Genomic DNA, 144,179 nt, shown 5'->3' on the forward strand with positions numbered 1-144,179 from the left:
GGCATAGAAGCCACAGGGCATAAATATGCAAAGAAATAAAAAGCTAACCATTTCAAACAATAAGGCTTCTCTCTCACTTACCAACTTAACATTTCCCTGTATGGCCCCGGAAGATGACTGGTTAGCCAGAGACGGGTAAGATTCCTCAAGGGAGGAACAACCTAAGACAGGCACAGTCGCAGGGGGGTCATCAGGTGAGAAATTAGGGATCAACAGAGCTGAGGCTTAGAACCTCACCCCCCTGTTCTGAGAGAAATATTCTGCATACGTGGATGTTTTATTGCCCTTGTCTAGCTTGGATTAACACATAGTCTACAGGCACACACCTGATCATCTACATTTGCTCTCTTACCACAGTAAACTATGTTTTCTACCTTTATGTTGTATCTACCTACCACTTCAGCATTTTATTAAAAATAATAAAGAGAGAAATGTGGTATCCACATATAAATCAAGTATAAAAATCAAATGTGTATTCATATTTGAACTGACTGTTTATAGTTCATAATGCATGAGCAAAACCAAAAGTTTCTGTGATGACTGCCCCTGTACTGTTCACCATGTAACTTAGTCACTATGTAAGAATTTGTTCTCCATGTAAGAACTTGTTCGTTATGCTTCAGAAGATTGGAGACTGACGAAAATTAGGCTTGGGGTGGATTAATGATTGTTCATTGAGCATTGACTCCCCTATACAGAATTTTATTGTTGTTAACAACCATTTGATCAATAAATATGAGAGATGCCCTAACAACAACAACCAAAAAAAAGTACACACTTCCAATTGTAAAATAAATAAGTAACCGGGATGTAATGTATAGCATAAGGAATATAGTCAAAATATTGTAACAACTTGGTATGGTGATAGCTGGTACCTAGAATTATCATGTATATAAATGTTGAATCACTGTGTTGTACACCTGAAACTAATGTAATGTAATACTGTGTGTCAACTACCCTTCAATAAAAAATAATTATCTAAAAAAAAAAAAAAAAAAAGAAAATTAGGCTTGGGGTGGATTAATGATTGTGCATTGAGCATTGACTCCCCTATACAGAATTTTATTGTTGTTAACAACCATTTGATCAATAAATATGAGAGATGCCCTCACAAAAAAAAAAAAAAAAGTATACACTTCCAATGGTAAAATAATAAGTAACCGGGATGTAATGAATATAGTCAAGATATTGTAACAGCTTTTTATGGTGATAGCTGGTACCTAGAATTGTCATGTATATAAATGTTGAATCACTATGTTGTACACCTGAAACTAATATAATGTAATACCATGTGTCAACTACCCTTCAATAAAAAAATAATTATCTACAAAAAATATATATATATATATATATATATATATATAGTATAGGTTTAGCTATGGATATGGATATGGCTATGAACATAAATTCTAATTACCTTAAAAGGTAGGCTCTGTTTATCCTTATATTACTGTAACTAGTATTCTCTGCTACTCATGAAAAGGATTATTTTGGAGTTATATACTTTAAGTTCTCATTGCATTGAGATACAACATATGCATATATAGATATGTAGGCTTTCAGATAAACTAAAATCATGTGTATGTTTGCATGTTTATAAATGTCATTGTGCATAAGTGCATTCTATGTGTCAAATAAAATTATTGTCTATGAATTCTCCTTATAAATGTGTTCTAAAATGAGTACGAACTTTTTTTGTTTTACTCTTACACTCACTGTAAACATGCTCAGTGACATAAGACCCTGCTGAGTGCCCCTTTCACCTCTGTGTTCCTCAAGCTGTAGGTCATGGGGTTTAGCATTGGGGTGATAACCCCATAGAGCATGGCGTTGAGTCTGTCCCTGTCTGGGGAGTGGTGACTTGAAGAGGGACGAATGTAGGTGAAGATGGCTGTGCCATAGAACAAACAGACCACCAGGAGGCGGGAGGCACATGTGGACAAGGCTTTCTGCTTCCCTTCCACAGACTGAATCTTTAGGATGGTGGATAAGATGTAAATGTAAGAGATGATGGTAATTAGGAAGGCACTGATTGCCAAGATACCTCCTGCCACTAAAACAAGCATTTCTGCCATGTAGGTGGATGAGCAGGAGAGGGCCACCACTGGGGGGTCATCACAGTAGTACTAGTTAACCCGATTGGACTTGAAGAAAGACAGGCAGAAGGTGGACACTCTGTGGAGGAAGGAATGGAGAAACCCTGCTGCCCTGGTCCCAGCTGCCAGCTGGGCACAGCGAGCCTTGGTCATGATGAGGGAGTAACGGAGGGGGAAGCAGATGGCCACGTACCGGTCATAAGCCATGACAGCGAGAAGGAAGACCTCAGTCCCTGCCAGGGCCACCAGGAAATATAGCTGCAAAGCACAGCCCAGGAAGGAAATTCTGTGATTCCCAGTCAGGAGGTTGTCCAGCATTTTGGGGATGGTAGCTGATGGGCAGAATATGTCTAAGAGGGACAGACTGGCCAGAAAGTAATACATGGTGTGTGCAGCTTCTTCTCCATTCAGACGGCCAAGAGAATGGCCCCGTTTCCCACCAAGGTGACCTGGTAGGTGATGGGAAAGACCACAAAGAGAGGATAGTGCACCTCGGGGAGGTCAGAGAGCCCCGTGAGGATAAAGTGAGTCACGGTGGTGAGATGGTAGCCATCCACCCCCTCTCTCCACGGGGGTCTCTCTGGAGGAAAGGAAGGCAAAAAATGGGTTGGAGAAAAAAGCCAACGGGACTATTGATTAGGAATTTGGCAAGTTATTGTGTGTGGTTGGTGATGAATATGTTACTTATATTTTAATGAAAGATTCCATTTATTAGAACTGTTGTTAAAAACATCTCCTGACTTCATGCACTTGCTTGGAATACTCATCCTCAGTTCTGTACCATGAGAAAGCCCTCTTGAGACTTTAAAGAGATGTTTAAATATTCACCTCCTCATTAAAACCATTGTGGACCTTTCACTAGCATTTGAAGTTTCACAACTCAGTGATATAGCTGTTTTGGATTCTTGAAACTGATGGGAATTTACCTTATTTTGCTTTTATTATTTCAATGTTTACAATTTTATGCACCATCTCAATTCTAAGTATCTCAAAGGCAGTAGCTATATATTTTACAATGTATGTAATTTTGGGGGGCTATTGTTCATGTACATTATATTGGTTTCAGATGTAAAACAAACATAGTGACTCAGTACTTACCCACATTCCCAACGAGTCTTGCCATGGTCCATTTACACCCCACTACCAACCACCATATTACTGTGTTATTTTTTATAATCCTTTTTTTTCACTTCGATTCCTATGCCCAATTCATTTTATAATATGAAGTCTGTACCTCTTTATCTGTCACGTTTTCAACCATCTTCACACCCCCATTTTACTTTATGTACAAAAAAAACAATAAAAAACAAATACATGGTAAATAATTTTAATAAATTTTACCAATGAACATACAATAAAAGAATAATTTATTTTTTTGTATAGGTGCAGAAGAATAAATGGTGCATCTCCTGGTTAGACAAATTGTATCTGCTGTTAAGAATAAATACGGAAATGTTTTTTATAATAGAATCACAGTAATTTAAGAATGAATTTTAACAGGTATTCTCAGAATTAGTATAGTTTGATAAATTTATATAGCATACAAATTATAAACTAAACAAGCTAGAAAACAGAAACAGACTCATAAACACAGAGAACAGACTGATGGTTACCATGGACAGGGGCAAATTAAATAGGTGTATTAGATAAAGAATTACAAATTTCAATGTATTAAATAATTTAGTCACAGGGATGGAAGTACAGCATAGGTAATACAACTATAATATTGTAATATATTTTTTGGTGACATATAATCACTACACATCATGATGAGCACTTGGTGATGTATACAATTATTGGATCACTTTGTTCATTTGAAACCAACACAATATTGTATATCATCTATTTCAATAAAAAATTTTAAAGAATAAAGGACTAGTAAAATGTTTGATAGTGCCTAAGTATGATGAAAATTAGAAACAAATATATTCACATGATACTCAGTTCCCATTCTCCTTAAAATAAATATTTCAACATGTGTCTAATTGTTCTGAGAAATATGAGATCACAAAAATTAGGTGTGATGGAAGCTCTTGGACATTGTAACTCCGTTGATTTTTAAATTACATTTGTATGTATTTTAAGTCCTCATAATCATGTTCAAAACTATTTAAAAAAGCAACCTAGCTGAATTTCTAAAAATCAGTACTTCTATGGATGGTCCTGTCACACTGAAAACTACTTTTTTTAATATTAAATGTGTATGACAGAGAGGGAGATGATTAGCTAATAAAATATAACCATCATTTCAGTGCTTCTGCCTCCACATTTATTTTGTCTACTAGAAATTACTGATGATATATTGGCTCAGATAAAATGTACAAATAACACAAATTTATATATAATGATTTATTTTTACAAATGGAATAAAAGTTTCTACCACCTTTCTTTAATGCAATATTTGATTACTTCCTTCTTATCCGTCTTCTGATTTCTTTGTTTCTTTTTGTCCTTCCTTCCACCCTTTTGTCTGTCTTTTGAAAACTGCAGAAGACATTCAGTTGACAAATTTTTCTGTTTTATTATTTCTTTTATGTTTCATTAAACTAATAGGCTCTTGAATATCTTCCTGTGGGCTACTACCCCTTAACTTTAATTGAAATAAAGTTAATTGAAATATAGTAAATGTACATATTATACTGCTCTCAGTGTACACCATAGTGATTTGAGAATTATACACTTTGCTAAATGTTCACCATGATAAATGTAGATATCTGTAGATAATATCATACAAATATTCCACAATATTATTGACTATATTCCCTGTGCTGTGCTAATCCCTGTGGCTACTTTATTTTATAATGGGAAGCCTGCACCTCTTTGACCCCTTCTCTCACTTAGGCCATCCTCCCGCCCCTCTCCTCCATGTGATGTATATTTATGCAAGAATCACTGATGTTACTTGGATGATTTTATCTTTTATATTCTCAAACCACCCCGGGTCTGTATCATGCTTTGGAGGAAAAAACAATTTATTTTTGTGATATTAAAGTTATGATATTTAGGAAAGAAAATTACAGTACTGACCAGAAAGTGTTTGGATATAATTCAATCTGCAGCTGTTTAGTGGCTAAATGAAAATGACTGAACAAAAACACCCACCTTCTCAAATGTCAAGGTGCTGTAAAGCTGCACAATTTCAGTTCTCTACATCTTTATACATTCATTTTTTTTGGTATCATTAATCTACAATTACATGAAGGACATTATGTTTACTAGGCTCCCCCCTTCACCAAGTCCCCCCCACATACCCCTTCACAGTCACTGTCCATCAGTGTAGTAAGATGCTACAGAGTCACTATTTGCCTTCTCTGTGCTGCACTGTTCTCCCTGTGATCCCCCACACCATGTGTACTAAACATAATACCCCTTAATCCCCTTCTCCCTCCCTCCCCACCTATCCTACCACATCCCTCCCCTTTTATAACCACTAGTTCCTTCTTGGAGTCTCTGAGTCTGCTGCTATTTTGTTCCTTCAGTTTTGTTTCATTGTTATACTCCACAAATGAGGGAAATCATTTTGCACTTTCCTTTCTCTGCTTGGCTTATTCCACTGAGCATAATGTCCTCAAGCTCCATCCATGTTGTTGCAAATAGTAGGATTTGTTTCTTTTTTATGGCTGAATAGTATTCCATTGTGTGTATGTACCACATCTTCTTTATTTATTCATCTACTGATGAACACAGGTTGCTTCCATATCTTGGCTACTGTAAAAAGTGCTGCAATAAACATAGGGGTGCATATGTCTTTTTGAATCTGAGAAGTAGTATTCTTTGGGTTAACTCCAAGGAGTGGGATTTCTGGGTCAACTGGTATTTCTATTTTTATTTTTTTTAGGAACTTCCATATTGCTTTCCACAATGGTTGAATTAGTTGACATTACCACCAGCAGTATAAGAGTGTTCCCCATGTTCCCCTTTCTTTGAATCCTTGCCAGCATTTGTTGTTCTTACTCTTTTCGATGCTGGCCATCCTTACTGGTGTGAGGTGATATCTCATTGGGGCTTTAATTTACATTTCCCTGATGATTTGTGATGTGGAGCATCTTTTCATGTGCTTTTGGCCATCTGAATTTCTTCTTTGGAGAACTGTCTCTTCATATCTCTGCCCATTTTTTAATTGGGTTATTTGCTTTCCTTTTTGGGTGTTGAGGTGTGTAAGTTCTTTATATATTTTGGATGTTAACCCCTTGTCAGATATGTCATTTACAAGTATATTCTCCCTTACTGTAGAATGGCTTTTTGTCTGTTGATGGTGTCCTTTGCCATACAGAAACTTTTTAGTTTGATGTATTCCCATAAGTTCATTTTTGCTTTGGTTCCCTTGCTCAAGGAGATGCGTTCAGGAAGAAGTTGCTCATGATTATATTCAGGAGATTTTTGCCTGTTTTCTTCTAAGTGTTTTATGGTTTCATGACTTAGAGTCAGGTCTTTGATCCATTTTGAGTTTACTTTGTGTATGGGATTAAGCAATGATCCAGTTTCATTCTCTTGCATTTAGCTGTCCAGTTTTGCCAGCACCAGCTGTTGAAGAGGCTGTCATTTCCCCATTGTATATCCATGGTTCCTTTATCGTATATTAATTGGGCACGTATGCTTGGGTTAATATCTGGACTCTATTCTGTTCCACTGGTTTATGGGTCTGTTCTTGTGCCAATACCAAATTGTCTTGATTACTGTGGCTTTGTAGTAGAGCTTGAAGTCAGGGGACATAATTCCCCCTACTTTATTCTTCCTTCTCATGATTGCTTTGTCTATTCGAGGTCTTATGTGGTTGCATATGAATTTTAGAACTATTTGCTTTAGTTCGTTGAAGAATGCTGTTGGTATTTGGATAGGGATTGCACTGAATCTCTGTAGATTGCTTTGGGAAGGATGGCCATTTTGACAGTATTAATTCTTCCTATCCATGAGCATGGGATGTGTTTCCATTTATTGGTATCTTCTTTAATTTCTCTCATGAGCGTCTTACAGTTTTCAGGGTATAGGTCTTTCACTTCCTTTGTTAAGTTTTTTCCTCTGTATTTAATTCTTTTTATGCAATCATGAATGGAATTGTTTCCCTGATATCTCTTTCTGCTAGTTCATCATTAGTATATGGGAGTACAAGATATTTCTGTGTGTTAATTTTGTATCCTAGAACATTGCTGTATTCAGATGTTTGATTTAGTAGTTTTGGGGTGGATTCTGTAGGGTTTTTGTGGTATGTGATCTATTCTTGAAAATGTTTCATGTTCAGTTGAGAAGAATGTGTGCCCTGTTGTTTTTGGGTGGAGTGTTCTGTAGATGTCTGTTAGGTCCATCTGTTGTAATTTGTTGTTCAGTGCCTCTGTCTCCTTACTTATTTTCTGTCTGGTTGATCTGTCCTTTGGAGTTAGTGATGTGTTGAAGTCTCCTAAAATGAATGCATCACAATCTATTTCCCTCTTTAATTGTGTTAATACTTGTTTCACATTTTTAAGTGTTCTTTGTTAAGTACACAGATATTTGTAATGGTTATAGTCTCTTGTTGGACTGACCCCTTTATCATTATCTAAGGTGTTCTTTGTCTCATTACTTTGTTTACTGAAGTCTATTTTGTTGAGTACATGTACTGCAATGCCTGCTTTTTTCTCCATTATTTGCATGAAATATTTTTTTTCCATAACTTCAGTTTTAGTCTGTGTATGTCTTTGGGTTTGAACTGAGTCTCTTGCAGGCATTATATAGACAGGTCTTACTTTTTGTCCCTTCAGTGACTCCATGTCTTTTGATTGATGCCTTCAGACAACTTACATTTAGGGTGATTATCAATACGTATGTACTTATTGCCATTGCAGGCTTCAGATTTGTGGTTACCAAAGGTTCAAGGGTAACTTTCTTTCTATTTCAATGTCTAACTTAACTCATGTAATGCTATTACAAACACAATCTAAATGTTATTTTTCCCCTCCTTTTCTTCCTCCTCCAGACTTAGTATATTAGGTGTCATAATCTGTACTCTTTGTCTATCCCTTGTCTGACTTTGGGGTAGTTGATTTAATTTTGCATTTATTTAGTAATTAATTGTTCCACTTTCTTTACTATGGTTTTGTTTGTTCTGGCAACAGCTATTTAGCCTTAGGAACAGTGTGGAGATGGTTTGTGGAAGAAGGTAAATTCTCTCAATTTTTGCTAATCTGGAAATTGTTTAATCCCTTCTTCAAATTTAAATGATAATATTTCTGAGTAGAGTATTGTTGGTTCAAGACTCTTCTGTTTCATTACATTAAATATATCCTGCCACTCCCTTCTGGCCTGTAACATTTTTGTTGAGAAGTCTGATGATGGCCTGATGGGTTTACCTTTGTATGTGATCTTTTTTCTCTCTCTGGCTGCTTTTAATATTCTGTCCTCATCCTTCATCTTTGCCCTTTCAAATATTGTATATCCTGCTGTTATCTTCCTTGAGTCCTTTTTATTGGGAGATCTGTGCTCTTCTATAGCCTGTGTGACTTTCCTTCCCCAGACTGGGGACGTTTTCAATGATTATTTCTTCAGAGACCCTCTTTATCCCTTTTCCTCTCTCTTCTTCTGGTATCTTTATAATGTGAATATTTTTCCTTTTGGATTGGTCACGTGGCTCTCTTAATATTCTTTCATTCCTAGAGGTCATTTTTTCTCTCTCTGCCTCAGTTTCTTTTTGTTCCTGTTCTGTAGTTTGTATTCCATTGAGTCTCCTGTCACTCTTGTAATCTGCTTTTGAATCCTTTCATTGTATGTTTCAGTTCAGCTATTGTATTTTTCAAAGTCTCTATGTCTGTCTTGAATTGTCTGTGAAATCTTGAATATGTTTTTGTAGCTCTGTGAGCATGTTTATGATTTTTACTTTGAATTCTTTATTGAGAAGATTGGTTATCTTGGTTTCACTCTCCTTTCTGGTGTTTTAGGGATATTGGATTGAAGAAGGTTCTTTTGAAATTTCATTCCTTCTTGAATCCTATGGCATGATAACTTTGTGTAATTCACTCCCTCTAGTGACCAGGATCTTACTCTCTTGGGTATTAATGTTGGTTGCAGGCTTGTGGTACTGGTGCCTGCCAGGATGATGGAGCTCTTTCCTGATTCACAGCCACAGTGTCTGCCTGAACTGCGAGGGCCAGTTGGTCAAGCATGCAGGGAGCAGCCTCTGTGTTACACCCCTTTAGCTGCTCTATTGGTCACTGCCCTCCTGCTGACCCAGCGCCATGGCTGGGGTAGCAGGTTTGTGAGCAGGTGCTGGCCAGGAGGAAGGAGTGGCAAGCTGTTTATGGTGGTGGGGGGCCTCGAGGCTGCCTTCTCAGATGGGGATGGAGCTCCGGAAACTCCTGAAAGTTCCCATCCTGATGGGCTGAGTGTGCTGGGACAATTTTGTCTACCGATCCTTCCTCCTTAGCAGCAAACTCTGTGTAATCCTTGCCCCTTTAGCAGCCCTCTTGCTGTTGGGAAGTCTTTCAATGCATCTGCCTTTGTCTTGTCCTGTAGTGGCTGTTTTTGGGTTCTTGTTCTATATAAGTGGCTGGAAATTCAGTCTGCCCAAGTGTTCCACATCTCCCTGCTTCCAACCCCTTTAATTTGCAGAGCACCATACAATGTGGGTTCGTGGTTGTAGAGCAGATCTTCAGGGCTGGGTATTTAGCAGTCCTGGGCTTCTACTCCCTCCCTCCTCCATTTCTGTTCCTCCTTCCTGTGTGCTGGGTTTGGGGAAAGGGCTTGGGTTCTGCCCGATTGTGGCTTTGCTACTTTTCCCTTTTCCTTGAGGTCTTCTATTTTCCCCAGATGTAATGTCTATTGCTGTTTCCTTCTGGTCACTCTTTCAAGATTAGTTTTATTTGCTGTGTTTTCATGTTATATGTGGTTTTGGAGTTTATTTCTGCTTCACTTCTCATGCTATCATCTTTCCTGCTCTCCTCAAGGGTATTCTTTTTATAACCACTGAATACCATTATCATATCCAAGAAATTTAATAATATCATCTATTTCTATATTTAAATTCTCCCAGTTGTCCTAGTAATATTTTTTGCAGCAGATTTTTTTTTCTTGGTCCAAAAGCCAAGAAAATAATCATGCATTGCATTTGCTTGTCATTCCTTAGTCCCCTTTAATCTAAAACAGTTTTTGCTACCACTTCTTAAAAAAATTCACGAGTCCAGTTCTGTAGAGTCTCATTTTCTGGATTTGTGTGATTATTTCCTTATGATTGGATTTGATTTAAAAGCCATTACCAATTTTGGTAATGGCATTGTATAGATGATGTTCCTTCCCATTTGGTCATATCAGGAGTGTACTAGTGCCAGTTTGTCCTGTTGTTGGTGATGCCAACCAAGTCTGATTACTTAGTTAAAATGATAGGTAATCTATATGATGATACTCTATAGTTTGACTCTAATAATTTATCCTTGCCCCCTTTTACTTGGAATCCTTGCCTGAATTAGTGAATATGTTATCTGTTATTATCATTAATTTTAATGCTCAAATTTTCTCAAATTTTGCCAATTAAAATTGCTTTAGTGCCCTGACCACTGCATGTTTGAATACTTCCTTGCTCTTTATTACACACAATTACAGGTCACCTTGTGCTTTTCCCCAGCCCTGTACTCAGCATTTTCTCCAAGGATCACTGTTTCCTATTAGTGAGAAATAATATATTTAGGAAGTAAGTTTATTGATACTGGAGAGTCATAACTTCTAGATTTTTCAGTGGACAGATTTTGGAAACCATCGTCAGTCACTCCATCCATCCATCCATCCATCCATCCATCCACTCACCCTTCCATCCATCCACAGAGTTCATACTGATATTTCAGTGTTATTTTTTAAAAATTGGTATATTTGAAGCTTTATTTACTGTATAGAAGAAAACTAGAATACCACTTCAGGTCTTTAAAATATTCTAATAGTGGAGAAACTTAAAGTAGCTGGAGGTAAATAACAGCTTTTCTTGGTGAATCAAGTATATAAGTTTGTTATTTAGTGAGCTATTATTTCTGTTATTAATGTAGTTTTGGGGCAGTGCCATGACAACATTGAGCCAAAAAAGCTGCCTGTCACTGAAGAGGATCAGATTTACCCTTGGGACACATGTGCAGCTGTTCATGATGTAAGGCTTTCATTATTACAGTGTTATTTTAAGGATGAAAGTACTCTTTTTTTCACATGTATTTTTTTCTGCAAAATTGATGGTTATTTCTCTCCAGAGTGTTATTCTATATTTTCCTTGTATTAAATGTCATTGTAATTTGGAATCTAGACATTTGTAAGAAAAAAACTTAATGTGTGGATTGTAAGGAAATAGAAATTTTTAAAAAGTAGAAGAAATGGATTGTAAACAATAAATAAAATTTTCAGGTTATAGATGTTATACCTTTGTTTTAAAAGTTATTTATTATGAGGCATACAAATTTAGTTCAATGGAATGTAAATATTTATAAAAACTTTTGATATGGGCAGAGCCAAGATGACGGCGTGAGTAGAGCAGCGGAAATCTCCTTCCCAAAACCACATATATCTATGAAAATATAACAAAGACAACTCTTCCTAGAATAAAGACCAGAGGACACAGAACAACATCTAGACCACATCCACACCTGCGAGAACCCAGCGCCTCGCAAAGGGGGTAAGATACAAGCACCAGCCAGGCAGGACCCGAGTGCCCCTCTCCCCAGCTCCCGGCGGGAGAAGAGGAGGCAGAGCGGGAGGGAGAGGGAGCCCAGGACTGCTGAACACCCAGCCCCAGCCATCCGGACCAGAGCACAGACACACTGCATGCACGAGGCCCTGGAACTAGGGAAACAGGGCAGCAAGAATGGTGAGAGGGTACCGGAGGCCTGGTGCCAGAGGACATAAGAAAAGTGAGCGGCCATTTTGTTGTTGTTGTTTTGTTGACGTGAGTGCTTTTTGGAAGTCTTAAGGGAACAAGGACCCCAATACTAGGGAAAAAGGGCAGCAAGACTTCCGAGAGGGTATCAGAGGCCAGTGCAGGAGAACAAAAGAAAAGCGAGTGGCCATTTTTTATTTTTATTTTTATTTTTTGTTGTTGTTTTGTTGAGGTGAGTGCTTTTTGGAAGTCTTAAAGGGATAGGGACCCCAATACAAGGTAAACAGGGCAGCAAGACCAGTGAGCGGGTGCCTGAGGCTGGTGCCAGAGAATAAAGAAAAACGAGCGGCCATTTTAATTTTTTTATTTATTTATTTTTTTTTGGTGTTCGTTGTTTTGTTTTGGCAGGTGATTTTTGGAAGTCTTAAAGGGGCAGGGTGGGACACGTAGTCCAGAGGTAGGGAATCAGGGGATCTCTGGGCACTCTAATCCCCTGGGCTACAGGGAGCACGGAGGCCCCTTAAGGAGATAAATAGCCTCCCGGCAGCTCCCCTTCCAAGGCGACTCCACCACTTTGGAGCAGCAGCCCGAGCCAGGGCACGCCCACAGCAACAGCGGAGATAAACTTCATAGCAGCCGGGCAGGAAGCAGAAGTCCTGTCTGCCTGCAGCTACCCAGCACAGGCCACTAGAGGTCGCTGTTCTCCCAGGAAAGGAGGGCCATAAACCAACAAGAAGGGAAGTACTTCCAGCCATCACTCGTCCCAGCTCTGCAAACTATTCCTATCACCATGAAAGAGAATTACAGGCAAACCAAGATCACAGAGACTCCAGAGAAGGACACAGACCTAACCAGTTTTCCTGACAAAGAATTCAAAATAAAAATCATAAACATGCTGACGGAGATGCAGAGAAATACGCAAAAGAAATGGGATGAAGTCCGGAGGGAGATCACAGATGTCAGAAAGGAGATTACAGAAATGAAACAAACTCTGGAAGGGTTTATAAGCAGAATGGATAAGATGCAAGAGGCCATTGATGGAATTGAAACCAGAGAACAGGAACGCATAGAAGCTGACATAGAGAGAGATAAAAGGATCTCCAGGAATGAAACAATATTAAGAGAACTGTGTGAACAATACAAAAGGAACAATATCTGTATTATAGGGTTACCAGAAGAAGAAAAGAGAGGAAAAGGATGGAAAGTATCTTGGAGGAAATAATTGCTGAAAACTTCCCCAAACTGGGGGAGGAAATAATCGAACAGACCACGGAAATACACAGAACCCCCAACAGAAAGGATCCAAGGAGGACAACACCAAGACACATAATAATTAAAATGGCAAATATCAAGGAAAAGGAAAGAGTTTTAAAGGCACCTAGAGAGAAAAAGGTCACCTATAAAGGAAAACCCATCAGGCTAACATCAGACTTCTCGACAGAAACCCTACAGGCCAGAAGAGAATGGCATGATATATTTAATGCAAAGAAACAGAAGGGCCTTGAATCAAGGATACTGCATGCAGCACAACTATCATTTAAATATGTTGGTGGGATTAAAGAATTCCCAGACAAGCAAAAGCTGAGGGAATTTGGTTCCCACAAACCACCTCTACAGGCCATCTTACAGGGACTGCTCTAGATGAGAGCACTCCTAAAAAGAGCACAGAACAAAACACCCAACATATGAAGAATGGAGGAGGAGGAATAAGAAGGGAGAGAAGCAAAAAATCTCCAGACAGTGTATATAACAGCTCAATAAGCGAGCTAAGTTAGGCAGTAAGATAATAAAGAGGCTAACCTTGAACATTTGGAAATCACCAATTAAAAGACTGCAAAGGCAATAAGTACATATCTTTCAATAGTCACCCTAAATGTAAATGGACTGAATGCACCAATCAAAAGACACAGAGTAATAGAATGGATAAAATAGCAAGACCCATCTATATGCTGCTTACAAGAAACTCACATTAAACCCAAAGATATGTACAGACTAAAAGTCAAGGGATAGAAAAACATATTTCTGGTAAGCAACAACGAGAAGAAAGCAGGGGTTGCAGTACTAGTATCAGACAAAATAGACTGCAAAACAAAGAAAGTAACAAGAGATAAAGAAGCACACTACATAATGATAAAGGGATCAGGCCAACAAGAGAATACAACCTTTCTAAATATATATGCACCCAACACAGGAGCACCAGCATATGTGAAACAAATACTAACAGAACTAAAGGGAGAAATAGACTGCAATGCATTCATTCTAGGAGACTTCAACACACCACTCACCTCAAAGGATAGATCCACTGGGCAGAAAATAAGTAAGGACACAGAAGCATTGAACAACACAGTAGAGCAGATGGACCTAATAGACATCAATAGAACTCTACATCCAAAAGCAACAGGATATACATTCTTCTCAAGTGCACATGGAACATTCTCCAGAATAGAACACATACTAGCCCACAAAAAGAGCCTCAGCAAAATACAAAATATTGAAATTCTACAAACCAAATTTTCAGACCACAAAGGTATAAAACCACAAATAAATTCTACAAAGAAAACAAAAAGGCTCACAAACACATGGAGGCTTAACAAAATGCTCCTAAATAATCAATGGATCAATGAAAAAATTAAAATATACATCAAGGAATATATAGAAACAAATGACAACAATAACACAAAGCCCCAACTTCTGTGGGACGCAGCGAAAGCAGTCTTAAGAGGAACGTATATAAAGATCCAGGCACACTTGAAGAAGCAAGAACAATCCCAAATGAATAGTGTAACATCACAATTATCGAAATTGGAAAATGAAGAACAAATGAGGCCTAAAGTCAGCAGTAGGAGGGACATAATAAAGATCAGAGAAGAAATAAACAAAATTGAGAAGAATAAAACAATAGCAAAAATCAATGAAACCAAGAGCTTGTTCTTTGAGAAAATAAACAAAATAGATAAGCCTCTAGCCAAACTTATTAAGAGAAAAAAAGAATCAACACAAATCAACAGAATCAGAAATGAGAACAGAAAAATTACAACAGACTTCACAGAAATACAAAGAATTACTAAAAGCTACTATGAAAACCTATATGCCAACAAGCTGGAAAACCTAGAAGAAATGGACAACTTCCTAGAAAAATACAACCTTCCAAGACTGACCAAGGAAAAAACACAAAAGTTAAACAAACCAATTACGAGCAAAAAATTGAAACGGTAATCAAAAAACTACCCAAGAACAAAACACCCTGGCAGGACGGATTTACCTCGGAATTTTATCAGACACACAGAGAAGACATAATCCCCATTCTCCTTAAAGTTTTCCAAAAAATAGAAGAGGAGGGAGTACTCCCAAACTCATTTTATGAAGCCAACATCACCCTAATACCAAAATCAGGCAAAGACCCCGCAAAAAAAGAAAATTACAGACCAATATCCCTGATGAATGTAGGTGCAAAAATACTTAATAAAATATTAGCCAACCGAATTCAAAAGTATATCAAAAGGATCATACACCATGACAAAGTGTGATTCATCCCAGGGATGCAAGGATGTCACAACATTCGAAAATCCATCAACATCATCCACCACATCAACAAAAAGAAAGACAAAAACCACAAGATCATCTCCATAGATGCTGAAAAAGCATTTGACAAAATTCAACATCCATTCATGATAAAAACTCTCAGCAAAATGTCAATAGAGCAAGTACCTCAACATAATAAAGGCCATATATCATAAACCCACAGCCAACATTATACTGAACAGCGAGAAGCTGAAAGCTTTTCCTCTGAGATCGGGAACTCGACAGGGATGACCACTCTCCCCACTGCTATTTAACATAGTACTGGAGGTGTTAGCCTTGCAATCAGACAAAACAAAGAAATAGAAGGAATCCAGATTGGTAAAGAAGAAGTTAAACTGTCACTATTTGCAGATGACCTGATATTGCACAAAAAAACCCTAAAGACTCCACCCCAAAACTACTAGAACTGATATCAGAATACAGCAAAGTTGCAGGATAGAAAATTAACACACAGAAATCTGTAGCTTTCCTATACACTAACAATGAACCAATAGAAAGAGAAATCAGGAAAACAATTCCATTCACAATTGCATTAAAAATAATAAAATACCTGGTAATAAATCTAACCAAAGAAGTGAATGACCTATACTCTGAAAACTAAAAGTCACTCTTAAGAGAAATTAATGGGGACACTAACAAATGGAAACTCATCCCATGCTTGCAGCTAGGAAGAATTAATATCATCAAAATGGCCAACCTGCCAAAAGCAATATACAGATTTGATGCAATCCCTATCAAATTACCAACAACTTTCTTCAATGAACTGGAACAAATAATTCAAAAATTCATATGGAAACACTAAAGACCCCGAATAGCCACAACAATCCTGAGAAAGAAGAATAAATTAGGGGGGATCTCACTCCCCAATTTCAAGCTCTACTATAAAGCCATAGTAATCAAGACAATTTGGTACTGGCACAAGAACAGGGCCACAGACCAGTGGAACAGACTAGAGACTGCAGACATTAACCCAAACATATATGGTCAATTAATATTTGATAAAGGAGCCATGGACATACAATGGCAAAATGACAGTCTCTTCAACAGATGGTGCTGGCAAAACTGGACAGCTACATGTAGGAGAATGAAACCAGACCATTGTCTAACCCCATATGCAAAAGTAAATTCAAAATGGATAAAAGACCTGAATGTAAGTCATGAAACCATTAAACTCTTGGAAAAAAACACAGGCAAAAACCTCTTAGACATAAACATGAGTGACCTCTTCTTGAACATATCTCCCCGGGCAAGGAAAACAACAGCAAAAATGAACAAGTGGGACTATATTAAGCAGAAAAGCTTCTGTACAGCAAAAGACACCTCAACAGAACAAAAAGGAATCCTACAGTATGGGAAAATATATTAGAAAATGACACATCCGATAAAGGTTTGACGTCCAAAATATATAAAGAGCTCACACGCCTCAACAATCAAAAAACAAATAATCCAATTAAAAAATGGGCAGAGGAACTGAACAGACAGTTCTCCAGAAAAGAAATACAGATGGCCAACAGACACATGAAAAGATGCTCCACATCGCTAATTATCAGAGAAATGCAAATTAAAACTACAATGAGGTATCACCTCACACCAGTAAGGATGGCTGCCATCCAAAAGACAAACAACAGCAAATGTTGACGCAGCTGTGGAGAAAGGGGGACCCTCCTACACTGCTGTTGGGAATGTAAATGAGTTCAACCATTGTGGAAAGCAGTATGGAGGTTCATCAAAATGCTAAAGACAGACTTACTATTTGACCCAGGAATTGCCCTTCTAGGAATTTACCCTAAGAATGCAGCAATCAAGTTTGAGAAAGACCAATGCACCCCTATGTTTATCGCAGCACTATTTACAATAGCCAAGAATTGGAAACAACCTAAATGTCCATCAGTAGATGAATGGATAAAGAAGATGTGGTACATATACACAATGGAATACTACTCAGCCATAAGAAGAGGGAAAATCCTACCATTTGCAGCAACATGGATGGTGCTGGAGGGTATTATGCTCAGTGAAATAAGCCAAGTGAAGAAAGAGAAATACCAAATGATTTCACTGGTCTGTGGAGTAGAAGTACAAAGGAAAAACTGAAGGAACAAAACAGCAGCGGAAGCACAGAACCCAAGAATTGACTAACAGGTACCAAAGGGAAAGGGACTGGGGAGGATGGGTGTGTAGGGAGGTATAAGGGGGAGGAGGAAGAAGGGGATATTAAGATCAGCATGCATGGGGGGGTTTGAGAAATGGGAGGGCTGTACAACACAGAGAAAGCAAGTTGTGATTCTACAACATTTAGCTATGCTGATGGACAGTGACTGTAAAGGGGTTTATAGTGGGGACCTGGTATAGGGGAGATCCTAGTAAACATAATATTCTTCATGTAAGTGTAGATTAAAGACAACAACAAAAAAGAAAGAAAGAAAGAAAGAAAGAAAGAAAGAAAGAAAGAAAGAAAGAAAGAAAGAAAGAAAGAAAGAAAGAAAGAAAGAAAGAAAGAAAGAAAGAAAGAAAGAAAGAAAGAAAGAAAGAAAGAAAGAAAGAAAGAAAGAAAGAAAAAGAAAGAAAGAAAGAAAAGGTGGATTACTCCATGATAGGATAAAACTAACTGTAAATCAACGATTAATGCATGCTTTAAATATCCTTAATTGTGATCACTTAAAGTTTGTCAGATGATTGGCTATGGAGGTACACTTTTCTGATAATATTCCTTTCTCTTAAAAAATAAAAAAAGCAGTTCCTGTGTGGTGACCTCCAATGAGTTCTACACAATGGTATAAAGGGAAGATCAAAGTATAGGCAAAGGGTCTGTTTGTGTTTATACAGAGGATCAAAGCCTAATTTGGCTACCCAGAAAATGAACTAAGATGCGATATGAAGAACTTCCAATATCAGCACTCTCTGGAAGAGTCATACAAGAAGATGATCATCAAAAAACCTCAACAAAGATCCAGGCGCTGCTGCAGTTGTAGCTGCATTCATCCCACCAGTTCCTGGACTTGCCATTGGAATGAAGAAGGAGATATCTAAGCTGGCCTGTGCACACAGTAAAACAACAAATTTGACTGGATCTACACTGTTGGAACTCAACCAAGAATTAGGAGAAGTGCAAGTTGTAGCGCTCCAAAATCTTACAACTACAGACTATCTACTGTTAAAAGAACATATGGGATGTGAACAGGTCCCGGGAATGGGCTGTTTTAATTTGTCTGATTTCTCAGACTGTTCAAGTTCAGTTGGACAATATCCACCATATCATAGACAAGTTTTCACAAATGCCTAGGGTGCCTAACTGGTTTTCTTGGTTTCACTGGAGATGGCTGGTAATTACAGATCTGCTTTGGTTGTGTAACTGTATTCCTATTATGTTAATGTGTGTGCTCAATTTAATTAGTTGTTTAAAATCTATACATACTTAAGTTACTCTACAAGAAGATATGTCAAAGAAATAATCAATCTTCCCATGTTTTCTTCCGTCTGCTACCTCTATAGCTTTCCTTCTTCCTTCCTAATTACAACCCTTAAATAGAATTTGTGCCTCATATCGAATTTACCGAGTATCATAATTCTTCCAAGTGGTAAAAATACCTCAGGACAAATGCTGGGCATAGAAGCCACAGGGCATAAATCTGCAAAGAAGTAAAAAGCTAACCTTTTTAAACAATATGGCTTCTCTCTCACTCACCAACTTTACATTTCCCTGTATGGCCCCGGAAGATGACTGATTAGCCAGAGACGGGTAAGATTCCTCAAGGGAGGAACAACCTAAGACAGGCACAGTCGCAGGGGACCATCAGGTGAGAAATTAGGGATCAACAGAGGTGAGGCTTAGAACCTCACCCCCTCTGTTCTGAGAGAAATCTTCTGCATACGTGGATGTTTTATGGCCCTTTTCTAGCTTGGATTAACACATAGTCTACAGGCACACACCTGATCATCTACATTTGCTCTCTTACAACACTAAGTTTTCTATCTTTATCTTACATCTACCTACCACTTCAGCATTTTATTAAAAAAATAATAATAATAATAAAGGGAGAAATGTGGAGTCCACATATAAATCAAGTATAAAAATCAAACGAATATTCATATTTGGTCTGATTGTTTATAGTTCATAATGCGTGATCAAAACTGAAAGTTTCTGTGATGACTGCCCTTGTACTGTTCACCATGTAAGAACTTATTCACTATGTAATAATTTGTTCACCATGTAAGAACTTGTTTGTTATGCTTCAGAAGATTGGAGACTGACGAGAATTAGGCTTGGGTGGATTAATGATTGTGCATTGATCATTGACTCCCCTATACAGAATTTTATTGTTGTTAACAACCATTTGATCAATAAATATGAAAGATGCCCTCTCAAAAAAAAACAAAAAACTTCTGATATGATACAAATATTTTTTAAAGATTTTTGCCTTCTTTTACTTTTACTTAAAGATACACAGTATACTCCCATTACGATACTTCTAAAATGTAAAGTAGGGTCATATTTAATTCATGCTTTTCTGGTGTCTTGTTGTGAGCTTTTTTTTTTTCCAGCTCTTTGCACCTAGGGGCTCTAGCCCTCAGGCATCCTAAACCTCGAAGATCAACTTTATTTATTTAGTAGCACTAGCATTGTTAACTTCTTTGTCAAATTTCCATAACACTTCTAGTGTTTCCTGAGGAGATTACCAAATGAAGTGTTCTTTCACCTGTTTCGTTTTGGATCTACTGTGTTTTGAATTAAGTAAACATACAATAATAACTTAAAATGCTTAAAATACAAAGTGCAACATTATTTTTGGTTAGCTAATGAGATTCTTGCTCATAATACACTAGATTAATTATAAGAAACTAGTAGTATAGGTGGAAGAAAGATTACTTAATCAGATGAACAGGAATTGGCCTAGTGATGTTAACAGTCAGAGTGGTACGGTTCTGTTGGGTGGACAAGAGGAGAAAAATTTTGGTGGATTCTTGAGGAGATGATGTCTCTAGTTACAGAGGTGTTGTATAGATTATAAAGAGTCCCAGATCAGAAAAAGTGGGTTGTCACTCTGCTTCTTCCATTTCTTAGCAATATGAGCTAGGCTATATAAACACGGAAGGGCTCAATTTCCTTATCTGTAAAATAGGGCATATTGTGGTCTTTGATGCAGTAACCCACCAGGTTAGAAATTTCTTTAGATCACTTTATACATCATGAATGTCAGTATAAATGTAAAGTGTTGTTTTTAATATTCAAGGTAGCCCATTTAGGAGTGCTCAGGTTAGTCTTTATAATGCAGTTTGGGTTAGGTAATGAGGATTATGCTTCCACATATTTTCAGAAGCTTTTAAATGAAATTTTCATTATTTTGAAAAAGGATGCTTTTCATAAATTTGTTGCAGGTTGAGTTCATTCTCCTGAGTCCTTGTCCCCACTTGCAGGAAGAATTGAAAGGCGGAGACACAGTAGCAAAGCAGAGGACAAGTTTTATTTGAATATACTCCAAGGGAGGAGTGGGCCAGAGTCAAGGTAGATAAAGGCCTCCATTTGTTAGGTGGGGGGCTTGTGTATTGAATTCTGGTTAGGAGGCACCTGTTTGACTGGCAAGGTGGGATTATTTGATTTATAGGTCCTTGTATATAGTCACCCCTCTCAGAGAGCATTTTTAGTCTGTTGTGATCTGGTTGGGGAGGGGAGGAAGTTATCTCCCTGAAAAGCCTTTGCTGTCTCCACATGGGACCCCCTCCCTGGGCAGAGTTTGGGCAGCTTCTTCTTTGATCCTTATCTTCCCATTTTCTGGCTGCTCCTGTCTGTCTTTCTACCTAACATTCCTAACACTTTTTTCTTGATTATTCCTTTGAATTTTTGAAAGCTTATATATATTATTTTATTATTCAGACACTAACAGATATCTTCATTTTAAAGATAATTGTACAGTTGTGCTAAGTTCTGCTTTTGCAGAAATTTACTACAACCTTCATTTAGATTTTAGTTTCCTGCCACAATTCTGGTTTTAATTTTATCATTTTCAATCACTTTAGAGTTAATGAGTAAAAGTGAATCCTAAAGCCAAATAGAAAGAAAAATAACTTGATTCAATCAAAATATGATCCAGACCCAGGAGTAAAATAATTTTGAGGGAAGGTGTGATCTAATAATGGAGAGAAAAAGTAGTATCCTTTTTTGCGTCAAGGATAGTTACTCATTTTTAGAAAAAAATCTTTTTGTAAAAAGGCTCTGAATTTGTCTGATTCTCTGTTATATTTCTGCTAGTGATTGTGAGAGTCTCTTCTTGTATTAATACTTTTATATACATTCATAATGGTTATTGTATTTATATATGGTGTGCTCCCTGGACTTAGGGCCTCTGGACGTTTAGGGCCATTTCTTATATTTGTTTTATATTCCATTCAGAGAGTAGCATATGCTACATGTGTTATAAATGCTTACTGGATTTCTTCTTGAATTACTCTAGCATAGATTACCAGAGTTTTGTAGCCAGAGATACTGCTCAGAGCAGTACCAAAGGGCACTGGTCCTGATTATGGAATTACACTGTGTAGATTCTGCTTTCCTCAGATCAAATTTTATAAAGTTGACATGTAGAATTTTAGTCATGGAAGACTGTGAATTTATGGTCGACACTAGAAGCATTTTATATGAAAGAAGTGACGTAGTAGCAAGGGAACCTGAACTTTAGAGTCAGATAGACTTGGGTTTGAAGTTGGTCTCTATCACTTATAACTGAGTGATATTGGTAAACTTTTATTCCTTTTTTGTAAACAAGGATAATACCACAAGGTTTTAATAAATATTGAGGTTGTGAAGATGTTGTGTTAAGCAGTTAGCACAGTGGTAGTTGGGCATATCATTGAAATCTTCCTAAAATATTTGTCTCATGTTAGTAAGTGTTTTCATGCTTCTTTTTGACCCTAGCAGATTTCAAATAAGAAATCTAAAGCTGCACAGACAAATGACATGCTATTTTCAGTTTTAGAAGCTAACTGCTTTAATTAAAATGATTAATTACATTTTAATAAGACATTACAAAAGAGAACAGCTTGTTTACTAACTGACTACCAACTATTCTAAAATGAACTAATCCCAGTATCTGCTTCTACTTCAAGCAGCTCTGAAGCATAAAGCAGAGATGAACAGGTCTCCTATTGTTTTTCTGATTTTTAACATTAAAAGCTAGCCCACCTGCTGTGAGGATTTGATTTCTCTGGCTGCACATCTTTAAATCAACTGGGAAGGCATTTTGCACTGTGTAATAATTTCAACTTTCAGATGCTTATGAAGAGTCTTGATTTAATGAAGTAACTTTGTTTACTATTGTTTAAAAATGATTTGGTCATCTTACATCACCATATGTTTCTTTTCAACATAAAAATAAAATATAAAGGTTTACTCAGTTTTGATGTCTCTCAAGTCTTTCTTCATATGCGGTCTCATGTCAGACCTTGAGCCTAATGTTGCTCTGGCTTGGCCATGTACATACTACAGACTCAGGGAGGTGAAGTCAAGTTCAGGCCCAAATGCTGTTTGACAGAGGCTAAAGGAAAATTCAAAGGAAATCATTTTAGGAAGAAAAGTTTAAGCCTGTTTATAGGTTTAAAGGGAAGTAATTATCAGGGAAGGAGGAGAAGAAGGCAATTAACTTTCGAAAGGCTATGTATTTTGCTTACATAATCTTGGTCTCTTTTTTGTGCATATTGTATGAAACCCTTTTTAATGTTAAGATAATTTTTAGGGTTATTCTTATGAGCACATTTTTACTTTAGAAAGATGTGTGGAGGACACATCATGGAGAGCAGAAATTGGAGTCAAGGAGACCAGATATGGAACTTTATTTGAAAGAACTGCCTCCCCCACAACAAATGATACAGACTTGAATGCTATAGTGAGAATGAAGAGAGGTCAAAATCTGTGGCTGGAGAACTAGTATATATAGTTGTATTAGTGTAAGGAAAGGATGTGATTATAGAAAATAACTCTTAGTTTTCTGATTTGGTGACTTAATAGATTGTAGAGTTTTTAAACCAAAAGGAAAAGAAAGGTGCATGGAGAAAATGACAAGTTTTTGACACACTGGTTTTATATTATCTGAGGGACATCAGAGTGGAGATTTCTGGTTGGCAGTTGAGTTTTTTTTTTTAGTTCTGGAGAGATCTAGGCTTGGAAGATAGTTAAATTTACTGATTAAATCACTCAGGGAAAATAGTTTGAAGGAGAAGGGAGTAGCACTAAGAATAGAACTTTGAGGAATATAAACATTGAAGGGGCAGGCAAAGAAAGAGTCTTAAAAGGAGGTGAAAACTAAATGGTTAAAGAAATTGGAGGAAAGTCAAGAGAGTAGCACTGTAGAAGCCAGAGGGAAATAGGCAGGCAAAGAAAGCTGTTAGTGTCAGCTGCTGTAGAGTGGGTAAATACCACTTAGACCATGTCAAGTGATCAGCAGCAGTATAGTTCACACTGAATTGTGGTATAACATGGGGAGCTTGTATTTTATGGGGTGGAGAAAGACTAATAGAAAATTTTTCTTTCATTATGTACAGAGATATTTGGAAGCTAAAACTTTATGAAGGTTCAAGTTTAAAGATACTGGCTTAGGGCTGTCAAGTCAAGTGTTCTGTCACAAAAATACAAAGTTCACAGTAGTATAATAAAAAATCATTCAGAGGTTTATGTGGGTATATTTAGGTTTGTTTAAACTTCTTTAAAATTAATTGTATTTTTCTGTTTTCTTTTTATTTTTTTTAAGAGTTCTTGTCTCTTGGCAGTATCAGTTGGCTGGGAAGGAGGTATTTATGTACAGACCCGTGGCCACACATTGCATACAGATTGTCATAAATCTTACATGGAATCTTTACAGGTAAGTAGAGTGAAACATTTCTGGTGCTATGTATCTTTCTAGGTATTAGATATTTTTACAGCAAATACATCCCATTTCCTCTTGAGTGATTTTTCACTGTTTGAACTATCCAGCCTGAGAATTCCTTGCCTCTACAACTTCAGGGATTTCATTTTTTTACTTCTCTTTACCAACTGACTTCTGTAACTATAATTTTAGACTTTGCTACTCTAGCTTTGAAATACTGTTTTAATACCATGCCATATCCTCTTATTATATGATTATTCCTCACATTCTCATTTTCACTGTCAAATGTTTTGTTGCTTCTGACATGAAGCTCTCTAGTCCTTTAAACCCCTTTGCATTTTTCCTAGCATTAACTCTTCCCTAAACTTACTTTCTTGTATTATCCCCATCCTGTTCTTAATACTAGTCATTCAAACTACCTTCTTTGATTTTAGACCCAGGCAGCTAGTCCTGCTAGTAAAATTATAAAACTAGGTGAGCTGGTACCTCTACAAGTTTGTAGTTTCCTATAATAGTAGCTTAGACTAGGATCCCGGCCTGTAGATACTACTTATCAATTCATTTGCCTGTCTTTGATCAGTTCTCTCTCCTATTTCCTCAGCAGCTATTGCAAACCTTGCCCTCCCTCATCCCAGACTCTTTGCCTAAACTCCAGGAGAGATTGTTGTCTCTCACATACTACCTCAGCTTCTTGCCTTATTATTCTGTTCTTGATAAATGTCCCTGCATCCCAACCAAACCTTTCCTTTTTACTCCTTGAGGCAGTAGTCCTTCTTCTGTTCAGGAATAATATTTTTAATAATGTTTTACTACTACTTTTTCCCCATCACCTCAGAGGCCTTGATCTATCAGTAGGTAACCTATTTTTCTTCTGTATCTCCAGTTTCTGCCTATTCTGTCCCTTCTTTTCAGCTCATAAAGACACTCAAGTCCCTGCTATTCAAAATTCCTTTGCTTGACCTTACATTCCCTTGTAGCTGCAGTCTTTCTCCTTCTCTCGGATCATCTTCCTAACAGCATTTTCTACTCTGATCTTAGATCGCTAACTCAGAAACAGTGAATTTCTGCTTTCCCCTCCCTATTTCTTACATCTCACGTTCAGTCACTTACCAAATTCTATTGATTCTATCTCCTATATTTTACTTGAGTATATCATATCTTCGTTATTCCCACTTAGGCTTTTTGTATATGCCTTCATCTCTCATTTTGACTTTTGCAATTGCTTTCTTACCAGTTTCTTTATTCCAAGTATAATTTATTCACTACATTAGATCTTTCTAAGATGTAAATCTGATGACATGTCATTGGCTTAAAAATCCTTTGCTGACTTCTTCCTGACATGATAAAATTTCATTCTTCTCTGAATGACATTCGCAGCACTCCATGATCTGGGCTTACCTATTGCTTTCCTTTATCTTCCATCAGCTCAGCATTAATAAGCTAATTAATAGCTCACTAAGCACATTATGCATTTTTCATACCTTTGTATCCAATTTGTTCATTTAACAAATATTTATTCAGTGCCTGCAGTGTTCCAGATACCATGATAGACACTGGGAATACAGCAGTGAAAAGACAGTTTCTTCCTTAAAGTAGTTTAGTATGTACTACATGAGACAGAAATAAACTGTTGCAGTGTATTTGCTGAGTATTATGAAGTGTGCACAGGGTCTTATTCGAACATCTGCCAAGTGTTGGAACATTTGATGAGTGATGAGAGAGAAGACGGGGGAAGTAAGTAGGGGTCATATTGTAAAGGCCTTGAGTACCCTGTAAAGAATTTGGACTTCAGACAGATTATTTACAGAGAGCTTTTAAAGACTTGTAAGCAGAAATAAGACATGTTCAGAAAGGCCATTGCAGCAATTGTATATATTGCAGGGATTGCTGTGGGATTGTAGGAGAGTAAAAAGAATGTGGTGATATCATTTAGAAGATAAGAGGTGATGGTGGCTCAGGCTTAGTCAAGGCAGTGGAGATAGTGAAGGGGTTAGAGATTTGAAATATATTTAAGAGAAGAGTCTTCTGGACTTGGTGAGAGAATGCATGTGGAGCATACAAAGAAAAAGTAATTACTGTGAGAGACAATGTTGATCCTTGAAAAACTGTGATTAGGAAAAAGAGTCTCACATTACATAGATCATATTTGCAGTTGTGTGGTTGGGAGACTAGTTAGGAGATTGCCAGAAAAGGGGGTAGAAAGAAGAATGTGGATGGAAAGGCTGATGGGAGTGATTAATTTGATATTTGAGGAATCTGGAGTTACATGACTTTGTTCTTTCTGAAGTAGGAAAAGTAGCTTTATTCAAGTAAAAAGGGGCAAGGCTTGGGTAGGTGAAGGGACTTGACAAGTGAAGTGGTTAGAAATGGGGATTAGAGAGTGCTTCAGAAGATGTAAGGGAAGATTGCCAGGCAGTATTCATGGCTTAGTTGAGGATGGAAACAGGTTATAACAAGAAGTTATTTCAATTTTCTCTAACAGCACTCAGTTTGCATGCAGAATTGAAGTCATACATTGGATTAATGTTGTGTGAAAGTTTTGTTAGATACATGTGATAAAAGGACATATGGATGGGGAACGAGAAGCATTGACGAGAGTTTTTGAAATGGTAGATCATGTTGTGTAGGCAGGATAGGAAAGTCCTGATAAACTGGGAGAAAAAGGACGGACTATAGGCAATAGGGGAGTTGGCTATCAGAATGTAAGATGTTTGAATTTTGTATTTCGAGATATGGACAATTGGAGGTCATTGTAGGACAAGGGGATGGTCATAGTAATAGGTTCTGGAGTAGGAGGCCACAGCTATAGAATTTGGTGAGGTCAAAGAGCTGACCGACTAAGATACAAGATTGATTGACCACATACAGACATATATACATGTACAGGAGGATGGCAGGTTTGGAGTGAAGAGGAAAACTGATCTAGGCACCAAAGTGTTCAGGAATTGAGGGCAATGGATTTCAGTGAAAATGAAGGAAAAGTGTGGTATCGTTAAATAAAATAAGCCGCAAAGACAGAACAATGCAAGAGTAATAATCTCCAGCCTGCACTGGAGATGAGAAGGACACTGAGGTGTGACAGATGTAGGGGAATGAGTAATGCCTAGTTGAGAGGGCTTGTGGGGAGGCTTCAAGAAACAACCTCCTGTCAATCAAGGCGAAGAGGAGGATATAGCCTTCTTTAAAATTAAGGCCCTATGGAAACTTAACACAGAATGTCCTTCAGTGACCAGGATCCTTGCCCCAACCTTCTAAAAACACTCTTCTTGTGTATTTTTAAAACTTAGCTCACAAGTCTCCTTCTCTGGAAAGCTTTCTCTGTTGTGTTTATTACACTCTTATTAAAATATTTTTGTTTCTGTTTGCTTTTAATTGGTTGATACTTTAAGTGAAGATGTGTCTTCCTTTTTTATATCATCACAGCATTTGACACATGATAGGAGCTTAGTAAATGTTTGTAGAAGTGGATTTAAAAAGACATGGTGTCACATTTTTAAAGATTTGAAAAAATGTCAGAAGGTAAAAAAAAATAGAATTCAGTTATTTTTAGAAAAAGTTTTTGAGATCCAAAATATAGTCAAATGAGCACCTAGTTAAGAGTTGGGAAACCTAAGTTCATTCTGATATCATTAACTACCTTTGTAACCATAGGCAGTAATTCATTTTCTTTTCTTTGTGTCAGTCTCTCTCATTATTTTTGTCTTATTAGTAGTAATGCTCATATTGTAGGATTCATACATATACATCAGTGCATTAAATACAAATTTTGAGATAAAGCATTTGGCCAGTGGCAAAATAAGAGACAGACTACCTGGAAAAGATTAATATAGATGTTAGGACTACACAATAGCAATATTCTTAAATTGCAAAGTAGATGAGGGGTGGTGTCAGGCAAAAGAAAGGAACAGATGTAGCAGGCAGAATTCCTGCCTTAAGTTGTCTGTTTAGTCAGCATACATTGCCATCTCTTATGAGCAAGAGTTTCCTCCTAAGTGTGTGCACATTATATATCTGTTTCAAAAATTATTTTTCTTCCTCTTGCTATCAGAAGCATGTGAAGTAGAAGTATTAAATTAATTCACCTCTTATCACACGTATGTTCTAACTAATTTAACTAAATCTTCCCCCTATCAATTAAACCTAAACCCACTGCATAAAATCCAGTCAGTTTAGTTCAGCAATTAGTCACCTTAAATGACACAGCACATTGTTTAGCCTTAATGTACTCTCAAACACTGTCTATCCTATTTCAAAGAATATGGGTACTAGGAGAATCTTCCCAGTAGTGATTATAGACTGTGAAAACAGGGGCATGTAGTAAGAGGAAAGAGATCCACTTTAATGTGCCCTACTTCTTGAGTTATTCTTTATCTAAAATCCACATTTCAGATTGATTGAATGATGACTTTAATGTCTTATCCTGAATGAAGAGCAACTAAATAAGAGATTTTGTTTGTGTTTTTATGACATGTATTAGATGTATCTTTTTTTGTGCGATTCATTTTATTTGCTATAAAATGTAGCAGTGTCAATTTTATTTGTGGAATGGTATTCATCTTATATCCGTATGTTTATTTCATTTTTTAGAATGACCAGGTTCTCCAGGGCTTCTCAGTGGACAAAGGAGAATTCACGTGTCCTCTCTTTAGGCAGTTTGTTAACAGTGTCCTTCCTTGTTATCCTGGAGGCAATGTGGAAAATAACCTCTGGCAACGTCCTAGTAACAAAAGCATCCAAGATCTCATACAGGAAGTGGAGGAGCTGCAGGGACGGCCGGGAGCCTTCCCAGTAAGCATCAGTGTGAGGCTGAAATATCCTGGTTGACTCAGCTCTGCTTTTCAGCTTTCATTTTCGTTCTGTTTCTAAATTACTGCAGAACTTTGTACATTTAGTAGAAATTGCTGTTAGAGGCTCTTCTCCTCTGTTTGTGGTTATTAAAAACAAAAATAAGAGTAACAGAACAAATTATAGAACCAAAGGCATTAGAGCTAAGGGATATGCTTTTCTGTATTCTGAATTGTTATAGTTTTAATATATATCTTCCAGATCATAAAATCCTATCAGCTTAGATATGGTTATACTCTTTTAAGATGTTGAAATATTTAACAACAAAGCCAAACAAACAAATTACATATATGTACCTTGCAATGTAAAGCACAATCTAAATACATAAAAATATATGAATTAGGCACATTAGATTAAGATGATATATTTCCACACACATGCATACTTTATGTGTGGGCAATTATAGATTTACACACGTGTGAGTGCATATCTTTGTAATGGAGAAATAATTGTATACTTGATTGAACCATTTACCGTAAGTCAGTCAATTTTACTGTGGGATTTGGTGTAAGTGAACTCCTCTTTAATCTCATCCAGTAAGATTTGTTTATTTGATTTAAATTCTTAAATATTTCACCTTCATTACAGATCTGTGATATGGTCCCTGACAGAAGTGACAGCTGTGTCTGTTCTGTGGAGTAAATTTATGAAAGCTATGAATATTTGACTTTTGAAACAGAAATTCATCATTGAAATCTGCTCAGAAAGCTTTCTCTCCTGGCAGTTCCTTTTCTCAGTTGAAGACTGTTCTTAGAGTGTGTGTGACTTTTTTCTTCATAAACTGAAATTTTTGTGTTAATCATAGGCTTAAAAGTAAGGGATATTGATATTAGTCTTTGAAAAATGAATTCAAATGAAAGTGGTTTTTTATAAATATGGAAACTGTTCTAAAATATATTTTTAAAGACATCCACTTATTTGTTTAGGATTAAATTTATGTGGTTAGTTCATGATTGGATTATAGTGTTACTAATCACAATGTAGAATTATAATGAAAGATCTCTAAAATAAGAGAAAATGTTTCTTGATCTGTTTTACCTTTGTGCACTAAATATAGTAGATAGCTAATATACATTGGACATTTTAATTTCCTAGTGTGTTCATATGATAAACATTGTACTGTTAAACTATTAGAGAAAATGAATATAAATAAACTTTACATGTATGTTTGCATTTTTTGCAGTCAGAAACCAACTTTAGAAATGGAATCTGTAATGAATGACATCCAAAATACCACTCAGAAGAAATACAGAGACTATAGCAAGACCCCAGGCTCACCAGACAATGATTTTCTCTTTATGTATTCTGTTGCTAGGTAGATAATAATACTATACACTTCTGTATTTAGTTACTAGAAGTAATTGGTTTTATTATTTTCATTCATATTTATTTGAAGAAAGGATGCTTTTTTTTAATGTTGGTTGACATTATGACTAGTTTTAAAACTTCCTAAAAGTATGAAAGTGTAGTCTTCCTTCATTTTCTGAAGTTTTTATTTTAATGAACTATTAGGTTAAGCTTTATTAAACATTATAATACATGTGGGAAAAAATATATTAGTAGCATTTGGGGACAGATACCTATCTCAACGCATGTGAATATTATATATACAGTGTGTTGTTAAGAAATCCCTATTGAAGTACTGCCCAAAAGTGGTAATACTGAGAATTAAAAGATTGTAATACGTAAACCACTTTAATTTATTTTTAAAATAAAAAAATAAGAAGATCTTACTTTGTTTCATTTAAGCTAGTGAAAAATCTAGTAATATCCAAAAATACTACAGGTAGTTTAGAAAATCAGGTAAGGGAGAAAAGCAAGAGAACTGGCATGTTCTAACCCTCTATTAGTAGCCAGCAGCAGGCTCAAGAAAACAGAGGTAAGTACTTTTCATTTTTCAAATTCAGTAGGATTAGTCTGATTGACTGAATGTGTGTTCAGTACTTAAGAAACAGTTCCAAATAGGAATTTTAGAAAACTTAATTGAATGAGAACCATAACAAAAATAAAATTGGGGAGAAGTAGGCACAGTTAAGAACTTAAAAACACATTCTGCCAGCATCAGCATTGCAGACCCCTGGATATCTCTAGATACATACTTTGTGTTTTGTCCAAGTACTATTTATTACATAATAGGTAAAATGAAGAGAGATAATGTGATTTGAAGTCATGCAGCAAATTACTGGTAGAATAAGACTGGAATTCAAATCTTGAATAAAGGTCTAGTTTTCTTTCAATTACTATCCTTTTTCCTCTCCTGTGTTCTGCTTTTTATGGGTCACGTGCATGCAATTCATCATGGACATTCTCTGCCTTATTCCCGGAACAGAGGGTAACGAAAGAGTAGATGAACTATGTATATGTAGTCTTTAGAACCCAGGAAAAAATGAAATCAGACTTAGGGAAACTGCAGCACACAAGTTACAGCTCAGCATAAGGAAACATTAACTTTTGGTCTAAGGATGTGAATGCTGGATACAGATTGATGTAAAAGGATCTAATGGATGGGAATATAACTTTCCAGTCTGCCATTCCTGGACTATTGTTTTTATTGTGAATAAATAAAAACAATATTTGGGGGAAATTGTACTGGTTAATTTAACATTTTGTTTCTGGAGAGTTACCAGTTGCATACTTGGAACAAAATATACCTCATGTGAAAACTAAATTGAATATAATTTAATTTTTCCAAGGTTTCAAGTTGTACAAAATTTATGTACAGTATTATGGCAATGTTATAGAAGATTTTCATATAACTGAAGACTACCTCGGTTATGCTATACACGTTACATGCACACGCATCTGTGTTGCTTATGTATTTATGCCTTTAATTTTATTAAGATGGACCTTTTATTAAGATTGACCTTATAAGAAAATCCTGGTTGAATGGAAATGATCTGTGCATGGAATTATTCCATAGCATGATGTATCAAATAATTTGATTTAAATTTAGTTTAGTGGAAGTTCCTGTTTCTTGGTTTAAATATATATTTTATAGAAGAAAGCATATTGTGATAATGGGAGACTTTGATTCAGCATTTTTCAGTTTTTCTTTTATAGAAGAGCAGAGACAGATATCAAATGTCATTTACTATGGGTGTATATAGAGAAACAAAATGTGTTCTCTCCTCTCCAATTCTTCTCTGATCCCTAATGATAAAGTCTAAAGCAGCAACACAATGAGTCTAAAAGAGAAAGTTTAAAACCCTTAAAAACCTCATTATCCTTTGGTTAAAATTAAAATTACCCAGACCATTCATTGCAGGGTTCTCACAGTGAGATTGTGTGCCTTCTTTTAAGTTTTCCTTAATCATTAAAAAGAAAACAAAAAGCAAATTGACTGAAGAGTCAAAAAAACATGAATTGAAAGAAAGAAGTATGTGTATCCTATTTGAATACGATGTAGTTTTTGCAAGCTAGGTAACCAGGTCTTTATTTTATGCCTAGCATATAACCTAATTTCATAAAATATCATGATTACAGATCATGATTATATAAAATATTCTGAAATGAACTTAATTTTAACTATTTAAATTTTGAACTAAATATGATTCTTTAAAATGTACTTCATTAGATGTCTGTGTGTTTGTATTTGAAATTAGTAATTTGAATGGAATACATCTCTAGTTTCCCAGAACTGAATACTCCAAACTGAATAAATAACTTTGTTTGCTCTTTCAGAGCTAAATTCTTTGATGTTTAGAAACCAACTATTTCTATTGGGTAACTAGCTTGTAAAACTGTTTTCTTCAGTGCTTGTTTTAGAGCTGTTATTTTTTTTTATTTGTAGGACCATATGTATCTCTATCTCACTTTATTTGCATGCTGAAGCCTTGGAAGATTTTCTGAGGGTAGCAGAGAAGAATTTGTCAGAATGATATTTTTTGTGGTTTAAAAATTAATTAAAATCACTATTCAAGTTTTAACATATTTCTAAAAAACCTTCTGTTGCAAATATGTATCATTCAAATGTATTATGGAAAGTTAATTTTAGAGTAGAAAGCTTTCCTTACTTCAATGCCAATTCAGTTTTTCATTATTGAAACAAAGAATGACACTGATTTTTCCAAGGGTTTTGTATGAAAGTTACATACAGACTAGAGGTATTGGTGACTAACACTTGGCCTTCATATAGTCAGAAACATGGAAATGGAAAGAAAATAAAACATAAGTAGCTGAGATGTAGATGGGGAAACATCTTTAAATCACAGTGGGTGACCGACTCAGTAGAATGAATGGACCTTGCTTTATACATTAGTTAAATTGTAAGTTTAAACTAAACTATATGTGAAATAAAAGGAATGCTAGCTAGAATACCAAATTATGAATCCTTTTTAAAACTAAACATTTATTTTGTAAAAACAAATTATCTCCCCCTGTTCCCTACCCCTTTTTCTTGTTGGTTCACCGCTGGGTTTAAGGGAATGGAAGGAAGGATCATCAAAAGAAAAAATGAAGTGGGGACTAAGCAGAATCTTATCATTGGTTACATATCAAAACAAAGAGGTTGTTGTCAGTTCCTAAGAATTTTTTGAACAATTTGCTAGTTACCATCAGGGATTTAGAAGCTGTTACCTGAAATGGTCTCTGCTCTCTGGGAATTTATATTTGGTTGGACAGACAAAACTAATAAACACCAATTTGTGTGAAATGGAATATAGTTTGTTAAAAAAATATATCATATTGAAAAAGTGAAGATCTTCAGAAGCAAAAATGAGCAAATTGAAATATAAAATATGTGGAAGTGCTTCTTTCCTGTCCTAAGAAGAAGGGGTTAGTTCTTGCTAACTCCTGAAGGAGTTAGCTTGAGCTGAGTCTTGTATGGATGAAGATATTTTTTTCTCTGAAAACCAGTAACTGGTTCAGACAGTAGGTGGTAAGCTCAGGCCTTGAATCAATACTATACCAGTATGTGTTTGAGTGTCTCTGTGTGTGTGTATGTATACATACCCATTTCTTTTTCAAATTATAGCTCTAAAAATAGAAGTTAGTGCCGACATGGGGTTAGAAGGGAAAAGCAGACCCTGGTCATGTAAATAGAAGCTGGGACATGGAGGAGTTTTTGTCTGGGATTTCTAGGTGGCCACTATGGGAATCTGTAAGCAGTCTTTCTCGTCATTCTTTCCAATGTACACATTTTCTCTTTTTTTCCCTTCCAAACTAATTTGAAGGTTTTTGTGTTAGAAAATACAGAAAGTAGAGTCTGTTTTTCTCTGAGAACAAAAAGGCCCAGAACACTCCTGCTCCCAGGGCATCTTATTTTTACAGCATCCATCCAGGGGGACAGGAGCCGAAGAATGTGTTGGGATTTTCAGCAGTGAGGGAAAATCAGACGTGGGGCATGTGCTGCAGTTGTGTTTTTTCCTCCAGGAAGTGTCAAAGGAACAATTTTGATGAAATGAAATATGGGCAGGCTGATGGGTAGGACCTCTGACATACAGAGTTTTATCCTTTGGATAGGTAGTTTTTGTGTTTTTAACTCACATGAAAAGTTGTGTTGGAGATCTTCCAACCATAATCATAAATAATTACATTTAGTAGTTAGTTTTCTTTCAGTTATTCTTTAAAATAAAATTCGTGGTAACATGTTTGTCATCCTTTAAAATATCTTACTTGATGATTGAATAAGCAGAATTGTTCTTGTATTTATATTAAAATGAATGTTTTTGCAAAGTAGGTTGAAATAAAGGTTGGCATTCTGGTTCTGACATTCATTTATAGTAATTGATCATTTATCTGTAGCTCTTGTAAAAGTACTATCTAGGAAATCTTAGTTTTTATAAGACAATATAGCCATTAATTTTTTTCTACAGATTAGGCAACAGAAGGTTTGTGAAAACAAAATGTATTGTTCTCATTTATATTCCCCTTGATGAAGGAACACATGCTGGTCTCCGCTCGCTTTCTGTCCACTGATATGAAATCCTTGTCCCTGCTCCCTTGCTGGTAGGTTTTAGAAGTTCAGGGAGCAATGCGAATCACCTGAAGGGTGGAAAATTCCCTGGTCACACAGATGCCCTTATCGGCAGCAACCAGATGGAGCTCTGAGCAGGAAAATTATCAGTATTAAATTGTCCCCCCCACCCAGTAGAGAGCATTAAAGCATATCTTCAGAAATGGGTGGCAAACATACAGACTTAGGAATATTATTTTTAACAGTTTGTATTTGTAAGTAAATACATGAAAATAACATTTCAGACATTCTGTGTTCAAAATAAAATGAAAACAGTTCAAAATGTTTTGTTTTAAATCAAACACATTATCTTTCTTGAATTCACTTGCAAAGTGCAAGCTTGAAACTTTGCCCTTTTTTGTTGTTAAGATGGGGGATGTCTAACCACTACTGTTAAATTCATATCTTTGATATAAACTAGCTTATTCATCTTTAATTGTAAATGTGTGTTTTTTATTAGTTGAAGTAAAAATACAACTTATGTTTCTGAATTTTCATTTATTTTGGTAAAATTGGCTATTTTACTGTTACTGTTTTTGTATAAATCTGTGAATTCTGCATCAATTTGATTTTTGAAATGTCAATTTAACAATTATTTCTATCCTGTAAGCTAATAATCACTAAGTATTATAAATTCAGATCTGTATGAACGGTACTGATGTTTAGCAGTATTAATAGTTACACAGTATATTTTAATTAAACTGTAATATTAGAGGTCCATAAAAGAGACTGTCGTTAATTAAATGTGTTGTTCATAGCTACTTTAGTTTTAGTGATTTTGTTTCTCAAAGCTGATTTCTAGATACTATCTAAGCTCCAGTGAGTGACAACCATTTCTCTGCTAGGCAAATTGGTATGCCTTTGTGTCTTATGTGACAGAAACTACCTAATTAGTGGCTAACACTTGGAGTGCAAATGCTTTCATCTGATTCATATGCAGGTTTATGAAATATGTTACAGCATTTTTTCTTAAGGCCTACATTCTAGTATTTGCCAACAGCTGTGGTTTTGCAACAGTTACACCATAACGTGTGCAGTTATGCAGGTATAAATATGAACATGTAAGTAAGGATAGATGAACTGTTTCCCTTTTTAGTTCTAAATACACAAAATATGATTAGTACTGATGTGCATATACTGTACTTCAGCAAATAATAAAGTTGATGAACTTTACTATTTGGGTTGATTCAGACATATCAATAAAATAAATTTTAAAATATTGCTTCAGCCTAATGACTAAGATATATTTTAATGTTTTACTTACAGAACCAGTTTGGAACTTGAATTAATTCATCAAGGAGGAAATCTGTGCTCAGGTGGTGCAAGCACAGCTGGCAAAAGGTCTTGTTTAAGTAAGTATTGAAGAGAGCTACCTTCTTAAAATGTCTAATTACATCACTTTCAAAGTATATACAGGCAAAGGTTTTTTTTGGTTTATTTTCAACTTACCTTTATGTTATAATCAGTTTTACTAGTGATTTTATGCTTTAAATGATTAATCTTGTACTTAAAAGAGTCATATGAATATTTAGCTCTTTCTATACTATGATTACTAAGTAAATTGATGTCATACTAACTAATCAGATTTACATTGGTTCAAAATAAAAAATAATGTAGTATTCTCAGCTGCAATTGTCCTCAAACATAAGTTGTTTTGAAGAATTTTTAAATTGTGTGGATTTAAGAATATCTTTTTATAAAGACAATTTCTGTTCCCTAAACATTCCTGTAGATATAGCTGCTGTTAATTAATGAAAGTGTACTGTATTTTGATGTGCACATTAAAATATATTAAAATTGTGGATGTTTGCTTTTGTTTATGAGTATATATTATAAAATGAGCATGATGATTCAATACTTTTTGTAAGGGTAAATTTGAGAGAAATGCCATTTAGAACTTGAAGTAGATTTTTCATGAGTATGGTTTTGATAAAATCACTAATTAGTCATTGTTTAGAGAATTAGTGTGAATACTAGGAGTAATATTATTCAATGTCCTATACAGCTAATTACTGGTCCCAAATCACTGACATTAAAATATTAACTAATGTGATTGGTATAGGAAATAAAATTATTTAAAACAAATAATGTATTCTTTCTAAAAATTGAACATGTTTTCTTAAGTATTAAATTATTAGTTATTAAATATTACTAATACTTTTTAAAATTAGTATATTTTTAGAAGATATATATCTTTTAATTTTTGGAATGATTTCAAAGCAAAAGACTGGTCAAAAACATCTTGCATTTTCTAACATAAAGATACAGACTTCTGTGTGATTTCAACTGAGTTACTTTAAAATATTTAATCAGTTGTATTAGATTTTGATATTTTATTTGGGGTTATCACTTGATTCCTACATGTTTAAGGTTTTGGAAGTTATTTTTTACTGAGTATTCAGTCTTTAATGATCCTTTGATGTATACACTTAAACTCTGCTTAATCAGTGATTTAGTATTATTTTTTAAATAAAGGGGAAGGTGCTGACTGCTAAGCGCTTTAGCTTCAAAGTCTGTTTGAATTAGCTGAAACTGTCATTGCACTTACATAAATTATTATTTCTTGTTGATTTATTCATACTTGATGTTTTGCATTGGATGATAATATTCCAGAAAATGCTACATTAGGAAGCATTTAGTAAGGGAATTTCAGTTTTATGTTCAAACACTCTTTCATATTTATTTTCTCTGAATTATTCAAATTTATACAGAGGCTTGTAAATTATTAATTTATTCAGAAACCTAAAGTAGTAGTAAAATTCTAGCAGCAGCCACTTCAGTCATCATCCTCAATTTTTAATTTAAATTATTAAATTGATAGCTATTTTCAGATTTCTTCTTTTTATTTTCCCGTTAGGTAATAAGAGATTACAGTGTACCAATATAGAAAAAGTAGTGATGAAGCTCATTCTAAATATAAGTTAATACTGTTTTTAGTTTTCTTTTCTTTTCTTATTAACTAATACTAGTTCTTTTTTTTCCCCAACTTTGTTGAGGTATGATGGACAAAGAAAAGTTTATGTGTTTAGGATTCACAACATAATGTCTTCTTTCATTTTCATCTGATTTATTGTTCAATAGCTCATGTGTTATTTATCCTAATACTTTTAAAAGCAATCATGTATGTAGAATATATTGCACAAAATCCCACTATTTTTTTGCAAGTGTATAAACTTAAGCACTTGTTTTTCACTCATGCTTAACTCAAACCTCATTTACATTGAACACCAGAACTTAAATGGATGGTGTTTCATAGGATGCTAGGTCAAATATCTCATTTTTTTCATCTTCCAGTAGAACTTTAATGGTACTATTAAACAAAAATTTCTGTCTTTTCTCTAGAGATTCCTCATATGTCAGTATTTTCCTCTTCCCATTCATTGCTCTTCATTACCTTTTATTAACTATGTCATTTTAAATGTGTCTTTTTAAAATTTCATAATATTTTGAGAAAAGACTGAAAATGATTCACTAATTAAACAAATGAAAGGGAACTTAGATTTTTTGAATACTCCACAACTTCTTGATGAAATTGAAGGTTAGTTTAGTCAAGGTAAGATTTAATAAATTTTGTCTGGAATGGCTTCAGAGGACTGACAGGTAATTAATAGACACACACACATCCACAGGGATGGGGTGAAGAGGGGTCAGAGTTGGACAGGAGATCAAGGATTGTTCTTTCTACATAATAAAAGCAGAAAATATAATAGCTAAATTCATACTGAGAAATCAAATAATATTATAGTGGAACAATACCCTTCAACACATTTATATTCAAATAGATTTTTTAAGTTTTATGGTAAAATGATCACTATCCAATCATAATAAAAGTTCATTCTTAAATATGGGTCTGCAAAATTTTCCACATTAAAAAAAATAAGCAAAATTAATTTACATAGCAGAATACTCTGGTATTTTAATAATACCTTACATTTGTATTCTTAAAGTTGTAAAGTACTTTCACATAAATTATTTATTCTTTAGAATGACCATGTGAACAGGTGTTAATCTCTCTCTCTTTTGTAGAAAAGGAAACTGAAGTTCAGAGTGATTGCCTTGCCAAGTCATACAGCTAGAAAATGTCAAGCTCATACTTCACCCCAGTTCTTCTGACTCTAAATTCAGTTTTGTAAGACATATTCCTTCCCCTTAAGTGTTCCAAAGGATGCAGAATCTTTAGGGCCTTAACCAATGGGCTTGGTCAAGGACTGAGCTGCACTGTTTCCATGGGATCTTTCCAGGCTCTGCCATGCTAACCCTCCTATGACCTTCTCTGTTTTCTCTTACCAGCCTTTCTCTGTGGATCCTATTTTTGTGTTGGGCCACTCCTTCAGATATTTTCTCAAGTCCTGATTCCTTCTTCCCTGAATACCAGTTTGTTCTTCCTTATTTTTCACCAGTTTGGTGACTGATTCTTCCTCGCTTCTTCTGTGCACCGTCTGTGTCACTTCCGACATATAGCTCTGCTACTGAGTCCTGCTTCAGAGGCCTAGACCTCCTGCTTATCCACTAGAAGATCAGATTTAAGGACCTTGGGTTCAGCAGATAATGCTGGTTCTAGATCATTTATTATAAGGTAGAAAGTGTTAAGTTCTAAAGAGGGATATGCGTAAAGTTCTAGGGAATTTGGAGGTTTGGGATCATATCTAGCTGGTAAAATGAGTGAAGATTATGGTAGACATGGGAGATGAACAAGACTTTGAAATATAAGTGAATTTAGAGTTTTTGTTAAATATTGGTGTATATGCTGGTAAGTACTACCAACATGGTTAGCAACTGATACAGGACAAAGTTATAGAAAAACGGAAGGCAAAATTTTTATTAAGAATAATGTCTTATGGGGATTAAACAAGACTGCTGTATGAGAAGTGAGGCAGAAACCTCCTCCCAAAACCACGTATAACACAAAAATACAGCAAATACAACTAATCCTGAAAGAGCTATCAGAAAGAAGAATGCAACAGACAGCTTACATCTGGGGAAAAGAGAAGACCTCATCTAAAGGGTAAAGGAACCTGTGATCCTGTGTGACACAAGCCCTCTCTCAACTAAGCTCATGAGTGGGAGGAAGAGAAATGGAGGGTGGGAGAGAGTAGAAGCCCAGGACTGCTAAATAACCATCCCTGGAGATCTGCTCTGGGAACATGAACCCACATTACATGATTCTCTGGAGATTAGAGGGGTTGGAAAGCAAAGACAGGCAGAATACTCATAAAGACTAGATTCTAGCTACTTGTGGAAAACAGGTACCCACAACTGGCTATGCTGGGACAAAAGAAAGGCAGGAACTTTGAAAGACTTCCTAACAGCGAGACGGCTGCTAAAGAGACAAGGATTATACAGAGCTTGCTGCCAGGAGAAAAGACAGGTGCACAAAATCATCCTGGCACACACAGCAGAGCAGATTGGGAACTTTGAGAAGCTCCATGCATTTCATCCCCCTGGCTGACAACACAGTGCCAAGGCCTACCCAGTGCAATATGAAGCCTGTGGCTCCTTCTTCCCAGCCAGCACTAGTTCACAAACCTGCTGACCCCACCATCATCCCAGGCCAGCCAGAGGGCAGCCCCACCTACAGCACCAACAAGGGTGTAGCTTTTAGAATCCATCTTGCACTCTTGGCCCACTGGCCCTTGCATGGGAGGCAGGCACTGTGGCCAGGAAGATGGGAAAGCGGTCTTTTTCCCAGAAGGCTCTGGCCCTGTGGACCTGTGACCCCCAACTTTGCTCCAAGGGCTGGACTGCTCTAGAGAGAGAACTTCTGGTCACTAAAGGCCACTGCCTACATAAAGTTATTATTCAGTAGGATTCATTAGAAATATGAAATTTCAAAAAACCTGGTACAAACCCAAATCCCTCAAACACCTGAAAGAAGGCTAAGTGAAACTGAATCACCAATATTCCTGATAAAGATTTCAAAATAAAAATCATATACATGCTCACAGAGCTACAGAAAAATTTTCAAGACCTCAGGGAGGTTTTCAAGAAAAGACAGAAACTTTGAAAAATATAGCATCTAAATGAGACATACAATGGAGGGATATAAAAAGCAGATAAGATGAGGTAAAGGAGATGATTAATGAAATAGAAATTAGGGAACAGAAATACAAAGAACCAGAGGTGGAGAGACCAAAAAGGATCTCTAGGAATGAAAGTGTATTAAGAGAACTGTGTAACCAATCCTAAAGGAGCAATGTTCATATTACAGAGGTACCAAAAGGAGAGAAAGAAAAGTAAAAAAGGACAGAAAGTGTCTTTGAGGAAATATTTGCTGAAAACACCCCAATCTGGGGAAGGAAATGTTCCCTCAGGCCATGGAGGTGCACAGATCTGCCAACACACAAGGGACCCAAGGAAGACAACACCAAGACACATAATAATAAAAATGGCAAAGATCAAGGACAAGGACAGAGTATTCAGAGCATCCAGGGAGAGAAAAAAGAATAGATAACAAAGGAAAACCCATCAGGCTGTCATCAGACTTGTCAGCTGAAACCTCACAGGCCAGAAGGTAGTGGCATGATACATTTAATGCAATGAAACAAAAGGGCCTCAAATGAAGAATACTCTACCTGACAAGATTTACATTTAAATTTGATGGAAGTATTAAACCATTTCCAGAAATGCAAAAGTTGAGGGAATTTACCTCCCAGAAACCAAACCATCTCTCTGGTGCATTTCAAAGGGACTGCTCTAGATGGGAGTGCTCTAAAGGAAAATAAAACCACAGTAAAGAAAGTAGACCAATTAATTGCTAAGCAAATGGGAAATTAAATCAACTACCCTCAAAATCAGTGAAGGGATACACAAAGAGTACAGAGTATGACACCTAGTATATAAAGAGTGGAGGAGGAAGAAAATGGAGAAAAAAATGCTTTAAATTGTGTTTGAAATAGCATGATAAGCAAGTTAAGTTAGACTTTTAGATACTAAAGAAGATGCCCTTGAACCTTTGGTTACCACAAATCTAAAGCCTGCAATGGCAAACTACATATCTATCGATAATAACCCTTAATGTAAGGACTGAATGCACCAAACAAAAGACATAGAGTTACAGAAGGGATAAAAAAAACAAGACCCATACATATGTTGCCTACAAGAGTCCTCACTTCAAACCCAAAGACCTACACAGATTAAAAATCAAGGGGTAGAAAAAGATATTTCATGCAGCTAAATAGGGAGAAAAAAGCAGGAGTTGCAGTAATTGTATCAGATAAAAAAAGACTTCAAAACAAAGGAAGTCACAGGAGAAAACAAAAGAAGGACATTACATAATGATAAAGGGGTCAGTCCAACAAGAAGATATAACCATTAGAAATGTCCATGCACCAAACATAGAGCTCCCAAAAGTGTGAAAAAATGCTAACAGAATTGAAAGGGGAAATACAATGCAATGCATTCATTTTAGGAGACTTGAACTCACCACTCAATACAAGGACAGATCAACCAGACAGAAAATAAGTAAGGAGACAGAGGCACTGAACAACATATTAGAACAGATGGACCTAAGAGACGTCTATAGAACATGCCACCAAAAAGCAACAGTATACAAATTCTTCTCAAGTGCACATGGAACATTTTCAATAATAGATCATATACTAGGCCACAAAAAGATCCTTGGTAAATTAAAAAAGATTGAAATTGTACCAAGCAGCTTTTCAGACCCCAAAGGTATGAAATTAAAAATATATCCTGCAAAGAAAACAAAAAATTGCACAAACACATGGAGGCTTTACAACATGCCCCTAAATAACCAATGGATCAATAACCAAATTAAAACAGAAATGGAGAAATATATGGAGGCAATGAAAACAATAATTCAGAACCCCAAAATCTGTGGAATGCCGTGAAAGCCATGTTAAGAGGGAAGTATATTGCAATACAGGCCTACCTCAGGAGAGAAGAACAATCCCATATGAACAGTCCAAACTTGCAGTTAACGAAACTAGAAAAAGAAGAATAAAGGAGACACAAATTCAGTAGAAGGAGGGGCATAATAAAGATTAGGGCATAATTAAACAAAATCGAGAAGAATAAAACAATACAAAGAATCAATGAAAGCAAGAGCTTGTTCTTTGAGAAAATAAATCAAATAGATAAACCACAATTCAGACTTATCCATAAAAAAAGAGAGTCTACACATATAAACAGAATCAAAAATGAGACAGGAAAAATCATGAAGGACACCACAGAAATACAAAGAATTATCAGAGATTGCAATGCAAAATAACATGCTAAAAAAATGCATAATCTAGAAGAAATAGACAACTTTCTAGAAAAATACCACCTTCCAAGGCTGACCCAGAAAAAAACAAAATCTGAACAGACCAATTACCAGCAACGAGATTGAATGGATAATCAAAAAACTAAGATGAAAATCCCTGGACCAGATGACTTCACTGCTGAATTTTAATCAAACATTTACTGAAGACATAATACCCATCCTCCTTAAAGTTTTCCAAAAATTAGAAGAGGAGGGAATACTTCCAAACTAATTCTATGAGGCCAGCATCACTCTAATATCAAAACCAGGCAAAGACACCACAAACAAGGAAAATTACAGATCAATATCCCTGATGAACCTAGATGCAAAACTACTCAACAAAATATTAGCAAGTTGATTTAAAAAATACATCAAAAACATCATCCACCATGATCAAGTAGGATTTATTCCAGGGATACAAGGATGGTACAATATTTGAAAATCCATCATCAGCTACCACATCAACAAAAAGAAGGAAAAAACCACATGATCATCTCCATAGATGCCTAAAAAGCATTTGACAAAATTCAACATCCATTCGTGATAAAAACTCTCAACAAAATGGGTATAGAGGGCAAGTACCTCAACATAATAAAGGCCATATATGACAACCCACAGCCAACATCATACTTAATAGTGAGAAGCTGGAAGCCTTTCTTTTAAGTTCAGGAACAGGACAAGGATGTCCCCTCTCTACACTTTTATTCAACCTAGTTCTGGAGGTCCTCTCTACAGCAATTAAACAACACAAAAATAAAGGGCATCCAGGTTGGTAAGGAAGAAGTTAAACTATCACTGTTTGCAGATGACCTGATACTGTACCTAAAAAACCCTAAGGAATCTACACCAAAACTACTAGATCTAATATCTGAATTAAGCAAAGTTGCAGGATAGAAAGTTAACACACAGAAATCTGTTGCATTCCTGTACACTAACCATGAAATAGCAGTCACAATTGCATCAAAAAGAATAAAATACCTAGAAATAAACCTAACCAAGGAAGTGAAAAACCTATACTCTGAAAACTACAAGACACTCATGAGAGAAATTAAAGCAGATACCAATAAAAGGAAACACATCCTGTGCTCATGGCTAGGAAGAATTAATATTGTCAAAATGGCCATCCTGCCTAAAGCAATCTACAGATTCAATGCAATCCCTATCAAAATACCAACAGCATTCTTCAACGAACTAGAGAAAATAGTTCTAAAGTTCATATGCAACCACAAAAGACCCCGAATAGCCAAAGCAATCCTGAGAAGGAAGACTAAAGCTGGGGGGATTACACTCCCTGACTTCAAGCTCTACCCAAAGCCACAGTAATCAAGAGAACTTGGTACTGGCACAGGAACAGACACACAGACCAATGGAACAGACTATACAGCCTAGATATAAACCCAACCATATATGGTCATTTAATATACGATAAAGGAGCAATGGACATACAATGGGGAAATGACTGCCTCTTCACCAAATGGTGTTGTCAAAACTGGACAGCTACATGCAAGAGAATGAAACTGGATTATTGTTTAACCCCATACACAAAAGTAAATTTGAAATGGATCAACGACTTGAATGTAAGCCATGAAACCATAAAACTCTTAGAAGACAACATAGGCAAACATCTCCTGAATATAAGTATGAGCAACTTCTTCTTGAACCCATCTCCTCGAGAAAGAGAAACAAAAGCAAAAATGAAATCATGGGACTACATCAAGCTAAAAAGTTTCTGTAAGGCAAAAGTCATCATCAACAGAACCAAAGGCATCGTGCAGTATGGGAGAATATGTTTTTGAACAGCATATTCAGACAAGGGGTTAACATCCAAAATATATAAGAAACTCACACATCTTAACATTCAAAAACAAATAACCCTATGAAAAAATGGGCAGAGGATATGAACATGCAATTCTCCAAAGAAGAAGTTCAGAGAGCCAACAGTCACTTGAAAAGATTCTCCACATCACTAATCATCAGTGAAATGCAAATTAAAACCACAATGAGATATCACCTCACACCAGTAAGGATCGCCACCATCCAAAAGAGAAACAACAACAAATGTTTCCGAGGATGTGGAGAAAGGGGAACCCTCCTACACTGCTGGTGGGAATGTAAGCTAGTTCAATCATTGTGGAAAGCAATATGGAGGTTCCTCAAAAAACTGAAAATAAAAATACTATTTGATCCGGGAATCCCACTCCTAGGTATTAACCCAAAGAATACAAGTTCTCAGATTCAAAAAGACATACGCACCCCTATGTTTATTGCAGCACTATTTACAATAGCCAAGAAATGGAAGCAACATAAGTGTCCATCAGTAGATGAATGGATAAAGAAGAGGTGGTACATATACCCAATGGAATACTATTCGGCCATAAGAAAAAAACAAATCCTACCATTTGCCAGAAAATGAATGGAGCTGGAGGATATTATGCTCAGTGAAGTAAGCCAGGTGGAGAAAGACAAGTGCCAAATGATTTCCCTCATTTGTAGAGTATAAAAAGAAGCAAAACTGAAAGAACAAAACAGCAGCAGACTCGGACCTCCAAGAAAGGACTAGCAGTTACCAAAGGGGAGGCATGTGGGAGGGCAGGTCAGGAGGGACACAGAAGGGGATTTAGGGGGATTATGTTTAGTACACATTGTGTGTGGGGTCACAGGGAAGGCAGTGTAGCACAGAGAAGCCGAATAGCGAATCTATGGCATCTTACTACACTGATGGACAGTGACTGCAATGGGGTATGGGTGAGGACTTGATGAATGGGTGAATGTAGTAACCACATTGTTTTCTCATGTGAAATATTCATAAGAGTATATATCAATAATACCTTAATGAAAAGAAATTAATATGGAACAAGAAAAGACCCCGAATCGCCAAGCAATCCTGAGAAGGAAGAATAAAGATGGGGAAGTTACGCTCCCTGAGTTCAAGCTCTACTACAAAGCCACAGTAATCAAGACAATTTGTTACTGGCACAAGAACAGACCCATAGATCAATGGAACAGGATATACAGTGCAGATATATACCCAATCATATATGATCAATAAATATACGATAAACAAGCCATGTATATACAATGGGGACATGACAGCCTCTTAAAGAACTAGTGTTGGCAAAACTGGACAGCTACATGTAAGAGAATGAAACTGGATTATTGTCCCACCTCATACACAAAAGTAAACTCGAAATGGATCAAAGATCTGAATGTAAGTCATGAAACCATAAAACTCTTGGAAGAAAGCATAGGCAAAAATCTCTTGAATATAAACGTGAGCAACTTTTTCATGATCATTGCTTCGGCAAGAGAAACAAAAGCAAAAATGAGAAAATGGGAGTACATCAAGCTAAAAAGCTTCTGTTCAGCAAAGGACACCATCAGTAGAACAAAAAGGCATCCTACAGTATAGAGGATATATTTGCAAACGATGTATCTGTAAGGGATTAACTTCCAAAATATATAAAGAACTCACATGCCTCAACACCCAGAAAGCAAATAAACTGATTTAAAATGGGCAGAGGATCTATATAGACAATTCTCCAAAGAAGAAATTCAGATGGCCAACAGGCACATAAAAAGATGCTCCACATTGCTAATTATCAGGGAAATGCAAATTAAAATCACACCGGATGGCCACCATCCAAAAGACAAGGAACAACAAATGCTGGTGAGCAGGTGGAGAAAGGAGAAGCATCCTACACTATTGGTGGGAACGTAAGTTAGTTCAATGGTTGTGGAAAGCAATATGGAGGTGCATCAGTAAACTAAAAATAGAAATACCATTTGGCCCAGGAATTCCACTCCTAGGAATTTACGTGAAGAAAAAAGATCCCAGATTCATAAAAACATATGCACCCCTGTTTATCACAGTGCTATTTACTGTAGCCAAGATTTGGAAGCAACCTAAGTTTCCATTAGTAGATGAATGGATAAAGAATATGTGGTACATAATACACAATGGATATTATTGAGACATACAAAGACAAGAAATTCTACCATTTGCAATAACGTGGATATATCTAGATGGTATAATGCTCAGTGAAATAAGCCAAGTGGAGAAAGACAAGCACCAAATGATTTCACTTATTTGTGGACCGTAACAATGAAGCCAAACTGAAGAAATGAAGCAGCAGCAGACTCTCAGGCTCCAAGAAGGGTCTAGTGGTTACCAAGGGGAAGGGGGTGGGATGGGTGAGTGGAGAGGGATAGAGAAGTGGATTAAGCGATATTATAATTAGCATACATAGTGTCGTTGGGTCATGGGGAAGGCAGTGCACCACAGAGAGAACAAGTAGTGAATCTCCCATCTTACTATGCTGATGGACAGTGACTGCAATTGGGTTTGTGTGGAGGGGGACTTAATAATATGGGTGAATTTAATAGCCACAATGTTGGTCATGTTAAATCTTTGTAAGATTGTATATCAATGATACCTTAAAAAAAGGAATATCTTATTAAAATTACTCAGTTAATTTCTTCATTCAAGTAATTAGAACGTCGACATGAAACTCCATAGATTTGTAGGCTTTCAACACTTTTTTGCTATAACATTCTCATGAAGTAATTGTTGAAACCAGTGGCTGGAGGAAAGATATGTCATTTGGTAAATTATTAATATTAAAGGATAAGTTTTAAAACGTTATATTTAGATAAAAAAGCATCTTTGCACATGGTTGGGTGAGACTTTCTGCTTATTACTGTAGTTTTAAGAAGTCTCAATTTGTATCACAAATGGATTTCATGATTTTATGCAGAGATTTAAAAATGAAACTTTAGTTAAGAGAGAGTAAGCAAACCCTCTCTTTGACATTTTCATTTGAGAAGTTTTAACTTATTTGTGATATAAGTTACAATCTTATCAAGAAATGATGCAAATATGAAAAACTGACCCCTGTATTTGTTTTTCATGGAACACAATCCATGTTAAATGTGTGCAGGCAAGTTAAAGTAGCTTTAGTTGCTCAAAGAGTGAATTTTTTGTGAGTTCAGAGTATGGAAGATTATTTTGATGTTAATTTCACCCTGCAGTAAGGCTGTATAAAGGTCTTGTTGAGTAAAATCCCAAAATTGCTCTTAAGTAGTCTGACCTTATTCTTGAACACTGGTAAAATTCTGGTATATATGGTTTACTAAGTTTTTATTTTCAGATTTAAAAATTATGAATTCTGCAAAAATGTTTAATCACAACTTCTGTTCTTTTTGTTATCCCATAACTAGTGGAGAGTTTGTCCCCCAAATTTTATAAGTCAGTGTGCATAAATTAATAGAAAAATATGGAGTTTGCCTCCTAACACCATTATTTATGGTAGACATGGTTTAGGTGTGAGCTTTTTCACCTCATCGATTCTGTTCCTTATAGTCTTCAACCCAGAAGATCGTTATATAAGACCTCAATTTTACAGTGTATATTTAAGTCTTCATAGATTGTAATCTCGACCATTACTATTTCTGCTATTTCAACACTACCATTATCAAATTAGTGATGGTGGTGGTGGTGGTGGTGATGAGACCAGAAGCAAGATGAAAGTTAATTTTTAACTCCTTTTTTTTTTTAAGATTTCAACATTCTTTCAATCTGTTAAGAGATGATGTTAGAAAGGACAGAATGGGATTTATTTCCAAAGACTGAAATAGCTCATCTGTTTGGTTAATTTCAGGGAATTTTTATCTTTAAAATTTGGGATCAGAGTTGTGGCTTTGACAATTCTTTAGTCTTTCTGAAGGTCCTTTGCTTTGTGGCCCAGGAAGCCAGTACTCCCTGCATTCATCACTCATGACTTCCATATTCTGGGACCTGAGTACCACATATAATAATTTCTGCTGTCAGGGCATAGGCACAAGGCATCCAGCTCCTCTTGTCTTCAGTGTGAGTAGAACTCTATTCTCTGTCCCTCAGTTTTAAATGAGGTGCTCCAATTAGACCTGGATTCATGAAGTGTGCCCTCTTTGGTAAGAAGTAAATTAGGAATCCTAAGAACTGGCCTGTTTCTTTACACTTCCTGGGGCTACCTATACTTGGAAGCAGAATTGTGCCCCTCCCCACCCCTAACATTTTACCTTATTTTGGGAATGGGGATGATGATATCTGTGTTGATTATCTAACATACCATGATTAATGAAAGGTTCAAATGGTATTATCTAATGCTATATATCTTATGAATTAAAGTATTTTATATATATTACTTTATTATTATTACTATTATTACAAAAATTTTAACCCTTTAAAATTCCTACCATGACTGCCACTTTATTGTCTGCCCTGCCCTGCCCTTTCTGGAGTGGGGAGGAGTGGCATGGGGAAAGTTCCTGTCACCCAGTGGCATGAGCCTCCTATTTCTTGGGAACCAAGAGGAGAGCTGCAGATCTTTGCTCCTTAGAGTTGTTCCCAGACCTCAGTTGAGGAGCTCCCTCCCATCTTTCCATGGCTGATTTCACATGGGTGTGTAGAGGAACCAGGGGAAGCTGACTCTGCTGAGAGAGGATACCCACACCTGTTACATTCACCTTTTGGATAAATGGATCAGAACCATTTCCTCACTTTCATTATTCAGTTACAGAGAAACTGAGATTTTTTTTTCCTCATGGTGATTCAGAAAGTCTTTTGGCTACTTGAGATTTTTTTCACTGACAATTATTTAACCAGTGACAACTGTATTGATAGGACTAAAATCCTGAGTGGTCTGGAAATGCAACCCAGTTAATTTCACCTTAAGTAAATTTTAACAGTGGTACAACTTAAGATGTAAAGCTAAGTGAGCACTCAGTTGAGTAATCCATCTGAGAAATGATGGTCATAGTGGAGTGGAGCAGAGGATGGATCAAGGGATGCAGGACCAGTAGGACTGGTAATCAGTTGGCTATGGAGGATAAGGATGCGGAAGATGGCTCCCAAGTTTTTCCTTGGATGTTTGCATGGCGGTGATGTCATTAACTTGAGTAGGGATTATAAAAGGAAATGAACATTGTAGCTAGATTGGGCTATTTAATCAGTCTAGTTTTGGGTATATTGATTTTATGGTACCTATTGCACATCTGAAGTGCTAGAGAAATTTGTGAATTGTAAACTGATAGAAGTAGAAGTTGAAGTTAAGTGAAGTAGTGTGTGTAGAGCAAGAGGGAAAGGGGACTAAGAAGAAATTCCTTATCCTTTCTTACAGAGAATGCCACCTTTTAGGGTTCAGTAGAGGAAGAAGAGTGTGTAAAAGTAACTGAGAAGGAAATGGGGGAGAACCAGGGAAGAGTGGTACTAATAGTTCCGGGGAGGAGTGAGAAAGAGTTAAAAATGCATGTTAATATTTTCTGTGGAGTGGTAGTTTTATGTGGACACCTGATGTTTCTACTGTAGTTATAATCTCTAATTTTAGTTCTAATATCTCGTTTATAAGTATTAAATTTACTACTTGGAATTTAATCTCAAAAACCATATGTATATACATGTATGTAAGCATACCTGTCTATACACTGCAAATGTATGCTATTATGGTAATCGCTCTCACTATGTAACAGGCCAAAAGGGGATATTATCCCCATTTGACAGATAGTAAGACTAAGGTGATTTTCCCTAGGACACATAGGGCCAGTACAGAGCTTGGATTCAAATCCAGGACTTTCTGGCTTCTGCTAGACAGTGGTGCCTCCTATACATGTGTTGAAAGCACAACACACCCATAAGTTAATTTAATAATGTTTCTTATTTCCAAACTCTTTTATAAATATTTATCTAACTTCAGAGGTTTAAAATGTGTCCTTCCAGAGAAGGAGTTATCCTTTTATTTTACTATTGTTCAAATTTTAATAATATACTTTCTTGATATGATTATTTTCAACTTTTTAAGACCATGCACATAGTTGATGTTTAATACATCTTCTCATTATTTTTTAGTTTTTAACTTTTTGATTACAATCTTAGGGGTTTCCTTATCCTGTGTGTACTACTGTCAATATTTGTTTAGTATTAGAGACATTTTTGCAGCTAACAATATTAGAGTTTAGTCTTGCTAATAGGTCTCAGACTAAATTTTGAAAACAGTGTATTGTATAAACACAGTAAAAGGTATTGATTGTTACTTGGCCAATTCTGTTTCCTACTGAAGTTATCTGCAATTTCTAGGAGTGTTTTTGGAAAGTACATATAACTTGTTAGATATGTTGTTATTCTTCAGTTCTAGTTAAAGCCAATACCAAAGATTTTTGTCATATATTGTTTGAATAGCTTTAGAAGATGCCTCAGGGTTTTCATAGGAATAGAAAGGTGTGTGTGTGTGTGTGTGTGTGTGTGTGTGTGTGTGCATATTAAAAAGGAATTTTGTACTACTCTTTTAATTATAAAAACTCCAAGGAGAACTGGACTGGGAGTGGTAGAAAGAACTAGGAAGTAGCCAATCCTGAATTCTGTTTTTTCTTTTCCTATAAATACTATGATAACTTGGCAAGGTACTTCCTTTCTCTTGGCCTATTTCCTCACCTGCAGGATGATGGAATATAAAAAGGTAAAAAGTTTCCTTCTAACATTTATGTTTCTTTAATTATGGTGGAGGCTAGGAAAATAGGCAGATTGCAACATTATTTGTATGCTGGCTGTGATTTTCAGTGTGAAACAGGTTAATAAGACTGCAACTTCTATGCTTTTGATTTAATTAGATACTTTAAGGTAATTGATCTTGAAAGGAGATATTTTTTAAAGCTGTTTGATTTTGTTAACACTTATATAAACAAATTGCAAAGCTCCCCATCTTGCAACTTGATTTAATATTTTTCTGTAAAAGGAATTTAGGTATTTTAAAAATACTTTTAGGTTTTAAGACAATTTAAATAGTGTATGCTTGATCCAAGCAGTCTCTTATGTGTAATTGAACTGAAATAAAATAAAAATGATCAATATATCTTTCATTGTATTATTTCTCTACTAAAAATGACTCTTGTTCTCAGTGTAGTCAGTGGAACCAATGGAACCAGGTTACTGGAAAAACTAGAAATTTGGGAGACTTGTCTCACAGCAGGAGATAACACTATTACTTAACCTGGTAGAATTTGTGTGAAAATTAATTGAGATAACCTGTGTAAAGTGATTATTAAATAGTGCTTGGCACATGATAGATGCTGAGCTACTGTTAGCTGATAATGGGATAAAGAAATTTTAAAAGATGATTATAGACTATACACTGACTTAGAGACAGAGGTGAGGCAGGGTGAAGTATTTGGATTTTTCTGTTTGTTATAGACATATCAGATTGAAACATAAATTTGTGTGTAGAGTGTTAAGATTCAGCTGTCCCGCCCACCTCCTGTGTTCTCTGCCGTGCCCCACAGAGTAGAACATTTATTTTGTTCATCTTAGAGCTCTCATATGCCTTTCAATAGCTTCCCAAAGTAACAACTACGGCTACCACCACCACTACCATATACCACCAACATAGAAGAAGAATACTGATGGATCTTAAGTTAATCTTAAATATCGTTGATTTCTAAGTTAAGTGCTCAGAGAAACAAAATCTTGTTTAGTTTTGATTATTTTAATTTAGAGAATAAAGGATGTATGCTTGTGCCATATGGCTAACTATTTTTCTTCTGGTTTTAATAATTAATTTCAGTCATATGTCAAGAACTGTTTGTTATCTGACTTTCTAGAAAATGTCTTTTGATTCAGGAATATTTTTGAGTATTTGTGGTAAAATAATTTAATTCATCCTGTCCTATATACCAAAAAAAAGATGTGATATGAAAGCAAAATTCAGGATTTTTTTTCCTGAATAATTAAAATATTTTCAATAAAATTTTTTCTTCTAAATGGTGTGAGCAGAATTTTGTTGAAAGTTAAGACAGGTAGATTATCATGGTTTAGATAGAAGAAATGAAAATAGCAGAGTAAGTCCTCCTAAATACTTTTATTTCAATTACTTTTTCTTTATGTTGAATCAAAAGATGATGAAGTCACAATTCAGTCTAAAGAGGATTTAAGAGAAATTATTAGGTAAAAAGAGAAATTCAGCTAACAGTGATTTATATGGATGTTATTGTCCATATAACTTAGGGTAGGGTATGGAAAATAATAGTAATATTGGTTATGAGGTGACCATGATAGTAAGAGTTTTTGCAAGTTGTCAAAGCTGAATCATAAAGCCAAGGAAAAGTAAGTCTTGGACAGGAGATGAGAAAAACATTCCTGTGTTAAGACTGAGCATAAGGACAGTTCAGACTCTAGTAGAAATTATTTGGATCTATATTTCAGTTTACTGTAAAGAGAGCATGAAGTAATTTGTACTTAAACTTGAAGAATTATAAAGATAGGAAACATTTCCCTATGAATTAGCTGGAAATTGTATCTGATTTTTTTTTCTGTAGGAATTGTGTGCATTTTACCTTTTCTTCAATTTATTTAGATCAGCTGTTCCATGTATTTGCCTTGCACATGCAGCTCTATAGTATTGATTCTGAATATAATCCCTGGAGAAAGCTTACACAGTTCCTAGAAGACATGAATTCACAGTAAGTATTATTGAAAAATTTAAGTAAATTAAAACTGTTTTTCAAAAATAAGTATAAAAATAGATTGAAATTCTTCATAAAAGTTTGAATTTTCCTTGTAAACACAGAAATATTTAATAAAAGTTGAAGGCCATTATACCTTTTGTAAAAATTGCTTAAAAATTCCTATCAAGTGAGAAAAATTTTTAAAGAATCCCATTGGTTTTTATCCAGATAAAACATTCAAATGGAGGCACATAATGGCTAGTTGTCTCTCTTTTTATGTCAGAATTAAGCAGTGGGTTCAGGTAGCCTTAGTCGAATCCCTCTGTTGTAAAGTTCCCCATCAGCCTTTCACCTAATGATTTTTGCAAGCCCTGATGATTCTTGCCTAAATGCAGTATTTCATTAGGTGCAACAAAATAAACAACAAAAAGGCTTCCTTCTGATTTATTAGCTAAAATGTTATTATAAAGAAGAGTTGTCCATATCAGCTATTTGGTTACCCTGAAATATATTGGCTTAATTATTCCCAATTTGTGAATTTTCAAAGAAATAAGTTGATGCCCTGTTAGTCATCTATATGTCTTCTTTCGAAATATGCCTATTTGGATCCTCCTCCCATTTTTAAATTGGATTTTTTTTTGCTGTTGAGTTACATCAGTTCTTTGTATATTTTGGATCTTAAACCCGTAACAGACATATTTTAATATTTCCATGGCTTCAGTTTTTACATTTAGATCTCTAATCATTTGGAATTTTTCATAATGTGTGATATAAGAAGTGGATACAATTTATTTTTTTTCCATATAGCTACCTATCAAATGTCCTACTACTTTGCCTTTTCTACAATAGTAAATTAAAACAGAACTAAAAGAAAAGAAAGGTGATAAAGTACTTTGTATATTGATATAGAAAGATCAACACCAATACAATGTTAAGAGAAAAATCTGGGAGCAGAAAATGTGTACTTTATGCCACTACTGGTATAATCAAAGGAGGATGAAAAAATAAATTTGTATAAGCACGGAGAAGACAAGTAATGACTCTGTAGCATCTTACTATGCTGATAGTGGCTGCAATGGGGGAGTGAGGACTTGATAATATGGGTGACTATTGACACCACAATGTTGTTCATGTGAGGCCTTCAAAAGATTGTATATCAATGATAAATTTAATGAAAAAATGAAACAAAATTATATTTACTTGTTAAGCTAAAACAAACCAAACTCACACATATCTGAATATATCCTAGATGACACTGAGGAGCTGTGGGGGAAGCATAGTCTTTATCATGAATGGTGATGAGTTAATTGGATATTTATATGAGAAATAATTAATACTGACTCCTACCTTATACAGAACGTATTCAGATTTTGTCAGTTGTTTCTGTAATGTCCTGATAAATGCAAAGTCAATGGAAAGAAAATTCAAGATTGAGCTTATATTTAGTTACCATGTTTTATTTCCTTTGTTCCTGACTTCTTCTTTTTCTGACATTGACTCTTTTATTTGAAGAGCTCAGCTGTGAATTTATTTTTGTGTGATATTTTCTAATGGTTACATTCAGTTTATAAACTTTTGGCAGAAATACCATGGAAGTAATGTTGCATTCTTTTCAGTGTATCATATCAATAGGCCCATGTTACTGATTTGTCTTGTTATTGATGAAATAACTCCCATCATTTGTGTAACATGGTATCTGCCAGAATTTTCCACTGTAATGTTATTTTTTTCCTTTGTAGTTAGAATCTTGTGGGGAACTACTTTGAGGCTATTTGTATACCCTCTTACTTCTCAAAAAAAAAAAGCCAAAATAAAATTTTACGTGGTATTTTTTTTTTTAGACAAAATTGGGAAGGTATGAGTATTTTGCATGTTATGGCCAACGAAAGTCACTTTTCTTGATATTAGTGATTTTCTTTCCCCTGTAGACTATAAACTCAAGGACAGGGATGGTTTGCAAATAACATATGAGAATGCCTAACTCTGAGTCTAAAGATAATCAGCAAACAAAAGATTTATTAAGTGTAGTATCGGTGAATTAAAGTTTAAAGAACAGCGTAGGTCCTGTGCTTTCCATGATACTGATTGCTGGGTTGTATTCTTCTCAAGTCCTGTTATGTAGTACTCAATAGGATAGTAGTAAAGCTGTGAACATGTAGCCGGTGCTTACTTCATGCTAGGCATTTTTCACCATAACTGTATGCATTAGGTACCATTATATTCCAAGTTTTACATAAGAGGAACCTGAGGTTTAGAACATTAGTTAACATGTTCTTTAGGGGCAAAAAGCTGTTAAAAGAGAGCTGGCATTTGAATCAAATCTTTCTCATTCCAGAACCTAAGTTCTTAATTTTTACTGGGTGCTTCCTTTCCTAGAATGAAGAAATCAGGAATTTCAAGAAAGTTTGGTTGATTTTTGTGCATAACCTCCCAACCCCCTCCATTTGTTCTCATTTTATAGTTCATTAGTTCTCTATCTTGTAATATAATTTATTGTAATATGTCATCTGTGTTTCATATCTGAATCTTAGATTCTTAAAAAATTAAAGTATCTTTTTCAATTTTCTCACTTAAAACTTTTCCAACATAAAATTCTATGTCTGATAATACAAGTTTCTCATATATACTTTTTCCAGTAATCCTCAAGAAAATTTTTTCCTTATTTCCTTTTAATTTAACTGTATTGATAATCACTTTATTTTAAAATGTAATGGTAAAATTAGGCCTATTAACTCTAATCTGTCCATTTCCTCTTATCATCCATAGAGTTTACTAGTTTACAGTTTCTAGAGTCTGGATTTTAAGATTACCTAAAAGATTTAAGAGATAGAAACAATTTCATATTTTAAAATATTAAACATTTTATAGGACAGTATCACAATGATGGCACTAAATCCCACAGTCAAAATCTTTGGTTCTTTTCTCTACAGTGGGTTATATCCATTCATTCATTTATTCCGATTATGTGCCTACCATGTGCCAGGAAAGATCCATTTCTGTGTCCTCAGAATGGTTGTTTTTATCTTAGTAGCCAATAAGCTCTAGGTTACTGCTTTTGTAAATTTTTCTCTGATAATAAAAATTGAATTTATTGTATAGTGTTTAGAATATACAAAAATATCGAAGAAAAAAGTGAAATACTCTAAAATCTTATAACCTACATGTTACATATAATTTATTACAATTTAATAAACAAATGAACCACAAAAGTGAGAGTAAATATGAGAGAAAACAATCAACTATATTTTCCAGAATTCCCCTAATATTGTTAACATTTTCATAAATTTCTGTCCAGTCCCTTTTTTTTTCTGTGTGTATATTATGGATTTTAAAATACTATTTGAATCATACTATATGTTTTAGAATCTGCTTTTTAAAATTCACACATATCAACCAAATTCTTACATCATTAAAAATTCTTTAAATGATGTCCTTATTTATTGACTTAAATTGCTTCTCCTTTTCCAGCATAATATCAGTTGATGTGTTAAGCAGTTCTTAACATTCAGATGTGACCCCAGAACTTACAGAATAACATGAAAGCATATAAATGTTCTATATTTTCAGTCATTAATTTTATAAATATTCACTGAGTGTCAAGTACTGTGTCACATAGTGCTACAATACTTTCCAGAAATATGGTATACATAAACTTTCACAGGCAGTGTAGGAATGTCTCCATTTGTCAGTCTGCATATTATCACCTAAAAAAAAATTTTTAGAGGCTAATTTGGTAGGTAAAATGGGATCACAAAATAAATTTATTTAATTTCTGGTGAATTTAACTTTATGCAAATATTTCATGTTTATTAGCTATTTGTATATACTCTGTGAATGATCTATTCAGAAAATCTATCCATTTTTCTGTTGGCATTTTATTTAAAAAAGTTATTTGATTGATTCTTTGTACCTTAAAAATATTAAACTATCATAGGTGTTGAGATTTTTTTCCCAAAAATATGTTTTGCTTTTTAATTTTATACTTATTTTTCTTGACATTAAAGTTCTAAATTTTCATGCAGCCAAACCAATCAGACCTTGTATTTCTTGTTTTTCCTGATTATTTTGATACTTAAAATGCCTATCTATCCCTTCCAAGATAATGATGTTTACCTTCATAACCAGTTTTATGTTTCTCATCTTAGGACTTGCAATATCTACCTATATATTCTTTGTAGAATTTTCTTCTGGGATGATTTTTTTTTAATGCATAATCTACTCAAAGTTAATTTTCATCAGTACTAATGGGTGAAGATTTAATATTTATTTTATAATATCTAGCTAATTTTTTAGCAGTTTTATATCCTACTTTTTTATATACTAAGTGTGTGTTTATTGTAGTTTTTATTAGAGACTTTTCCCTTTGTTCTGTTGACCTACAAGCCTATTTCTGTGACAAAACCATGCTGTTTACTTACTGAGGAAATATGTGTATACCTCTAGTTGGGCTAGGTTCCTCTCATTCTTTCCTTCATCTCCCAGTTTTTCTTTGCTATTCTCACTTATTTTTCCAGGTGATCTTTAGAACCATTTTCTAAATACTTGTGATTTTGATTGAAAGTATTTTAAACTCATAAATTAATCTGGGAAAATTAGTTACCTATAGTAGACAGTCAACTCAAACCTTTCCCATTCTTTCATTTTTTGGTGTCATTGTAGTTTGAAACACTGGTTAATTATACATTCTTAATTGTATTTAATATAAAAGTTGCTGAATTAAAACAAGGAGTGTAAAAATAATCATAACAGGATATAATTTTTGTATAGGTTTCCATGAATATGGGGATTTAGAATGATTTCAAATGAAATTGGAAGGACACTGCAATAATAATAGAAAGCAAATAATCCACCTCCAATTTTGAGAAAGATTGATTCTATTATAAAAAACTGTTGACATGATAAGAAATGAAAATCTAGAATTGTTAGTCCTTTAAGCTTTTCAGTTGCTTGTAATATCCCTATTTTAAGAAATTATATTTAATTTACTTGTTTGGGAATGCTTTTCTGTATCTGAAAGCTCTGTAATTTGTTGGTCTTTAGGTTATGATGCAAGAAGTTCTCAAGCCTCTTTGATTTTTGTGCAGTAAAGTGGATCCTTGCGTAAGGGTGAGATTGGCCTGGTTTAAATGGATCCATACAGTTCCTTATAAATCTGAGTCTTAATCAGCTGTTAAATTTATAATGTAGGATTTGATAATCCAAAATCATTTTTATTCTAAGTAGTTTTTAAAGGACCTGTTTATTATTACCATTTTCTTTTTTATTCATAGTACAGCAAGGGTTTTTCAATTTTACTTTCCTCTTACTCTTTTTGCCCCTTTGTTCAGGTCTGGTTTCACCCTTTCTGCATATTTCCTTTTGAGTCATTTAGTTAATTTCGTTAAAGGGACTGTGATAAAACCACTGAAATACAAAAATGTGTAGGACTTATGGGCCCTGGTATCAATAAGGTTGTAATTTACTATGATGTGTCTTCCCTTGGTTTGTTTTGTCAGTCTCATTATGCTCTAGTGTAGCTAAGCTAGTCTAGTTTTTGTTTCTTTTGCCACCTGTTTGTTCTTTTGTCCATCCATCCATCCATCCATCCATCCATCCATCCATTTTTCATTTATTTGTTTATTTAGCAAGTTTTTATTAATTGTTTTAATCTGGACATCTAGGAAATAATAGCAAACAAGATACAGTTCCTATGGAGGCTTTTTTTCAGGGTACTAACAGTATAAAGGATGAATTGGAGGGACATAAAATTAGGGGAGATTGAGTACTTAAACAGCCATAGGGATGGCAGAGTCATTAGGACTTACTGCTAATTAAATATGGGGCGAGTGAAAGGAGATGGGTTTGGGATGTCCCAAGTTTCTAGCTTATTTATTCATCACACTTTTAGTACATTTCAGGCATGTGTTGAATACTAAAATATATAATAAATAAGCCACATCAAGACTAAGACTATAACAGGGAGAGCATATTGATTATGACTCGGATGGGATTGCATGTGTGGATAAAATGGAATGATGATGAGTTCAGTTTCAGGCAATGTTATGGTTAAGCTGTCTGTCAAATGTACAAGTGGATATTCAGATAGAGTGTTCAAGAGGGTCATTCCTAGAGATACAGACTTGGGATACAGCTGGTGATTGAAGTCATGGGCTATGGGGTCTTTCAAAAAGAGTCCTTCATACTAAACTAGAGGGAGAATTGGAGCCTTGGGGAACAGCACTACTTCTACTGGTCAGAGGAGAAGAACCTATCAAGAAGATTAAAGTGGAGTAAACAGAAAGGTAGAAGGGAAGCTGAGAGAGTGTTTCACAAAGCCAAGAGAATTTTCCAGACAAGAGTGTTCAGCTATATCCAAAGTTGAGGATCAGTACGATAAGGATTGAAAAATGTCCACTAAATTTTTAATTATAGGATCGTTGTTCACCATGTGGAAAACCATTTCTGTGCGGATCTGAATAATAGGTGAAGAAGAGGTGCCCCTCCATACATATTCTTATTTAACAAAGAACTTTTGGGCTTGTAAAGAAGCCCAATTGTAAAGAATTGGCTAGAGAGACTCGAAAGGCAAGAAAGAGAAGGAGCCATTAGCATTAATGGAAGGTTGGCTTCAGAGAGGAAGGCAAATAAATTAACGGGATATCTGTAGAGAATAGAGATATTCAGAGACCTGTCTTCCTCTGGCAGCTATAAACTTCATACACCAGGTTTTAGTTTATTCGCCAGTGTATTCAGTGCCTGACATAGTAAGTAATTTGTAAGTATTTGTTGAATGATGGACCTAATAAAAAGAGCAATTTTTGTTCATCCCAAGTCTAGTCAGAAGGGTAGCTTTAGAATTTAGCTAATTCTGGAAGCTTAAGATTTATTTTTGTTCTCTGACATTAAAAATTAAACCTATGATCAAAAACTTTAACCTTCTAAAGAAGTTTAAAAAATTTCAGAACAAAATATGCTGCATTACATTATATCCTATGTTTTTCATAGTATGACATTCCTAAGGTTTAATCCTTTGTCTTTTATAATGTATTTTAAGTTCTGCTTTGGTTATTATTATCTTTTTGAAACTTTGAAGATAAATGTTAAAGATTTTATTTGAAATTTATGTTAATTATAAAGTTGAAACAACTTTTAAATGACACATTAACCAAGACTTTTCAGTGTAACTTCTTTGTGAATTGTATTTGTTCTTTTCTTATAATGTGAAATTTACTCCTTAGTGTGAAGTTTATGATAGCAAGCATCTTATGTGCCACCCCATCTGTGGTGAAACTAATTTTAAGTTCCATTTAATGCTTCATTTGATTTCTGTAATATAAGAGATCAGAAAGACTCAAGTCAAGGTAAAATATTCCAGTTGTTTACTTTAGTAAGACCTAATACATTTTCTATGTAGTTTTTCTATTTTAGGGAGAATCAAAGAAATAAATGGGTTAAAAAGATTTTATTTTGAGGCAAAAAATGCAGCCCCTAACTTTTTCTTTTGAGAGTTCTCAGTTGCTCATGAAAGTTTCATTTCAGTTCCATAGGCATGTATGTGAAATATAAAATGAAATTAGAAAATATGTACAATACTATCTAAAGTGGCTATGCATTTTTCCTTTAGGCAGGGAAATGAAGAACAACAGCCTGAGGTTCCAATTCTTTACCATGACGTTACATCCCTCTTGCTCATCCAGATCTTAATGGTGCCACAACCCTTACACAAAGGTATGTCTTTGTAATACAGGTTCTTAAATTATATAGTATATATGCTGAATATTCTAAAAATGTTGGGGACCAATATAGCAGTAAGTCTGATGGAAATGTTTTGAGGTAAATGACATTATTGTTTACCTATTATTAGTAAATAGTAATCATATATATCAAAAGAAGATGACAAGTAAAGGTTTTTTTTTCCCCCTTGTGGGTCTATTCTTTTCACCTTTTAGTCAATAATAAGAAATAAGGAAAAGACATGGGGAAATGACTCTGAAAATCTTTGTTTAAAAACAGTGATAATACAAAAATGTGAAAAACAGAACAAACTGTTAGCCTTAATGCCTCTACCCTGTCTACATACATACATATTTTGATAAAGTAGCAGTCATAGTTATTTAAACTGTGATATCCCATCATTTTTAGTTATCATAATATTATGATGTTATTATATTATGACACTAACAGCATTAACATTATATTAGCAACATTTTAACTATTGTTCCATGGTCTTTGTACTTTTCATTTTGAGATGCTTACAATATTGTATCATTCAGCAAACTTGCAGGATACAAAATTAATACACAGATGTCTATTGCATTCCTATGAACTACAGCAAACTAGCAGAAAGAGAAATCAGGAAAACAGTTCCATTAAAATTGCATCAAAAAGAATAAAGTACCTAAGAATAAACCTAACCAAGGAGATGGAAGGCCTACACTCTGAAAACTATAAGCTACTCATGAGAGAAATTAAAGAAGACACAAACAAGAGATAATCTAGCCCATGCTCATAGATAGGAAAAACTAATATTGTCAAAATGGATATCCTACCCAAAGCAATTTACAGGTTCAGTGTAATCCCTATCAAAATATTGATGACATTTTTCAGTGAACTAGAGCAAATAATCCTAAGATTCATATGGAACCACAGAAGGCCCTGAATGGCCAAAGCAATCTTGAGAAAGAAGAACAAGCTTGGGGGTATTATGCTCCTTACTTCAAGCTCAACTACAAAGCTACAGTAATCAAAATAGTATGGTTCTGGTGCAAGAACAGAGGCCTAGATCAATGGAACAGCATAAAGCCCAGAAATAAACCCATGCTTATATGGTCAATTAATATATGATAAAGGAGCCATAAATATACAATGGGAAAAGAGTCTTTTCAATAACTGGTGTTAGGGAAACTGGACAGCAATATGCAAGAGAATGAAACTGGATTACTGTCTAAGCCCATATACAAAAGTAAACTGGAAAGACCTAGATATAAGACATGAGACCATACAACTTTTAGAAGGAAACATAGGCAAAAATATCTTGAACATAAGTGTGAGCATTTTTTTTTCTGGATATATCTCCCCAAGCAAGGGAAACAAAAACAAAACTAAACAAGTGGGACTATATCAAACTAAAAAGCTTCTGTACAGCAAAGGAAACCATCAACAGAACAAAAAAGCAACTTAGAGTATGGGAGAATATTTTCATAAATGATTTATCCAATAAGGGGTTAACTCTGAGATACATAAAGAACTCATATGACTGAACACCAAAAAACCCAAATAACCTGATTAAAAAATGGGCAGAGGACATGAACAGACATTTTTTCCAAAGAAGAAGTACAGATGGCCAACAGTCAAATGAAAAGATGCTCCACATCGCTAATCATCAGGGAAATGAAATCAAAACCACAATGAGGTATCACCTCTCTCCATTACCCAAAAGACAAGAAATAACAAGTGATGACGAGGATGCAGAGAAAAGAGAACTCTCCCACACTGTTTATGTGAATGTAAATTGGCACAGCTACTACAGAAAGCAATATGGAGGTTCCTCAAAAAACTAAAAAGAACCATACAATCCAATATTCTGCTTCTGGGAATTTACTGGAAGAAAACAAAATCCCTGATTTTAAAAGATATATGCACCCCTATGTTTATTGCCATATTATTTACAATAGCCAAGATATGGAAGCAACCAAAGTGTCCATCTATAGACAAATGGATAAAGGAGGTGTGGTTACTATACACAATGGAATATTATTCAGCCATAAGAAAGAAACCCTGCTATTTGCAACAACATGGATGGACCTAGGGGGTATTATGCTCAGTGAAGTAAGCCAGGGAGAGAAAGACAAATACCATATGATTTCACTTGTTTGTGAAATATAAAAACAAAACAAAATGAACAGAATGGCAGTACACTCAGAGACACTAAGAAGGGACTGGTGGTTACCCTGGGGGAGGGTTTGGAGTGGGTGGGAAAGGTAGGAAAGGGCACAGAAATCTCAATCATAGTATACTTTTTTCATGGGGATGGAAGTGCAGCATGGAGAATATAGCCAGCGGGTCTGTAGCATTGTTCTGTGTTGACAGGTAGTAACTACACTAGTTGTGGTGAGGATTTAATAATGGGTGTAACTGTTGAAGCATGATGTGATATACTCAAAACCAACATAATAATATGTATCAACTATGCTTCAATTAAAAAAAAGTTCTAATGTGTATCAACTATACCTCAAATAAAATTCAGTCAAATAATTGACCATTCTTCTTTAGTGGAAAACTATATTCTTGTGCTACATTATAAGTTACATCACAAAGAATATCTGTGGGTATGTAAAGGATCATTTATTTTAAGTACAGGCAAATTGATATTCAAATTCTGGTATTCTGTAAAGAGTTGAATAATGTCATTAGTAAACAAGCATAATTATTTATACTATAGCTGTGAATTTTGGATTAATATATTTAATTATAAAATTCACAAAACATAAAATTCACTATTTTAATGATTCCAACTGTACAATTTGGTATATTCACTATATTGAGCAACCATCACCATTATCTAGTACAGGAAATTTTCATCATCCCAAAGAGAAACTTTGAACCCATTAAGCAGTCACTCCCCATTTCCTTCTTCCCCGAAAGCCCTGAAACCACTAATCTGCATTCTGTCTGTATGGATTTACCTACACTGGATATTTCATATTAATGAAATTAAACAATATGTGGCCTTTCATGTCTTCCTCCTTCCACTTAGCATAATATTTTCAAGGTTCATCTTTTTTGTAGTATGTGTCAAAGTTCATTCCTCTTTATGGCTGAGTAATATTCTATTGTATGGATATACCACTTTTGTTTGTCTTATCCATTCATCTGTTGATGGACATTTGGACTGTTTCTACTGTTTGGCTTTTGTGAGGAGTGCTGCTATGACACTCATATGTAAGTTTTTGTTTAAATACCTATTTTCAATCCTTTGTGTACATAGCTAAAAATGGAATTGCTGAGTCATGGTAATTCTATGTTTAACTTCTTGAGAGACTGCCAAACTTTAGATATTTTTGAATGTCACCTTTTTGGGATTTGGCTATGTGTATTAATTTAATCATTTATTTTGCAGACTTGAAAGTATAAACCTATCAAGGGGCCTTACTGAAATTCATCTCTTTGCAGAATTATAAATTGTTTAGGTTTTTTGTGTTACCCTGCTTAGTTTTTCTTAGTTTAAAGAAATAGTTGCTTTGGAGTTATGCTGGTTTACCTTGACTGTGCTCTTCTAATTATACTAGTAGTAGTAGTAGCATTTCAAAATATATAAAGTATTGCTTTGCTTTCTAATGTCTTCAAAATAGTTAACTATTTTATTTAAATATATATTATAATTGAAAGCATAATTATTACACAAACCTGAGAGGCTAAAAGTGAGAGAAACTTGATACATAGAAGTAATTTTATTTCTATAATCAGTATTTATCTAAAGAGAAAAATATTTCATTTAATTGTAAAGGACCTTTTGTATTGGTGTTTGAGATCTGTAGCTGGTGTATCTTCCCCATCATTAGATAACTGTTGGCACTATGTCTCAACAGAAGGTGAAGTCAATGCTGAAAGTGGGTATAATACATTGAATTAACTGAACTTAGTAAATTAAATTCAGTAGGAACACATCCTAAAATTATTTACTAAAATATAAGTCAAGAAATTTGATCTACTTAATTTAATAATAGTTAAATGAATAGAACAGATTCAGGAAAACATACATAAATGTTTATAATACTGTTAGTAACTATAATCATTTAAAAAGTGGTGGGCAGATTTAATCAAGCAAATATTTTTAATTTTTTATTTATTTTATTTTTAAAACTAAAATATCATTAATATACAGTCTTATGATGGTTTCAAATACACAGTGGTTCAACATCCCCCCATAGTATCAAGTCCTCACGCCCTCTATTGAAGTCACTATCAACATAGTAGAAATTAGAGTCATTAATTGTTCTCTGTACTGTATTAGCATCCCCGTGACCCACCTATATTGTGATTGTGAATTACAGTGCCTTTTAATCCCCTTCTCCCTTCCCACCCATCCTCCCTAGTTCCTTCCCTTTGGTAACCACTAGTTGCTTCTCAGTGTCCATGAGTCTACTGCTATTTTGTTCCTTCTGTTTAATCAGCAAGTGTTTTCTAGTTGGTTGTCAAGTCATTGCTTGATTCAAAAAATATTTAATGAGTACCTACTATGTGCCAGGTGGTTATGCTTGTTTGCCAGGTGGTGGAGATACAAAGCTGAATAAAACATGGACTTTGCCTTTGGGGAACCAGAGAGCTAAATATTTAGCAGTGATTAACTGCAGTCAAATTAAAATTACTTCTTAAAGCCTATGATTTATATTATTTCTTAAAACTTCATAATAATTCTAGATTGGATGATCTGCATTTTTATAAAACAACTTGAAACACATTGTGTAATATATCACTTGCCATCATTGCAGTGACGAGCACTTTTTAAAAATCTAGGACCAGAAAAAAATTGCCATTCTTTATTAAATTTTTTCAGTCTTTCACATATTGGGAGCTGGATAGAGACCTTTATTTTAACTTTATATTTAACTGGGTATAGATATGTTTTTGATTTCTGGGAAGTTTAGAACTTGATTATATTAAGTTATTTTAATTTTCCTCAGATAACTTTTTTTCCTAAGGTGGGAATTTGTACATTAGGGAAGGTAGAGTTGTTATGTAAAATTTTCTTTTCTACCCCCTTTTGACATGAAGTGAACAATTGGTGGTCTTTACTATACCTGTGTTTTTATTCTAAGAATATGTATTTGGTTACTGGTATTTATTAGAAGAAGAAAGGAAAGAGAAGGAAATAATACTGTTTGTATATATTGGAATGTTAAATGATTCCCTGGTTTTATCTGAAACTAGTGACACAAAAACCTACCTTAAGCTTTGCAGTGTTCAGTACCATGTTCAGTTTTTTTACACCAATTGTCCCATTAGAAGCTTGAATTAATATATTAAAGACAACTATTTATTTTCCTTTCATCCTTTTTTATGTCCTTGTACCTTCTTCATTATAATACCCATCACTTTACTGGCTTCCAAAGAATAAGCTTTTAAACAACTTCTGATGCATCACTGTTTTTCAGGTATTCATGTTTATTTTTTTTATAACTCAGGGTCGGGTTTGGCTGTATATAAAAGAGAAGAAACCCCAAATAACACAGTAGCTTAAGTAAGTGAGAAGTTTATTTCTTTCATGTAGAAAGAAGTCTGAAGGTCAGGTCCTTCTGTGTTACAGCACTGTATTCCTTATGGTGCATCTCTGCTTCATGTTCCTAGATAGTTGCTAGATTTCCAGCCATCACAGTCTTAAAGCAGCAGGATGGAGAGGCGAAAGAGGAGCTTTACCCTCTTTTTAAGAAGCCCCCTTGGAAGTTCCACATAAAATTTATACCTCTTTGGCTAAAACTCTTCCTTCTTTCTGAACCTCCAGGATAAATATAAAATCATCATCTTTTTTGGGATGGGTCAGTTACTCTGGTTCAGATCATGTTGCTGGTCTTTCCCACCTGTCACTGAGGAGTTTTATGATTCTGTTCAAATCATGCCCTGTAGGGCAGAGATTCCAAGATTCTGTGAAACAACTGGTACTGGGGATTATAGATTATCTTCTGTTTCAAAGCCCCAATAAGCTAGAAGGATGATTATTATTTGACTTTCACTTTAAGAAAGGAAACATCTCAGTTTTGATTTCTTATAAATCAAGGTTTTAAAAAGAAACTTTATTTTAGAATATCTCAAAGATATGTATAACAATAAAGAACAGCGTTTAATGAGTCCCCATGCACCCACCCATTATCAACTCACTGCCAATCCTCTCTTATCTATACCTTCACCTAGTCTGTCCTCCTTCCTACCCTGGATTTTTAAAGCAAATCTCAGACATGATAGCATTTTTTCCATAGTCTTTATTTAGTATATATCTGTAAAAGAGAGAGATTCTTTAAATAAACATAACCACAATACTATGAACCCTTGTAAAAATGGCACATTGCCTTAATATCATTAAATGTTCAGTCAGTGTTCAGACTTCTGTAGTTGCTTCTTATAAATGATTTCTTACAGTTGGATTCAAACAAGGCCCGCACATTGGATTTGGTTGTTTCTCTTTTAAATCTTTTGGTTTTCTCCCTGTGCCTCTTCTTCCCTTACGTCTTATTTGTTGGAAGAATCTGGGTCTTTTGTCTGCATTTTGCCAATGTATCCCCATGGTATCATGTAATAACACGATCTGCCCCCATGTGTTTCCTATAGACGTAAATAGATCTGGGGAATTTTATTCATTTTCATATCTCCTTTTGCAGAACTGTGTCATGGATGGTGACACATACTTTCATCAGGAAACTGTTTCCAGTTTCTCTCTTTGTGACATTAGAGGGTATTGGTGATTGCCTGGGTTTGTTCTTTATTTAATTTGTTAGGTGGAATTCTTAACAAAGAGATTTTTCCATATCACTATTTGTTCATCCAGTGGTAAAGTTGGTATAGGAAAGCAATTTAAATATTTGATTTTTATTTACAAGTTCTCGAAAAGTGAGTGTTTTTAAGGCATCCTCCAAAAGATTGCTTTTTTGTTTTTTAGCTGTATTATAAGTGCATGGATTTTAACAAATCTGATGTCTCTCAGCCCCAGTGTACAGCAACTATTTAAACACATGTGTTTGGTTTGTGTTGGCCCCACAGCCCTTAATAGCTTCTTTCAGACCAAGGCTTTTTAAAAATCTGTGGGTTTATTAGTGGCTTTCATTGAATCTATTTATCTTCTAAAGTAATATAGGAAAACTTGGTATGTGTCTGTGCTTTTTTATAACTCCGTAGCTCTTACCAGATTTTCAAAAGGATCTTAAACCTTAAAAGTGAGTTATTTCAAATTGTCCTGAGGATTCCTGGTTATGGACAAATAAATAGTTCTGTAATAAGGAGTAACAATAAGAAAATGGCCTTGTGTAGTTGTAGAATCAGAAGCAGATTACAATGGGTTGGGAAATGAGAAGAAGATAAGAGAACAAAGATAGAACTGTCAAGAATGAACTTGGAGCAAAAGCAAGATCTATATGGATATATTCAAAGGTGTTATTTTTCATTTTTAAGGTAGAAATGTGAGATATTTGCCATTTCTCTTTTATTTCACTTAATAACTCCAGGTGGTACTTTTACCTTATATGTTACCCTTTCCTAGAAGGCTTTTGATTAATTGTCCATTTTTTCCTTTCCCAAAACTTGTCCAGACTTCTATTTTGGATGCTTGTCTCACAGTCAAAATAGTAGATTTTATTTAATAGCTCTTTCTCTAAGCTACCAATTCCCCAGGATCATCATTTAATGTGTATCCCTAGTGCCTACCTGGTACATAAATATGCTCAGTAAATGTTTCCTGAATGGATAAGTTAAATGTCTAATTGTCTTATTTTTCTGGTAAATTGCTTATTTTCTGTTTTGAAACTCAAGAAAGCTATTGCTTTGATTTGAATCTTTATATCTTATATTGTGATTACTTGTATATAATGTTTTTTGAAGATGTTGGCAGTTTATCAGACCCAAGCCATGACTGCCCTGAAGTATACCCAAAGGAACAACTTTAACTATCTTATTAATTGTTAGACAGAGTTGGGATATTTTCTCAGTTCTGTGTTGATTAAGGCAAAGAAAGTCTTTTTAAACTGATTGGGTTTTTCACTCATTAAAGGGAAAATAGACTTGAGCATATCACACAAATCACACCACAGATTGATTATTATTGTAGACTAGACTTTTTGGAGAGAGTCAGAGCACATGAAACTCAGATCATAAGAAGGAAGATTAAGAAGATTTGATGTTTGCATGGATGTGTGCAAAGTGCCTTATGGAAACAGAGGGATAGTAAGTTTTTTACAAAAATTTTTCATGGTAATTTTAGGAAAAGAATGTCTAATAACATCCTCAGATGATATTCAATTTTGTCACCTGTTTTTTCTCTTATGGTTTTATTATTTTACATATACTTTACCTTGTCCTAAAAGAAACCTGGAGCATTTTTATTGCATTAAACTCTAAAACATCTTATGGGAAAGGAATTTATGCAAGCATCTGAATCCTGTTTGTCTTCTTTTTTTTATCACCAACACTAAGCACAATACCTATAGACAAGCTAGTAAGTTTATGTTTGTTGAATAACTGCCTTCCCCCAGGAGATTATAGATTCCTTGGATTACTCTTGAAAAATCCAGTGTAAATGCTATTGCATAAGGAGAGTACTTAACTAAATATTTAGTTGCCCAACTTATGAAAATTTCTCATAATGTTTTTATGCCTTACTGAAGAAACTCTGGTTCACTCAAATTTTGTTGGCATCATTCCAGTCATGGTGTTGTCTCAGTTAATATCAGTACCCTTTGACCTTTTTATTCCTCTTTTTAGGATTTTATCTTGATGAAAATTAATCAAAAATATGGTCAAAGATTTACACATGGTATCTAAAATATTTTAATTTCATGAGTAATAGTATTTCAAATTTCTTTAAATGATAACTTGCATATAAATAACAAAATTCATGACTTGATCTTCTGAAATACAATGAGGTGGATGTGGCACCTAAAATATTTAGTAGTTCAATCCTCATAGCAGTTTCGAATAGGAAGTAAAAAATACAATTTTCATTTGTGTTTCTCAGGAAAAATTTACTTGTTAACAAGCCACGTGCTGATATTTCTACTGTGCCAAACTTATATATCTTACATTATCTGTTTTATTATTACTGAGCAGCCTTGAAAGTACAATGCTTTTCCCCCCTCCCTATCCTGCCATGCTAGCCTTATACAACTTAGAATCTGTGCCACTGTTTACAGCCTGTTTGCTTCTAAGGCATTTCAAGTAAGCAGTGATCAGCCTATGTTCACCATCAGGTGGTTTGATAGTGGATATTTTATTTTGTTGTTTTTTAAAACACTATGGCTGAGAGTAGATGTCCAATTTTTTTCTCCTTTTTAAATTTGAAGGGCTTTGCTCCTTTGCAGCCTTGGAAGACAGCAGCCTGTTGACCTAATACACACCTCATAGGAGTGATTCTTTGTTTTTTTAAAGTCCCTAAAAGGTACTTATTTCATACATTGTAAGCATTCAGTAAATAGGTATTTATTAAATGAGTGAGAGAATTTGAGAACTTAAGTTGTGACCTTAAACTGCCACTTGAATTAGTTGAAAAATGATGATAAAGTGACTGAAAACAGAAGTTAGTACTTTGTTACAATGAAAAGCTAAATTTATGCCTCTGGTAAGTATTATTTTTTTAAATGCATTAACTTTGTTTTAATTTAAAAAATAATTTGTATAGTTTGTAATGAAAAGAAGCTACATGAGTGGTTTTCCTCAACAACATTAAATGACTTCCTGATTAAGATCATTTTGTTTGTGCTTAATATTAGACAAATTCTGTACTTTTCTCATTCTACTAAAACATTTATTTATCAACTTACTTATTTATTTATTTTTTATTTATTTATTTTTATTTTGGTATCATTACTCTACAATTGCATGAGGAACATTATGTTTACTAGACTCCCCCCACCACCAATTTCCCCCCACATTCCCCATTGCAGTCATTGCCTATCAGTCTACAAGATGTTGTAGAATCACTACTTGTCTTCTCTGTGTTATACAGCCCTCCCCGTGCCCCCCCCCACATTATACATGCCAGTCATAATGCACCCTTTATTTCCCCCCCCACCTTATCCTTCCCTTCCCACCCATTCTCCCCAGTACTTTTTCCTTTGGTAACTGTTAGTCCATTCATGGGTTCTGTGAGTCTGCTGCTGTTTTGTTCCTTCAGTTTTTGCTTTGTTCTTATGCTCCACAGATGAGTGAAATTATTTGATACTTGTCTTTCTCTGCCTGACTTATTTCACTGAGCATAATACCCTCTAGTTCCATCCATGTTGTTGTCAGTGGTACGATTTGTTTTATTCTTATGGCTGAATAATATTCCATTGTGTATATGTACAACATCTTCTTTATCCATTCATCTACTGATGGACACTTAGGTGGCTTCCATTTCATGGCTATTGTAAATAGTGCTGTGAGAAACATAGGGGTGCATCTGTCTTTTTCAAACTGGAATGCTTCATTCTTAGGGTAAATTCCTAGGAGTGGAATTCCTGGGTCAAATGGTATTTCTATTTTGAGTTTTTATGAGGAACCTCCTTACTGCTTTCCACAATGGTTGAACTAGTTTACATTACCACCAGCAGTGTAGGAGGGTTCCTCTTTCTCCACAACCTAGCCAACGTCTATTCTTGTTTGTCTTTTGGATGGTGGCGATGCTTACTTGTGTGAGGTGATATCTCATTGTTGTTTTAATTTGCATTTCTCTGATGATTAGTGAGGTGGATCATCTTTCATGTGTCTGTTGGCCATCTGAATTTCATATTTGGAGAACTTTCTGTTCAGTTCCTGTGACCATTTTCTGATTGGATTATTTGCTTTTTGTTTTTTGAGGTGCGTGAGCTCTTTATATATTTTGGATGTCAACCCTTTATACGATCTGTCATTTGTGAATATATTCTCCCATACTGTAGGATGCCTTTTTGTTCTAATGGTGGTGTACTTTGCTGTATAGAAGCTTTTCAGTTTGCTGTAGTCTCACTTGTTCATTTTTGCTTTTGCTTTCCTTGCCTGGGGAGATATGTTCAAGAAGAAGTCACTGATGTTTATGTCCAAGAGATTTTTACCTATGTTTTTTTCTAAGAGTTTTATGGTTTCTAAGAGTTTTATGGTTACATTCAGGTCTTTGATTCATTTCAAATTTACTTCTGTGTATGGTGTTAGACAATGATCCAGTTTCATTCTCTCACACGTAGCTGTCCAGTTTTGCCAACACCAACTGTTGAAGAGGATGTCATTTTCCCATTGTATGTCCATGGCTCCTTTATCATATATTAATTGTCCATATATGTTTGGGTTAATATCTGAGCTCTCTATTCTGTTCCACTGGTCAGTGGCTCTGTTCTTGTGCCAATGCCAAATTAACTTGATTACTGTGGCATTGTAGTAGAACTTAAAGTTGTGGAGCGAGAATCCCCTGCTTTATTCTTCCTTCTCAGGATTGCTTTGGCTATTAGGGGTCTTTTTTGGTTCCATATGAATTTTAAAACTATTTGTTCCAGTTCATTGAAGAATGCTGTTGGTATTTCGATAGGCATTGCATTGAGTCTGTAGTTTGCTTTAGGTAAGAAGGCCATTTTGACAATATTAATTCTTACTAGCCAAGAGCATGGGATGAGTATCCATTTGTTAGTGTCCTCTTTAATTTCTCTTAAGAATGTCTTGCAGTTTTCAGGGTATAGGTCTTTCACTTCCTTGTTTAGGTTAATTCCCAGGTATTTTATTCTTTTTGATGCTATTGTGAATGGAATTGTTTTCCTGATTTCTCTGTTAGTTTATTGTTAGTGTATAGGAATGCCAAAGATTTCTGTGTATTAATTTTGTATCCAACTTTGCTGAATTCTGATATTAGTTCTAGTAGTTTTGGAGTTGAGTCTTTAGGATTTTTTATGTACACTATCATGTCGTCTGCAATTATTGACAGTTTGACTTCTTCTTTACCAATCTGTATGACTTATGTTTCTTTGTTTTGTCTGATGCCATGGCTAGGACCTCCAGTACTATGTTGAATAACAGTTGGGAAAGTGGGCATCCCTATCTTGTTCCCAATCTTAGAGGAAAAGCTTTCAGCATCTTGCTGTTAAGTATGATGTTTGCTGTGGGTTTGTCATATATGGTCTTTATTATGTTGAAGTAGTTTCCCTGTATACCTATTTTCTTGAGAGTTTTTATCATGAATGGATGCTGAATTTTGTCGAATGCTTTTTCAGCATCTATGGAAATGTTCATGTGGTTTTTGTCCTTCTTTTTGTTGATGTGGTGGATGATGTTGATGGATTTTTGAATGTTGTACCATCCTTGCATCCCTGAGATGAATCCCACTTGATCATGGTGTATGATCCTCTTGATGTATTTTTGAATTCAGTTTGCTAATATTTTTGCATGTATGTTCATCAGGGATATTGGTCTGTAATTTTCTTTTTTGGTGGGGTCTTTGCTGGTTTTGGTATTAGAGTGATGCTGGCTTCATAGAATTAGTTTGGAATTAATTCTTTTTTCTGGACAACTTTAAGTAGAATGGATATTATGTCTTCTCTATATGTCTGATAAAATTCAGCAGTGAATCCATTTGTCCCAGGGATTTTGTTCTTGGCTAGTTTTTTGATTACTGATTCAATTTCTTTGTTGGTAATTGGTCTATTTAGATTTTCTGTTTCTTCCTTGGTCAGTCTTGGAAGGTTGTATTGTTTTAGGAAGTTGTCCATTTCTTCTAGGTTTTCCAGCCTTTTAGCTTATGGATTTTCATAGTATTGTCTAATAATTTTTTGTATTTCTGTAGGGTCTGTCATGATTTTTCCTTTCTCATTTCTGATTCTGCTGATGTGTGTAGATTCTTTCTTTCTTTCTCTTAATAAGTGTGGTTAGGGGCTTATCTATTTTATTTATTTTCTCAAGGAACCACCTCTTGGTTTCATTGACTTTTCTCTATTATTTTATTCTTCTCAATTTTATTTATTTCTTCTCTGATCTTTATTATGTCCCTCCTTCTGCTGACTTGGGCCTCATTTCTTCTTTTTCCAGTTTCAATAATTGTGAGTTTAGTCTATTCATTTGGGATTGTTCTTCCTTCTTTAAGTAGGCCTGGATACCTATACACTTTCCTCTTAGAAGTGCCTTCACTGCGTCCCACAGAAGTTGGGGCTTTGTGCTGTTGTTGTCATTTGTCTCCATATATTGCTTGATTGCTGTTTTAATTTGGTCATTGATACATTGATTATTTAGGAGCATGTTGTTAAGCCTCCATGTGTTTGTGAGCCTTTTTCTTTTCTTTGAACAATTTATTTCTAGTTTTATGCCTTTGTGTTCTGAGAAGTTGGTTGGTGGAATTTCCATCTTTTTGAATTTACTGAGGCTCTTTTTGTGGCCTAGTATGTGCCCTATTCTAGAAAATGCTCCATGTGCACTTGAGAAGAATGTGTATCCTGCTGCTTTTTGTTTTAGAGTTCTGTAGATGTCTGTTAAGTCCATCAATTCTAGTGTGTCGTTCAGTGCCTCTGTGTCCTTACTTATTTTCTGTCTTGTAGATCTGTCCTTTGGCGTGAGTGGTGTGTTGAAGTCTCCTAGAACGAATGCATTGCATTCCATTTCCTCCTTTAATTCTGTTAGTATTTGTTTCACATATGTTGGTGCACCTGTATTGGGTGCATATATATTAATAATGGTTATATCCTCTTGTTGGACTGACCCCTTTATCATTATGTAATGTCCTTCTTTATCTCTTGTTACTTTCTTCAATTTTAAGTCTATTTTGTCAGATAGAAGTACTACAACACCTGCTATTTTCTCCTTGTTATTTGCATAAAATATCTTTTTCCATCCTTTCACTTTTAGTCTGTGTTTGTCTTTGAGTTTGAGGAGAGTCTCTTGTAAGCAGCATATAGATGCGTCTTGCTTTTTCCTCCATTCTGTTACTCTGTGTCTTTATATTGGTGCATTCAGTCCATTTACATTTAGGGTATTTATTGAAAGATATATATACTTATTGCCACTGCAGGCATTAGATTCATGGTTACCAAAGGTTCAAGGTTAGCTTCTTTACTATCTAATTTAACTCTCTTATTAAGCTATTATGAACACAGTCTGATGATTCTTTATTTCTCTCCCTTCTTATTCCTCCTCCTCTATTCTTTATATGTTAGGTATTTATTCTGTACTCTTTTGTGTATCCTTTGACTTCTTTCGTGAGTAGTTGATTTTATTTTTTGCCTTTAGTTAGTATTTAGTTGATCTGCTTTCTTTGTTGTGACTTTATTTTCTCTGTTGACATCTATTTAGCCTTAGGAGTGCTTCCATCTTGAGCAGTCCCTTTAAAATATCCTGTAGAGGTGGTTTGTGGGAGGCAAATTCCCTCAACTTTTGCTTGTCTGGGAATCGTTTAATCCCTCCTTCATATTTATATGATAATCGTGCTGGATACAGTATTCTTGGTTCGAGGCCCTTCTATTTCATTGCATTAAGTGTATCATGCCATTCTCTTCTGGCCTGTAAGGTTTCTGTTGAGAAGTATGATGATAGCATGATGCATTTTCCTTTGTTGATGACCTTTGTTCTCTCTCTGGCTGCCTTTAATACTCTGTCCTTGTCTTTGGTCTTTGCCATTTTAATTATTATATGCCTTGGTGTTTTCCTCCTTGAGTTCCTTGTTTTAGGAGTTCTGTGGGCTTCCAGGGTCTGAGAGACTATTTCTTCGTCTAGTTTGTGGAAGTTTAAAGTAATTATTTCTTCAAAGACACTTTCTATCCCTTTTTTTCTCTCTTCTTCTGGTACTCCTATAATGCGAATATTGTTATGTTTGGATTGGTCACACAATTCTCTAAATATTCTTTCATTCCTGGACATCCTTTTATCTCTCTCTGCCTCAGCTTCTCTATGTTCTTGTTCTCTGATTTCTATTCCATTAACAGCCTCTTGCACCTCATCCAATCTGCTCTTAAGTCCTTCCAGAGATTGTTTTATTTCTGTGTCCTCCCTTACAACTTGATCCTTTAGCTGTTGAATATTTCTCTGCAGGTCCATCAGCATGTTTATGACCTTTATTTTCAATACTTTTTGTGAAAGATTGGTTAAATCTATCTTTCCAGTCCCTGTCTCAGGGGTTGTATTGGGTAATTCTGGACTGGGCCAAATTCTTCTGCCTTTTCATGGTATTAGGTACTTGTAGGCAGGTAGCATGTGTGTCAGCTGGGACAACAAAGCCCTTTCCTTTTTTTTGGTCACCTTGCCCTTCTCCTCTCCCTGGGTCAGTTACCCACAAACCTGGCTCTGCCTCTGGATTAATCCCCTATGCTGCTGTGGATGGGATCACCGTCAGGGTAGCCCAGAGCTCTACTGGGAGTGGCAGGTGCACCGGGTCTGCTCTCCCGCGAGAACAGTGCCCCTTCACACCTTTCCCTGCTTTGCTCTGCCTGTGCAGGGTAGCTGCACATTGGCAGTGGCCTCTGGGTCTAGACTGGGCTGTTGCGCAGAAGGAGGAGATTCTTGGGTGCTCCTGTGGGTGCGCCTCCTCCCCAGCTGCTCTCGTGCTATGTGCTTGCACCTGGCTGCTACCCAACTGGTCCACCGCACTGTGTGCACACGTGGCCCCACTCTAGCTGCTCTGCTGCTGCAGCGGTGCCACATCAGAGGGGGAATGACTGGCAGGCTGTTTATTGCTGTGAGGGTCTTCAGAGGTGTGCTGCCTCCCTGGGGTCTGGAGTGCCAGAATTTAGGATTCCCACCTGCTGGGCTGAGTGTGCTGGGACGCTTCCTTCCAGCTGTGGGGTCCTTGTCCCTTTAAGCCTTTCAAAAAGCCCACGGTTTTCTTTTGTCCCAGGGGAGCTGGCTGTGGGGACCCGCTTGCAGATTTTACTTTTCCATTTCTCTAATATCCAGCACACCATACAATGTGTGTCTGTGCTTCCAGTGCAGATTGCTAGAGCTGTTTATTCAGCAGTCTTGCACTTCCACTGCCTCCCCACCACAACTCCTTTCTTACAACCAGGGAGCTGGGGTGAGGGCAGTGCTCAGTTCCTGCCGGGCCCTGGCTTGTATCTTACACCATTTGTGAGATGCTGAGTTCTTGCGGATGTAAATGTAGCCTGGCTGTTGCACTGTATCCGCTGGTCTCTCTTTTAGGAATAGTTGTATTTGTTGTATTTTCAAAAATATATATGGTTTTGGAAGGAGATTTCCACTGCCCTACACATGCAACAGTCTTGACTCCTACTCCTATTAAAACATTTAATTAAGCCTTGAGATACTTTCTTTGACTTCGATGATACCATCTCCCTTTGTGGTTCTCTTCCTGTCTCTCTTCTCATTCTCAAGGCTCCTTTTAATTCACCTCCCCTTCTCACCACCCTTTGAGTCATTCCTCATTTTCTGTCCCCTTCTCAATTTTGTCTTCTTTTCCATAGCTTCAACTCACCTATTCTCTGGTGATTCCCAAATATTTAGCTTCAGTCTACAATTCCCTGGTGAGCTCCAGACACAAATACCTGTATACACTTAAAACTCAACATGCAAAACATTAATTCATTTTCTTCCCACTAAGATTTGCTCTCTTCGTGTTTTCCATTATAGTCATTGCTATTGCTTTCCACTCTTTGTAGCAATTAGAGACTACCAGCATCCTCTATCTCCAAAGGTCTACTAGATTCTATACCTTCTATCATCTAAACATTTCTCTAATTTGACCCATTCTCCAGCTTCATTACTCCTACTTAGTCTTGGCCATCGAATTTTACATATATAGTACTTTTGTTATCTGCTAATAGGTGTCCTTCCCTGTACACTTGTCTCATTTCCTTCCCTTTCTCCTAGGAAGCAGCAATGAACATTTTAAATTGTAAAGCTCATATTATCACTGTCCTGCTTAAAATGCTTCAGTGACTTCTTATTGGCCAGTCTAGATGCTAGTCTACAATCAAATGCCTGTACATACCATGCAACATAAATAGTAATAACCACAACAGATATTTATTGATTGCCATTGCCAATCACTGTTTGAGCATTTAAGGGTTTAAACCCTATTTTACTTAATCACTTTAAGGTAGGTGATATTATTATTTCCATTTAACAGATGAGGAAATAAAAGCATTTTAGTATTTTTGACAACTAACCTAAGATCTGAAGCATTAGGATTTAAATCTAGACAGCTTGGCTTCTAACCTAAATTCACTCTTAACAGTAATGTTATATTCTGACTCCTTGTGAATAGTTTTTGGTTTGATATAATTAGGAGTGGGAGACTGTGACATGCTGGAGAATATTGCTTGATTAAAAAGGCCAGTTACCACTCAGCTCCAGATACCTTTTGGCATATAAGAATTTGATCCCAGGATAGTAAACATCTTCCTGTTTTCCAAGAGTAAGTGGAATTCTGGACTTTTGTTAAGAAATATCCAATTTTTTAAATGTCAGTAATTAAAAACAAAACAGGATAAAAGGAAACCAAACATCTGTCCAGGCTGCATTTGGCCAGTTAGCCTATAGTTTACAACCTTTCGTTTTTGGCATGACGATTACTTTTCTATCTTCATCTCTCAAAAATCACTACTCATATTCTAGTTATACTGGACACTTTACAGTTCTTGTAAGCCTTAGGCTTTTTCTGTCCCGTTGTACAAATGTCTTCCTCTGTCTGGAATTCCCTTCCCTTACCTCATCCCATCCCTGCCTTCCTTATTATCATTTATTTATCTTCATCATTCAAGACTAACTCTACTGTTTTGGGTTGGAAGCTTTTTTATGCCCCGTGTGTCTTGCCTTTGGTCTAGATTAGTTCCTCCACCTATTTGCTCCCATTACACTCTCTCCATAGTTATAGCAATTTGTCTTTTTCTCTACCCAGACTATAAGTTCTCATTGTTTATATCCTGGCATGTGTTAAGTACCTGGGTATTAAGGACATCTAGATATCTGTGAGTCCCTCTCATCTGACTCCAGATGGAATTGTGTTTTTTCCCCTACATATATGTAGAACAATAACAACATTATACACAGCAGTAATAGTAAGATAACTTCGTTCAGGTTCCTGGACCCGATTCCAATGTGTATATGTATGTGGAGGGGGGCGGCTTCCCATAAACACTAATACTAAGCAATTCTTGAACATCAGCAGGCTGTTGGAGAACTCAACTTAATTCCAATGCTATCTGCACAGAGACAGCACCAGATTACCAGGTTAAGGGCTCCGTCCTACAAGACTGCCCCCTACCCCTAACTCCAGATGCCAGCAACAAGCCCCAGGCAGCTCCCTATGCTTCCGACCCACTGGCCTCGGATAGGAGGTTTCCACGATCTCCTCTGTTCGATTGATTTGCTAGAGTGACTCATAGAACCCAGGAAAACACATGTTTACCAGTTTAATAAAGGATATTTCCGTAAAGGATGCAAGTTAACAGCCAGATGAAGAGATACACAGGGCAAGGTCCCAAGTAAAGGAGCTTCTGTCCTCTTGGACCCTGGGGCCTGGCTCCCTGATGTGTGGGGGTGTTCTGATGCCACAAGCATAGAAGCTCTCTCCTACCAAGAAGCCAGATCCAACTGAGCCAAACATAGAGAGAGCAAAAAGCTCTTCTCAGGGGTTTCTGTGAGGGCTTCCCTGTACAGTCATGACGGACTAAATTATTGGCCATTGGCTGATTCAGCCTCCAGCCCTGCCCTCGGGTGAGGGGTGCAAAAGTCTCTCATTAACATGACAAAACACCCATTTCACCTTTAAGGCTCTGCAGTGTTTTCAGGAACTGTTGATGAAGACCAAATATGCCTGGGAAATAGATATTTGATCATATGAATGCCCAAATATATATTTCCTGTAACTCAGTATATCACACTGTCGATTCAGAGCTAGCTTTAAGAACAAAGGGAGAGCAGTGATGGACTCATGACCAACCTGTAGGAGTTGAGGGTGGCCTCAGGGGTAACAGGAGCCAGAGCTTTGGATGCTGGCAGGGTTTTTGCCATCCTGGTTCTCTCCTCTCTGTGGATCTGCTCCATTCAGTCTTGCTTTAGAGTCTCCCTCATAGATCTGGAGTGTGACCTCTGATACTTCCAGACACATCTTTGTACCCTCCCTTTACCTCCAGGCAGAAAAGTCCCAGGTAGGTAATCTGACTGGCTCAGTTTATGTTAAGTCCCCATCTCAACCTATCAACATGCATAAGAGACACACATACAACTTAAAATAAGGGAGATATTCCTTAGGAAGGGACTTTTAAGATGTCATCTAATTTAATAGTTATTCAGGCTACAAGGAAGCAAAGAATGTTTCAGCTTATACAGAGACCCAGGAGAAGGATGCCAAATTAAAAAAAAAATGAATGAACCTGGTTGTAATATTCATAAAAATGTAGATTGCAAGGGGCTAGAAGGTGATGCAGCTAATCCACTGTGCAGGAAGAAGTTAACAGAAGACTTGACTGCTAACCTGCTTAACAATGTGCCTTGACTGGCCTCTGGGAACTTTATGGTTTGGTGAGGGTTTCCACCATCACCAGAACTGATAAGAATTTCTCCCTATGCGTATATTGTCCAATGTGGTTTATGATGAACACATCTGCTTTTCTCCTAGGAGTCTGGAAGTTTGGTATGTGCTAAGCAGGGGATGCCTACCAGCACTGTCCTCAATAAAAACCTTGGGCACTGAATCTCTTAATGAGCTTCCCTGGTGTATATTTCATACATGCTTTCACAGTTCATTACTGGGGAACTGGTATGTACTGTGTGACTCTTCTGGAAGAAGACTCTGGAAGTTTAATCTGGACTACACCCAATGTGCCTTTTGAGTTTACTGCTTTTACTTTATATCTTTTCATGGTAATAAATTATAGGACTATATGCAGAGTCTTTTGAGTCCTCCTAGTGAATCATCAAACATGGAAGTGGTCTTAGGGACCCCAACACAGCTGCTTAGGCTGGTATTATAGATCTAGGCAAGAAAAGATGGAAGTTTGGTCCAGGGTGTTGGAACTGACTTGAGAAATATTCTAAAAGTAGGATTGGCAGGACTTGGTCACTGTTTGAATGTGGGGAGAAAGAGACAGCAGAGTATTAAGGATGTCTGTAAGTTTCTGACTTCAGCAACTGATTAAGTGGTGGTACCCATTTACTAGGGGAGCAGCAAATATAATGGAAGGAATACTGAATCCAAAGTAAAATGATCTATATGGATTGAAGTTCAGGCTTGGTTGCTTATTAACCTTGTTATCACAAGCACATCCTTTTGAAGCTCAATTGCCCAACTGAGATTGTTATGAGGATTAAATGAGGCATTTGAATGAAATTTTCTAAATTATTAGGTACATGTAAATGTTAGTTATGATTGCTAATCCCCTCTGGTTTTCCTTTGTATGTGATCTTTTTTCTCACTCTAGCTGCTTTTAAATGTCTGTCTTTATCCTTGATCTTTGCCATTTTAATTATTGTATGTCTTGATGTTGTCTTCCTTGGGTCCTTTGTGTTGGGAGATATGTGTACCTCAATGTTCTGAGAAACTATCTCGGTCCCCAGATTGGGGCAGTTTTCAGCAATTACCTCCTCAATGACACTTTCCCTTTTTCTCTTTTTCTTGTACCCCTATAATGCGAATATTGTTCTGTTTGTATTGGTCATACAGTTTTCTCAATATTTTGTCATTCTTAGAGATCCTTTTTTCTCTCTGTGCCTCAGCTCCTTTGTATTCCTCTTCCCTAATTTCTTTTCCATTTTCTGTCTCCTACACTATACCTATTCTGTTTTTAAATCCCTCTATTATATATTTCATTTCTGACACTGTGTTTCTGTAATGATTGAATCTCCACCTGGAATTCCTTCCCTTAGTTCTTGAATATGTTTCCTTACCTCCATGAGCATGTTTTATGATTTTTATTTTGAAATGTGTTTCAGGGAGATTGTAGAGTTCAGTTTCACTTGTTCCTCTTTCTGGTGTTCGTGGGATTTTGGATTGAACCAGGTTCCTTTGATGTTTCATATTTGTAGGTGGTGACCTGTAGTGCCCAGAAGCTCTACTTTCTTGTGCTTCTCAGTCTCTAGATCGATATCGGGGTCACAGGGGATTGGCTCAACTTCCTGGTGGGTGTAAAGAGCTGTTTCCTGCTTCCTGGCTGCAGTGCCTGTCTTTACTGCCAGAACCAGTGGGCCAAGAACAGAGGTGTAAGCCTCTGTGCTTTGCATTTGTAGCTGCCATAGGCAGGGATTCCCTCTGGCTGGCCTTACCTGAGGACTGAGGCTGCTGTTTTGCAAGCCAGTGTGTGCTGACCAACAGGAAGGTGCAGCAGGCTGCGTATCATGGGCAGCCTTGGAGCTGTGTAGTCAGCCAGAAGGATGGAGTGCCTGAAGGTTCTGAAAGTTCCCAACCTGCTCGTCCTAGTTCACCTGAACAATTTTGGCCCCCTTTCCTTTCTCCTGAGCAGTAAGCCCTGAGCAATCCTTACCCTTTTTTCAGCCCATTCACTTTTAGGAAATCTCTCAGACTACCCACCTTTCTTTTGTCCCAGAGCAGCCAGAGGTGGATCCCTGTTTTCCACAAGCAGCTGGAATCTCAATCTCTCCAGGTATTCACCTGTTAAAGCTTTCCAACCTCACTAATCTCCAGAACACCATGAAATATAGGTTTGTGCTCCCAGAGCAGATATCCAGGGCTGGGTGTTCTTCAGTCCTGGTCTTCCACCTCCCTCCCTGCTCAATTTCTCTTCCTTCTGCCCACGAGTTGGTGTGGGGTAAGGGCTTGGGTCTGGCTGGAACATAGCTTGATATGTTACCTTGTTCCTAGAGGTCTGTTCTTTTCTCCAGGTGTATGCAGTCTGGGGCAGCCTTCTTTCCTGTTGCTCTTTCAGGATTAGTTGTATTAATTATATTTTCATATTATATGTGATTTTGGGAGGAGGCCTGTCTCACCTCTCATGTCACCATTCTTAATCTCTCTCATCCTGTTAATCTTTTACTCAAAAGACTTTATTGAATTTAGGAAACTTTTAGGCTGAATTTTATAGTTTCAGAAACCTAAATATGTCACATTGATTAATAAGCAGCAATATCATGGTAATATTTTCTTTTGAGTTTTCTACATTTTGAGTTCAAGTAAACTCTGTGTATTACTGTGGTTAATCCATTAAAAAAATATAAATATGCTGCTGTTTTGATATTCAGCAGGATGTTGATTTACTCAGGCAATGGTAGGTTGGATCACATGACAAAGTGAGCAGTTGTAGAGTGAGGGACATTTTTAAAGTTTGGAATTCTGACATGATAACACATCATGGCTGAGTTGATTTAGCAGAAAGCAGAGAAGTAATTTAAATTAATTCTAAGAATTAATTTTTGAAAGAGGTACATACAGAAATTTCCAGGCTCAGAAATTCCAACATTACTGAATCAGATTTCATCAGTTAGCACATATTTATTGCTCAGATTTTTGTTATGCAAAAGGACACATGAAAAATACAAAGCACAGTTCCTCATATTTTGGAATTTACAGTCTAGTTTAGGAGAGCACAATGACATGTGAGGAACAATGAGGGGTTGTAGAAAAATTAAGTATCATGAATTCACAAAGTCCTGTGGTACAGACTATCAATGCCTTAAAAATTCAAGGTATTCTTATATCCCACACTGTTTACTCAATTTTTATGTTTTACTGTTTAAAAAGTATAGTTAGTGAATAAATGACATCATAGCAAAATTACTACTTTATCCCAATTCATACTTTAATTTGCAACAACCCCTAATATGTCAGTGACTGTAAAAACAGGCCCATTTCTTTTATGTGTGAAATATTATTTATAAGTTTGAATTTAGAAAAAGTACAGAATCATAAAGTTTAATTTGTAAACTTATTTATTGTAATTATCAGTACATTCTATAAGAAACATAGTCTGATTTTTTTAATAGTAAATTGTTTTAACAAATCCTATTCTAGAAATTTTAGGGAAATTGTAAAAGAAAATATTGTGGTCCATATTTTCTTCTTCTATTTCATTCATGTACTATTTATGCCTCTATAATAAGTATATATACTTCAATTTACTTTTTTCACATCATATTATTAAAGACTTTTTCATATAGCTCATATTTGTCATAATTTAGGTAATTGCCTCGCTTTTGTTGGTCATTTCTAATTTTTCATTATTATAATGCTGCAGTGAATGTCTTGGGTGTATAGCTAATTTTTTCCTATTAGTTTAGCAGGAAGAATTTCTAAGCCTGGAATTAAAGGGTCAAAAGAAATGATTTACATAAGTTCACTTACACATACATTTTGTAATTTATATGCTGTCTTTTAAAGAACTGTTGGAATAGCTTTAATCACCTACCCAATTTGATTGTGAATCTAGAGGTGTACTGTTGTACACAGATTTTGAGGAACTGAAATTTACATGCTTGAAAAATGGCATAATCAGAATTATACTCTATTGAAAAGTGTTTTTTCCATTGTAAATTATTTTGTAATTTTCAGTGACTGATGAAACTAATTTTTAATTTTTTCCAGAATACATGTGATGTGGAAGTCTTATGAAGTGTAATTAAGCTTTGTGATAAGTGAACTATCTAAAGGAAAGTTATACCATGAAGAAGGAACTCAGGAGTGTATAATGTTATGCTGTAAGATCAGATATAGTAGTTAAAGTTTGGGTTTAGTTGAAATTATGAATATAATTTTTTAAGCTATATCTATTACAGAATGAATTGTTAAAATTCCCTTTAACTTTAGGTTAGCCCTATTATTTGGACAACTGAGTCTGTGGAAAAATACTTAGAGGACTTCTGCTTACCTTTCCTCAGAATCACCAGCCTTCTTCAACACCACCTTTTTGGGGAAGATTTACCTAGCTGCCAGGTATAATTTTTGGTAGAGAGTAGGAAGCCTTTTTTTTACATTTAGCTAATTTTTTTTGAAACATTCTGTTTTACATAGTATAATACTTATATCTTTATACAGAACTGTCATACAAGTATATGTCATACAAGTATATAAGGACATAAATAAATTAATATTCTCAAATGAATACTTAGAATATTAACAATTTTTGCATTTATAAGCATCCACCCATTTTTATGAGAGCATTACTAATATTTGATATTTGAGCAGTTTTGGATTAGATCAGTGATGATAAATACTCAATATTTTAAGAGGATCAGGACACTCATATATTTATTTTTATCATGTTGCCATTTTTACCATTAATCATCATCTATTTTTTAATCCTTTTAAAAATTATGTTGGTCAGAAAGCTGGTTTTTGAAGGTATGATGGCATTTATGTAATTTTAGAATAGCAAAATGTTCAATTTGTAGCCAGTTATATTAAAACTTGGATAAATGAACTAGTTTAATCTATTTCATAAAACTGTGGGTCAATGTCAGTAAGCAAGAAAGTGACAGGATATAGGAAACCAGAAGGTAAGTAAACCAAACTGTGCTTATAGGACTATGATCCTGACTTCATATGTCATTTGTTTCCAGGGAATTTGATGTGGGAATTAAGAAATTTATCATATTTATGGGTCTTTGAAGCCTGCAATATATCAGAATTAAGTAGTGAATTGCTCCTTAAGTAATTAACCATTGCATTAAATAGTTTGGAGTCTTTGTTTTTTATCGTTTATACATTTGTTTCCAAAGCATTCTATTTAGAATTATAAGATATTGAACAAATTCAAATATTCATTCATTAGATATTTTCTTCCATAGGTATTTATTTTTAAATTTCAAGTTAAAAGTGTTTTTCCTTTTGGCATACAGTAGTTCTCCCTTATCCACAGGGGATGCATTCCAAGACACTCAATGGATGCATGAAACTGTGGATAGTATCAAACCCCTATATATACTTTGTTTTTTCCAATACATGCATATCTATGATAGATTTTTTATAAATTAGGCACAGTAAGAGATTAACAACAATAACTAATAATAAAGAACAGCAGTTACAACAATATACCATAATAAGAGATGTGTGTATGTGGTCTATCAAAATACCTTATTGCACTGTATTAACCCTTCTTGTGATGCTGTGAGATGGTAAAATGCCTACATGATGAGATGAAGTGAGGTGAATGATGCAGGTGTTTTGATGTAGTGTTACGGTACTATTGACCTTCTGACAAATGGTGAGAAGGAGGATTATCTGCTTCTAGACCACAGGTAACTGAAACCGCAGAAAGGGAAACACAAGTAAGGGAGGACTTAAGTATGAACATCCTCAAGCGTGAAGAAGGTTAACCCCAAAAGCAATCCACTAATTTCTTAATCAGCTGTGCTTTCTTCACATCTAAAAGCCAGAGGCTGTGGTTCTTTGTGTTCTTGTTACGCTGTGGTTCACTTTGTCATTAGTTTTTATTGGAAGGTATTTTTCTCCCATAAGCTGGAACTTACCTGGAGGCAGATGGTCTGGAACTGGGCGTTTAAAGTCGGTCTGGGGTTTGGGTGTACAGCGATGCCTGTAGTGATTTAACCAAGCAAGAAATTCATTGATTTGGAGGCATGAAGAAGAACAGTGCCACATAGTGTCAGAAAGATAAAGGTGAAGTTGTAGGGGATCTTGAATTCACCATTGATGTGGGACAAAAATGTGACATGATTCAAATTTTATTTCAGGATAAAACCTCATTCTAACATAAAACAGACTATGGGATGTGAGGAATGGAGAGACTGGAAACAGAAAAGCTAGTTGGGGAAGGACATAATTAGAAACAAGAGGATAGGAAGCAATTAGAGCTTTCAGAGGTGGAACAGTGTCAAGATCTGACGGCTAGTTGAACACGTGGGAGTCACAGGAGGAGAAGGAATAATGCTGTACTTGGGTTTTGAGCCTGGGGTGCTTGAACCTTTGTGGGACAGTTAACAGGAGAGGAGATAGGGATCAGATTTGTGGGAGCCTGAAAATATTTTGCATTTATTCAAGGTGAGGGGTTGGTTGGACCATTTGAGTGGATGTATTCAACTGAAATGAGAAAAATAGGATTATAGCTATAAGTAGATGTTTGTTCTGTTTCTGTTTAGATTTCTGTCATCTGTGTAATCTTTTTTATTTTCACATATGATGAAATATATAAAGTAGATACATATAAAATCTATAATATATATAAATATATAGATACATATTTTTTTGCTCTTACACTTTATTCACAGCTGTTTGTTTCTATTAATCATTGTATTGTGTAGATGGATGTAATATTACACTAACTTTTGTGGATTTGACATTTTTCTTTATGTCACTCTCATGCAGAGTATATTTTCTGGTTAGCTGTATATGGATCTTTATTCTCATATATATATTTTATAATTAATTTGTAAATTTTCATCCAAAATTCTTCCAAAAGATGTTAGATGAGAGTTGGTTAGAATATATGGTGTTAAGGTATTGAACATAGTGTACTGTGTGTGCCTTTATTCATGTCTTTTTTAATACTTTCATAGAATTTTTAAACTGTCATCTTAACATCTGGAGCATTTTTTATAAAGCTAATCCTAGAGGCTTTATGCTTTTAGTTACTATTTAAATGATATCTTATTTTATGTAATATTCTCAAATTACTTCTTCCTGGTTTACACTATTACTATGTTTGTGTGTTCCTGTGATTTGCCACTTGCTGAACTCCTTATCAGTGCTAACAGTTTGCCTGTTGATTGTTTTTAGGTTTTCTGTGTCATTATGATCACACCATCTGAAAATAATGACAACATTGCCCCTTCCTTTCAGATCCTTGCCTCTCCGTCGCTGCCTTGATGCGCGCCCAGCGCTGTCTTGAGCAGTAGGATAGGCAGCACCCTTTTTTTGTGCCCCATGCCAAAGAGAATGCTTCCAAAGTCTCCTGTGCATGTCTTTTTTTGTTTATTATAAATAAAAACCGATTATAAATTATATTTCTAATGTATAGATAAAATGTAAAAATCCTAGTTGGAATTTTTGAACATTAATCTTCTAAATTTAGCCACTTTGCTAATAAAAATAAATCCAGTGTTTGTTTCTTAAGTGAATTTAAGCCAGGAGATAGCCAGGAGACTCTTGAGTTTCACAATACATTTTTTAATCAGACATTTTGTTAAGGATGGGAAGTCACTGAGCATGGTACCTGGTACATGTTGTGACACCGCAAGCCTGCTCTCCATAGTAATATATTAGACCTTCCTAACTTAGTTACAAGTCTTAGTCCAACACTGTTTCTACTACCATATTAGGACTAAATGTGGTAACCTATCCAGTTCTCTCTTTTCTCCTACTTAAGTGCATCCTCTCTTATTTGTCCTCTAACTCTGGTATTCTTAACAGAGGGACTTCAGGTAATTTTTAAATTCTATTGCATTATTTTAAAATGTTTGTGTATATATTTTTTTGGAAGAAAATAATTTTCAGATTCTTATAGGGAACCGTGATTATCCACTCTCCCCTGAAGGTGAAAACCACTACTCTAATATAACTCCTTTAATTATTTTTTCTTTCCTATATGTCAAATATAGTTTCCCTATAAATATACAATGAGAGCTAGCATTAATTTTACATTAGCTACGTGCTAACCACTGTTTTAAGTTCTTTGCATTTCAAATTCATTTAAGCTTCACAACAACTATGAGGTAGCTGTTAAAATTCTCACTTTACAGACAAGTAAACAGGCACACAGATACTAATAAGGCACCCAAGATGCACAGCTAGTATATAAAGCAGCTAGGATTTGAGCACATTTGATCTGGATGCTAAATATGCACTATTAACATCTGAATTTACTACTGCTTGCTGCATGAAACATTTTTTTGTGGGGTACAGGTGACTTTCTTCTAGTATAAAGTCTATAAAAACCACTGTAATATCACATATTGTACTCTCTTTGATCTTCATATAACTATACTCCACCTATAAACATTTCTTATGTGATAATATGGTGATTGATTGATTGATAGCTGAATAGCATCCTGGAATTGTGAAAAACAAAAAACACCTCAAGTGTCCATCAATGAGAAACTGGTTAAATAAACTGTTGTTTATGCATACAATCCAATAATCTGCAGAAAAGAAAATAATAGAAAGTTTCCTATATGCTAAAATGGAAAAAAAATATCAAAATATATTAAGTAATTAAAGGCATGGTGTACTTGTATTAAATACAGATGGGGGGAAATAATGGTATTCACGTTTGCTTGTATATATAGTGGACCTGTGAGCAACACAGTTTTGAATTTCACAGGTCCATTTATTTGGGAATTTCTTTCAATTCAAATACTGGAAAAATTTTCTGCAACAATTTGAAAAACATTTTCTCTAGCTTACTCTGTTGTAAGAACAGAGTATATAAGAACATATACAAAATATGTGTTAATTGACTTTTTATTATCGGTAAGGCTTCTGGTCAGCAGGATATTAATAGTTGAGTTTTGGTGGAGTCAAAGTTACATGTGGATTTTTGACTGTGTAGGTGTTTGGTGCCCCTAACTCTCATGTTGTTCATGGGTCAGTTGTATATAAGATACTCTGGTCAGTTCTAACCTAGGAGTTGAGGTGGTGAGTTTGAGATTTGGATAGAAGGGGAACAGGAATTATGGAAAGACTTTTTTCTAAATGATCTTTTCATACTTTATAAATTTTAAATTGTGGAATTATGTCACTTCAATAGTTAAGTTTACAGAGAAGATAAAAAGATGTTTATTTTTTGAACTGGTCATGTAGTCACATTTTTCAGAATTCAAACAGTGCTAAAACAGCTCTGTGAAAAAATTCATTTCTACTCCTTTTTCTAGCCACTCAGTTGTTGGTGCTGTCAGTTTTGTCTGTATTATTCCAGAGACATTTTATGTGTATACCAGAAAAAGTATGTGCAGGAGTGTATTTTTTTTCTTTGAGTGTTTTATACATTGTTCTACAAATTGCATTTTTTTTTCACTTAGGAGTATATCTTAGAGATAATTTCACATTCAATACATGAAGACCTTTGCATTTTGTTTTACAAATTCAGAGTATGTACCAGGATGTATTTAATCAGTGCCCTATTAATCAATATTTGGGTTATTTCTGCATTTGCTATTTATAAACAGTACCACAATGAATAATAATACTACAAGGTATTTTGTATGGTTTTGGTTGTATTTTTAAGATAAATTCTTAGAAGTGATTTACTGTGTCTGCACTTTAAATACATTTATAGTTTTGATGCTTATTACCAAACTGCCCTTCATTGAAATTGTAACAATTACATTAACACCAGTAATATATGATAGTTGCCCTATACTTATGTCTACTTAGTGTGTTATACAGCTATTTGATTTTTGCCTCTAGATCTTTGTCTAGGTAAAATATATCTCAATGTAGTTTTAATTTGCATTTCTCCTAATTGTGCATTTTCCACATTTAGGAACCATTTTATTTTCTTTACTATGACCTCCTTGTTGCATAATGCTTCTTTTGAAAATAATTAGAAAATGAAAACAATTAGAAAAATTATTTATTGGATCTTAAAAAAAGTATCTCATGAGCTTTTCTTTGGTTAGAATAATCTGTCACTCTTGTCTGTTTTGTCTAAGTCCGATGATAAGGAGGAAAAAGAAACATTTCTTTAATTTTTTTTTTTTGGTGACTTACATTTGGACTCAACATCTGCTTCATAAGAGTTCCTACATAATACTGAAGTAGCCTATGAACACCAGGAAGAAAATTGTATTTATGTACATCTTTGTTAATTTTTATCCATTGTTGGATTTACTATCATAAAGATGAAAGAATGTTACTTTTGTACCATTAGTTCCCATTCTCTCAAGTTCATTAGAAAATAAATGTCCTCTCTCAATAGAGCAGGAAGATGTAACAATTGTAAATAATATATACACAAAACAACAAAACACTAAATTACATAAAGCAGAAATTGACAGAATTAAAGAAATAGACAAACCCACAATTTTAGCTGGAGCTTTCAATGTTCTTTCTTAGCAGTCAATAACAGGTAGACAGGAAATCAACTAGGTAAATGAGACCTGAACAATACTCTTAAGTGAACATCTTATAACTGACTTACATAGACTACTTCACCAAATAATAGCACAATGCATATTTTTTACAAGTGCACTTGCAACATTCACCAGAATATACCATATGCCAACCCATAAGCAAGTATCAATACATTTAAAATAATTGAAATCATACAACATATTTTCTGACCATATCGAATTAAATTAGAAATCAGTAACAGAAAGAAATATGGAAATCCCCAAATGTGTGGGAATTAAGCAATACACTTCTAGATAACTTATATATCAAAGCAGAAATCATATGGAAATTAGAAAATGAAAATGCAACAGTAATATTGTGGGATGCTGCTAAAGTTCTTGGATAGATAAAGCTTTAAAATGCTTATAATTAAAAAGAAGTGTCTAAAACCATTTATCTGATTTCTATGTTATGAAGCTGTAAGTAGAGCAAATTAAATTCAAAGCAAGTAAAATAAAGAAAATTATAAAAATCAGAACAGAAACCAAGAAAATAGTAATGGAGAAATAGTAGAGAAAATCAGTGAGTCCAAAATCTGGTTCTTTGCAAAGATTAGTAAAATGGAGAAACGTAAATGTCAGGAGCTCAGCTCTCAGCTGGGAGAGATGAAAGAACAGAGCTGCTAGGTGTCAGAGTAGTAAATTGAAGTAACAAGTAAAATATTTAGCAGAGTAAGTCCTTTAAATCACTTGCTGTGGTGGTATTATCAAGAGGCTAAAACCAGAGGAAACACCAGCTCCCCCTACACCATTTGCCCTTGTGGATGAAATGGCACACTTGCTGACGATCAGGTGGATCAGTACAGACATGACATGGGGATCTGTTGAGGGAACTCCAAATAAAAGGCTCTGGCAGTTTTATGGACTCTTGAGGTGGAGAGGGGATGAGGGGGAAAGAGTCGGAGTGGAAAAGCACTGGGTCCTGAGTCAGGGTAGGGAAAAAACTCTTCAAGGTTTCCCATTGTTTTCTGCATAATGTGGCCTGGGCAGAGGTGTCCAAGAGAACTCTGCCTAGGTCCTCACGTAAAGAGGCCTAAGAATAAAGACAGCACGACAAGAAAGAGCCTAGTTAAAGAGCATCATGGGCCAAGGGCACCTGAGGTCTTGACTTCAAGTGCCGTCAGAGACTGCAGTGCATTGTTTGTGTGCCAAGCCTGGCATAGGGAAGGCAGTTTTCATCCATGAAGCTTGCAAAGTAAAACCTTCAGTTAGGTCTGAAAAATCACACATAGGTTTTTAACCAGTAACCAGACTCTTTACTAGGTTGATAAGATGGTGCAAGTTACCAATACCAGCAGTGTGGGAGGAAATATCCCTACAGAACCATAGAGAATATCATGAATAACATTTGCCAACAAATTTGATAACATAAATGAAATGGGAAAATTATCTGAACTGACTCAATAAGAAATAGAAATTCTTGAAGAGATCTATACCAAGTAAGAGAATTGACATAATTATAAAACTTCTTTAGAAAAGAAAAGTCAATAGCTTTATACTAACACACTACACCATGGTGAGTTCTATGAAACATTTAAGAAAGAAATTGTAGCAACACTATACAAACTTTCAGAAAACAGAGGAAGAGCAATACCCCAAACTCATGAGGCCAGTTTTACACTGACACCTAAACCAGGCATCTTAAGAAAACTGCAAAGCCATGTCTTTCATGAACATAGAGAAGCAAAAGTCTTAACAAAATATTAGCAAAGAAAAAATAATACACCACAACCAAAAATAAGTTTCTCCTAGGAATGCACAGTTTGTCCAACACCAAAGAAATCAATTTAATTCACTCTATTAACATTTTTTGGTATCATTCTACAATTACATGAAGAACATTATGTTTACTAGACTACCCCCTTCACCAAGTACCCCCCACATACCCCATCACAGTCAGTGTCCATCATACTGTAAAATCACAACTTATCTTCTCTGTGTTGTAGAGCCTGCCCTGTACCCCCTCTACATTATACATGCTAACTGTAATGCCCCCTTTTTTTTCCTGCCCTTATTCTTCCCTTCCCACCCATCCTCCACAGTCCCTTTCCCTTTATTAACTGTTAGTCCATTCATGGGTTCTGTGAGTCTGCTGCTGTTTTGTTCCTTCAGTTTTTTCTTTGTTCTTATACTCCACAGATGAGTGAAATCATTTTGTACTTGTCTTTCTCCTCCTGGCTTATTTCACTGAGCATAATACCCCCTAGCTCCATCTATGTTGTTGCAAATGGTACGATTTGTTTTCTTCTTATGGCTGAATAATATTCCATTTTGTATGTGTACAACATCTTCTTTATCCGTTCATCTACTGATGGACACTTGGGTTGCTTCCATTTCTTGGCTATTGTAAATAGTGCTGTGATAAACATAGGGGTGCATCTGTCTTTTTCAAACTGGGCTGCTGCATTCTTAGGGTAAATTCCTAGAAGTGGAATTCCTGGGTCAAATGATATTTCTATATAGAGATTTTTGAGGAACCTCCATATTGCTTTCCACAATGGTTGAACTAATTTACATTCCCACCAGCAGTGTAGGAGGGTTCCCCTTTCCCCACAACCTCGCCAACATTTGTTGTTGTTTGTCTTTTGGACAGTGACAATCCTTACTGGTTTGAGGTGATATCTCATCGTGGTTTTAATTTGCATTTCTCTAATGACTAGCGATGTGGAGCATCTTTTCATGTGTCTGTTGGCCATCTGAATTTCTTCTTTGGAGAACTGTCTATTCAGCTCCTCTGCCCATTTTATAATTGCGTTATTTGCTTTTTGTTTGTTGAGGTGTGTGGTCTCTTTATATATTTTGTCAACCCTTTATCGGATCTGTCATTTATAAATATATTCTCCCGTACTGTAGAATACCTTTTTGTTCTATTGATGGTGTCCTTTGCTGTGCAGAAGCTTTTCAGCTTGATATAGTCCCACTTGTTCATTTTTGCTTTTGTTTCCCTTGCCCGAGGAGATATGTTCATGAAGAAGTCACTGATGTTTAAGTCCATGAGGTTTTTGCCTATGTTTTTTTCTAAGAGTTTTATTTTTTCATGACTTACATTCATGTCTTTGATCCATTTTGAATTTACTTTTGTGTATGGGATTAGACAGTAATCCAGTTTCATTCTCTTACATGCAGCTGTCCAGTTTTGCCAGCACCATCTGTTGAAGAGACTGTCTTTTCTCTATTGTATGTCCATGGCTTCTTTATCGTATATTAATTGGCCACATGTGTTTGGGTTAATGTTTGGAGTCTCTATTCTGTTTCACTCTTCTGTGGCTCTGTTCTTGTGCCAGTACCAAATTGTCTTGATTACTGTGGCTTTCTAGTAGAGCTTGAAGTTGGGGAGTGAGATCCCCCCCACTTTATTCTTACTTCTCAGGATTGCTTTGCCTTTCGGGGTCTTTGGTGTTTCCATATGAATTTTTGAACTATTTGTTCCAGTTCATTGAAGAATGCTGTTGGTAATTTGATAGGGATTGCATTGAATCTGTATATTGCTTTGGGCAGGATGGCCATTTTGACTATATTAGTTCTTCTTAGCCAGGAGCATGGGATGAGTTTCCATTTGTTAGTGTCCTCTTTAATTTCTCTGAAGAGTGTCTTGTAGTTTTCAGAGTATAGGTCCTTCACTTCGTTGGTTAGGTTTATTCCTAGGTATTTTATTCTTTTTGATGCAATTGTGATGGAATTGTTTTCCTGATTTCTCTTTCTATTAGTTCATTGTTAGTGCATAGGAAAGTCACAGATTTCTGTGTGTTAATTTTGTAACCTGTAACTCTGCTGAATTCCGATATCAGTTCTAGTAGTTTTGTAGTGTAGTCTTCAGGGTTTTTTATGTACAATATCATGTCATTTGCAAATAGTGACAGTTTGACTTCTTCTTTACCTATCTGGATTCCTTGTATTTCTTTGTTTTGTCTAATTGCCGTGGCTAGGACCTCCAGTACTATGTTGAATAACAGTGGGGAGAGTGGGCATCCCTTTCTTGCTCCGAATCTCAGAGTAAAAGCTTTCAGCTTCTCACTGTTCTGTATGATGTTGGCTGTGGGTTTATCATATATGGCCTTTATTATGTTGAGGTACGTGGACTCCATACCCGTTTTGTTACCATGAATCGATGTTGAATTTTGTTGAATGCTTTTTCAGCATCTATGGAGATGATCATGTGGTTTTTGTCTTTCTTTTTGTTGATGTGGTGGATGATGTTGATGGATTTTCGAATGTTGTACCATCCTTGCATCCCTGAGATGAATCCCACTTGTTCATGGTATATCATCCTCTTGATGTATTTTTCAATTCAGTTTGCTAACATTTTGTTGAGTATGTTTGCATCTACGTTCATCAGGGATATTGGTCTGTAATTTTCTTTTTTGGTGGGGTCTTTGCCTGGTTTTGGTGTTAAGGTAATTCTGGCTTCATAGAATGAGTTTGGGAGTATTCCCTCCTCTTCTATTTTTTGGAAATCTTTTAGGAGAATGGGTATTATGTCTTCTCTGTATGTCTGTTAAAAATCCATGGTATATGCATCTGGCCCAGGGGTTTTGTTCTTGGGTAGTTTTTTGATTACCGCTTTAATTTCGTTGCTGGTAATTTGTCTGTTTAGATTTTCTGTTTCTTTCTGGGTCAGTCTTGGAAGGTTGTATTTTTCTAAGAAGTTGTCCATTTCTCCTAGGTTTTCCAGCTTGTTAGCATATAGGTTTTCATAGTATTCTCTAATAATTGTTTGTATTTCTGTGGGGTCCGTCGTGATATTTCCTTTCTCATTTCTGATTCTGTTGATGTGTGTTGATTCTCTTTTTCTCTTAATATGTCTGGCTAGAGGCAAACTCTGCAAACTTTTAAATTCTTCCACTTACCTTACCCATCTGATAGTCAAATTTTAGGTATTTCTCAAATGTATACATTTTATACCATATTAAATCTTTGTACACACCCACTTACTTAGCTTAAAAAGTCCAGAAAATATTATACACTTTTATTGCCATTTCAGTCTAAGAGTACTCATTTCCAATAAAAAATATTCAAGAAAAGAAAGTGAAATGGTCTAGCCAAGAAAAGAAGCATAAAATTAAAACTGAAATCTCATGTATATATAGTGTGAACGCTGTCATTTATTCTATAGTTGATATTATAGCCACTTATCCCTTAGGGTGTAAAAACAATAATAAGGACTCTAGAGAGAATATTCTTGTCTTCTTCATAAGTGTAAATTACTACCAACCTAATAATACATATTTATTAATAATACTACTGGACACTTATTTTTTATTTAGTTATATTAAAGTAAATTTTTAAAAGCTACGTTTGAGAATGAAAATTTTTTTTGTTGAAACTGTGCAGGGAAAGATTAAACAAGGGTGTTCAAGAATTGAATTTCAAGTCAAAGTAAATAGTAAAATTATGTTATATTTTTTCTGTAATCAGCTAAATCAGTCTTTCAAGATAAGATTATACTGCACACAGTTGTAAAAATTTGCATTTTTCATGCTAGACAAGTAAACTTTAGCACAATCTTTACACATTATTACTTAATTTTTTTATTGTTAAGACTACCCAAATGAAAAATTTTTTGTTACAACCCTTCATTCTCAAATTGAGAGCAATTTCAAACTTATTTCCACCTGTAATTGCTAATTTTTCCACCAGAATAATGGATTAATATAAAGCCAATTTAGGCCTGGAAATTTAAAAAATAGATATTTAGGCAGAACAAACAATATATGTGCATTTAGTGAGTTCAGGTGAAGGGTATACAGCTGTTTATTATACCATTCCAATTTTTCTGGAATTGTGTTAATGTTCCATATTAAATAGTAGGAAAAAGCAAACATGAACAAAAAAATGGCACTGAGAAAAATGAGTTTAACAATGCAGCCGCATGCCTACATTTCTATTCAATCTCCCTATGACTCTCTATGACTATGAAACTCTTCACTTTACCCAATGTTTTCATTGGAAAACATTTTATTTCTATTTATCCTGAAAATCCATCTACGTGAGCATCTATGCGAGCCATTTTTCAGTTAAAAAAATTTTTTTACTGATGCATTAGATTTGTAATCTCTTCTTAAGTCTTCAAATTGTTTCTATTGTACTTTATGAAATAGATTTTATTTTCTATTGGATACCCTATTACAATCAAGAAATGCCTATATGTTTCTTCCTATATCTCTCAAATCCACTTTTCCTCTCCTCTGCTATAATTTGCTTAATTATTGTGTTATTTAGAAATCATGATACCTTTGAATCAAAGAATACACTCAAAAATGTTGCTTAAACACCAAGAGAATACAGTCAGTAGTTCAGTAGCAATCTCTATATTGACAGTCAGTGCACTAGTTGGGTGAGGATTTAATAATGCATGTAATCATAAAATTATGTTGTGTACTTGAAATAAATTTAGTATTGTATATCAACCAAACTTCAATTAAAAATATATCAAAAAGTGTTGCTTAAGCAAAATTAGAGATATTTTTCTTCCACACTAAAGAAATTAATGAACACACAGATAGTGCCTCTGAATTTAATCCCCTCTGACATAAATAGATGGTAAATTTCAGCCTTGCTTTGTACACTCAATAAGTTCTTGAGGCAAGTAATGTAAGTGGGATTTATGTCTACTAATGGAACATTTTTAATTGAAATTTTAACATGCATACATATGTATAATATGTAAAGAAAAGCACAATATAAAGGTGTCTGTAAAGCCTATGATCAAACTTCTGAAGATAACTAGCCCTGATGTATTATTTACTACTTCCTCAATTCTAAGTTGCACTTCTCTTTCCACTTTTAACATTTCTGAAATCAGGCTGGTCTTGTTTTTGGTGAGTGTTTAAATTTAGCGTTCATAATTTATTTTTTCTCTAAGAAGCTGCTTTTACCCTGGTAATATTTCTTGAGAAATGTGATTATTGTATGTAGGGGGTAGGAAATTTGTGTTTATCTAAACTAATTTGGCAAAACTAAAATTACAAAACTATTACAAAAAAAAAGAAAAAGAAACGCGTGAAATAGCACCATCACACATGACCCTGCACCTGGGCTTCCCCAGGTCTCTCCTCCGCATCCTGGTCACGTGGCCCTCATTCTCGGCCACCACAGCGAGCATGGTGGCTCCACCGGTCCATGCGGACACCCATCGCGGCCCCAGCCAGGTACACTCACCCACCTGCAGCCCTGGTCACCGCGTCAGGGTCCTGACACCCGGAAAGAGGAAAGGGTATGGGAGCTGCGCTGAACCTTTTTGAAAAATGTTTTGTGAGAAAAGTTTTTAAAATACCCAAATACTTTGTATTTCAAAAGGTTGAGCGCTCTGGGCTCCCTCAGGTGGCAGGGAGTCCTGAGCCTACTGTTTGTATCTGAGACAGATCATTAAACAGCGGCCAGCAGTGTCAAGGGCTGTGTGTATGCTGAGTTCTTATAGTTTAGTTATTATTTACTATAATTATCTCTAAAGTTTACATAATGACCCCCAGACTGAAGTGTTTGTGCAAACATCAGGCTTACATAACACATTATAACCTCCTTTAGTCTGACTTTCTTTTGTTATTTTGGTAAATTATGAGTTGCCACTAATATTCTTTTTTTAACAGTGAGTTTAGGGTTAGGAAGATAAAACTCCCTATTCAAACATCATCAGCAAGAACATCTTCCAAACTAATGATTACAGTTGTCACTCTCTCTTGTATGTAGATGGATCGATCATAGAAAAGTTCAGTTCCAGCAATATGGCAAATTTGATGTATATATATTCCATGTTACAATTATAAACAAGGTAGGAAGTTGACCACTGCATTCCTACTCGTAGTAAGAAAATATTTCCATTGTCAAATAAATATCTTTTATAAGTCTATGGTTTAACATTTTACTTTTCAGAAGTAGTTCCTTAACTGTGATTATACATTCATCTCTTGGGTGGTGTACCTGCCTCTCTACACTTCTCCCTCAAAGAAGAGAGTATTAAAGTCATAATTCTTGTTTAAAGTATAACAACTAAAAATAACAATTTTCATTATTAAAATCATTATTGAAGTAAATATTCATAAAAATAGCATGGAAACCTAGCTCATGGAATCTTCTTAACTTCTTTTAATTATGTATCTTAACACTGTTATAAGAAAATTAATATTCTTTTTTGATATTTAGTTCCATGAATTTGTCACTGGTTGAGATTCTGGTAAATACCACTATAATCAGAATCATAACGGTTTCCCCTAATCCCTCTGATAGTCCTTGGTAGCCACACCCTCACTGAATCCCTGGCTCCTGGGAACCACCTGTCTCTTCATCATTACAGTTTTGCCATGTGGAGAACTCATTTAGCTGCACATAGCAGTAGCACATTTTTATTGCTAAACAGTAATTTTTTATAGGTGTATCACAGGTTGTTAATCTAAACATCCCTGAAGGTCCTTTGGATTGTTTCCTGATTTTGATGATTCTGAATAAAGTGACTATAAATATTCACAAATAGATTTTTAATCTCACAAGATTTTTAAATTTCTTTAAAAATTCTACAGGTGTGATTTCTGGGTCATGAGTATATTTCTACATTAGAAACTGAGCACGTTTTTCAGAGAAGCTGTAGCATTTTTACATTACCACAAGCAATGGTATTTACCTGGGTGAGAATTCCAGGTAATGTACATCCTCACAGTCATTTGGCATTGTTCATATTTTGTATTTTAATCATGTTCTCATATGTTACCTAAAATGTGCATTTCAATAATGTATATTGCTATTGAACATCTTCATGTGCTTATTTACCATCCATTCATCATGTTAGTAAAGTGTTTTACTTTTTGGTATCATTTATATTACACTTCTTGAATACTAGGTAATTTTTATTTATTCTCAATAGATGTCCATTGTCAGATTGTGATTTGTTAAGACTTTCTTCCCTTGCATCTTATAAGTCATGGTCTTATCACCACCCTTTGCATAAATCTATTTATTTATTTCTTTTTATTGCATTCAATATTTTTAGAGCCTTTTAGGTTCACAGCAAAATTTAGAGGGAGTCCAGAGATTTCCACAGAGCCCCAAGCCCAGACCTGCACATCCCTCACCGTTACCAGCAGCCCCTAGAAGAGGAGTGCACTCTGAGCTGTTGACACACTGATATAGACACAACGTAAACCCCTGACTCTGTGCTTAAAATTGTGCATCATTGTTGCTGTTATGTGTATCATTACAGGGTCATATGAAGTAATTTCACTGCCCTGAATGTCTCCTGTTCTACTCAGTTCCCACCAGCCCGACACAGCCGTTTGCAATCTCCACGAATCAATTATAGTTAGAATTATACAATATGTACACTTCCAAAATTGGCTTTTTTAAAACTTACTAAATGGCCTTAAGATTCTTCTGCTTTTCAAGGCTTGATATATCATTTCCTTCCACCATGATTAATATTCTGTCATCTGGGTTTACCACAATTTATTTATCAATTCACTTTCCAAAAGCTCTTGGTTGATCTCAAGTTTGCCATTGATGATTTAAGCTTCCCAACTATGTGTGTGCAGGTTTTCGTGCTGACATGAGTTTTCAGCTCCTTTTGGTAAATGCTAATAAGCACAACTGCAGCAGCACATGGTAAGGGTGTGTTAAGTTTTGTAACAAGTGGGCAAACAGACTCCCTAAGTGTGCCATTTGGCACTTCTGCCAGCAATGTAAATCTGATGTATTTGTCTTCTGCATATCATCCTTGGTATTGTTTTTAGGTCTTTGGACTGTTGTATAAAGTTTTCTTTGTAGTTTTAGGGAACAGTCCTTTGTCAGCTATATCTTTTGAAAATATTTTCTTTGAATTTCTGGCTTGTTTTCTCATTACCTTGACATTGTCTTTTGGAGAGCAGATATTTAAGTTTTAATGAAGTCATGCTTCAAATTACCCATTTCTTGGGTTGTGCCTTTATTGTTGCTAGATAATTGAATTTTCAACTTTGATGAAGTATGTTTTTTAGTCCTTTTATCTATTTTGCTTTTGTGTCATTTTAAGTTTTCTGTGCAGTCAGGTAACTAAATTTTTATTTTTGTTTTTTCTTAAGAGTGTTACAATTTTATGGCTCCTTCTGAAATTAATTTGGCAGCCAGTCTCCATTTAATTGTTTCCTAGTATCTTTGTCAAAAACCAAATGGCCACATGTGCAAGGATCCTTTTATGGACTGTGTACATTTGTCCACTGACCTATTTCACTATCCCTTCATTAATACCCCGAAGTCTTAACTGTGCCTTCATAATACATTTGAAATTGGATAGACTGATGCATCCAAATTGATTAATTTTTAAAATTATTTCATATACAATAGTTTCCTTGCCCGGTCCACATAAGCATTACTGTCAGTTTGTCTGGATGTATAAAAAGCCAGTTGTGAATTGACAGTAACTGTGAGAATGGTGTGGATCAATAGGATAAGAAACCTATCTCTATTGTGTTGTTTCTTACAGTCCATGATCACGATGTGCCTTTCTGTTTAATTCAGTGTTTCCTATCTTCCACCCATATTCGGAGTTTTCCATCATACAGTTTCTGAACCTATTTAGACACTTATCTGATATTTCAATTAGCTTTATGTTATTATCAATGGTATTGTTTTCCTACCAAATTCTTATTGCTAGCACAGAGAAATATGTTGCACTTTTATGTTTAAAATCTGTGTCCTGTGACTTTATTAAACTGAAATTAATTCTAGGAGGTAATTTTGTTGTAGATCTCTCTTGATTTTTTATATTGCAAGTCGTACCATCCGTAAATAGGTGCCCTTTAGCTCCTTTGTAGTTCTTGTTTTTTGTTTACAGTTCATATATTATTACATTGATAGGACGTATACTACAATGTCAGATGGGAATCGTAATGATTGACATCCTTACCTTCTTCCCTGTTCTCAGGGAAAAGCATTCAGTCTGTCCTCAGCGAGTCTGGCATTAACCATAGTTGGTATGTGAATGATGTTTGCCATCTTGTTTACGCATGTAGAAATGATTTGCTCATTGTTGAGGACATTTGTATCTATACTTCTGAAAGTTATTTGTTTATTTTTATGGTACTTTCCTTGTGGGTTTTGGTATTCAAAGCTGGCAATATGGAGTGAAATAATTCTGACATTTCACATCTTCTTGACTTACTCTTCTGATACTAGTATAAGGAAGTTCTCTTATTTTAAGGTCTCGTGCAATTCCTTTGAAACTACATAGATAATGCAGAGTAATCTTCCTATCTTAAGGTCAGCTATGCCATGTAAGATCACAGTGTCATGGATGTGATATCATCATATTCACAGGTTTCAGAGATAAACACAAAAATTTGACAATTCTAGGTACCAGCTATCACCATACCAAGCTGTTACAATATCTTGACTATATTCATTACATCCCGGTTACTTATTATTTTACCATTGGAAGTGTATACTTTTTCTTTTTCTTTTATTTTTTTGTGAGGGCATCTCTCATATTTATTGATCAAATGGTTGTTAACAACAATAAAATTCTGTATAGGGGAGACAATGCTCAATGCACAATCATTAATCCAACCCAAGCTTATTTTTCATCAGTCTCCAATCTTCTGAGGCATAACAAACAAGTTCTTACATGGATAACAAATTCTTACATAGTGAATAAGTTCTTACATGGTGAACAGTACAAGGGCAGCCATCACAGAAACCTTCGGTTTTGCTCATGCATTATGAACTATAAACAGTCAGTTCAAATACGAATGCTCATTTGGTTTTTATACTTGATTTATATGTGGACACCACATTTCTCTCTTTATTATTATTATTTTTAATAAAATGCTGAAGTGGTAGGTAGATACAAGATAAAGGTAGAAAACATAGCTTAGTGTTGTAAGAGAGCAAATGTAGATGATCAAGTGTGTGCCTGTAGACTATGTGTTAATCCAAGCTAGACAAGGGCAATAAAACATCCATGTATGCAGATTTCTCTCAGAAAGGGGGGGTGAGGTTCTAAGCCTCACCTCTGTTGATCCCCAATTTCTCACCAGATGACCCCCCTGCGACTGTGCCTATCTTAGGTTGTTCCTCCCTTGAGGAATCTTACCCGTCTCTGGCTAACCAGTCATCTTCCGGGGCCATACAGGGAAATGTAAAGTTGGTAACTTAGAGAGAAGCCTTATTGTTTGAAATGGTTAGCTTTTTATTTCTTTGCATATTTATGCCCTGTGGCTTCTATGCCCAGCATTTGTCTTGAGGTATCTTTACCACTTGGAAGAATTATGATACTCGGTAAATTTGATATGAGGCACGAATTCTATTTAAGGGTTGTAATTAGGAAGGAAGAAGAAAAGCTATAGAAGTAGCAGGCGGAAGAAAACATGGGAAGATTGATTATTTCTTTGACATATCTTCTTGTAGAGTAACTTCAGCATGTATAGGTTTTAAGCTACTACTTAAATTGTGCAAACACATTAACATAATAGGAGTGTAGTTACATAACCAAAGCAGACCTGTAATTACCAGCCATCTCCAGTGAAACCAAGACAACCAGTTAGGCACCTTAGGCATTTGTGAAAACTTATCTATGATATGGTGGATATTGTCCAACTGAACTTGAACAGTCTGAGAGAAATCAGACAAATTAAAACAACCCATTCCTGGGGAATGTTCACATCCCTTATGTTCTTTTAACAGTAAATAGTTTGTAGTTGTAAGATTTTGGAGTGCTACAATTTGCACTTCTCCTAATTCTTGATTGAGTACCAACAGTATAGATCCAGTCAAATTTGTTGTTTTACTGTATGCACAGGACAGCTTAGATTTCTCCTTCCTTATTCCCATGGCAAGTCCAGGAACTGGTGGGATGAGTGCGTCTAAAGCTGTAGCAGTGCATGGATCATTGTTGGGGTTTTTTGACGATCATCTTCTGGCATGAGTCTTCCAGAGAGTGCTGATGTTGGAAGTTCTTTTTCATATCGTATCTTAGTTCATTTTTGGGGTAGCCCAATCAGGCTTTGATCCTCTGTATAAACACAAACAGACCATTTGCCTACACTTTTATATGCCCTTTATACACTTGTGTAGAACTCATTGGAGGTTACCACAAAGGAACTGCCCTTTTTTTTTTTTTGGTATCACTAATCTATACTTACGTGACGAATATTATGTTTACTAGGCTCTCTCCTATACCAGGTCCCCCCTATAAACCCCTTTACAGTCACTGTCCATCAGCATAGCAAAATGTTGTAGAATCACTACTTGCCTTCTCTGTGTTGTACAGCCCTCCCTTTTCTCCTACCCCCCATGCATGCTAATCTTAATATCCCTCTACTTCTCCCCTCCCTTATCCTTACCTACCCACCCATCCTCCCCAGTCCCTTTCCCTTTGGTACCTGTTATTCCATTCTTGAGTTCTGAGATTCTGCTGCTGTTTTCTTCCTTCAGTTTTTCCTTTGTTCTTATGTTCCACAGATAAGTGATATCATTTGGTATTTCTCTTTCTCCGCCTGGCTTGTTTCACTGAGGATAATACCCTCCATCTCCATCCATGTTGCTGCAAATGGTTGGATTTGCCCTTTTCTTAAGGCTGAGTAGTATTCCATTGTGTATATGTACCACCTCTTCTTTATCCATTCATCTATCGATGGACATTTAGGTTGCTTCCAATTCTTGGCTATTGTAAATAGTGCTGCGATAAACATAGGGGTGCACTGATCTTTCTCATACTTGATTGCTGCATTCTTAGGGTAAATTCCTAGGAGTGCAATTCCTGGGTCAAATGGTATGTCTGTTTTGAGCATTTTGATGTACCTCCATACTGCTTTCCACAATGGTTGAACTAACTTACATTCCCACCAGCAGTGTAGGAGGGTTCCCCTTTCTCCACAGCCTCACCAACATTTGTTGTTCTCTGTCTTTTGGAAGACAGCCATCCTTACTGGTGTGAGGTGATACCTCATTGTAGTTTTAATTTGCATTTCTCTGATAATTAGTGATGTGGAGCATCTTTTCATGTGTCTGTTGGCCATTTGTATTTCTTTTTTGGAGAACTCTCTTTCAGTTCCTCTGCCCATTTTTTAATTGGGTTATTTGTTTTTTGTTTGCTGAAGCGTGTGAGCTCTTTATATATTCTGGACGTCAAGCCTTTATTGGATGTGTCATTTTCAAATATATTCTCCCATACTGTAGGGTTCCTTTTTGTTCTATTTATGGTGTCTTTTGCTGTACAGAAGCTTTTCAGCTTAATATAGTCCCACTTATTCATTTTTGCTGTTGTTTTCCTTGCCCGGGGAGATATGTTCAAGAAGAGGTCACTCATGTTTATGTCTCAGAGGATTTTGCCTATGTTTTCTTCCAAGAGTTTAATGGTTTCGTGACTTACATTAAGGTCTTTGATCCATTTTGAGTTTACTTTTGTATATGGGGTTAGACGATGGTCCAGTTTCATTCTCCTACATGTAGCTGTCCAGTTTTGCCAGCACCACCTGTTGAAGAGACTGTCATTTCGCCATTGTATGTCCATGGCTCCTTTATCAAATATTAATTGACCATATATGTCTGGGTTAATGTCTGGATTCTCTAGTCTGTTCCATTGGTCTGTGGCTCTGCTCTTGTGCCAGTACCAAATTGTCTTGATTACTATGGCTTTATAGTAGAGCTTGAAGTTGGGGAGTGAGATACCCCCTACTTTATTATTCTTTTTCAGGATTGCTTTGGCTATTCGTGGTCTTTGGTGTTTCCATATGAATTTTTGAATTATTTGTTCCAGTTCATTGAAGAATGTTGCTGGTAGTTTCATAGGGATTGCATCAAATCTGTATATTGCTTTGGGCAGGATGGCCATTTTAACGATATTAATTCTTCCTAGCCACGAGCATGGGATGAGTTTCCATCTGTTAGAGTCCCCTTTAATTTCTCTTAAGAGTGACTTGTAGTTTTCAGAGTATAAGTCTTTCACTTCTTTGGTTAGGTTTATTCCTAGGTATTTTATTTTTTTTGATGCAATTGTGAATGGAGTTGTTTTCCTGATTTCTCTCTCTGTTGGTTCATTGTTAGTATATAGGAAAGCCACAGATTTCTGTGTGTTGATTTTGTATCCTGCAACTTTGCTGTATTCCGATATCAGTTCTAGTAGTTTTGGGGTGGAGTCTTTAGGGTTTTTTATGTACAGTATCATGTCATCTGCAAATAGTGACAGTTTAACTTCTTCTTTACCAATCTGGATTCCTTGTATTTCTTTATTTTGTCTGATTGCCGTGGCTAGGACCTCCAGTACTATGTTAAATAACAGTGGAGAGAGTGGGCATCCCTGTCTAGTTCCCGATCTCAGAGGAAATGCTTTCAGCTTCTCGCTGTTCAATATAATGTTGGCTGTGGGTTTATCATAGATGGCCTTTATTATGTTGAGGTACTTGCCCTCTATTCCCATTTTGCTGAGAGTTTTTATCATGAATGGATGTTGAACTTTGTCAAATGCTTTTTCAGCATCTATGGAGATGATCATGTGGTTTTTGTCTTTCTTTTTGTTGATGTGGTGGATGATGTTGATGGACTTTCGAATGTTGTACCATCCTTGCATCCCTGGGATGAATCCCACTTGGTCATGGTGTATGATCCTTTTGATGTATTTTTGAATTCGGTTTGCTAATATTTTGTTGAGTATTTTTGCATCTACGTTCATCAGGGATATTGGTCTGTAGTTTTCTTTTTTGGTGGGGTCTTTGCCTGGTTTTGGTATTAGGGTGATGTTAGCTTCATAGAATGAGTTTGGGAGTATCCCCTCCTCCTCTATTTTTTGGAAAACTCTAAGGAGAATGGGTATTATGTCTTCCCAGTATGTCTGATAAAATTCCCAGGTAAATCCATCTGGCCCAGGAGTTTTGTTCTTTGGTAGTTTTTTTATTACCGCTTCAATTTTCTTGCTGGTAATTGGTCTGTTTAGATTTTCTGTTCCTTTCTTGGTCAATCTTGGAAGGTTGTATTTTTCTAGGAAGTTGTCCATTTCTCCTAGGTTTCCCAGCCTGTTAGCATATAGGTTTTCATAGTATTCTCTAATAATTCTTTGTATTTCTGTGGGGTCCGTCATGATTTTTCCTTTCTCATTTCTGATACTGTTTATTTGTGTTGACTCTCTTTTCTTCTTAATAAGTCTGGCTAGAGGCTTACCTATTTTGTTTATTTTCTCAAAGAAACAGCTCTTGGTTTCATTGATTTATTCTATTGTTTTATTCTTCTCAATTTTATTTATTTCTTCTCTGATCTTTATTATGTCCCTCCTTCTTCTGACCTTAGGCCTCATTTGTTCTTCTTTTTCCAATTTCGATAACTGTGACATTAGATCATTCATTTGGGATTGTTCTCCCTTTTTTAAATATGCTTGGATTGCTATATACTTTCCTCTTAAGACTGCTTTTGCAGCGTCCCACAGAATTTGGGGCTTAGTGTTGTTGTTGTCATTTGTTTCCATATATTGCTGGATCTCCATTTTGATTTGGTCATTGATCCATTGATTATTTAGGATCATGTTGTTAAGCCTCCATGAGTTTGTGAGCCTCTTTGCTTTCTTTGTACAGTTTATTTCTAGTTTTATGCCTTTGTGGTCTGAAAAGTTGGTTGGTAGGATTTCAATCTTTTGGAATTTTCTGAGGCTCTTTTTGTGGCCTAGTATGTGGTCTATTCTGGAGAATGTTCCATGTGCACTTGAGAAGAATGTATATCCTGTTGCTTTTGGATGTAGAGTTCTATACATGTCTATTAGGTCCATCTACTCTACTGTGTTGTTCAGTAATTCTGTGTCCTTACTTATTTTCTGCCCAGTGGATCTATCCTTTGGGGTGAGTGGTGTGTTGAAGTTTCCTTGAATGAATGCATTGCAGTCTATTTCCCCCTTTAGTTCTGTTAGTTTTTGTTTCACATATGCTGGTGCTCCTGTGTTGGGTGCATATATATTTAGAATGGTTATATCCTCTTGTTGGACTGAGCCCTTTATCATTATGTAGTGTCCTTCTTTATCTCTTGTTACTTTCTTTGTTTTGAAGTCTATTTTGTCTGATATTAGTACTGCAACCCCTGCTTTCCTCTCGCTGTTGCTTGCTTGAAATATGTTTTTCTATCCCTTGACTTTTAGTCTGTACATGTCTTTGGGTTTGAGGTGAGTTTCTTGTAAGCAGCATATAGATGGGTCTTACTTTTTTATCCATTTTATTACTCTATGTCTTTTGATTGGTGCATTCAGCCCATTAATATTTAGGGTGACTATTGAAAGATATGTACTTATTGCCATTGCAGGCTTTAAATTTGTGGTTACCAAAGGTTCAAGGTTAGCCTCTTTAGTATCTTAATGCCTGTCTTAGCTCACTTATTGACCTGTTTTATACACTGTCTGGAGATTCGTTTCTTCTCTCCCTTCTTATTCCTCCTCCTCGATTCTTCATATGTTGGGTGTTTTGTGCTGTGCTCTTTCTAGGAGTGCTCCCAAATAGAGCAGTCCCTGTAAGATGTTCTGTAGAGGTGGTTTGTGGGAAACAAATTCCCTCAGCTTTTGTTTGTCTGGGAATTGTTTAATCCCACCGTCATATTTGAATGATAGTCGTGCTGCTTACAGTATCCTTGGTTCAAGGCCCTTCTGTTTCATTGTATTAAATATATCATGCCATTCTCTTCTTCCCTGTAGGGTTTCTGTCGAGAAGTCTGATGTTAGCCTCATGGGTTTTCCTTTATAGGTGACCTTTTTCTCTCTAGCTACCTTTAAAACTCTTTTTTTGTCCTTGATCTTTGCCATTTTAAATATTATGTGTCTTGGTGTTGTCCTCCTTGGATCCTTTCTGTTGGTGTTTCTGTGTATTTCCGTGGTCTGTTCGATTGTTTCCTTCCCCAGTGTGGGGAAGTTTTCAGCAATTATTTCTTCTAAGATACTTTCCATCTCTTTTCCTCTCTCTTCTTCTTCTGGAACCCCTATATACGGGTGTTGTTCCTTTTGGATTGCTCACACATGTCTGTTAACATTGTTTCATTCCTGGAGATCCTTCTATCTCTCTCTATGTCAGCTTCAATGCGTTCCTGTTCACTGGTTTCAATTCCATCAATGGCCTCTTGCATCCTATCCATTCTGCTTATAAACCCTTCCAGATTTTGTTTCATTTTTGTGATCTCGTTTCTGGCATCTGTGATCTCCCTCCGGACTTCATCCCATTTCTCTTGCGTATTTCTCTGCATCTCTGTCAGCATGTTTATGATTCTTATTTTGAATTCTTTTTCAGGAAGACTGGTTAGGTCTGTCTCCTTCTCTGGTGTTGTCTCTATGATCTTTGTCTGCCTGTACCTTTGCCTTTTCATGGTAATAGGAATAGTCTGCAGAACTGCGACGAGTGATGGCTGGAAGGACTTCCTTTCTTGTTGGTTTGTGGCCCTCCTCTCCTGGGAGAACAGCGACCTCTAGTGGCTTGTGCTGCGCAGCTGCGCGCAGACATGGTTTCTGCTTCCTGCCCTGTTGCTATGGAGTTAATCTCTGCTCTTGCTGTGGTTGTGGCCTGGCTCGGGCCTCTGCTCCTAAGTGGTGGAGTCTCGTTGGAGGGGGAGCAGCGGGAGGCTATTTATCTCTGTAAGAGGTCTCCCTGCTCCCTGCAGCCCAGGGGTTAGGGTGCCCAGAGATCCCCAGTTTCCCTACCTCTGGATTAAGTGTCCCACCCAGCCCCTTTAAGACTTCCAAAAAGCACCCGCCAAAAGAAAACAACGACCACAAAAAAAAAAAAAAAAATTGAAGTAAAAAAAAAAAAAAATTTTTTTTTAAATTAAAAATAAAAGTGGCCGCTAGTTTTTCTTTATTCTCCGGCGCCAGCCTCAGGCATCTGCTCACCGGTCTTGCTGCCCTGTTTCCCTAGTATTGGGGGCCCTATCCCTTTAAGATTTCCAAAAAGCGCTCGCCAAAACGAAACAGCAAAAAAAAAAAAAAAATTGTCGCGCGCTTTTCTTATGTCCTCCAGCACCTGGCCTCCGATGCCCGCTCTCTGTTCTTGCTGCCCTGTTTTCCTAGTATCCAGGGCCCCCTCGGCACGTACTCTGTCTGCACTCTGGCCCGGATGGCTGGGGCTGGGTGTTCGGCAGTCCTGGGCTCCGTCTCCCTCCCGCTCTGCCTGCTCTTCTCCCGCCGGGAGCTGGGGGGAGGGGCACTCGGCTCCCGCGGGGCCGGGGCTTGTATCTTACCCCCTTCGCGAGGCGCTGGGTTCTCTCAGGTGCGGATGTGGTCTGGATATTGTCCTGTGTCCTCTGGTCTTTATTCTAGGAAGGGTTGTCTTTGTTATATTTTCATAGATATATGTTGTTTTGGGAGGAGATTTCCGCTGCTCTACTCACGCCGCCATCTTCCACCCCTCTACAAGGTAGAATTTATTCCATAGTTTTACAAAAGTTGCAAATGAAAAATCTTAAACAAATCAGAGATGCATAAAATGGCTTATTTGTTGGTAAAATTGTACATTCTAATTAAAATGGAAAAATACTGGTTCCAGGTTATCTGTGAAAATATGAGTGTATGTCGCTCTGCTAGGAAATATTCCTTTTATGTTTGTTATATCTTTATTGAGATAGAGTTGATATACAGCTTTATATTATTTTCAGATGTAGAACAGGGATTTGACATACATATGTGCGTGTGTCATCACATATATATATCATATAATTATATTCTTAAATGTTCAACACATAAGTGTAGTTATCTCTCTACATACAAAGAAATCTTCCGCCCCTTCAGGGGGTAAAACTTTTAGAATATTTCCTATGACTAATTCAAAATTATATGTGCACGACCATGCTTATTATAACATAACTTATAGTATGAAGATATGGAAGCAACATAAGTGTCCCTTGATAAGTGAATGTAGGAAGAAGATATGAGCCATGTGTACAACTCAACCATATAAAAGAATTCAATCTTGACATTTACAGCAATATAGGTGGACCTAGAGGGTATTATATCAATTGAGACAAATCAAACAGGAAAAGACAAATACTATATTATCTAACTTATATGTGGAATCAAAAAACAATGAACAAATGATCTCACAAAACAGAAATAGACTTATAAATACAGAACAGTCTGTGGGTTGTTATGAGCAGGGGGATGGGAAGAACAGCAAAATTGGTGAAGAGAATAAAGAAGTATAACATTCCCTTGTAAAATAAATTTAATACAAGAATGGAAATAAAGCATTGGATATAAAGTCAATAATGTTCTAATTTCTTTGTATGTAGAGAGATAACTACACTTATGTGTTGAACATTTAAGAATATAATTATATGATATATATATGTGATGACACACGCACATATGTATGTCAAATCCCTGTTCTACATCTGAAAATAATATAAAGCTGTATATCAACTCTATCTCAATAAAGATATAACAAACATAAAAGGAATATTTCCTAGCAGAGCGACATACACTCATATTTTCACAGATAACCTGGAACCAGTATTTTTCCATTTTAATTAGAATGTACAATTTTACCAACAAATAAGCCATTTTATGCATCTCTGATTTGTTTAAGATTTTTCATTTGCAACTTTTGTAAAACTATGGAATAAATTCTACCTTGTAGAGGGGTGGAAGATGGCGGCGTGAGTAGAGCAGCGGAAATCTCCTCCCAAAACAACATATATCTATGAAAATATAACAAAGACAACCCTTCCTAGAATAAAGACCAGAGGACACAGGACAATATCCAGACCACATCCGCACCTGAGAGAACCCAGCGCCTCGCGAAGGGGGTAAGATACAAGCCCCGGCCCCGCGGGAGCCGAGTGCCCCTCCCCCCAGCTCCCGGCGGGAGAAGAGCAGGCAGAGCGGGAGGGAGACGGAGCCCAGGACTGCCGAACACCCAGCCCCAGCCATCCGGGCCAGAGTGCAGACACAGTACGTGCCCAGGGGGCCCTGGATGCTAGGGAAACAGGGCAGAAAGAACAGTGAGCGGGCACTGGAGGCTGGGCGCCAGAGGACATAAGGAAAGCGCGCGACCATTTTTTTTTTGCTTTTTTGCTGTTTTGTTTTGGCGAGCGCTTTTTGGAAGTCTTAAAGGGATATGGACCCCAATACTAGGGAAACAGGGCAGAAAGACCGGTGAGCAGAGGCCTGAGGCTGGCACCGGAAAATAAAGAAAAATGAACAAACACGTTTTTTTTTTTTTTAATTAAATACTTTTTTTTTATTAAAAAATTTTTTTTCTTTTTTTTTTTTTGGTGGTCGTTGTTTTGTTTTGGCGGGTGCTTTTTGGAAGTCTTAAAGGGGCAGGGCGGGTCACTTAATCCAGAGGTAGGGAATCCGGGATCTCTGGGCACCCTAACCCCTGGGCTGCAGGGAGCAGGGAGGCCCCTTGTGGAGATAGCCTCCCAGAAGCTCCTGCTCCAACGCGACTCCACCATTTTGGAGTAGTTGCCCGAGACAGGCCACGCCCACAGCAACAGCGGAGATTAACTCCATAGCAACAGGGCAGGAAGCAGAAACCGTGTCTGCGCGCAGCTGCGCAGCACAAGCCACTAGAGGTCGCTGTTCTCCCAGGAGAGGAGGGCCACAAACCAACAAGAAAGGAAGTCCTTCCAGCCGTCACTCGTCCCAGTTCTGCAGACTATTCCTATCACCATGAAAAGGCAAAGCTACAGGCGGACAAAGATCATAGAGACAACACCAGAGAAGGAGACAGACCTAACCAGCCTTCCTGAAAAAGAATTCAAAATAAGAATCATAAACATGCTGACAGAGATGCAGAGAAATACGCAAGAGAAATGGGATGAAGTCCGGAAGGAGATCACAGATGCCAGAAAGGAGATCGCAGAAATGAAACAAACTCTGGAAGGGTTTATAAGCAGAATGGATAGAATGCAAGAGGCCATTGATGGAATTGAAATCAGAGAACAGGAACGCATAGAAGCTGACATAGAGAGAGACAAAAGGATCTCCAGGAATGGAACAATATTAAGAGAACTGTGTGACCAATCCAAAAGGAACAATATCCGTATTATAGGGGTCCCAGAAGAAGAAGAGAGAGGAAAAGAGATGGAAAGTATCTTAGAAGAAATAATTGCTGAAAACTTCCCCACACTGGGGGAGGAAGTAATCGAACAGACCACGGAAATACACAGAACCCCAACAGAAAGGATCCAAGAAGGACAACACCAAGACACATAATAATTAAAATGGCAAAGATCAAGGACAAGGAAAGAGTGTTAAAGGCAGCTAGAGAGAAAAAGGTCACCTATAAAGGGAGACCCATCAGGCTAACGTCAGATTTCTCAACAGAAAACCTACAGGCCAGAAGAGAATGGCATGATATATTTAATACAATGAAACAGAAGGGCCTTGAACCAAGGATACTGTATCCAGCACGACTATCATTCAAATATGATGGTGGGATTAAACAATTCCCAGACAAACAAAAGCTGAGGGAATTTGCTTTCCACAAACCACCTCTACAGAACATTTACAGGGACTGCTCTAGATGGGAGCACTCCTAGAAAGAGCACAGCACAAAACACCCAACATATGAAGAATCGAGGAGGAGGAACAAGAAGAGAGAGAAGAACAGAATCTCCAGACAGTGTATATAACAGCTCAATAAGCGAGCTAAGTTAGGCAGTAAGATACTAAAGAGGCTAACCTTGAACCTTTGGTAACCACGAATTTAAAGCCTGCAATGGCAATAAGTACATATCTTTCAATAGTCACCCTAAATATTAATGGGCTGAATGCACCAATCAAAAGACACAGAGAAACAGAATGGATAAAAAAGCAAGACCCATCTATATGCTGCTTACAAGAAACTCACCTCAAACCAAAAGACATGTACAGACTAAAAGTCAAGGGATGGAAAAACATATTTCAAGCAAACAACAGTGAGAAGAAAGCAGGGGTTGCAGTACTAATATCAGACAAAATAGACTTCAAAACAAAGAAAGTAACAAGAGATAAAGAAGGACACTACATAATGATAAAGGGCTCAGTCCAACAAGAGGATATAACCATTCTAAATATATATGCACCCAACACAGGAGCACCAGCATATGTGAAACAAATACTAACAGAACTAAAGGGGGATATAGACTGCAATGCATTAATTCTAGGAGACTTCAACACACCACTCACCCCAAAGGATAGATCCACTGGGCAGAAAATAAGTAAGGACACAGAAGCACTGAACAACACAGTAGAGCAGATGGACCTAATAGACATCTATAGAACTCTACATCCAAAAGCAACAGGATATACATTCTTCTCAATTGCACATGGAACATTCTCCAGAATAGACCACATACTAGGAAACAAAAAGAGCCTCAGAAAATTCCAAAAGATTGAAATCCTACCAACCAACTTTTCAGACCACAAAGGCATAAAACTAGAAATAAACTGTACAAAGAAAGCAAAGAGGCTCACAAACACATGGAGGCTTAACAACACGCTCCTAAATAATCAATGGATCAATGACCAAATCAAAATGGAGATCCAGCAATATATGGAAACAAATGACAACAACAACACTAAGCCCCAACTTCTGTGGGACAGAGCAAAAGCAGTCTTAAGAGGAAAGTATATAGCAATCCAAGCATATTTAAAAAAGGAAGATCAATCCCAAATGAATGGTCTAATGTCACAATTATCGAAATTGGAAAAAGAAGAGCAGATGAGGCCTAAGGTCAGTAGAAGGAGGGACATAATTAAGATCAGAGAAGAAATAAATAAAATTGAGAAGAATAAAACAATAGCAAAAATCAATGAAACCAAGAGCTGGTTCTTCGAGAAAATAAACAAAATAGATAAGCCTCTAGCCAGACTTATTAAGAAGAAAAGAGAGTCAACACAAATAAACAGTATCAGAAACGAGAAAGGAAAAATCACGACAGACCCCACGGAAATGCAAAGAATTATTGGAGAGTACTATGAAAACCTATATGCTAACAAGCTGGGAAACCTAGGAGAAATGGACAACTTCCTAGAAAAATACAACCTTCCAAGATTGACCCAGGAAGGAACAGAAAATCTAAACAGACCAATTACCAGCAACGAAATTGAAGCAGTAATCAAAAAACTACCAAAGAACAAAACCCCCGGGCCAGATGGATTTACCTGGGAATTTTATCAGACATACTGGGAAGACATAATACCCATTTTCCTTAAAGTTTTCCAAAAAATAGAGGAGGAGGGGATACTCCCAAACTCATTCTATGAAGCTAACATCACCCTAATACCAAAACCAGGCAAAGACCCCACCAAAAAAGAAAACTACAGACCAATATCCCTGATGAACGTAGATGCAAAAATACTCAACAAAATATTAGCAAACCGAATTCAAAAATACATCAAAAGGATCATACACCATGACCAAGTGGGATTCATCCCAGGGATGCAAGGATTTTACAACATTCGAAAGTCCATCAACATCATCCACCACTTCAACAAAAAGAAAGACAAAAACCACATGATCATCTCCATAGATGCTGAAAAAGCATTTGACAAAGTTCAACATCCATTCATGATAAAAACTCTCAGCAAAATGGGAATAGAGGGCAAGTACCTCAACATAATAAAGGCCATCTATGATAAACCCACAGCCAACATTATATTGAACAGCGAGAAGCTGAAAGCATTTCCTCTGAGATCGGGAACTAGACAGGGATGCCCACTCTCTCCACTGTTATTTAACATAGTAATGGAGGTCCTAGCCACGGCAATCAGACAAAATAAAGAAATACAAGGAATCCAGATTGGTAAAGAAGAAGTTAAACTGTCACTATTTGCAGATGACATGATACTGTACATAAAAAACCCTAAAGACTCCACCCCAAAACTACTAGAACTGATATCGGAATACAGCAAAGTTGCAGGATACAAAATCAACACACAGAAATCTGTGGCTTTCCTATATACTAACAATGAACCAACAGAAAGAGAAATCAGGAAAACAACTCCATTCTCAATTGCATCAAAAAAAATAAAATACCTAGGAACAAACCTAACCAAAGAAGTGAAAGACTTATACTCTGAAACTACAAGTCACTCTTAAGAGAAATTAAACGGGACACTAACAGATGGAAACTCATCCCATGCTCATGGCTAGGAAGAATTAATATCGTCAAAATGGCCATCCTGCCCAATGCAATATACAGATTTGATGCAATCCCTATGAAACTACCAGCAACATTCTTCAATGAACTGGAACAAATAATTCAAAAATTCATATGGAAACACCAAAGACCCCGAATAGCCAAAGCAATCCTGAGAAAGAAGAATAAAGTAGGGGGGATCTCACTCCCCAACTTCAAGCTCTACTATAAAGCCATAGTAATCAAGACAATTTGGTACTGGCACAAGAGCAGAGCCACAGACCAATGCAACAGACTAGACAATCCAGACATTAACCCAGACATATATGGTCAATTAATATTTGATAAAGGAGCCATGGACATACAATGGCGAAATGACAGTCTCTTCAACAGATGGTGCTGGCAAAACTGGACAGCTACATGTACGAGAATGAAACTGGACCATCGTCTAACCCCATATACAAAAGTAAACTCAAAATGGATCAAAGACCTGAATGTAAGTCACGAAACCATTAAACTCTTGGAAGAAAACATAGGCAAAAACCTCTGAGACATAAACATGAGTGACCTCTTCTTGAACATATCTCCCCGGGCAAGGAAAACAACAGCAAAAATGAATAAGTGGGACTATATTAAGCTGAAAAGCTTCTGTACAGCAAAAGACACCATAAATAGAACAAAAAGGGACCCTACAGTATGGGAGAATATATTTGAAAATGACACATCCAATAAAGGCTTGACGTCCAGAATATATAAAGAGCTCACACGCTTCAGCAAACAAAAAACAAATAACCCAATTAAAAAATGGGCAGAGGAACTGAACAGAGAGTTCTCCAAAAAAGAAATACAAATGGCCAACAGACACATGAAAAGATGCTCCACATCGCTAATTATCAGAGAAATGCAAATTAAAACTACAATGAGGTATCACCTCACACCAGTAAGGATGGCTGCCATCCAAAAGACAAGCAACAACAAATGTTGGCGAGGCTGTGGAGAAAGGGGAACCTCCTACACTGCTGGTGGGAATGTAAATTAGTTCAACCATTGTGGAAAGCAGTATGGAGGTACATCAAAATGCTCAAAACAGACTTACCATTTGACCCAGGAATTCCACTCCTAGGAATTTACCCTAAGAACGCAGCAATCAAGTTTGAGAAAGACAGATGCACCCCTATGTTTATCGCAGCACTATTTACAATAGCCAAGAATTGGAAGCAACCTAAATGTCCATCAATAGATGAATGGATAAAGAAGAGGTGGTACATATACACAATGGAACACTACTCAGCCATAAGAAAAGGGCAAATCCAATCATTTGCAGCAACATGGATGGAGCTGGAGGGTATTATGCTCAGTGAAATAAGCCAAGCGGAGAAAGAGAAATACCAAATGATTTCACTTTTCTGTGGAATATAAGAACAAAGGAAAAAATGAAGGAACAAAACAGCAGCAGAATCTCAGAACTCAAGAATGGACTAACAGGTACCAAAGGGAAAGGGACTGGGGAGGATGGGTGGGTAGGGAGGGATAAGGGGGGGAGAAGTAGGGGTGTATTAAGATTAACATGCATGGGGGGGTAGGAGAAAAGGGAGGGCTATACAACACAGAGAAGGCAAGTAGTGATTCTACAACATTTTGCTATGGTGATGGACAGTGACTGTAAAGGGGTTTATAGGGGAGACCTGTTATAGGGGAGAGCCTAGTAAATATAATATTCATCATGTAAGTGTAGATTAGGGATACCAAAAACAAAGCAAAAAAAAAAGGGCAGTTCCTTTGTGGTAACCTCCAACGAGTTCTACACAAGGGTATAAAGGGCATATAAAAGTGTAGGCAAAGGGTCTGTTTGTGTTTATACAGAGGATCAAAGCCTAATTGGGCTACCCCGAAAATGAACTAAGATACGATATGAAAAAGAACTTCCAACATCTGCACTCTCTGGAAGACTCACGCCAGAAGATGATCATCAAAAAACCCCAACAAAGATCCACTCACTGCTACAGCTGTAGATGCACTCATCCCACCAGTTCCTGGACTTGCCATGCGAATGAGGAAGGAGATATCTAAGCTGACCTTTGCATACAGTGAAACAACAAATTTGACTGGATCTATACTGTTGGAACTCAACCAAGAATTTGGAGAAGTGCAAATTGTAGCGCTCCAAAGTCTTACAACTACAGACTATTTACTGTTAAAAGAACATAAGGGATGTGAACATTCCCCAGGAATGGGTTGTTTTAATTTGTCTGATTTCTCTCAGACTGTTCAAGTTCAGTTGGACAATATCCACCATATCATAGATAAGTTTTCACAAATGCCTAAGGTGCCTAACTGGTTTTCTTGGTTTCACTGGAGATGGCTGATAATTACAGATATGCTTTGGTTATGTAACTATACTCCTATTATGTTAATGTGTGTGCACAATTTAAGTAGTAGCTTAAAACCTATACATGCTGAAGTTACTCTACAAGAAGATATGTCAAAGAAATAATCAATCTTCCCATGTTTTCTTCCGCCTGCTACTTCTATAGCTTTTCTTCTTCCTTCCTAATTACAACCCTTAAATAGAATTCGTGCCTCATATCAAATTTACCGAGTATCATAATTCTTCCAAGTGGTAAAGACACCTCAAGACAAATGCTGGGCATAGAAGCCACAGGGCATAAAGATGCAAAGAAGTAAAAAGCTAACCTTTTCAGACAGTAAGGCTTCCCTCTCACTTACCAACTTCACATTTCCCTGTATGGCCCCGGAAGATGACTGGTTAGCCAGAGACGGGTAAGATTCCTCAAGGGAGGAACAACCTAAGACAGGCACAGTCGCAGGGGGGCCATCAGGTGAGAAATTGGGGATCAACAGAGGTGAGGCTTAGAACCTCACCCCTCCTGTTCTGAGAGAAATCTTCTGCATACGTGGATGTTTTATTGCCCTTGTCTAGCTTGGATTAACACATAGTCTACAGGCACACACCTGATCATCTACATTTGCTCTCTTACAACACTAAACTATGTTTTCTACCTTTATCTTGTAACTACCTACCACTTCAGCATTTTATTAAAAATAATAATAATAAAGAGAGAAATGTGGTATGCACATATAAATCAAGTATAAAAACCAAATGAGTATTCATATTTGAACTGACTGTTTATAGTTCATAATGCATGAGCAAAACCGAAAGTTTCTGTGATGACTGCCCTTGTACTGTTCACTATGTATCTTATTCATTATGTAAGAATTTGTTCTACTTGTTTGTTATGCCTCAGAAGATTGGAGACTGATGAAAATTAGGCTTGGGGTGGATTAATGATTGTGCATTGAGCATTGACTCCCCTATACAGAATTTTATTGTCATTAACAACCATTTGATCAATAAATATGAGAGATGCCTTCACAAAAAAAAAAAAAAAAAAAAGGACAGACTTCCAATGGTAAAATAAATAAGTAACCGGGATGTAATGTATACCTTAAGGAATATAGTCAAGATATTGTAACAGCTTGGTAGGGTGATAGCTGGAACCTAGAATTATGTATATAAATGTTTTACCACTGTGTTGTACACTTGAAACTAATGTAATGTAATACTGTGCGTCAACTACCCTTTAATAAAAAATAATTATTTAAAATAAAAAAAAATAAAATAAATAAAAAAATAAAAATTCTACCTTGTATATCATCAAACTTTTTTCAAGAAACTCAAGCAAATGTAGTCTATTTAGCTGTTTTGTTACCCTTCATTTCTCCTAATATTCCATATGCATTTTTGATGAAATTTCCATCTGTTCAAAATAATTGATAAGAAATTGTTTAAAAACAAATCTGCTTATGATGAACATCTTAATTTACCTTTATCTGGGAATGCTTTATTTTAATTTAATTCCTGAAGGGTATTGTGACTGGGTAGAGAATTCTGGATTAACTGTACTTTTTAGACTATACATATTTTCTGTCACTTTCTTCAGTACTATACAGTTGATCAAATCCATAATTATTTAAATCATTGTTTAACATCATGCAATATGTCATTTTTCTCTTATTGATTTCAAAAATATAAAGCCTAATTAAGGCTTTCTTAACTGCTTGCATCAGTAAGTATATACAGTTTTCTAAATTTGTGATGTTTTCAGCTATAATTTCTTTTAAAACATTTTCTTCCTGAGCTCTTTATCATCTCCTCCTATGATTCAAGGGATAATCCTGGCAGATTGATTTTCTTTGCTGTTTTTCCCAAACTTCCCTGAATGCTGTACGTTTTGATTTTTTCTAGTGAGCTATGTTACAGATTTTCCTGTTTATGTCCTCTATGATCTTCATTCTCTTTGAGTTCAACTAGTAAGTCATTTTAAGACTTGCATTTTGTATTTTATTTGTCTTTTTAAAATTTCCCTGTTTTGTTATGTTTTCTATACCTTTGCATGTATGAGCTTTGCCTGGTGGAACATTTTTATAAAAGCTGCTTTAAAGTTTTTGTGGAAACATTCCAACAGGCACCATCTCAGCATCATCACCTGTGGTTGCTTTGTCCTTGGGAACTTGAAGATTTCTATTCCTCTAGGAACCAGGTAATTCTAGATTTCACCTTGCTCAGTTCTTTGTAGTTTGTAAAGACTGTGAGGTCTCATTTAAATCTTACAGAGAATGTTGAATGTCTTTTTAAAAACTTTTTTTTGCTGAAGTCATGCTGTGGGTTTATGTCAGCAGTTTTCACCTGCCACCTCTGTGCTGTGGTTTTGTTGCCTCTCATTAAGTATTTGCAGTGCTGTCTGGGTCGGTTCCCATGTCTGTCATTCAGGGAGAAGTCCGAGTGTCTAGAAGTCAAGCTCAGCACTCCACGTCCTCACTGTCCTCTCTGGGGTCAGATGAGCGCCTGCACGGTTTCACAGCATCACTCACCTGAGGCTTCCTCACTCCACCACCTTTCTGGAAACTGATTCGTTTATTTCCATTTTCTGTCTCATGCCCAAAGAAGGAGTTTTTGATATCCTATTCTACCATGTATTTTCTACTAACACATGATGTCTGTGGCAAAACTGAAAAGGAAGAAAATGTGAGGCTTTTCACATCCTTTGGAGAACACAGCATCTCTGGAGAATAATAAAAAGCCCCTGGTCCTCAGGGCACTGTTGCTGTCATTTCCACCATGCAGATGTGCGCTGGAGGAGGATGGCACAGGAGGACCCAGGTAACTGCAAGGGGAGATTCCTCATAGTTTCTGGGACATCAGGAGTTCCCTTAGTCCTTCAGGTAGATGTGGGAAGACTATCTTAGACATGTCTCTGTAAATGTCTGGTACCGATTGTACATTTTGGATCAATAACTTGCATCAGTGCCAGAGAAACGTGGAGGAAATATTGAAAACTTTCTACTGGTTCATTAGTAGTTCAATTTCTGGTCTTCTTTGCACAATTATCCTGCTGCCATGTGCTTCCCAGAGCCATCACACATCCCCTCTGCTCACTCCATACTTAGTTAAGGCTGCATTCATCCCAAGAGAGAGCATGGAGTGTGGCTGCACTGCCGTGACTCCGACTGCAACACCATCATCCCCTGTGACACGGCACAGGTGAAGTGGAATGGCCTGAGCTGTGCTACAGGATTCCTGTGGCTGCTCCTACTGTGCCTTTCTCCTATGTAAGTTGAAGAATGTCTGGGATAGGTGAACAGTCTGACATGTGCATTCAGCTTTTTGAGACATTTATCAAAACCAGGAAGGGTAGTTGCCCAGGAGTTCCAGGACATCACTATATTACCAATGAATTCTTATTATCTGGATACACCATATGGTTATATGCCCTCTCCTGTTGCCTGCCAGTTATTATTGAGAATAACTGGTTCTCAATACTGTGGAAATTTGCAATGTCTGTATGGAATCCAGAAATTTCCCATGTTTGCTGTGGACATTGGCATACCCTGTAGTAGAAATTAGTGAGGATATCAGATATGATATCCAGAAAGGCAACCTAGGACACTAAGTGTTCAACAATTAAGTTTGGAACTCCAATACCAGTTAAATAGCTTTGAAAATGTGAGGTGATATCAGTTCTATAGAAAGTTTTGGTAAATCTCTTAAGCAGGAGCATAAGTATAGAAAAAATCTTTGAGATTTTTCTCTTCCTTATGTCACATATAAACAGAGATGTTATAACAATTACCTTTTATATCATCATTTGATCTATTCTTTTGTATGAACTATGTGGAACATGGTTGTTTTCAAATTTTTAAAAAACAAAACGCCATTCAAGTAACTAAAAGTGCATAAACACAATGAGGTATTCATAATAAAACTTTTTAACCAAAATGCAAATTGTTTGGTTAGTTCTAGATCTATCACGTTAATTGCTGTATATTATTTTCCTGAATGAATGTGCCAAAGTGTATTCCCCCATTCTGATGCTCATGAACACTGACAGTGTTTATCATCTCTGTGCAAGCGATGCTGTTTCTCAACACAGTCAGCAATGTGCTTGGTAACCCACAACAGGTATTTCAGTTGGGTAAATACAAGGAGTGGAATTATTGATTTTGGGGTAAGCATATATTCAAAGTTAGCAGTTACTGACATATTTTCTCACCAGTAGCATATACAAGTTGTTTGCTTCTCATCCGTCACACCATCTATTATTGTTATTAAATTTGGCATTTTGGGTGGATATGTAATGGCTCATAATTGTGGTTTCAAACTGCAATTCCTTGAGATATAATAGTAGTTAATGCTGAATTTGAAGCTGTTGGCCTCTTGCCAACATCTCTGTATGTTCACCATTCTGGTTCAAAATGATGCCCTCTTACTGTAATCCTAGTGTCCTTCTGAGAGTGGCATCCAGTCCTGAGAACATGCTTGTCCCATTGTTTGTACAAAATGGGGATTCAATGCCCCTAGGTAAAACTTTGCCCAATTACAAATAGAGTTGATAACAAGTACACAATTTCTTGTTCCCTGGTGAAGCAATTTGGAGACTTGTAGAAGTTCCACAAAAATCACCAATGGGATTAAGTCTAATTAGACAACATGACATTTTCTGCCTACTGGGTCCATATCTGTTGGGTAAATTCTCAGATAATTCAGCTTGTGAACACAAAAGTAAGTAAAAGTAGTATAAAAGTTATCAGTAATCCACTTAATTTTCTCCACTTTACCATATTTACAACATGTAGAAAGCTAAAGCTATTTTTAACTGAGAAATAAGAAGGAAAGACTTACTGGGAAATACGAAGGAAGATGGAGACCCTGACACTGGAATTTAGGGAAGGGAGTGAAAATTTAGTAAGTGTGGTACAGGAAGCAGGGACTAAGGAAAGGAAGTGTTTTTTTTCACCATAGCAATCTGTCTTCATTTCCCTGACTGTGTGTGTGTGTGTGTGCGCGCACACACACTTATGTACTCCTGCACTTGTGTGTGCATGTACTTTCTATTTTTGGATTTATATTTTGAATAGTTACCTTAATTTGGAGACAAGACATAGACAGCAATTGTCACAGTATAGGCATGTGAAATACATCATGAGTTGCCAATAAGAATGTAACACAGAATATAAAGCTCTCTTTCTTATTTTGTTCTTCTATCTCTTGGTCAGAGATCCACTTCTTATATATTTTTATCTTGTTTTGGGGGAATATGAAATCCTCAGTATTTTGTTTGTATGACATGGAGAACGTGATCCTATATTGAAGTAAAACCTCTTAGAAACATACAGTCCCACTCTATTTATACCAAAAAGAGATGATCTAAATGCCATATTGGCCAGTTTGAATGTTGACATCCTTACTCTTCAAAATTGCAGTGCTAAATGCAATTTACTTAGTTTTCATTAAGAAAACCCATATTCATTGCTTTGAAGCTGATAAGTACTTTAGTTTTTTCACTTTATATTTTTGTAGTCATAGTTTTAGTTCTTTTAAGTCCTAGGATGCATCATGATTTACAAATAAATTCTTATGGGAGACTTTTATGGGATTTTAAAGTTACCAACAGAATTCATGTTGAAAAACAGCGCAGATGTTTGTCATGCCCACATACTAGCAGGGCACAACATTAAAGCCACTAACAGACTCATAGTCTTGATGCTGAAATAGTGACTATGGACATGCAGAATGTCCATTTGCTCTCCTGTAGGTGCATATTTCCCCTCCTCCCTTCTCCTTGGATTTGCTCCTATTTGTCTCCACGTCGTATTGCTCGATACTGTCCTTGCTTCTTTCTTACTCAATCTATCACTCCATCTGATACTGTTTTAATAAGCAGCACACTTGAAAGGGTAAAAGACTTTCAACAGTAGAAATTACTTTTTAAGGAAGAAAATCTTCATCAGGAGTAATCCTTTACACATTAGTGCATCATTTATCTGCCAGTACCATGGAGACTAATTAAGAAGTTACTAATTAATTTATTATTAATGAATCCCTGGGAACAATATGTAATTTGAATTTACAGTGGATTGACAATGGAACGTTTAGGTTAGGAATTATTGTGAAGAAATGGAGACACATAATTTATAATAGCATCATTTTCCCTAGCATTACTGAGATATAGCCGATATAACACTGTGCAAGGCTTAGGTGTAAAACATGATAGCTTGATACACATATATTCTGTGATATATTTGCCACCATCAGGTTGGCTAACATGTCCATCACCTCTATTATGACACTATCCTTTCTCGGTCACGTTTCTTGGCTGTCTTATCACACATTACCTGTTCATACGTGTATGCTCATATATGGCATCTTAATTCTATTCCATTGGTCTATGTGTCTGTTATTATACACTTTTATAAAATGGTTCCATACTGTTTTGAATAACACAGCTTCATAATATTGTTTGAATTAAAGAAGAATGATGTCTATTTTCTTTCTATTATATTCCATATGATGAGGAGAGTTTTGACTTCTATTTAAGTAAGCAAGGACACTGGAATTTTGATATGAATTTCTTTGAATCTGTAGATAGCTTTGGGTGGTATGGACATGTTAACAATATGAATTCTCCCAGTATATGAACATGGGATATCTTATGTATTTGTATATTTTAAATTTCTCTCACTAATGTCTTATACTTTTCAGTATGCAGATGTTACACTTTCTTGGTTAAACATATTCAAAATATATTTGTGATGCTATTGTAAATGGGAATATCATTTCCTTTATAGCTAGCTAATTATTTATTTATCAAAATGCATTAGATATTTATATGTGTATTTGCACTCTCTGAGTTTACTTTATTAGTTTGCTGACTCAACAGTTTTTGGTTGAATCTTAAGGATTTTCTTTCTCTTGTTTATGTCTATTTATTGATGTGCATACAATAAAATGCACACATATTTATGTACAGGGTCTGTATTGGATGGTCAATTTGGTTTCTTGCTGTGGGATTAACAGCTGAGACATAAAAGTAAATGTCTCATAGTTGATCTCTTGCATCTTGCTGCACTGATGGACAGTGGCTGCATTGGGGTGTGGGTGGGGACTTGATAATATTGGTAAATGTAGTAACCACATTGTTTTTTCATGTGAAACCTTCATAAGTATGTATATCAATCGTACCTTGATAAAAAATTAAAAAAAAAGAAAAGTAAATGTCTCATGTTAATATGCTTGTTCTCATCTAATGGACTGCTCTCCATTTCCTTTTTGTAATTAACAAATCCATGTATTATTATTTTATATAATGAGGACTGGATTCTTTCATACCATATACAAACTCCATGACAGGTAATAAAATGAGAAATAATACAAAGCAAATATAAGATTTAAAATGCTAAAGTAGCACTATTACTTTACTTCTTTCTTAAGGACTATATGAATTTGCCCACTGTATAAAGTCGAATGACAGACAGTTGACCTGTCTGTAGATACCCCAGCAGTTAACCTTGCTGCAATTTAGTTCCTGCTTAAGAATCATCTGTAGCCAAAACCAATCTGAGAGAAAAGAACAATAGGTGCTGCCTCTTGGAATCTGGTGTGAGTCATGAGCGGTGTGACAAGGACTGCAAACAGTTCTCGGGATCCTTTCTGAAGCAAACCCAGATGAGGAGCACACCGTGAGGCTCACGTTTCCAGATGACTTTACGGGACATGAGAAACTTTAAGAGGTTATTAGTTTACAGTTGTTTAGCTTGATGAAAAAGCTCATCCTATATTCATGAATCGATGCCTGTCTTTTTGCTTGCTGTAACTTAGTTAAAGCGCGGGAGCACAGACTTGGCACTCAGTGTCCAGAGGAAGTCTAAGCCCTCTGCATTAAACGTCATTCTGACTCAGTTTCTCATTTTTGTGGTCCCCAATTGCAGCACCAGTCACTACTATGAGTATCCCTGGAATGCTGTACATGATATATTTCAAGACAATGCTGACTTTTGGAAAATGAAATTGTTTCTGAAGCAAAGCAGGCAAGGTGCACACAGCCTAGCTGATGCGGTAGAAGTACACAGGATGAGGCAATCATTTCATAAAGATTTGAAAATGACTTGGAAAATTAATTACAGTCCAGAGAAGGGGTTATAACAGGATGTCTTTGAGTAATGTAAGAACAATTCGGAAGTGATAAAGGAAGGACAGAATGCAGAAAGAGGAGGAGAAAGATACTGAACCCAAAGAGTAAAAAGAGAAACAGAAATGCAGAGAGACCATCTGACTGGGGACTAAATGTTTAAGGTAATTGGGATTGCAGGATCGAGGAAAACTGAAGAAAATGATCCATGATTGTAGATAAAAAATGTATCACATAAGAAGCATTGAGAGAAAACATTCATATTTCCAGAGGTGACAGGAAAAGGGAATGGAGTGTGCAGCGTACACCGTCCACTCAGTGCCAACAGCTCTCTAGTCACACTGAACAGAACATCTGCTCTCAAGGCAAAGCAGAGTCTACTTTTAGGAATTTTAGTCTGTGTAGTTGGGGAAAATTGATATCAAAATTCATGGCTGCTGGTAAGGGGTGTGTGTGTGTTAGAAGATACTGTTTCTGATTTTGAACATGTTGAAGGGAAGATGACAGTAATATACTGAACTGAAGTAGTTATCTGAGTCCAGGATAAAGTAAGTCCTCTCTGGAGAGACAAGCAGATCTGAGAATGTACAGGGTCACCAGGAAAGGGGGAAAAGCAGGTAAATAGTAAGTGGAAGCAAAAAATGAAAGACAGGATGAGTGAAATGATAATGTTATGGACACAAGGCATAGGCATTCACTCACATAAGGCAAAGAATTGAAGAAAATCTATGGGTAGACATTTAGATATAGATTTGAAAGTAGATATAAAAAATTATAGATGGTATTGGTATAGCTATGGTTATGGGTATGGATGTGAACATAAATCCAAATTAACTGAGAAGGCTCAGTTTATCTTTCTATATTAGTGTTCTCTGCTACTCATGAAAATTCCTGTTATGGGATGATATACATTAAGTTTCCACTGGATTGAGATAGACATATACATACATACATATGTAGAATAACAGATGAAATTTATGACTATCTTTGCATCTGTATAAATTTCAATGTGCCTTTATATGTATATTCTGTGTCAATTAAAATTATTTTATATGAATTCTTCCTATAAATTTATTCTAAAATGAGTATTGAGTCATTATTTTTTACTCTTACACTCACTGTAAACATGCTCAGTGACATAAGACCCTGCCGAGTGCCCCTTTCACCTCTGTGCTCCTCAAGCTGTAGATCATGGGGTTTAGCATTGGGGTGATAACCCCATAGAGCATGGCGATGAGTCTGTCCCTGTCTGGGGAGTGGTGACTTGAAGAGGGACGGACATAGGTGAAGATGGCTGTACCATAGAATAAACAGACCACCAGGAGGTGGGAGGCACATGTGGAGAAGGCTTTGCACTTCCCTTCCACCGACTGGATCTTTAGGATGGTGGATATGATGTAAATGTAAGAGATGAAGGTGGTTAGGAAGGCACCAATTCCCGAGACACCTCCTGCCACTAAAACAAGCATTTCTGCCATGTAGGTGGATGAGCAGGAGAGGGCCACCACTTGGGGGATGTCACAGTAGTACTGCTTAACCCGATTGGACTTGCAGAAAGACAGGTGGAAGGTGGACACCGTATGGAGGAGGAAATGGAGAAACCCTGCTGCCCAGGTCCCAGCTGCCAGCTGGGCACAGCGAGCCTTGGTCATGATGAGGGTGTAACGGAGGGGAAGCAGATGGCCATGTACCGGTCATAAGCCATGACAGCGAGAAGGAAGACTTCAGTCCCCGCCAGGGCCACCAGGAAATAAAGCTGCAAAGCACAGCCCAGGAAGGAAATGCTGTGATTCCCAGTCAGGAGGTTGTCCAGCATCTTGGGGACAGTAGCTGATGGGCAGAATATGTCTAAGAGGGACAGATTAGCCAGAAAGTAATACATGGATGTGTGCAGCGTTTTCTCCATCCCGATGGCCAAGAGAATGGCCCCATTTCCCACCAAAGTGACCTGGTAGGTAACGGCAAAGACCATAAAGAGAGGGTAGCGCACCTCGGGGAGGTCAGAGAGCCCCGCGACGACAAAGTGACTCACGGTGGTGAGATTGTAGCCATCCATCTCCTCTCTCTACAGCAGTGTCTCTGGAGGGAAGGAAGGCAAAAAATGGGTTGGAAACAAAAGCCAAGGGGACTATTGATTAAAAATTTGGTAAATCACTCTTGCATAGCTGATGATGTTTGGTAGCCATTTTTAATTAGAGATCCTCACTATTAGAACTACTATTAAAAACACCTACTCATTTCATGTCGTTTTTGGAATACTCGTCTTCAGTTCTTTACAATGAGTCAGCCCTCTGAGACCCTAGGGAAATGTTTAAATATTCATCTTCTCAGTAAAAATTCTTGTGAGCCTTTCACCAATATTTGGATTTCACAATTCAGTGAGAGCTACTTCTGTGTTCTTCACACCTAGTTGGTCATTTACCTTATTTTCCTTTGTAGTATCTCAGCATGATAATTTTATGCACTTTCTTAATTTTAAGTACCTCAAAGGCAGAAGCTATGTATTTTACAAGGTATATAATTTTCTAATATACTTCTTTCACAATATTTTATTGGCTTTAGTTGTACAACAGAGTGACTCAATAGTCAGACACATAGTAAGTGTAGATCCCCTGTTACCATACCACAATATTACAATATTATAGGTTATATTCTCTATTTGTACTTACATTCCTATGACTAATTCATTTTATAATTTGAAGTTTTACCTCTTTATCCCCTTCACAATTTCTGCCATTTTCTCACCTCCTGATTTCACTTATATGTACAACACAAACCCCACTAAATAATAAATAAATACATTTTATTTAATATTAATAACTGTTAGCAACTAATAGACATAGACATGTAACAAAAGAATATTTATTTGTGTGTGTGTAGAAGAATTAATGTTGAGTCCTCTGCTTAGACAAAGTATAAGTATAAGACAAAGTATTAGACAAATATATATGTTCATAATAATACATTTGAAAATGCTTTTATGACTTAGAATTTTAATCATTTGAGTATTAATTTTAACAGATATTTTCCAGAATTAGTATAGTTTGATAAATTTAAATAGCCTATAAAATTAAACAAAACAAACAGAAATAGACTCATAAACAGAAAATAGACTGCTGGTTACCATGATAGGCAAGTGAAATAGTTGCAAAAGATAAAGAGTCACAGACTTCAACTAATTTAGTCACAGGGATGAAAATACAGCATAGGTAATATAACTAATAATACAGCAATATATTTATGGTGACCTGTGTTAACTACACTTACTGTGACGAGCATTTCTTAACGTATACAATTGTTGCATCACTTTGTTGTTTTCTGAAACCAACATAATATTGTTAATCATCTATATTTCAATACAGTTTTTTAGGAATAAAGGAGGAATAAAATGGTTGCTAGTGTCTAAATGTGAATGAAACTAAATACAAATATATTCATATGACACTCAATGCCCACTCTCCTTAAAACAAACATTTCAACATGTGTGGTATTCAAGGAAATATGAGACCACAAACATCATGGGTGATCGAAGCTCTTGTTCATATCAACTCCTTTAATTTTTAAATTGCTTTTGTATGTATTTAAAAAGTTCTCATAATCATAAATGCAAGACTGTGAAACAACCTAGCTGAAGGTCTCAAAATCCATACTTCTGTGGATGGTTCTGTCCCATTGAAAACCATTTGATTTTTAGTATCAGACATGGATGACGGAGATAGAGGAAGATGATTAGATAATAAAATGCAAACTTCATTTTCAATGGTTCCCCTCCACATTTATTTTATTTACTGGAAATTGCTAATGATATATTTACTCAGATAAAATGCATAGTATAATAATACAAATTATATATAATGATTTATTTTTACAAACAGAATGAAATCATTTTCTACCAACTTTCTCTAATGCAACATTTCTTTGTATCTCTTTTCTTTATTCCTTTTTTTCCTTCCTTCCTTCCTTCCTTCCGTCTGTCTGTCTTTTGAAACTTGCAGAACTCATTTTGGTTGGCAATCTTTTTAAAATCTTACTCTATCTGATGTAGCTTATAAGACTCCTAAACTATTGTATATCTACCTGAGGGCTACTTCCCCTTAACTTTGTTTAATTGAAATATAGTTAATCTACAATGTTATATTAGTCTCTGTGTCTAACATAGTGTTTTGACAATTCCATGCTTTGCTAAATGCTCACCATGATAAATGTAGATAATATCTGTAGGTAGTATCATACAAACATTCCACAATATTTTTTACTATATTCCCTGTGCTGTACTTTTATCCCTGTGGCTAATTTATTTTATAATTGGAAGCCTGTACCTCTTTACCCCATTCACCCACTTTGACCACCCTCCCATCCCTCTTCCCCATGTGATATTTAATAGAGGAACTCTGATGTTACTTGTGGGATGACTTTATTCTTTCCTCAATCCACAGCAGGTCTGTGTCATGCTTGGGAGGGAAAGAAAATGTATTTTCATGATGTTAAAGTTGTGAAATTTAGAAAAGAAAATGACTATAATAACCACAAAGTGCTTGGATATTATTATTCAATCAGCAGGTTTTTAGTGAATGAATTAAAATGATTGAAACAAAAACAATCTACCTTGTCAATTTACATGTCAATTCACAAATTCTCAAATGTCAATGTTCTACAGAGCAATATAATTTCATTTCTCTACATCTTTACAAATTCATTTTCTGAAAATATTTTAGAAAGTTTTGAAATTTTTCAAGGTACTTTCTATTACAAGAAAAATTAATATCTTGATACATTAAATATTAAGTTCTACATGAAATGCTCATTTTACTTTAAACCTCTACTTATTAATTTGACTCTTGGTTTTACAAGGATTATTAGAAATAAACCGAAACATTCTCAGAAATACATAAGTTAGTTCTACATCAGGTTATAAAATCAATATGCATTATTTCAAATAATATACTACTCTAAAATTTGTACTTTGTTGCCTTAATTTTAAATCAAACTTCTGTTCTTGGCATAAAATGTGCAGAGTTTGTTCATTTGGGGAGAAAACTTGTGTTCACATTAACAGCACTTTTCTTGTGAATCAAATATAATGAAACAGGTTTGTCACCTCATTAGAAAGACAAGGGTGATAGTATTCTTAATAATGCATTAAAGAAGTTCTATAACGCTCCTTATTAAGCCAAGTGATAGCAAATATAATAAAGACTCAGAGAAATCCTTATGAAGAGTAATTACTCACCTTCTCTGTGAGACTAATTGGTGGAACTGTATTCATATATGTATATGAAGAATACATGTTAAAATCAGTTGCTTTTTATTTTCATAAACAGTCCAACATAAGGAGAGTTATAGCAAGGTATATATGGCAAAGATTATGGTCCTCTTGGAAATTATCCATAAAACAAGCTCTTGTACGTACATAACTTACCAATTTGCATGTGGTCAAATCTGAATGGAACATATAAGAAGCCTTTTCCTTTAGTAAATAGTTACTTCAAGGATCTGCTATTGAGAGAAAAAGAACATTAATTAATGAAGCAAAATTAATCACTGATTAGTCTTGGACCATAAGATAATAAAAGTTTTATAATTATTTTGTCAATATAACAGATAATTACATATTAAATTGCTTTAAAAATAGGAGGATGTTCTTACTAAATCTATATTTCTAAAGATTTTTATATTCTTCCTTTTGAAAAACTCAGTGGATTGATTGCTTATAATGTAATCAAAATGTCTTTCTGTTATTATTGATTTATTATAAATTTAATATCTCTTTTTGATTTGTAACATTTTTCCTGTCTGTTAGGTCTCATGGACTAGTTTTCTAGGGAACATACATTCACATCTGTGGTTCAGAAGAATTCATTTGACACAGCAGAATTTTATAAACAGGATTTTGGATACATACCTGACTGGGCATGCACAATATTTAGGGCTCTAGTTAGAGAATTTCAGGCATTAATTTATACATCAACTATCCAAAATTTTTTATTATTCCTTTTGTCTTACCCATTTGATAGTCAATGTTAACTATTTCTGAAATGTATATATTTTTATACCATATTAACATCTTTACAAACACCTACTTATTTATCTTAGCTTAAAAAGTCCAGAAATTAAGACACCTGTATTGTCTTTTCAGTTTCATAGTACTCACTACCGACATAAAGCATTAAAAAAAAGTGAAATAGTCTAATCAATAAAAGGAAACATCAAAATTCAAACTGAAATCTCATGTATATATTGGATGAATGTTGTAATTTATTCTAAAGTTGATATTATAGCCATATTTCCCTTAGGGAGTAAAAATAATAATGAGGTCTCCAGAGAGAATACTCGTCTTCTTTATAAATTACTACCAACCTAATGGGAAGAATTTATTAATAATAATAGGAACTTATTTCAAGTTTGGTCAAGTTAATGTAAATTTTAAAAAGCTGAACTCTACAGGAGTGAAAATTTTGTTTGTTGTAATGTAGGGTTAGATTTATCAAAGGATGTTCAAGAATTGAATTTCAATATAAAAATAAAGAGTAAAATAATCCTTTTTTTTCTGTAATCATCTAAATCATTCTTCCAAATTATAATTATACCATAGACTTATAAAAATTTGCATTTTTCATTGTTAGGTAAACTTTACTACAATTTTTATGCATTATTACACATGTTTCTACTGTTTAGACTATGCACATGAAAGGTGTCGTTACAATCCTTCAGGCTCAAATTGAGTGCAATTACAAACTTATTTCCACCTATAATTGCTGACTATTTTTCTACCAGAATGATGGATTAATGTAAAAAATTTATATCTATGAATTTTAAGAATAGATACATGTAGATCAAGCAATATATGTGCATTTAGTGAGTTCAGGTGAAGTGTATATAGATGTCCATTATACCATTCCAATTTTCTGTAATTGGATAAATGTTCAAAATAAAATATTAGGAAAAATTTAAACATGAACCTACAAAAGACATTGAGAAAAATGAATTTCACACTGCATCTCCGTGCCCACATTTCCACTCAGTCTTTCCCATGGCTGTGAAACTCTGCTTTACCCACTGTTTTCACTGAGAAACACTCTACTTCTGATTATACCAAATATAGATCCATATGGGCATCTATGTGAGCCATTTTTCATTTTTTAAATTTATTTATTCACACATTAATTTGAAACCTCTTTTTAGATCTTTAAATTTTTTCTATTAAAGTTATTAAATAGATTTTAACTTCATTTAGTTTTTTAGGTTACCTGTTAGGCCTTTGGGAAACAGAAGTGGATACTGGGTTATAACCAGAAAATCCCTATATATTTCTTTCTACATCCTTTCAAATCCACTTTTCCTCTCCATTGCTAGCATTTGCTTGATTATTGCATTATTTGAAAATAATAATACCCATGAATCAAAGAATGCCCCTGAAAAATATTGCTTAACCAACATAAAGAATATTGTCAATGGTTTTATAGTATCTTTCTACATTGATAGATAATAACTGCACTAGTTAGATGAGGATTTAATAATGTATATAATTGTCAAATATTATGTTGTATACTTAAAACCAATGTTTGAACTATTTTGTCACTGGTGGTGTGTTTACTTTTTCCTCAGTGGTAAGTGTGCTTTGTAGTTTTAGGGAACAGTCCTTTGTCAGCTATGTCTTTTGAAAATATTTTCTCCTAATTCATGGCTTGTCTTCTCATTATCTTGACATTGTCTTTTGGAGAGCAGATGTTTAAATTTTAATAAAGTTGTGCTTACAACTACTACTTTCTTGGATTGTGCCTTTGCTGTTGTTAGATCATTGAATTTTAATTTTGATAAAGTATGTTTTTTCAGTCATTTTATCATTTTTCTTTGGTGTCATTTTAGGCGTTCCCTGTAATCAGGTAGTTAAAATTTTATTTGTGCTTTCTTTATAGAGTGTTATAATTTTATGATTTCTTTTCTCAATTAATTTGGTAACGAGTCTCCACTAAATTGCTTTATAGTATCTTTCTCAATGAACAAATGACCACATGTGCATGGATCTTTTTCTGGACTATGTACATGTGTCCAGTGACCTATTTCTCTATCCATTCACTAATACCCCAAAGTTTTAATTGTATCCTCATAGTAAGTCTGAAATTGGATAGACTGATACATCCAAACTTTTTATTTTTTGAATTATTTCATATATTAGAGTTTCTCTGTCCAGTCCACATAAGCATTACTGTCAGTTTGTCTAGATGTATAAAAATCCAGTTGTGAATTGACTGTAACTATGAGAAAAGCATAGATTAATAGGATAAGAAATAAAATCTTTATTGTGTTTTCTTACAGTCCATTAACATGGTATATCTTTCTGTTTAATTAATTGTTTCATATCTTTCACTGATATTTGGAGGTTCCCATCATACTGATCCTGAACCTATTTACATAATTAGCTTTGGAGTTACTGTCAACTGTATTGTTTGCCTACCAAGTTCTTATTGCTACCAAGGAGAAATGTGATGCACTTTCATGTTTAAAACCTATGTCCTGTGACTTTACTAAACTGACACTAATTCTAGGAGGGAATTTTGGTGCATATTTCTCTTGATTGTTTTACATTGAAAGTCATATTATCTCAGAACAGGCACATTTATATTCTTCTTTATAATTCTATGGTTTTGTTTACAGTTCTAATATTAAATTGCTAGGACATATACTACACACTGTTAAATGTGGTTCTTAGGGCTTGACATCCTTATCTTGTTCCTTATTCTAGTATTTAGGTATTCATCTATTATTTAGTCTTTCTGCAATAAGTCTGATATTAAATGTAGTTGTTTTCATGTAAATGATATTTGTCACCTTCTGTATGCTGGTGGATATGATTTGCTCATTGTTGAGGACTTTTGTGCCTATACTTCTCATAGCTATTGTATGTTAACTTTTATGGTACTTTCTTTGTGGGATTTTTGTATTCAAAGAGAGCAATATGTTGTCATAATTCTCATATTTCACATACTTTTGACTTATTCTTCTGCTACTAGTAAAATAAAGTTCTCTTATTTTAAGTTATCATGAAATTCCTTTGAAAATACATAGATAATGCAGGGTAATTTTCTCATCTTATGGTCAGTTGTGCCATATAAGATCACAATGTCATGGAATTGACGTCTCATCATATTCACAGGTTTCAGTGATAGACACAGAAATTTGAGGAAGAATTTTCAGAATATTCCTACCACTAATTCAAAATTACATATGTACTACTATGCTTATTGTGACATAATTTACAATAACAAGATATGGAAGAAATATGTGTCCTTTGATAAATGAATGTAAGAAGAAAATAAGGGATGTGTGCAACTCAACAATATAAAATAAATCAATATTGTCATTTGCAGTAAAATAGGTGGACCTAGAGAGTATGTCAATTTAAATAAGTCAAATAGGAAAAGACAAATACCACATGAGTTAACTTATATGTGGAATCAGAAAACAACAAACAAAACAGAAATAGACTAATGAACACAAAGAACCGTCTGTATTGTCATGAGCAGGGGGATGGGGAGACTGCCAAAATCGGTGAAGAGAATGAAAAGGTACAGCATTCTGATCATAAAACAAATTCATCACAAGAATGGAAATAAAGCACTGGAAATAAAGTCAGTATTCTAATTCTGTTGTCTGTTGACAGAAAACTACACTTTTCATGGTAAACATTAGGTATATACATTAACGTGCATATATATGTGTGTGTGTGTGTTAAATCATTATGTTGCACATCTGAAATCAGTATGATATTGTATATCAATTATATTTCAATAAGGATATAACAAAACTAAAAGTAATATTTCTTTGCATTACATACGTTCATTTTTTCACAGATAACCTCGAAATAGTATTTTTCCATTTTAAGTTGAATGTAGAATTTTACCTAAAGCTAAGCCATTTTACTTACCTCTCTGTGTTTTTCTATGTTTTTAATAATAAAACCATTGTAAACCTACAGAAGAGACTTTAGCTCTTGAATTTTATCAACAACCTTATTTCAAAGAACTCAAGCAAATATAATCTCTTTAGCTTTTCTGCCACTCTTCATTTCTTCTATTATCCATATTTATTTTTGATAAAATTTCCAATTTGAAATAATTTTACAATTGTTTTACAATAAGTCTTCTCATGAATAATTTCCTTTATCTGGGAATGTTTCATTTTATTTTCATTCCTGATGGTTATTGGCACACTGTCAGTCACCAGGAAAATGCAAACCAAAGTACAGGAGCTCTAACCTCAAGCCAGTTAGAGTGGCCACTATCTAAAAGACAGGAAATAAACATTGGGGAGGATGTGGGGAAAAGCGAGCCTTCCTGCACTGCTGGTGGGAATGCAAATTGATGCAGACACTATGGAAAGAAATATGGAAAGTCCTAAGCAACTAAAAATAGAAATTTCATATGACCCAGTAAGTCCACTTCCAGGTATTTATGAAAAGAATTCAAAATCCCTGTTTCATAATGATATGTGCATCCCTGTGTTTATTTCTGTGTTGTTTACAATAGCCAGTATATGGAAGCAATCTAAGTTAAGCATCCACAACCAGATTAATGAATAAAGAAGAGGTGGTACGTATACACAATGGAATATTATTCATCCATATAAAAGAAAGAAATCCTGCCATTTGCAACCACATGGATGGACCCAGAATGTATTATGCTATATGAAATAAACCAGTTGGATAAAGGGAAATACCATATGATATCACGTATGTATGGAATTGAAAAAAAAAAGAAATCAAAATTAAAATAAAAGTAGATTTATAGACACCAAGAGAGGTCTGGAAGTTACCATGAGGGAGAGGTTAGTGTGGGTGGGTAGTGTGGGTGAGGCAGATAAATAGGCCCAAAATCTCAATCATAAGTTGATCACAAGTTGGAAGTGCAGTATGCAGAATACAGTGTTTCTTTAATATCTTCCTATGTTGACACATAGTAAGCGTACTAGTTGGGATGAGGTTTGAATAATGGGTTTAACTGTAGAATCATTGTATTGCATAATTGAAACCAATATAATATTTTATTTTATTTCTGCTATAGTTTAATAAAAATAAATTAGAAAGAAATCACCCAGTATTCCCGTATAAACTAAATGACACAATTAAAAAATGGATAGTCACTTCACTGATGTGATAAATGGTAAGTAAGGAAAAGAAGATGTTCAGGATCAATAGACATGGAAATGCAAATCAAGGTTACATATGAAACCAGCAGTAAAATACAACATAGTGACCATATCAAATGGGTGTGAGGATGAACAACTGAATCTCTCATGCACTGCTGGTGGCAATGTAAAATGCTGTAACTGATCTGAAAAATGTGGTCAGTTTCTAATACAGTAAACATATACTCATGACCCGGAAATCATAGCCCTAGGTTTTTTGGAGAAGTATAAAATTATATATACCAATTTGCATACAATATCAATTAATAGCCATTTATTTGAAATCATCAAAATCAGGAAATAATACAAATGTTCTTCAAAGATACATATATAAAAAGTTACTGCTTGGCAATAAAAATTTACTACAATATGTGCAATAATTTGTATGAAATCCAAAAGAATTGTGCTGAGTGAAACAAGCAGCATGAGCTTATGTTTCCATACTCTTTTTATGTACTTTTATTTTAATAGTAATTTTAATAATGAAAATGTTATTATTTCTTAAACAAGAATTGTAACTTTAATGTTCCATTCATTGAGGGAGAAATTCAGAGAAACAGGTCCAAAAAACTAAGAGTTGAATATATAATCATACATAAGGAACTATTTATGAACAATGAAATGTTAAACCATAGATGCATAAAAGCAATTATTTTGACAATATACAAATATTAACATATTACAGATAAGAATGTAGTGTTCAATTTCCTACCTTGTTTACTATTATGACATGGAATATACACATATCAAATTTGCTATATTGCATCAACTTGAACTTTTTATAAGATTGACCATCTAAATACAAGATAATGGAACTTGTACCCATTATTCTGGATGTCTTTTTTGCTGATGAGGTTTGCATAGATAATTCTACCTCTCCAACCATAAGCCCATCATTAAAAAGAGAGTAAATATTAGTGGACAACTCATAATTTACTAAACTAACAAATGAAAAGTCAGACTAAAGGAGATTGTAATGTGTTACATAAGCCTGATGGTTAATCAAATACTTCTGCCTGGATATGAGTATATACAGTTGAAAATTAAATATATATGTATAAGCATATGTATGTATATAGAGAGCATGCTAATTTATTAGTATAAGTATATGAGTAAGAACTTAGAATATATGCAGGTCTTGACACTGCTGGTCGCTTTACAAAGATTTGACTCAAATGAAAACCATATGTCCAGGACTCCTTGACATCTGAAGGTGTCCAGATAACACAACCTTTTCAAATATAGATTAATTAGAAATTTTTAGAACTGCTTCCACAAAGCATTCTTCCAAGGGTCTCAGTGCAACTCACATGCCCTTCCCTCCTTGCAGGTGCCAGGACCCGGATGCAACGACTGGGGCTGCCGTCCACTGATTGCAAATGTTTGGAGCTACAGTGGATGGATGCAGGGATGGATGCAGCTGCCAGGCTTGCTTTGATTCCTGAGAATTAGAGCCACGGGCTTAGAATGCTGAGGAGAAACCTACAGGAGCCCAGGTGCCTGGTCATGTTTGATGGTGGAATCTCACCCATTTCTTTACTGTGAAAGAAAATCTCTAATTTTGCTTCAGCCACATTTTTTATGGGTGTGTTTTGATTCAAAGTTATGGTTTCCAACGAATGCATTAGTTAAGCAACTTCCAACAAAGAAGAGAAAAAAAGGATTTGAGAGGATAGCAGGGAAAATATATAGGCAGTTCCTGATTATAATAGGGTACCCATTTCTATTGTCTGAAGTTGTAAAAGGTGAAGGTAACAGAAAAAGCAATTGAAGATAAAATCTATTTCATAAAGTACAGTAGAAGCCATAAAAACATAAAAAAGACTACAAATCTTCTAATGTATCAGTAGAGAAATTTAAAATAAAAGAAAAATTGTTAACATAGGATGCCCATTTAGCTGAATTACTTGGGGTAAATGGAAATAGCATGTTTCCAGATGAAAATACAGGGTAAAGTTAGAATTTTACAATCACAGGGAGATCGAATAGGAATGGGGGCAAGGGGCTGGATTGTGAAACACATTTTTGTCAGTGTAATTTTTATGTTCATGTTTTATTTCTTCCTAATGTTTTATCTTGAACAGTTACACAGTTATAGAAAAATTGGAATGGCATAATACACCATTTTGCCGTAGGACATTTATACTCCCTTCACCCAAACTCACTTAATGCAAATATACATTGTATCACCTGCACACATACATTGTATCACCTGCACACATGTATTTTTAAGTGAATATAAATTAGTTTTACATTAAATCATTATTCTGATAGAAAACAACTTAAGTATTATACTTTACAGGTTGAAATAAGTTTGAAGTTGCACTCAATTTGACCTGAAGGGTTGTAACAAAACTCCATTTGGATAGTCCTAATGATATAAATATATGTGATAATGAGTAAAGGTTGTGTTAAAGTTTACTTGTCTAGCATGACAAATACAAATTTTCACAAGTGGATGGTATAATTATATTTTGAAAGAATGATTTAGCTGATTACAGAAAAAATGTCATAACATTATTTAACTATTTACTTTTATCTTGCAATTCAATTCTTGAATATCCTTTGTTAAATTTTACCTAGACAGTTACAACAAACAAAATTTTACTCTTCTGTAATTTAGCTTTCTTTCAATTTACGTTAAATTGAATAAGTATAAAATAAGTAAGTGCTTATTATTAGAATATTCTAAGTGCCAATTATTAGGGTGGTAACAATTTACATTTATGAAGAAGCCAATAATATTCTCCGTAGAGGAATTATTGTTTTTTTCTAAGAAAAACATGGGTACTATAAACTATAAAATAAGTTGCAATATTCACACTGTATGTGAGTGAGGAGTTTGCTTTAGCTTTGGTTCCTCTTTTCTTTTAGGCAGATTATTTTACTTTCCCTCTGTTGAATGTTTTTATTGGGAATGAGCTCTCTGAAAAGGCAATGAAAGTGTGAAGTAAATTCTGTGCTTTTTAAGCTAAAATCAATAATTTGATATTGGTCAAGATGTTAGTATGGTATTAACATGCATACCTTGGATAAATTAGTTAAAATTTAATACTAAACAGGGAAGATAAAGGTTGTGGAATTTCTACTATTACAGTGTGTGTGTAAATAAATGCTTGTAATTATTTAATTTCAGCCCTAGAAATTGTGCATCCACACGCAAGTGTGTATCCAGATCCTCTGGCTGTGAAGTTCTGCTGCATCAAACGGATTTCTCTGACCCAAAGACCTGAATGTGTGTCCCCGAAAATATTGGTCCATGACACCTAACAGGCAGTAAGGATTCAACAAAGCAGGAAGAGTGATGAAATTCAGGACATTTTTGACTGCTTTAAATGATTACTTATCAATCCACTGGGTTAAAGAGGAAGGATATGCATTTCTTCTTTATCAATAGAGCCTTAATAAGAAACACCTTCCTGTTCATAATTTTTAATGTAATTTTATTTGATATTACTATACTAAAGAAATGATATTTTAACTATCTTAAAAACTTCAAGATTTATCAGAGATTAGTTTTGCTTGATTAACTAATTTACTTTTTCTCCATATAGTGGATCCAAGAAGTAAATATTTGATAAAAGAACAGAGCTTCAGATGAGGTTCATTTCATTTTAAACACAGGCAAAGGGGTAAGGTATGTAATTAAGAAAGCTGTTCTCTGGATAGTATCCATTAGAGAGCTAATTTTGGCCAATTTAATATTTAATGCCTCAAGATATTTATTTCTCTTGTAATAGTACCTTTTCAAATTTTATAAAGTTACTACAACATTTTCTTAAACTGAATATATAAAGATGTAGAAAACTGAAATTTTGCTTCTGTAGAGCCTTGATCTTTGTGAACTGACAGGGTAGATGTTTTTTGTTTCACACTTTCTAATTCAGTCACTAAACACCCACTGATTGAATAATTATATCCAAGTACATTGCTATTAGTATAATAATTTTCTTTCCTAAATTTCATAACTTTAATATCATGAAAATACTTTCTATTTTCTCGGAAGCATGGTACAGATCTTGGATATGTGAAGGAAGAGTAAAATCATCCCACAATAACATCAGAGATTCTTATTAAATATCACATGGGGAAGAGGGATGGGAATGTGGTCAGAGTGGGTCAAGGAGACACAGAGGTGCAGGCTTCCAATTATAAAATAAATTAGCCATGGGATGAGAGTAAAGTATATGGAATATAATAAATGGTATTGTGGAATACTTGTATAGTATCTACAAATAGTATCTACATTTTTCATGGTGAGAATTTAGCAAAGGATATCATTGTCAGATCACTATGTTGTACACTGAAAACAATATAAAGTGTACACAAACTATATTTGAACTAAGTAAGTCTAAGGAGCAGTAGCCCTCAGGTAGCTATTCAAGATTTTATTAGTTTTATGTAATATATAAGAAATAGTAAAATTATTTAAAAGATTGACATCCAGAATAATTTCTGCAGTTTTCAAAAGACAGACAGACAGGCTGGCAGAAAGGCAATGAGAAGGGAAGATACCGAGAAAGAATAGAAAGGAAAAGAAAAGAAGGAAGGATATAAAGAAATTCTGCATTACAAAAAACGATTGATAATAATTTGATTCATCTCTACGAATAAATCTTTACAGATAATTTGTATCATTTATATTATACATTTAATTTTACCAAATATATTGTTAATAATTTCCAGTAGATAAAATAAGTATGGAGGTTGAACCACTGAAAATGTTTATATTTTATTTTATAATCATCTTAACTGTTTTCCTATTATGCACATGTGGTATTTAAAAAATATAGTTTTCAAAGTGACAGAAGCATATATAGAAGTAATGATTTTTAGACCTTCAGTTAAAATTATTGTAAATAGAAATGTAATTCAAAAATTAAATTGTCTTAGTAAGAACAAGGGCTTCAATCATATAAAATTTTGTACCTTCATATATCCTTGAATAATTACACATATGTTGACATTTGTTTTAAGGACAATGGGATTTGAATATTATGTGAATATATTTTTTTCTAGTTCCACTCACATTTAGACACTACTAACCTAGTTTTATTTGATTTCTTAATTTTTTAAAGAAATATTGATGAGATTCAATATTATGTTGGTTTCACAGGAACACCCAAGTGACCCAAAAATTGTACCCATGACCAAATGTTCACCACGGTGAGCGCAGCTCCTGTGTCCCCACGGAATTATATGACAGTATTGTGCACTCTACTGCCTGTGCCGTGCCTCCATCTCTCTGATTAAATTATATTAATATTAAAAGTTTGTATGTCTCATCCTACACATATTTACATCTGCATCGCCAGTGGTAAGCAGCAATCTGTTCTCTGTGTTTATGAGTCTATTTGTTTTCTTAGTTTATATTTTATAAGATAATTAAAATTTTTAAAAACACAGTCATTCTAGACAACACATTAAAATTCATACTTCAATGAATAGGATTCTAATTTATAAAAATATTTCCATATTTATTCTCACCAATACATTTTGTGTAAGCAGGAGACACACTATTCATTCTTGTCCACACAAAAAACTTTGGTAATTATTCTTTTTTATATGTCTGCTCATTGCTACCAGCTATTAAAATATATACCAATATTTATTTATTATTGTTTGTGGCCTTTTTGATGTACATATAAGTGAAATCAGGGGGTAAGAGGGGGACTGAAAAAGGTGAAGGGGATACAAAGTTACAAACCTCAAATTATAAAATGAACTATTTATAGGAATAGAAGTGCAATATAGAGAATATGACCAATAATACAGCAATATTGGGGTAACAGGGGGATCTACATTTACTCTGGCAAGCACCTTGTATTGTGTGTAATTATTGACTCACTTTGTTATACATCTAATATGAACATAATATTGTATAAAAAGTATATTGCAAAAAAATTACATACCTTGGAAAATACATAGCTTCTGCCTTAGAGGTGCTTAGAATTGAGACAGTGCATAAA

The 144,179-nt window shown here is 35.6% G+C and overlaps 1 protein-coding gene and 2 pseudogenes across 1 annotated transcript; 1 reads left to right on the forward strand and 2 right to left on the reverse strand.

Moving 5' to 3' along the window:
• Window positions 1-1,727: 1,727 nt before the first annotated feature.
• LOC118918999 (olfactory receptor 5V1-like) lies at window positions 1,728-3,219 on the reverse strand (annotated as a pseudogene).
• A 6,082-nt stretch (window positions 3,220-9,301) lies between these two features.
• LOC130680206 (E3 ubiquitin-protein ligase UBR3-like) lies at window positions 9,302-70,341 on the forward strand. Its single transcript, XM_057490481.1, has 9 exons — window positions 9,302-9,317; window positions 11,096-11,229; window positions 24,228-24,338; window positions 28,932-29,132; window positions 30,377-30,504; window positions 36,409-36,494; window positions 53,785-53,890; window positions 61,479-61,582; window positions 70,319-70,341. Exons 1-9 carry the CDS (start codon window positions 9,302-9,304, stop codon window positions 70,339-70,341), a joined length of 909 nt encoding a protein of 302 aa, XP_057346464.1.
• A 57,815-nt stretch (window positions 70,342-128,156) lies between these two features.
• Window positions 128,157-129,082, reverse strand: LOC130680488 (olfactory receptor 5V1-like; annotated as a pseudogene).
• Window positions 129,083-144,179: the final 15,097 nt, after the last annotated feature.

The sequence above is a fragment of the Manis pentadactyla genome, chromosome 13, assembly GCF_030020395.1.
Source record: "Manis pentadactyla isolate mManPen7 chromosome 13, mManPen7.hap1, whole genome shotgun sequence".
Taxonomy (NCBI): Eukaryota; Metazoa; Chordata; class Mammalia; order Pholidota; family Manidae; genus Manis; species Manis pentadactyla.

Excerpts from the sequence above, each read along its gene's own strand:
- LOC130680206 (XM_057490481.1), top strand. Across the intron at positions 24,339-28,931 it reads CTTACATGGAATCTTTACAG|AATGACCAGGTTCTCCAGGG; the intron begins GTAAGTAGAGTG and ends TTCATTTTTTAG. Across the intron at positions 53,891-61,478 it reads CTAGAAGACATGAATTCACA|GCAGGGAAATGAAGAACAAC; the intron begins GTAAGTATTATT and ends TTTTTCCTTTAG.